Source organism: Puma concolor, chromosome A3 (genome assembly GCF_028749965.1).
Source record: "Puma concolor isolate L17-30 chromosome A3, mPumCon1.1.hap2, whole genome shotgun sequence".
NCBI classification, from domain to species: Eukaryota; Metazoa; Chordata; class Mammalia; order Carnivora; family Felidae; genus Puma; species Puma concolor.
Window position 1 is genome coordinate 19,846,560 of NC_141669.1, and position 112,058 is coordinate 19,958,617.

The 112,058-nt window shown below is 38.1% G+C and overlaps 1 protein-coding gene across 4 annotated transcripts; it reads left to right on the top strand.

Annotated features, from left to right (window-relative positions):
• The first annotated feature begins 1,893 nt into the window (after positions 1-1,893).
• NCOA1 (nuclear receptor coactivator 1) lies at positions 1,894-107,101 on the top strand. 4 transcript variants are annotated; one of them, XM_086700114.1, is made up of 21 exons: positions 1,894-2,038; positions 15,619-15,724; positions 22,971-23,137; positions 29,594-29,691; positions 38,014-38,191; positions 40,353-40,532; positions 41,826-41,921; positions 46,262-46,402; positions 54,343-54,490; positions 55,836-57,156; positions 60,674-60,854; positions 69,296-69,413; positions 71,125-71,293; positions 72,315-72,629; positions 81,092-81,193; positions 82,978-83,380; positions 90,889-91,063; positions 96,436-96,619; positions 100,471-100,560; positions 104,532-104,588; positions 104,674-104,856. In XM_086700114.1, exons 2-20 carry the CDS (start codon positions 15,636-15,638, stop codon positions 104,574-104,576), a joined length of 4,200 nt encoding a protein of 1,399 aa, XP_086556240.1. In that variant the 5' UTR covers positions 1,894-2,038; positions 15,619-15,635; the 3' UTR covers positions 104,577-104,588; positions 104,674-104,856. The 4 variants fall into 4 exon arrangements, with proteins under 4 accessions (XP_086556240.1, XP_086556241.1, XP_086556238.1 ...); XM_086700115.1 differs by having other exon boundaries at positions 104,677-104,856; XM_086700112.1 differs by lacking the exon at positions 104,532-104,588 and having other exon boundaries at positions 104,674-107,101.
• The last annotated feature ends 4,957 nt before the right edge of the window (positions 107,102-112,058 follow it).

The following is a 112,058-nucleotide window of genomic DNA, read 5'->3' on the forward strand; positions in this document are numbered from 1 at the left end:
AGGTTTGGTTTTTATACTTTGTCACACCAGATGTTATTTCAGTTTTGCCCTTAGCCTTAGGAGAATCCTTATTCCTGGAATATAGTCTTTACCCTGAGATGTGGCCCTTCTGTGGTTTCTGTGAGAAGTCAGTTGTGTTCACCAGGCCCTTTTAACTTGGCAGGATTCAAAATCCAAACTGTGTCTTTCCTGTGGTAGGAAGCCGAAATCTCTGTTCAGCTTTTTAGTCTTCCAGCTGTTGCCTTCTGTTGGGCTATTTGGAGTCTCCCAGTGCATGAGCAGTTCAGGGACCAGCCAAAGATTTGAGCATTTGTGGACAGATTTAAGCTCCCCCTGCCCTGTACTGTACTACCCTTCCTACCATGATTTTCCCCTCCTATTGTCTAGCTTTCTGTCAGCTCTTAGATGCCAATGAGACTGTGGTTTTCTTCTTTAGCCCTAGCCTCCCAGTACTTAAGGGGGATATACTGGGAAGAGTTTTCTTAAGGTAGAGTTGTACGAATACATCTCATCTCAGTATGGTTCCTTTCTTTTAATAATCAAATCCCCTACGTTTCTGCCGGCTGTTGGTCACTTTCAGTATCTTTAAACAGTTACTTTTAACTTTTTAAAAAAATTTTAAATGTTTATTTTTGAGAGCGAGAGACTGTGACTGGGGGAGGGGCAGAGACAGAGGGAGACACAATCTGAAGCAGACTCCAGGCTCTGAGCTGTCAGCACAGAGCCTGATTTGGGGGGGGGGGGGGGGGGGGGGGGGGCTCAAACTCATGAACCTTGAGATCGTGACCTGAGCTGCAGTCAGTGGCTTAACCAACTGAGTCACCCAGGAGCCCTTGAACAGTTATTTTAATATTTTGTCCAGAGTTAATAATTGTTATCTAAGGGCAAATTAGTCCAATATGAGATAGTCCATTATGACTGGAACCAAAGCTCAACGAATTTTATTTTTAAGTATTACGAATATAAAAAGTTTGTAAAGGGGCACCTGGGTGGCCCAGTTGGTTGATCATCTGATTCTGCTCAGGTCACGATCTCACGGTTCATGAATTTGAGCCCTGCGTTCGGTTCTGTGTTGACAGTGTGGAGCCTAGAGCCTGCTTGAGTTCTGTGTCTCCCTTGCTCTCTACCCATCCCCCACTCATGCTCTGTCTGGCTGGCTCTCTCTCTCTCTCTCTCTCTCTCTCTCTCTCAAAAAGTGAATGAACATTAATAAAAAAGTTTATAAAGTTTTTCAGTGAAAAATTTGAAAGTGGGATGCCTGGGTGGCTCAGTCGATTAAGCCTCCGCCTCTTGATTTCGGCTCCGGTCATGATCTTACAGTTTGTGGGTTCAAGTCCTGCATGGAGCTCTGTACTGACAGAGCCTGACTGGGATTCTCCTTTTCTCTCTGCTTCTCCCCTGCTCACTCTCTTTCTCTCAAAAGTAAATAAGTAAACATTTAAAAAAATTCAAAAGTAAAATATCATAGTAACTTTAATGCATAGTAAGAAGTATTACAAAAATCAAAGAAAGTATTCAATGAAAACTGAAAATATGAACAATCAGTATTTTAATTAAAAAGAAGAATAAACATGCAAATGCAGCCAGAAAAAAAATTTTTAAAGACATATAAATGACTTTCAGAAGATTAAGGGCAGAATGTAATTATGTATTACCTAAGCAGCAGCCTTAGATAGGAATACATATTTAATCACCAGAAAGGACTTCAGCTGTAAAATCAGATCTTCATCCATTGTCTTTTGGAAATATTTTTCCATTTGGCTTTAAAAGTTGTATTTTCTTTCTTTATGCAGCATTTCTGACCTTTGTCATTTCTTAGAGACTAAAACAACAAAAACAACAATCTAACCTCCCTTCTGCTTTTATTTTTTTCTTCTCCTTTTAGTTTGCATAATTGGCCTTAAATGAGGTGAGAGTGAAGAAACTAGAGCCATCTCTGGATACATCGCTACCCCACTTCCCTGTAAGCTACCCTCCGGAGTGCTAGATTTGACCATATCTGTTTTGAGGACTCATTATGAACAAAGAAGTCTCCCAGGTGGGAATTGTAACTCTGTTTTTAAAGAGCTTTGTTTATACAAAAGTATGAAGGGAAAATGATTACCGATGGAAATATGTTTTTGATTTAAAAGTTTCAAAGTTATTATAAAACATCTGCTGACATTCCTAAATGAAAATGTTCTAGATTACACTTTATGAACCACTTTAATGCACATTGAAATGAATATAGGGTTCATATGAATATTTTACAGTGAGAACCTCCTCATTGAATTAAAAATGGCAAGCAGAAAAACTATACTGAACCGTCCCTAGATTTGGTCTGTATATTTCTAACATGTGTGCAGTCATTCAGTCTATATTTGGTGCCCATTTTTTTACATTGGGGCATTTTTACATAGCCGATTTCGAAGAGTTTGTGAGCTCCCTGAGGGAATAGTTCTTGTGTGTCCACAAAGATGACAATGATCATAGAAGAGTGTATGTTAGAAAGATAAACATGCACTAAGCCAAGACAGTAGGTAAAAAGCTGAAGATTAATCAGAAAATGATAGATCAATAAGTGGACTTTTGGCAGGAGGCTTTTTAAAATTAATAGATTTTTTAATTGAATTATAGCACTATACAGATAAAAGTTACAGATTTTAAGTGTAGAACTCCTGAATTATCATGTGGCAAACATATTTGTTAAACAGGTTAAGAAGTAAAACAATATCAGCACCCCAGGAGCTTCCCTCATCCTTGTCCCAGCTGCACACCCACCTACTCACTTTTAAAGGAGAAGACGGTTGTCACCGTGGAGTGATAGCTGTCAGCTTGAAGAGTGGGCTTTAACCACCATAGATGTTAAAGGCAGTTAGATTTAGTTGGCTGACAAACAATACCTGTGTGCTTTAAAGCAGGGGCTGGAGGTGCAAAATAACCCTACTGCCTCTCTCTTTAAAGTCTCATTGGTAGGGGCACCTGGGTGGCACAGTTAAGCGTCCGACTTCGGCTCAGGTCATGATCTCGTGGTCCATGAGTTTGAGCCCCACGTCGGGCTTGTGCTGACAGCTTGGAGCCTGGAGCCTGTTTTAGATTCTGTGTCTCCCTCTCTCTGACCCTCCCCCGTTCATGCTCTGTCTCTCTCTGTCTCAAAAATGAATAAACGTTAAAAAAAAAGATATTAAAAAAAAAAAAAGATACCTTGCTCTCTGCCCCTCCCCAGCTAATGTTTGTCTTTTTCTCTCTCTCTCAGAATAATAAACTTTTTTTTTCATTTAACAAAAATAAATAAAGTCTCATTGGTTTCTAGAACACACTCCAGATTTCTGGCTTTCATTTAACTGGAGATACATTTATTAACTTGTATTTTCTATTATTTGAAATCAGACTATTGATTCCCAATGGAGAGAGAGAGAGAGAGAGTTTATATTTATGAAAGAGAAAGGGAGAGAAAACAGAATCATCTAGTGACTGAACTCTGGCTTAGGTGTGTTTTTCTTTAACTCCTTCTTCATTGAGTGACTCTAAGAAGTCTCTTTTCTTCATATCACGATGAAGATTTTTATCTTCTCTATTTCTCCTTAACATTTATCAAAATAATTTTAAACCTGCCACATAGTTGCAAGATTGGTAGGCCCTGTATATTGCCCATTGCCCACTTTCACCAGTTGGAAACATTTTGTTACGTTTGCTTTATCTCTCTGTATATTTGCTACTATTTCTGCTGCTGCTGCTGCTGAATCATCTGAGAGGAAGTTGTAGACATTTACGTTCTTCCACTCCTAAATATTCAGTGTGTTTCTCCTGCTTAACCACAACATAATAATGAAATTCAGGAAACAACATTTTTATTATTATTATTATTATTATTATTATTATTATTATTATTATCGCATTTAGAGTTCATATTAAATTTTTATCAGTCCTCTGATCCAGAATCATACATTGTGTAGTTGTTACATCTCTTTGGTTCCTTTAACCTGGAATCAGCTTTTCTTTGTCTTCCATAAAATGGACATTTTGGGAGAGTACAGGTCAGCTGTTCCGTATAGTAGCACTCATTTTGAACTTGATATCTGTTTCCATCTTTGTTCCTTTCTAAAGAGACTATGATATGGGACTTTGGAGATTCATGGATTTGTTAACTGAGAATCTTATATGGTAGAACAAAGCCTGTAAAGATTTTTTTCAGGGGAAAGTCTGTTGAAACATGGTGGGAGCCCAGAATTCCAGAAGGTAGATTCCTAAAGATGATTTGGATGTTATTGAAAAGAATTTTATATGTGTGTGGATGTATATATATGATCTTAGAATCTAAGATTTATAAATTTTTGGACAAAAATTAGGGTTTGTATGGCAAAACTTTTTGAAGGAATAACACGTTTATATTTTAAGGTAAATTACATTTATAAGAAATAATTGGTTTTATATTATAATGATGAGAGAAGTCAGGATTGGGTATCCAATCAATTTTATTTATTTCTGTGTGACGTTTGGATGAAGAATTGAGAAGGCTCTCTGTTCGTGTGTTTGAAACTCCCTGTAAATACCACCCAGGATTTCTACAGGTGGCACAATTTAATGTCAGCTTTTCTGAGAGAACTCCTATGAAGAAGCATTGTAATGTAGAAGCAAAAGCAAATATTGGGAATCTGTTGTTGGCTTTTTACTTCTCAGTTATGTGACTATAGATTAGTTATATGAGTTAAAGCATAGCCAGATTCTGGAGCCAAATTACTTAATGATTTTTACCTCTGCTACTTATGATGTTAAGCAGATCAAGTAATGTTTCTATGCCTCAGTTTCCTCATTTCTTACAATCTGTAAATAGGTTATAAAGTTACCTGTCTCATACTTTATGAGTGAATTGAATTAGTAAGGTTTATGAGTAAATAATGTAAATTCCAGGGGTGCCTGGGTGGCTCAGTCGGTTGAGCGTCCGACTTCAACTCAGGTCATGATCTTGCCATTTGTGAGTTCGAGCCCCGTGTCGGATTCTGTGCTGACAGCTCAGAGCCTGGAGCCTGCTTCGTATTCTGTGTCTCCTCCTCTCTCTGCCCCTCCCATGCTCATGCTCTGTCTCTGTCTTTCTCTCAATAATAAATAAGTGTTAAAAAATGTAAATTCGATGGTTAGAACAGTGATTGGCACATAGTAAATCCTGTGTAATTGTTGGTCATCATCATTGTTATCTTCATCATCATCATCATTGTCAGTAGTTTGTAAGATAAAATTGTTGAACTCAGTGATTCTGTAAGTAGAAATAATAATGCATACTTCATAGGGCAGTTGTGAAGAGTAAATGAGTTAATACATAATAAAATACTTAAACTGTACACACACACATACAATTCTTATTATTATATTGTCCTATCTTGTAATTAAATGCATGTTAATAGGCCTACTGTTTTGTGAACAATTTTTATTATTTTTTCTGCTCAAATTCTTTGTTACTGACTTGATACTGTGAAAATGGGAACAGGCAAGAGAGGCATTTTGTATATTCTTAAGTGGCCTATAGTCAAAAAGTTTGAGAAACAGTGTACTAGATGACAATTGCTGGGGTCCCTCTGATTCTGAAATTTTGAATCTGAGTCTCCAGTTTAAAATTTATAAGTCTTACTGGGGCGCCTAGTGGCTCAATTAGTTAAGTGTCCAACTTTGGCTCAGGACATGATCTCGCGGTCCATGGGTTTGAGCCCCATATCAGGCTCTGTGCTGACAGTTCAGAGCCTGGAGGTTGCTTCGGATTCTGTGTCTCCCTCTTTCTCTGACCCTTCCCAGCTCATGCTCTGTCTCTCTCTCTCTCTCAAAAATAAAAAAAAAATTAAAAAAATTAAAAAAAATTTATAAGTGTTACTCTCATAGGTGTTACTCTGTTGAGAACACTGGAAAGTGAAATTTGAGTTTCACTTGTTTCGAGTTGGCCATTTGTTGGGCATTGTACTGGAAGGGATATGACTAGAGCAATTAGTATGATCATTGAGGAAATATAAATGCTACTTAACTAGCTATTCACCTGAGATGCTTGGGGAATTTTTTTTTTGGTTTCCCAATGGGTATCAATAAGGTTTTTGCCAAATATAAATGAATCAAGTAGGATGACTTAAGTTTTAAGCTAGGCTTTAAAAAATGCATATTCTGCAAATTTGGGTAATGAGGATTGTATGTACATTTGTATGGTGACTTCGTTCAAGCCACTTCTGCTCCAGCTAGGGGGATGATCCCAAAATTAACTGGAGGCTTTACCTGACTTGATCATTTTCTAGTGCCCTCAAAATATAATTTCATTGTTTTGGCAAATTATTAACCCATGCAGCTTGGTACTTCTACTGCCTTATAATGTTAAGGATCAAATTTCAGTATGTTTATTTTTCTTTTACTGATTTATATATGTACATTTAACCATACTATATTCTGAAATGAGTTTCTGAAATATTTTGTGGGAAATTGAACAACTTCTGATCAGATATTGGAATAATTTCATGTAGTAAATGTGATTTTGGGTTTGGATAATCATCTGTAGATTATCTGTATCTAAAGCTGATCTTCATTCTCTTCTGGCCACTGATCTTCGTTCTCTTCTGCTCATTAGTTTCTGAATCTGTGAGGGAGAATGGAATTGACGGAAAAAGAGAGAGAGTGAAATTTTTATCACTTAGTTTTTACATCTATGACCACCATTTTCAAGGCTGTTACCTCTTTGCTAAACTATTACAAACTCTTCTCCCGTGCACATGCAAGTAAATATCAAACACTTATTTCATTGTTTACACAGTTAAAGAGAGCTGTGGCTAGGAAGACCGATTTTAATCTTTTTTTTTTTTTTTAAAGAAATACCAACATATCTTCCACAAGTTAGAATGATATAGTACCGATTTTTGGAAGTCATATACAGTATATCTATTAATTACCCAATGTAATTGTATGATAACTGGAATCATTTAATTTCATGGATTTGCAAGGAAATGTTGAGGGTGTTTCTGCCCAGTTGCTTTACTATATGATAGCTGCCACAAATATGTATTTCATATGCCACCTATTTTTCCTCAGGGACAAATTCATACAATAGGACTATTTTAGCAAGGTGAATGCGTTTATGTTTATTTTTTAACTTTAAAAAATTAAATTTTAAATAAGGTCAATGAGAGGGATTTAAAATACTGGGTTTTAAAACTGATTTTTCTCTTCTTCCTATATTTTTGTTAATAAAAAACAAAAAATAAACTTCTACAGTTTTTCCAAACTTATTCTTTCCGTTTAGAAAAAAAATAATGCAAAGAAAAAAAGCATTGTCTCTTAACCTAAACATAAATTTATTAAATGTATTACTTCACACATGACACACTTGTAGAATTTAACGTATTAAATCCTTGATAATTTCTTTATTATTAATATATAAAATATTTTGCACAAGATTTTCTTTTACTGTAAAAAAACCTTTTAAGAAAAATCAGATGTTTTAGAGAACCAATGAACTAAGAAAAAATGATGTCTTTATTTTTAAGAGTTCATTGCTTTGAATCCATTTCTTTGCCTTTGTTTTTTATTCCTGGGCATAAGAGTTCAGATCCTGGCAGGCCATTTGTGGCAGAGACTTATTGGGGTAGGGGTTCTTCTCTGGGCCAGGGAGAGCCACCATCTGAATTTTGGTCTCTGGCTTTGTGGATTCAGAGACTTTTTGTTTCCAGACCTTTAAGGAAATCTTTTTTAGGCATTAGCTTCAAAATATCTGGTTTTTAACAAGAAGTTAGGAGGCATTCAGAGAAATAAGAAAGTATGGTATATACCCAGGAAGAATAGCAATCCGTAGAAATTGTCTTTAAGGAAGTCCAGGCATTGCACTTACTAAACAAGAAAAAAATAGATAAATTGGATTTAATCAAAATTAAAAACTGGGGTGCCTGGGTGGCGCAGTCGGTTAAGCGTCCGACTTCAGCCAGGTCACGATCTCTCAGTCCGTGAGTTCGAGCCCCGCGTCAGGCTCTGGGCTGATGGCTCAGAGCCTGGAGCCTGTTTCTGATTCTGTGTCTCCCTCTCTCTCTGCCCCTCCCCCGTTCATGCTCTGTCTCTCTCTGTCCCAAAAATAAATAAACGTTGAAAAAAAAATTAAAAAAAAAAAAATTAAAAACTGTTCGTAAAGAAAATGTTTGCAAATAATATATCTGGCAGAGGTTTAGTACCCTAATATAAAGAACTTTCATGGATTAACAAAAAAAGACAAATAACCCAACTTAAAAACGGGCAAAGGACCTGAATAGACATTTCTCCAAAAAAAGATACACAATGGTCAATAAGCACCTGAAAAGGTGTTCAGTGTCATTACTGATTAGGGAAAATCAATGTAAATCAAAGCGGTAATGAGATACCATTTCACACCTCCTAAGACGACCAGAATTAAAATAAAATTACAAAACATAAAATAATTTTTGGTGAGAATGTGGAGAAATTGGAATGCTTGTACATTGCTGTAGCCACTGTAGAAGACAGTTTGGCAGTTTCTCAAAAAGCTAAAGAGAGTTACATTATTATGACTTAGTAGTTCCACTCTAAAATACCAAGGGAATTGAAGACATGTTCACATTTATGCATATAAATGATCATAGAATCATTCCTCATAAATAGCCCCCAAATGGAAAAACCTAATGGCCATCAACTGGCGGATAAACAAAATGTGATGTATACAAACAATGGAAAAGTATCCAACCATAAAAAAGGTGATGTAAATCCCAATACTTTATCACTTGAGAAAGATTTCAGTTGACATTGCAATGAAAAGACAAGAGAAATTGAAAACTTCTTTTAGAGAACCCTAAGTGTCTGAAGATGCCAGTCTGAGAAATACTTCTTTATGGCAGTTGCCCACTGCAGGAGCTCTTTGTTTATAATGATTTTCCTATGTGATTCTTTTCATACAGCTGTCAAGTTGGAGATGTTCGGCCCTCAGAATGTCCCTCTCATCATGTCTGTGCTGCTTTGTGCTAATTGCCTGCTAAGCATTTTAAAGTATATTTATTAGAGCTGTTTACTAACATATTGTTACTTATTTTTCAAATTATGCGGTTCTCAGCTAAATCTGGGAGATGAGTGACAAATTTCTTATGTTCTAGAAATTTATAGTTCAAGTGAAACATAAAACACTGACCTATTTCTTCAGCCTCACCTATTTGGTTTTGTCTGATCTATTTGAGATAGATGTGGTTTCTGATTCCCAAAACTGTTCTCTACAGATTGCATGAGGTTGAGTATAACTTAGCAACTCTTTTTAAATCAGCAGGGTACTTTGACTTAGAAACCTTACCTCTTTTTAAAAGGTAGTATGCAAATTGTTTCCTGAAACCAACATTCTTTTCTTAATGAACCTTATTTAAGTACCCTTACTGGCATATATAAAGCCACTCCACAAATAGAACAGCTGTAATAGTTTTCACTCATCAGGGGATTTGCATTCCACTATCTGTATATTGTGTTTTGTAAATAGAAAGCAGTTAATACCAGAATCATATCATCAGCAAATTGTTGGTGACCCTCTCATAGCTTCTTACTGTTGGCTCTTATTTTGGTAGGTCAGCCTGTCTGGCTGGTGTTGAGTTATTGTCTAATGTCTCCTCAGCCTCAGAATCTTGGATAAATTTAGAAGATGTCAATCTCTAGCCAGTAGTCTGAGAGGAGCACAGTTTGGGGGATCTTATTTTCAATCTAGGTTTATTTGTTGCTCAAAATGATCCAGTCTATGAAATTATATTATTTATGTTTACAGTTGTATCACTGTGACATGACTATGTTTTTATAGTACTATGAAATATTGTTTGAGGTTTTCCCTAAATAGTATATTTTTACCTTTTCAAAATTAGAAGAGATGTTCTCCAGTTTCTGGATCAAGAAGATAGGACTTGGGGTTTTTTCCCCCCATTGAAAATAGGGTAAAAAGGATTTTGGATAAGCTCATGGTCTCACTTATAGGAAAGAATGCCAAAGCTTTATGAATGATTCCAGAAAATATATTAACCATAAAATATCTGAAATATCCTTTAAACTTTTACATGTCATATTAGTTAAATAATCACTTCTAATGCATCACCTATCTTAGCTTCTGTATCTTTTAGGCATGATGTTAGATACTGGATATACAGTAAAAAGATCTAGTAATTGGCTTTGAGTTCATAATCTAGAATGGGAGACAAACAAGAGAATTATAATTTATAGCATAGTATACAGTATAGTATAGTACAGTATAGTATAGTATAATAAGCATAGTATATTGCCCTTTCTATTTTGAGAGTCAGTAGATTTCCAGATGGGTAAATTCTCAGATAGGTATAACCTAATGTCTTTGGAGGCAAAGAAGATAGGCAGATAAGGAAGTAAGAAGTGGCCCCTGAGCATGAGGTGGGAATTAGCTAATTTCTTTCTTTTGGTTTAGCGAACTCCAGAGTCTTATCTTTCATTATATTCCCCCCTTCATTTTCTGCTCTTTTATTTCTATTTCTGTTGAAAAGTTTAGAATTAATGTCCCATTATTATAAAGGTTATTGCACAATTTCATTATTTGTATTAATACATTTAAAAACATTACATTTGGGGCGCCTGGGTGGCGCATTCGGTTAAGCGTCCGACTTCAGCCAGGTCACGATCTCGCGGTCCGGGAGTTCAAGCCCCGCGTCGGGCTCTGGGCTGATGGCTCAGAGCCTGGAGCCTGTTTCCAATTCTGTGTCTCCCTCTCTCTCTGCCCCTCCCCCGTTCATGCTCTGTCTCTCTCTGTCCCAAAAATAAATAAACGTTGAAAAAAAAAAATTTAAAAACATTACATTTTATTTCTATGTGAATATAGAATGAGGTGACTTCTTCTGTGATATTTGGTTTTGTGATAACCTCATTTATGCTTCTGTGAGTTTCTTAGGAAAAGAAGGTAGCAGTTGTATTGGTTACAGTAATATATCACTTAGATGATTATTATTTTGTGTTTGGGTTTCAGAAGAGATACTAACAAACATGTCGGGTCTTTTGACATCTTTTTTATTGTGGTGATTGTTTTTACAAGTCTGGCCTGTTTGCCTTTGCATTGAGGTTGTCCACCTTGCAATTACTGTAATTATTTTTCTTATCATGGGTCCTTCCTCTCCCCCCACCACAAGAGATTTAACAAGTATTTTTTATGATGGCATTACTCCACAACGCAACTCGTCTCGTTTATTCATCATTAACAGAAGTCTGGAACGTAAGCATCCAGCATATTTTATACATATTGAGTTTGAGGAGACAGTGGGATATCCAAATGAAAAAGTCCATTTAGCAGTTGGAAACTTAAATACCAAATTACTGAAATGAGAAAGATTGTACTTACCCTTTATAGCAGAAGTCTTAGAATGAAAATCAGATCTTGTCATTCCTCTGTTCTTAACCCTCCACTGATTGCTTAATTCAGTCAGAGTCAAGCTAAAATCTTTAAAATGGTTTTTATGGCCTTACACGATGTAGCCTCATTGTGTAATCTTTCTGAGCTCATCTGCTCCCTCACTCCCTGGTTCTAACTACACTGATCTCTTTCATCTTTTGCAAAAAGCATAGCAGCCTTAAGGCCTTACAGCCCTTCCCTTTGCGCCTGCCAGGAGCACTCTTCCTCCAGATACCTTTCCCTTTCCTTCACATCCTTCAAGTCTTTGCTCTTATCTCACCTTCTCAATGAGGCCTTTTCTAACTATGCTACTTAAAACTGCTGTCCCTTCCCTTCTACACACTTACACCTCTGTTTTTGCCTGATTTTCCTCTATAACACATATCACCTTTTAATATACTCTATAATTTACTTTTTAATTTTATTTATTATCTCTCTGCCTTACAATAGAATGAACCTCTATGAGGACATGAGGACAGTGATTTTTGTAAATTTTATTCACGGTTGTATCCCCAGTACCTAGAACAGAGGCTGGCATATACTAGGAACTCAGTAAATATTTGTTGCTGGTGAAATTAGGGCTACCCACGTTGTGATCAATTTAAAGTTTTCTGACTAATGTTTTCCTTTTCTGGGAACGTGGAATATAACCAAGGATTTTATTTTTAAAGTCTTTCCTTAGTGTCGGAACTAAAATTAACATACGTAATCTACATGTGTGTGTCTCTGTCTGTTTCCTATGGATTATATATATGTGTGTCATATATAATATATAACATATATAATCTGTTAAGTACATGATCGAATAGACGTTTAGTCACTTACTCACCAAATTCTATAATTGATGCACAGTAGGTGAGAGCTGATGGAAACTTTGTATATTATGTCCAAGAGGTTGAATGTTGTTCTTTCAGCAGTGAGGATTTAGTGAAGGATTTTAAACAAGAGATAGAGATGATCAGACTTACATTTCTGATAGCCTGCTCTGGTGGCTCAGGGAGACCATCTGGAAGGCTATTTTATTGATTTATTTTTTTTTTTTAATTTTTTTTTTCAACGTTTATTTATTTTTGGGACAGAGAGAGACAGAGCATGAACGGGGGAGGGGCAGAGAGAGAGGGAGACACAGAATCGGAAACAGGCTGCAGGCTCTGAGCCATCAGCCCAGAGCCTGACGCGGGGCTCGAACTCCCGGACCGCGAGATCGTGACCTGGCTGAAGTCGGACGCTCAACTGACTGCGCCATCCAGGCGCCCCATGGAAGGCTATTTTAATAGTCCAGCAGGAGGGGTGCCTAGGTGGTTCAGTCGGTTAAGCGTCCAACTCTTGATTTCAGCTCAGGTCATGATCTCACAGTTCGTGGGATCGAGGCCTGTCTGGGATTCTCTCTTTCCTCTCTCTCTGTCCCTCCCCCTGTCATACTATCTCTCTTTCTCTCTCTCTTTCTCTAAATAAATAAACATTTGAAAAAAAGAAATGGTCCAGCAGGAGGTGATGAGAGGAGGCTATGAAGAAGGGATGGATTTGGGAGATATTTAGGAAATAAAAATTGACAAATCTTGGTGTCTGCTTGCATATGGTGTATGAGAGAAGAGGTTAGAAGGACTCCAGCATACCAACTAAAAGAAGAAATATATGAGGTGAGGTTTAGTTCAGTTTGGAAAGTTGAATTTGAAGTGCCTGGGTAACATCTGGATGGAGATAGCTGGTGAGGAATTGGATTATGGCTCTGAGACTTAGGAGGTCTGAGCTAGAGGTGGAGATTTGGGGATAATCAGTATAGAGATGTGTTTTGAAATCAGGCTGAGTGAGTAGTATCACCCGAGGATAATGTATGTAGTCTGAGGGAAAAAGAGGCCTTGGACATTAGGACCTTGAGGAATTCTGACCCCCAAGAATTGGGCAAAAAGTACTTAGAATGAGATCAGAAGAAAACCACACTGTTCTAGTCAGGTTTGATTTATGCATCACTTCTTTGGAGAGGGCCCCAATTAAAATTAGGTCTCCTCTATTGCTTCTCTCTATGAGAAACATTCTATTCTATTCTTTTCCTATTCTTTTCCTTTTCCTTTTGTATTCTTTTCCTTTGTAACTTTTATCACAGTTTAAAATTATATGTTACTTTTGTGTCTTATTTGCTTATGTCTCCCGCTCCCTGAGGGCAGGAACCTCTATTTTGCTGACCATTTATTTGCTCAGCTTTTAGCACAGTGTCTGATGCATGATAGATGCTTGATTTATTTGTTAAGTAAATGAAGGAAGTACGGGATCACAGAAGCCAATGGGTGACAGTGTTTCAGAAGGTTATTTCAAAAGCTGCTCCAAGTAGGCCAATAAAATAATAATAATAATAATAATAATAATAATAATAATAATAGCATATATTGAGCACTAACAAATGAAGGCATGAAAAGTGTCCATTGTATTTATTGATAAGAAGGTTTGGGATGAGTTATCCACAAGTGAACCCTAGGCCCTCATGGAGCTCTCTGTCTAAAGAGGAAATAACAAGTCAGCATTCTCCAGGAACTAGAGTATGCTCTTTACATGCACTGTTTCGTTCCGTCCTTACAACAGATCTGAAGGTGGGTGAAGGTAATTATTATCTGTATGTTATAGATGAGGAATTAGGTTTAAGGAGGTTATACACTTTGCCCAAGAATAAGTAGGTACTGGTTAAGCCAGGACTTCCAACTTAAGGCCTTTCTTACCCCACAGCCCGTGCTTTCAACCACCATGCTTCAGTAGGGGGACCCAGTTGATTCCTCATCAGGGAACTGATATCTTGGAAATGACATTTGAGCAGGAATGGTTTAGGTGCTGTTTATAGGACAGATTAGAAGTGAGAGTGACTGGAATTGAGAAACCAGATACATGGATCTTGCATTAATCCAGAATGAAGCATTGGGTTCCAACTAGAATCATAACTATATCTGAGAATAAAAAGGAAGGGACAATCTGAGATCTCTTATTAAGGAAGAATTGACAGGACATGGATACTGATTAGAAATGAGAAGTGAAGGAGAAAAGTAAAAAGCAATTACAAGACTGCAATCCTAGGGGTTGGAGGTTTTTATGAACTGCACTTCTCATGTGGGAGAAATTCAGAATGTGCCCCTTTTGTTGCATGAAATAATAAATTCATGATTAGAATTTTAGTTATTATTTGTACACAGAAAAGGGGGAACTGACAGTCTTTGGTATTGACAAAGGACAGGCTAGAGACAGTAAGTTTCAGGACTAGAGAAAAAGGATTTGCTCACATGTATTAATTAAAACCATGTGAGAGATTCTTATGGATCTCAGCATTCTTTATAACAAGCTTTATAAGCACAGTTGTCATTGCTGTGGAAAAGGAAAAGTTAAAGGTTTTTCCCATTTAGCAAGGATTTTCTCTCCTTTTTCAAGGGTAGATGGGGTGAAAACAAATGGGGGAGGTATGCTGTTTGGCACTAATAACATACAAAAGGTCGTGATGAATATAAGGCCAGGGATAGGATTCTGAGTTTCGTTAGGGATTCTACAGAGAATAGTGGTTGATAGGGACAAGTCAGAGTGGATCTGTAAGTGTAGTCACTACCTGGCACAACATGTGAGAGAGAGACCTGACTGGCGTGCTCAGGGAAATGACTTTGTGTTCTCTGGCATCTATACCAAGATCCTAACATAGACTAAACATTTGATCTTTGTCGCCTGACTACATAAACACAAGGTTAGGAGTATAGATTTCAGAGTTGGTAAGTACCAAATCTAATTCATTGCTTCAACTTTAATTGTAGATGTATTATTTATTTTCTTAGCAGTATAAAATCCCAAACCTTATGAGTAAAAGTTGTTTCAAGTTCTTTTCAAAGCATAATCTAAAATAAATACATATAAGAAATAATTTCTCTGACTCCCAGTTATACATTGTTCTTAGAAACATCTGAAAGTGATTTTTTTCTCTGAAAAAAAATTTCAGTGTCTATTTCATTATTCTAATAATACTTTCATCCTATTTGACCTTTGTGATTTCATAAGGGACTATTTATTTTGTTTTACAAATACAGAAAAGAAAGTGTAGAAACACTAAATAGGTGATGACTCTGTATAGATGGGGATACTTTTATGATGGCTGTAATTAGGTATTCACAGAGACCCTGTAGTGTTTAGATATCTTCTAACATAAGGGAGCTTCTTCCTCTCCTGTGGTTAGAAAGCTCACCAGAGTAGATTTCTCATTGTTGTCCTTCCTTTTTTAGGTGTGAAGTTTTTCAACATGAGTGGCCTCGGGGACAGTTCATCCGACCCTGCTAACCCAGACTCACATAAGAGGAAAGGATCGCCATGTGACACACTGGCATCAAGGTAGGAACACTGTTTTCTTAGTCTAGATCTAGGAGAGCTTCTTTATCATTTTCATTGCCACTTAAGAGTTCTTGCTAAATCTACTCCAAGTTTTCTGTTCTTCTTGGAGTCCCTTATACTCCCCATGTTTTCTTGTTTCCCCGGGACTTTTGCACATGCTGCTCCCACAGTCTAGCTTGCTCCCTCTAGATTTCTTGTAGTCAGTACCTATACATTCAACAGATACCAGCTTAGACATTACCACCTTAAAAGGAGCCTTCTCTTACTTCCATAACTATTATGTTAAGTCTCCCCCATCCTGTATCTGTCTCACATGTATGTTTATAGCTCTGATCCATAATTTCAGGTTTTTACTAGTTCATGTGATTATTTCGTGAATTTCTGGCTTCTCCACTACACGCTTAGGCTGCTATTTGGTAAGGACCTTGTCTGTTCTTACTAGTATATGCCTAGTTTGTAGCATAGTGTGTGGCTTATATATAGTAAGGACATAGTAAATATTTGTCACGTGAATAAATAAGTCCATTGTATATCTTTAACCTGCTATCTTAGAACGTTATGTTAGCAGAACTAAGAAATATCATTATTTTTATAATATTAATATTAGGATTTTAAAGAATGCCTATTTGTGAAATTAAATATTTGTGTATCATAAGGAATATGATCACCCTAAATAGGCTAAAAGAGAATTGTTGCTAAGGAGATTCTAACAAATGCCAGACAGAGAAAGAAACTCGCTCGCATCAAAAGAACAGCTTCCCGGGGCGCCTGGGTGGCGCAGTCGGTTAAGCGTCCGACTTCAGCCAGGTCACGATCTCGCGGTCCGTGAGTTCGAGCCCCGCGTCGGGCTCTGGGCTGATGGCTCGGAGCCTGGAGCCTGTTTCCGATTCTGTGTCTCCCTCTCTCTCTGCCCCTCCCCCGTTCATGCTCTGTCTCTCTCTGTCCCAAAAATAAATAAACGTTGGAAAAAAAAAAAAAAAAAAAAAAAAAAAAAGAACAGCTTCCCACCTGAGAGGAGAAGAGTGGGGATCTTATTCCATTCATCTTCTAGGATCTAGAGAAAGCTTTCTCAGCCTTCACACTATTGACATTGTCAGCCAGATAATTCTTTGTTGTGGGCAGCTCTCCTGTATGTTGTAGGATGCGTAGCAATATCCCTGGCTTTCACACACTGGACGCCAGTAGCATCTTTCCATCAGTTATGATAACCAAAGTGTCACATCAGTTGTGACTACCAAAAAATGTCTTCAGACAGTTGTCAAATGTTTGTCAGGAATGGGGAAAGCAATATGGCCCCCATTGATCATCACTGATCTAGAGAGTGAAGTGGCAGAAGATTCTTCTGTCCCTGGATTACATGCTTCTTTCTCATGGGGGATAAAGAAAGGATTTTAACAGGGGAGTAAGTGCCAGGGCTCCAGTCTGGAGAGAGAAAAGTTGATCAATTAAAAGAACTGTCACAGATCATAACTTAAGTATTCATAACCACAGGTAAGTGTCCAGATGCTCAGAGGAATGTTGATATTGAGATACAATCCAGATTTGTGTTGTCAAAGTTAATGTTCTTGTTTTATCTGTATGTAAAGTCAGTCCTTTTCAAAGGAAAATGTAAGAGTAAATAAATAGGGGTGTCTGGATGGCTCAGTCAGTTGGGCATCTGACTTTGGCTCAGCTCACAATCTCATAGTTTGTGAGCTCGAGCCCCACGTCGGGCTCCCTGCTGTCAGTGCAGAGTCTGTTTTGGGTCCTCTGTCCCCCTCTCTCTTTCTCTGCCCCTCCCATGCTTGTGCTTTCTCTCTCTCTCTCTCTCTCTCTCTCTCTCAAAAAATAAATAAATATTTAAAAAAAGAATAAATAAATAAAACTGTTGTTTTTTAGATTTAATTTTTTATTTGGGGAAATTTTTTAAATCTATGTTAAGAATAGACTCTAAGAAACTATATATATCCATTACATATAATTGTTCATATTTTGTGGTATTGTTAGTATTTTTTAATATTTTATCATATTTGTATAGTCTTATTTGAATAAGGTAGTAAAATGATTAATTATTACATTGATTTGTCTGCAATTAATTTCTCCATTTTTAATAATTATATATGAACTGGTAATACAGAATGTTTATAAGTATACATATGATACAATACTGTATACTGTATATATTTTTCTAGAGTATACTTTTTCCAGCATGCATCTTGAGATATAAATATATATAGATTCAGTTCTGTCACCTTTTGATTAAATGTTGTAAGACAGGAATGTATCCCATTTGAAAAATCCATTTCCCTATAAACAACCTTTCTGTTAGAAATTTTTGCTCTTACAACTAGCACTACAGCGAAGGAACATCCTCATATGCACCTCCCTACTTTATTTTTGTTTATTTTTAATTTAAATTCATGTTAGTTTACATACAGTGTAGTATCAGTTTCCACACCTCCTACTTGATATGTGAGAGTTTCTTTGGGATCTGTATTCATCTTTATGTTAACTAGGTCACCACCACATTGCTCTTCAAATAACAAGCATTGAGAGTTCTTTTTTTCTCACACCCTTACCCACACTGTCCTCTCCTCACTGTAAGTCTCCCAACTTGATGAGTGTGGGGTTACAGTTTGAAGTATATTTCACTGATAACCAGATAAATTGATTTTGATTTTTGTTTTCCTCTTCTGTGAATTTCCTGGGTGTATCTTTTGCCCATATTCCTGCTGGGTTGTTTTCCTTTTCCTTTTTATTTATAAGATTTTTTTAAAATTTTCTGTGTACTACTCTTTTTTGCTGATATTTGATGTAAATATCTTTCTTCTCCTGGTCTGTTTAACTGTTTTTGAAATCCGTTGACATACCTTGGAACCTTCAGTTTTCATGTGTCAAGCTCTTGGGGGTCTCGTGGAAGAATTTTTTTCCCTCTACTTCAAGGCCTTAAACATATTTTTACATATTTACATATTACATACATATGTGTATTTAGAGTTTTAATTAATGTAGAATTTGATTTGCATATGATATAATGTGGGGAACTAATTTTATTTTTTCCCATGTAGAACATAAGTGGTTATGGCCCTATCCTTTCTCTGCTTTTGTGCTGTTACCTTTATCATAGATCCAGTTCCTGTATAGATAGGGATCTGGTTCTGAACTTTCTTATGACAATCACCTTGATATCTGTTGAGGCAAGTCATTCTTTGTTATTTTTCAAAATCGTTTTCCCTATTCTTGTCCCTTCACCTGTCCATTCAGATTTTTAAATCAGGTTTTTAAGTTTCCCCTGAAGAAAAATACTCCTGGGATTTGGATTAGAATGTCATTTACTTTTATAGATTAAATTGGAAGAGAATTGACATTTTTATTTTCTAGACTCCAGATTCCCGAGTGTTCTTATTTGTGAATATAAAGGCTATTCACATATTCAGGTCTTCACTATTCTTTGGTAGTAGTTCATAATTTTCCCCTTTGAACAACTAGCCCATCTTTAGTTAGATATATTCCAGGGTCCCACAGAATTTTTATTGCTTTTGGAAATGGTATAATTTTGTCTATTGCATCTTCTGACAGCTTTTAATATATAGGATTTGGGATTATTGGTCTCCTATGCATCCATTGTTCTAAACTTTCTTATTTGTTTTATGGCTTATCTGTAGATCTTTGATTTTTTTATACATACATAATCATGTCATGACAAATATCAAAAAGTGAATATATTTTTTGTTCTTAGATGTTCTAAAGATAATAATCTTTGTGTGTCTGCTTTCAAAATATTTGAAAACATTACCTCCTTCAGGTTTGTAAGTATGGGCTTCAGTTTCAATTGGCATTTTTGATATGGTAAAGTAAAACTTCGTGATTTTGAAACTGATTGAGTTTGTGTATGAATACCACCTTGTAATGCTTCTTTTGGTTTTGTTATTATCTGCTGTCTCTTTGGACAGATTCTGAACTCATTAATCATAAAGAGAATATGTTAGACCTCAGGATATTGCCAGCCCTTTGTACAAGAGCCCTGATAGAGTTTCTTAGTAATTGATGCCTCATATCTCTTCCTATTACCTCTTCTCCATTCTTTAACTGTACTAGGAGAATGGGGATTAAAATGCCGGTCTCAAAATGCTGGGTAGCTATGCCTTGTGCTTGTTTAATATTTCTAATTCAGCTCAACAAGTGCTTTATTTAGTGCCCACTATTCAACCAGCATGGTGTGCATGACGTTATAAGGATATAAGCAAAGTGAGTCATGTTTTCTATCTTCAGGGAGCTTACAAATCTTGTCATGCCACTCATTCTTCTTCTTAAACCCTTCTGGGCTTCCCCTCGCCCTGAAAAAAATAATCATAACCAAAACAATGACAGTAGGTAACATTTACTGAACTAAAAGTATATGCCAGCAACTTTGCCAAACATTTTACATTTAGCATCTTTTTTAATCCTCACTAAATTCTAAGAGATAATTAATGTCATCACCCCTGTTTTGCAGATAAAGAAATTGAAGCTGAGAGAAGTTAAATTGCTGTTAAGCAACTTGTCCAGGGTTACATAGCTAATAAATGACTGAGGAAATTTGAACTTGTGCTTTTAAGCAATACATCATGCTCTTTATCATGGTGTATGGAAGAGCCCTCATGATGTGGCTTGGAACTCATCTCCTGCCCTTCTGTTTCTTATCTGTAGTTGAGCCATACTGAACTACTTATAGATCCTTTAACTTGACATTTTCATTCTCATATTACAACTTTGAAAAAGCTGGGTTTTGTTTGTCTGCCTCCCCTGCCCTGAAACCAATCCCTGTCTACCACTAGGTTGGGACATCTCATTGCCTCAGCGTAGGTGTGATCCGGATGAACTTCTATAGTATTAACAGTCTTGTCACATAGAGTTGTAATGACTCTTTTTCTTTATTCTCACACTAATTAGGGCTACACCTAATTTACCCCTGGGTCCCCAGGACATAGTGCGTGGCTGTCTGGCATGTACTAAGTTTAGGACCATTTGTTGAAAAAGCTAGTAAGTTGAAGGAAAAAGATACGTTAGTTAATTCATAGCATGATTAACTAGCATGTGTGCAATGTCCATGGAAGTCGAGTGGGCTGGTGAGAAGTGTAAGTGGCTAAAGTAATAAAGGAAGCCTTCTTTTCCATTAAGGTAGAATTTTTTGGTCATGTCCACCCCTCCTTCAGTTTTGACTTTGTTTAAATATATCTGCTCTCATTTTCTGTCCTTACTTATTAGTTACTTCATTTCGTGGTGATTTTCCTAGTCTCCTTCTTAAGTCATTTTATAGACAACTCAGCATTTCAGTATTTTTAGCTTCTTGCTTCCTCTGTCAACTCTCTGTCTATCCTGCCATTCTAGCACTTTCTTTTATTCTACAGTGGTGTCAGGCACTTCAGTTTTACGTAAAACTTAATGTCAGAAGCCGATTTTGGAGTTCCACTACGTGAATCCAGTTTACTCGTGTTAGAATCTAGACCCCTAGATTTAAACAGATCATACTTTAGACAGAATCTACAAAATAAGTCTAGTATGACTTAGTTTCTCTAAGGTAAAATCAGGTGTCCTCTAAAACACTATCAAGTTGCAGAGATGGAGTTCTCGGAAACCTTGACTATGTCATTTTCTTCATGCCTTGTTTTCAATCCCTTTGTGTGAAGTTTGTCAGAATATCTTGCTCCATGTACTTTCTGTGGAAATTGTAAGATAAAGTTTTACTAAATAAAGTGGGACTAATTCCTTAATAATGAAAGGCTTTACAGATAAAGATAAAGGATGATTGTTAAAGTTTCAAAATTTGGTTTTGTTCTGGGATGTGTACCATGTTGTAGTATTTTGTTTTTTGTGGTTAAATACATTTGATTGGCTGACTTGGTTCTTTTCAACTTACTATGTTGTTATGGAAATGCTATTGCTTTTATAGTTTTGTGTTACGAAAAGTAAGTGGTATTTTAATTGTTGCCAATTATGAGCTTTTTATTTTTCTTAATTTTTTTTAAAAAAATTTTCTTTAACATTTATTTATTTTTGAGACAGAGAGAGAGCATGAACAGGGGAGGGTCAGAGAAAGAGGGAGACACAGAATCTGAAACAGGCTCCAGGCTCTGAGCTGTCAGCACAGAGCCGGACGCGGGGCTCGAACCCATGGACCGCGAGATCATGACCTGAGTCGAAGTCGGACGCTCAACCGACTGAGCCACCCAGGCGCCCCAATTATGAGCTTTTTAAAAAGCAACTAATCTTGCCCTCTTTTCACCTCTTTTTTTTTTTTTTTACCACTTTTCTACCATCACACCAGATGATTTTGGTTGCTGCTTATAAAACAAAGAGTTATTTGTGACCAATCTTTCTTATTATGTTAATTTGATAATGGAAAAACTCATTTCAAAGTAATACTTCACTATCTTTGCATGTATTACATAAAATAAGTTGCCTAATGATCTGGCTAATTAAACCAGGGGTAAAGACTGGAAAACAAAACTGAACAGTATTCATTCAGTACCTTTGATTGAATGTAAAGTGCTAGCTGGTTGCACTGTTATCCTTTGTTCTCGTAATTTTGCTTCAAGAGAAATCAAAATTGATTTTATTTATCACATTTATGAGAACTTATAAATAGATGTCTTATTTTTTGTAGAATGAGGTTGTATTCAAAAGACATTGTTCTCTGTACCTTTGTCTCATAATTGATTATTATTCTTTTTCTTTTACTTTTTGGATGGATGCTCTTTTCTTTTTGATGAGGACCAACTAATGGTCTAGTTATGATAAGAATCAAGTGTTTATCAGATTTCTTTCAGTAACAAAAAAATTAAGAAAGTTTATCAGATTTCAGAGTATAACTTATTTGAACTCTAGTATAGTCTGCACTGCTTAATTTATAACAAAGTTATTTGAAAAATCAGATTTTCTAATTCAAGGAATTATTGTTTAGAATATAAAGTAAATTCCAAATGCAGTGAGTGTAAGTACTTTCTGCTTCCTTTTAATATCTAACATTTTGTTGGGAAATATTTGATGTATTTATATCATTGAGGAAATACATATATGATGGCAATCACTCTCTTTATGCATTTTTTGGCCAGAATTGTTTTCTGCACTTTGGTATTGTGAATTTAAGTTGTTTTTAAAATCGGACTTTATATTCTGGATAAAATTATGGATCTCTATAAATATGTAAATATTAAGTACTTGATCAAAGAGGGAAGTATCGTGGTAGAAATGTACACTAACTGGTTTTTCTTTGTGTAACAAACAGCACTGAAAAGAGGCGCAGGGAACAAGAAAATAAATATTTAGAAGAACTAGCTGAGTTACTGTCTGCCAACATCAGTGACATTGACAGTTTGAGTGTAAAGCCAGACAAATGCAAGATTTTGAAGAAGACAGTCGATCAGATACAGCTAATGAAGAGAATGGAACAAGGTAAAAAAAAAAAAAAAAAAGGCCAAAACCATGGTTGTGTGCTTTGTTATGAAGACCTTTATAATAGGTGATTTTATTATTTTTATTATTAAGAAATTGCATTGAATTTCATAATGTTATTAAAGAAACATTTTTGTATAGACGGTCTTTATTTTAGAAAGTGAATCTGAGAGGTTTCTTGTTACAAAAACATGGCTTATTAATTTAACTTGAACACTGGTTGCCTTGGTAGGTTATGAAGCCTGGTATCTAAGGGAATTGAGTCAAGAGATCTAAGTTGTGGGGTCAGACCTGAAGCTCTGGCATAGTGTTGAAAGACAGTGCCTCAGTGGTAGGATAATCCCTCCATCTGAATAGTAAGCTTGTCTCTGCCGGGGCTCTGGGCATGGGAAACAGTCTCTTCTGGGAAAACCCTGACTTTGTTTTACGACTTATATTTATACTGTCCATATTTACTGGGGACCTCATGCCAGAAAACCCCTAGCAAAGAATTAAAGCAGACACACAGGCAGAGCGCTTTGGAGGAAAACTCTCACACCTGATAATGGAAAAACTCATTTCAAAGTAATACTTCACTATGTTTGCATGTATTACATAAAACAAGTTGCCTGATGATCTGGCTAATTAAACCAGGGGTAAAGACTGGAAAACAAAACTGAACAGTATTCACTCCCATGGCATTTCCAAAGAAAAAGTGCTTATGAGGGTGATTTTATGCTAAGAAATTATGTAACATATGAGGAAACAATCTACAGTAAGTAGGAACACAAATAACAAACAGAACAAATAGACCAGAAGGAACTTCAGATGAATAACAGCAATGTGAAAAGATTATAAACAAATATATTTCTAATGATTAAAGTGGTAGGATGTTAAGATTTTATAAGCTGGAAAGTGAATAGTCTAGTGACAGCTGATGGAGCAGACAGTAGAAACTAGTATTTTAAGTCTCCGACGGGGAGAGCCAGCCAGAAGCTATATGTCACCTCGCTGCTTGCTGCCCAAGGGGGGAAGGATCCCTCTCGGGACACTGACCTGCCCAAAGGAAAAGACACACAGACACTGACAGTTGGGAATGATCCCCACATGACAAAAGCCTTTCCCTGTCTTGCCCCCTCTATTCACACAGCTGCCAGTCAGCCTTTTAGTACCTTACTCTTTAATCTGAATAAAAATCTGAATATTTGAGGAAAACCTGTAAAGTAGAAGAGAACAAATCAAGCAAACAGGAAAAAAGGGAACTCAGAGAAAGTAGAGACAGTGCAGGGAGCAGAATAAAACTTCAAACCATCAAACAGTCCCTCAGAGACAAAAAGGAAGGTAATTCAACTATGAAACGATAATAAGATGCTATAAAATAAAACATTCAAAACACCAAATAACTTTTGGAACTTAAAATCAGGATAACTGAAATAAACTTTGCCTCTTTACTTTGTTTTCTACTTTTTGCCTACTCTCTGCCTAACCATTCTAGGCACACTCTGCCTCAGGTCTTGGCACTTTCTTCTCCCTTTGTCTGGAATGTTCTTTCTCAGATGTACACAAGGCTCATTCCCTCACCTCTTTTGTGCCTTTGTTCAAATATTTCTTCACAATGAACTTGTCTGTAACTATCCTACCTAATACACTCTCTCTCTAATACACACACTCTCTACATCTTCCTTGATTTATTTTCCCCACAGTGTTTTTTACATCTAACATATTATATGTTTTATTTGTTTATTGTCGGCCTACTCCCACTAGAGCTCCATGAGGGTGAGGATTTTTGTTTGTTCCTCATTGTGCCCTCATACCTAAAACAGTTCCTGGTTACATAGTAGACTTTCAGGGAATATTTGTTGAATAAATATTTTAAGGGTTGAAAGATAATATGAAGAAATCTCTTAGAAAGTAAAAATAAAAAGACAAGTAGTGGAAGACAAGGGAAAGGTGGGAAGTGTATAGGAATAGTTCAGGAGGTGTAACATATTAATTTCAGAAAAAGAGAACAGACCAAATAAAGGGAGGAAATTATAAGAGTAATAATACAAAACCAAAACAAAACACTTCTCAGAATTAGAAAGATGTGGGTTTCCAGATTGAAAGCACTCATATAGTGCCCAGCGCAACGAATAAAAAGAAAGGGAGAAAAACCTCACACGAATGCACAATTTTCAGACACCAGAGAGAAAAAAAACAAGGGAAAGAAAAAATAGACACATACCAGATTCAGAGTGTATCCTAAATAACAATACTGAATGAGAATTCTTTTCTTAAGAAATGTTTATTTATCTATTTTGAGAAAGAGAGGGAGAGTGCACACAAGCAGGAGAGGGGCAGAAAGAGGGAGGGAGAGAGAGAGAGGGAGGGAGGGAGGGAGAGAGGGAGGGAGAGAGAGGGAGGGAGGGAGAGAGAGGGAGGGAGGGAGAATATGAATCTCAAGCAGGCCCCGTGCCACCAGCATAGAGCCTGCTGTGGAGATCAAACTCACAAACTGTGAGAGCATGACCAGAGCCAAAACCAAGAGTCAGACACTTAACCAACTGAGCCACCCAGGTGCCCTGAGAATTCTAAACCTGGAATTCTGTGTGAATCCAAATGAAGTGTAAGTGCAAAATAAAGACATTTTCAGACATTTAAAGCCTCAGTTCAAAAGTTATCTTCTGTGTACTTTTTCCAGAAATATCTATCAAAACCACCATAGCAAACCAAGAAAGAAAGGCATAGGATCTTAATCCAGGGAAACCATGGAATCTTAACAGAAGAAAGGTGTACCCTTGTGCATCAACCTAAAAACATAGCTAGTGGATAGAGGTCTCCAGGACGAATGTTTCCATGGGGAAAAAATGGAACAGAGAATCAGAGGACTGACTAATTAAGAGGAAAATTTCATTTCGGGGGGGGGGGGGGAAGTTTAGGGATGAGTTGAACTTAAAAAGACTAAAACGCAAAATAGAAATGTAAATGATAGCACACACCTTGTCTCGTTTGTGAACTTTATTTATGTGGCCACAGGAGCATAGATAATAAATACTGATTGCCCTAGAAATTGTAACTATATTGGGAGGATGAAAGGAGGGAGAAATGTGTGGGTAGAAGGTTGATGTAAGTTAAAGTCTTACTTTTCATGATAGCATGCCAATAAATTATGTCTATCATGGACATAATCAAGATCTAGCAAATAAACATGGGATTGAGAAATACAGAATGTATAGTGAGGATACAGGCTAGGCTACTGTAACAAGAGACCCAAAGTGCAGCAGCTTTAACAAGATAATCTAGGGATGTGTCAGAGGTTGTGATTGATTTCGTCTTTTTTTCTGTGCCATTCCTATTGCCATTTTCCACGTGGCTAAACATGGCTCACGGGTCCACATCCCAGCTGACAAAAAGGGGAAAGAAGAAAATGGGGAGGCATGCTTCTTTCCTTTTAAGGACAAGACCCAGAAATTGCACGTCGCTTCTTTTCACATTCCTTGAGCCAGAAACTAGGTCACATAGCCACTCCCGCCTTAGGTTTTGCCTGAAATTTTAGATGTTTTGCTTTTCACACATAGTTATTTAATTTACTTGGACTTGATGGTTGGTGTTCTTTGACAAACCTGTTTAAAAACCAAAAACCTGTCTTAATGTTATAAACACATGAATTGATGAAGGAAGTACATCTTAGAACTAAATGAGAAACTTCTGTACCATAATAATCAAAAGGTAAATAACCCAGTTAATAGATGGACAAAGGCTCTGACTGAATACCTCTCAAAGACATATAAATGACTAATAAGCACAGGAAAAATATGTGCATATCGTTGCCATCAGAGAAATGCAAATCAAAACCACAGTGAAGTACCAGGATGGCTGCACACAAAAAAGACAGATAAGTGTTGGTGATGATGGGAGAAATCGGAACCCCCATACACTGCTGGTAGGAAAGTAAAATAAAATTGTGCAGCCACTTTGGAAAACAGTCCAGTAGTTCCACAAAATGTTAAGCATTGAGGTACAGTATCACCCAGCAATTCCATTTGTAGGTATATACCCAAGACAAAGGAAAACCTAGGTCCACACAAAAACTTGCACACAAATGTTCGTAGCAGCATCATTCATAAATAGCCGAAAGGTGGAAACAACCCGTGTATCTATCGGCTGACCAATGGATAAGTTAAACAAGGTATATTTATATAATGGCATATTATCTGGCAGAAAAAAAAGGAATGAAGTACTGACAGTGCCTTGAAAGCACACGAAGCAAAAGAAGCCAGTCACAAGGGACCATGTGTTGTATGACTCCATTTATACTAAATGTCCAGAATAGGCAAATCCACAGAGACAGAAAGTAGATTGGTGGTTGCTTAGGGCTTGGGAGCATTGGGAAAATGGGGGGTGACTGCTCAAGGGTACAAAGTTTCTTTTTGGGTTGATGAATATGTTCTAAAATGTATTATAATGTTGGTTGCATAACCCTGTGAATGTACTAAAAACCATTGAATTGAATGCTTTATTTTTTTTAATGTTTATTTTTGAGAGACGGAGAGTGAGTGGGTAAGGGGCATAAAGAGAAGGGGACAGTGAGCTCTGTGCTGACAGCAGACAGTCCAGTGCAGGGGCTTGAACTCACAAACCGCCACATCATGACCTGTGCTGAAGGACGCTTAACCGACTGAGCCACCCAGGCACCCCTGAATTGTATGCCTTAAATGCATGAATAGCATGCTATGTGAATTGTGAATCAGTAAAGCTGTTGTTATAAACACTATATGAAATGACACTTTACACCCAGTAGATTCACACACACAAATTTTTTTTTAATGCTGATATCAGTTGTCAGTGAGGATGCATAAAAACAAAAACCCTTGAATGTTACGAGTGGTACATTCTCTTTAGAGAGCAATTTGTCAAACTTAGTAATGTCGAAAATACATAGACCCTATGAACCGGCAACTTCACTTTTAGTGTTTACCCTCAAGAAACTGTCACACATGTACAAAAGAGGAAGTACTGAAAATAGTTTATTACAGCACTGTGTGTGGTAGTCAAAGGTCTGTCAGTAGTGGCTTAGGAAATCTACTAACTGTGGGTTAGTCACATGATATATACCATCTCAAATGAATGAATCAGATCTACATCAGTGTGCTTAAATCTCAAACATAATATTGAGTGGAAACACTAAGTTGGAGAAGTCCATATATACTTATGTAAACTTTAAAACATAAAACAGTAGGGGTGCCTGAGTGGCTCAGTCAGTTGAGAGTCTGACTTCGGCTCAGGTCATGATCTCACAGTTCTTGCTGCTGTCAGCAGGAAACCTGCTTTGGATCCTCTGTCCCCCTCTCTCTCTGCCACTCCCCCCCTGGTGCTCTCTATCTCAAAAATAAACATTAAAAAAAAAAATAAAAGGTGATCTATTGTTCAAGAAATCATACATGTGTACTTAAGTAATAAAAAACAGGCCTAGAAATTATTATACTGACCTCAGAATACTAGTTATTTCTGAAAAGAGACAGAGAAGGAATGGTAGCAGAGTGTTCTATTTGCAGCATTTTATTTTTTAAAGAAGGAAGGACGTGGAGCAAACGTTAACATCCGTGAAAAATGAATGGTGGCTATGTGATGTATGCTATGTCATTTCCTGTATGTTTTGGAATATATGAAATATTTCATATTTAATTGTTTTAAGATTTTTTTTATTTGTAAGTAGTCCCTACACCCAACATGGGGCTCAAACTTACAACCCCTAGATCAAGAGTCACATGCTCCTGAGCCAGCCAGGCGCCCCTGAAATATGTTACACATTAAAGTAAAAAAATGAGCCTCTATTCAATGATACCAAATTTGGTTTTTGGCTAACTAACTCACTAGTTTGACAGATTGGAAACTTATTTAAGTATGGTGCTGTTTGAAGATGATGGATGGCTTTTCCAACATCACTGCACAAAAGAATTTCAGATCATTTAGTAGTTACACAGTTTTATCAATCAGATCATCATGACAGGAATGTGAAAGGTAAGCTAATTCATGCAGGCTCACAAAAGGAAAAAGCATTTCTTCACTCTCTTTTCAATGGCAGTTGATCAAATCAGAAGAGGAAAAAGAAAAATGGAGGAAATCATCATTCTTTTACAGTTTACTCATTTCTTAAAAACTTTTGGTGTAGACTTTTTCAAAAGGCTTTATATTTATACCATTTTCCCCGTTGTTGGAACATTGGACTTGATAGGTCAGAATTCAAATTATCTTGCTGCCACTTATTAGTTATATGATTTGTGACACATTACTTAACCTTTGTGAACCTCAATTTTGTCAATTGAATATACATATAAAGTGAATATCATTAAGATTAAATAACGTTGTCAATAAGTATCGCCTAGATAATAAGTAAATGTTATTTGAATCTTAAATTAGGTGAATCTGTGTCTTTGTAACTTGCCAATATGGAAATGAGCCCTTTTGGATGCATGACTTTTTGTTTCTTTATTATAGAGAAATCAACAACTGATGATGAAGTGCAGAAATCAGACATCTCATCGAGCAGTCAAGGAGTGATAGAAAAGGAATCCTTGGGACCTCTTCTGTTGGAGGTAGCTGTTCTCATTGATTTAGAAAGGGATCAAAATCTTTGTTCCAAGATAATTTGGTTTTTTCTCTTTTATACCTTACGTCAGATTAATAAATTATAAAACAAAGTAAGTTTTAAAGAACCTTTAATAATTATTTTGTAACGTATTTTGACAGTTGTTGCTGTTTCAGAATGAAATGTGAATAATGAATATGAGAAATTTTCATAAAGGCATTCTATATAGTCAGATGGAAAACCGAAGCCTACCGTATGGCTTTGCCACTCATTTCTGGGGTGGTTTGGACTAGTCGGGAGTATAAAACATTAGAATTATTTAGCTCACTAGTGCTATCTATATGTCTGTAGAATTTCACTTTTGAGTGAGGGGATGCGTCACTTTATTGCAGTAGGTGTTTTCCTGAAAAGTTTCCTGACTAAAATTTTCAAATGTTTACGTAAACACTGTATGAGAACTTACTATTTTAATGACCCTCTACCGAACTTTTTGAAGAACTTTTAAACTTGAATTGTTTTGTAATTACTGTGTAATTTTCACCTCAGCTTTTCCTATCTAACCTTCACTCCCTTTGTCTTCAGCGTAGATGTCTTGTTTCCAAGCAGGCCCATCACCTTCAGTGATCTCTCTCACACATGAATGTTTAAGAACACATGTGCGGACACACTCATTCCCCACAGAGTAAATAGAAACTGGGTAGAAACAACTACCATCTGAGCGTGTGCATACACGTATAACTGGGAGAGGGGAGGGTAACCACATGTGGTAGAGTCTGATGTTTTCTTTGTCCCCTCTTCACATCCTGTTACATTGACTGCATGACACATGACCATGTTTTGGAAACGGTACTGTAACAAGTATAGTGAAAATGTGATGGTGGAATCTGGTGGCGAACGTACAGATGTTAGCTACAGAATTCTTTCAACTTTGCTATAGTTTGAAATTTTAAAATATAAGCTATTAGAGGAAAAGACATTAAAGAAAGAAGAGCACTTTCAGCTCATTTCCAGCTTCCGCCCCGTCTCTTCCCCCTGCTTGGCACCTTTCACACCACTTGGTACACTTGGGCCCTTCCTGGAGCCCTGACCTGTCTTAGCATTTACTGCTCCTCTTCTCCACCCTGCAGGGGGTTGGTCTTTTCATAACTTGTAGCTTCTGTGTGTGGGTTCTGTCTGCCTTCTTAGTGCCCTAGCCTCAGGACTCCCTTCAATTCATTAAATATTTTATTAAATTTATTTTCTGCATATAATGTCTTCTGAGATACTGGTAAGTACAAGATATACAGATTCTTGAGATTCCTGGGGTTCCTGGAGGAAAATGGTGATCATTGAAATCCTAGCTTCACCTCACGTTCTTCAGAAACCTCAGAGATCAACAAGGAGAACAAGTGGATTGTTAACAAACTGAACATAGCACAGCTGGAGACAGAGAATATTACTACTGCTACTTTAATTTAGATAAACACTCACCATTGCCGTGTGAGAAAAGTCCACGATGCTTTAACATGAAGAGAAAATGACAGGAAAACATCCATTCGAAGCTAGTATAAAAAGAAAACAAAGTAGGAATATTTCTTTTAGCTGATGAAATTATTACCCTGAAAATCACTATGAATCAAAGGAAAACCGTACCATAGCATCACATGAATTAGATGTCATTAGGCAAACATTTTCAAATATGAAAAAGTGCATCAAGTTAGAAATTCTAAAACCTCAGAATAGAAATGTATTTAGGTTTTGACTTCAAGGAGCTAATAATATTTTTATTTATGGGCTATAGATAACATGAAACAGACTGCAAAATAGAATTGCTGACTTTCACAGACTTGAGGGTCACCTTTGTTGACAATCTTTTCTGGACCTTCTTTTGTATCCTCTGACCCCAGCCTCATCATCTCAAACTTTATAGAGTCTAATCCAGGGCAGCTAAAAGAAGTGGTGAAAAGTCACCATGAGACTGTCCATTGATTCATTCAGGCTGAGTCTGGAGCTGCACTATTCAGTAAGATAGCTGTTAGTCAGACATGGCTGTTCAAAGCTAAATAAAATTAAAAATTCAGTGCTTCAGGAGCACGTGGGTGCCTCAGTCTGTTGAGCGTCCAACTCTTGATTTTCGCTCAACTCATGATCTCAGGGTCATGGGATTGAGCCTTCTTTTGGGCTCCACGTCGAGCATGGAGCCTGCTTAAGATTCTCTCTCTCTTCCTCGTTCTCTTTCTCATTCTCTTTCTCTCTCTCTTCCTCTTTCTCCTACCCTCCCCCTCTCTCTCTCTCTCCCTCCCTTTGCCCCTCTTTCCTGCTCGCCTGCTTACCTATTCTCTCTGTCTCTAAAAAAAATAAATATATATATATGTATATATGCATGTATATATGTATTTTTTCCCCAATGCTTCAATCTCACCAGCCACATTTATTTTTTTTTATGTTTATTTATTTTTGAGAAAAACACAGAGTGCAAACGGGGGAGGGGCAGAGAGAGAGGGAGACACAGAATCCAAAGCAGGCTCCAGGCTCTGAGCTGTCAGCACAGAGCCCGACGTGGGGCTCAAACTCAAGAACTGCAAGATTATGACCTGAGCCCAAGTCAGACACTTAACCAGTTATCCCACCCAGGTGCCCCATCACCAGCCACATTTAAAGTGCTCAGTGCCCATATGTCGTCAGTGACAATTGTATTGGACACACAGATATAGAACTTACCTGTCATTACAGAAAGTTCTCTTTGGCAACATTGGTCTGGAGGGACTTGCTTAGAGGAAGGTGTGCAGATCTAAAAAGTAACCAAATGTCTACAATTCTATTAGGAACTCTCACCATACTGTTATTCCCTCCCCTCCCCCTTTCAAACATAAAGGAGCATGAGTTAAGAATGAAGATACTGGAGGTAATTTCTTCACATTTAAAGGGAGAGTGGTATTAGCCTTTTTTATTCAACAGATATTTATTGTTTGCCACACAGTAAGTACTCCTCCATTTTTTACTGTCCTCATTGTCCATTGCCCTTTGCTATCTAAGTTCCTCTGCCTCCTGTTCACAGCTCTGCATTATCTGACCGTAGCTTCTTATCTCCAGCTGCTTCCCAAGAAAAATTCAGTTTTAGTCATGGAGGTCTCCCTATACCTTACCCACACACTCAGGCCTCCTTTCCTCACTTTGTGCCATTCCCTCCATTGCTGTGTGCCTCCTGACACCGTTCACCACCCAGTGCCGTTTTCTTAAAACTCTTCCTGTTGCCTCGTTGCCAGAACTATCTCTGTTCTTCTCTGGCTACTCCTCAGCCTCTTCCTCAGATTTCTCTTTCGTAGCCTGACTCTTAAATGCTAGCATCCTTCAGCGTTCTGGCCTTGGCTCTTTTCCCTTTTTTTTTTTTTTTTTTATTCTGTGCACATTTCCAAGCAGTTTCATCTATGCCTATGTCCATGTGATGTATTCATGTATGTGTGCATACATGTAAGTATGTATAAATTATCAATTAGGATTCTCTGATTTCAAGCAATAGACCCCAATTCTGCCCAAATCAAGCAAATGTGAATTTATCAGAGTGCTATTTGGGTATCCCAGAACGATGCTTGGCAGTGAGATGAAACCAAGTCATCTTAAGGAGGCTAAAAATCAGATACTGTACGAATGGTCTCTTAGAAAGACCCATCTGGGCAGTACTTTGCTGGTACAAGTGAATGCATTCCAGCTATATTCAGTCTTTCTGTAATTCTCCTGGAGATTCCCATTTAGGTTGGAAGTCTCCCAGTGGTCTGATTAAGAATCTCACAAGACTTTGTTTAATTGGGAAGAAGTAACTCCCCAAAGGAAATCAGATATTCTGTGGAAGGGGAAGAGATGATTATAGTTAAGACAAAATAAACAAAAAGCCAGATGATACTGTATGTACCTGTAAATTGCTAATGTCTGCCTTAAGCTCAGATCTCTCTTCAGTTTCTCTTACATTCTATCTTGCTGCCTTTTGAACATCTCCATCTGAATGTTCCTTAGTCATTTCAAATATAACATTTCTGGGGCTGGCTCAGTCAGTTAAGCGTCTGACTCTTGATTTCAGCTCAGATCATGATCTCACAGTTTGTTGGATCGAGCCCTGTGTCAGGCTCTGTGCTGACAGCATGGAACCTGCTTGGGATTCTCTCTCTCTCCCTCTCTCCACCCCTCCCCAACTTGTGTGCATTCTCTCTCTCAAAATAAATAAACTTAAAAAAAAGAAAATATTTTTTTAAAGAAACAAATATAATATTTCTAAAACTAAATTTATGACTTGTCCCTTTATCTTCTGCCTAAAAATAAGGGGGGAAAAGTCAGTAATAAAGACTAGATTTCTTTACTCCTTGAGTCCACTTCCTCAGGGAAAGGCACCTATCTACCAGAACCCTTATTACATCATTAATGGAGAATCGCCCAAAATACTCATTCCCACAGCTGTTAGAGGTCTCCAAATGCTGTTTGTTTTGCCTGTGTCAAATTCTCTTCCTTCACTTCCACTGCCATTGCCTTAATTCAGGCTCGGGTTTGAACTGAAGTATCACAATAGCATTGCAACTGTTCTGGCTTCCAATCTGCATGCCACACCCACTTCCAGAAAGATCTTTGTAAAAGCAGACCACATCACTCGCATGCTTAAAACATTGCCTTCAAGAAAATGCCCATTGCCTTTAGAATAAATTCCTTTTTTTTTTTTTTTTTTTTTTTTTTGCTTTCCTTGAAGATTAAAAAAAAAAGTTTTGCTGTTGTACATAACACAAATATAACAAGTGCATACAGGGTGATTTTTTTTGTTTTTAACCTCTAAGCCGGTTCCTGTGTTTGTCCTTTCCACCTGAGTTACTACTGTGTGTCTTTCAAGACTTCGCTCAGGTGTAAGTGTGGCCTTCTCCCTGGAAACTTTACCAGTGACAGTCGTCCCTTTGCCCATTTTGGGTGCTTCAGTCTGTGCTTAACCTTTATGAATTCCTCTACTGCGCTATTCATAACTATGCGTACTTGTCTTTGTCCTTCAGAGACTGTATAATTGTTGAGAGTTGTGTGTTTTATTTCCAGAATTTTGTCAATTAACTGGCACTTAGGTGATAGTCAGTGAAGCTTGTGGAGTCATTTAAAGCCAAGGCCCTGTGAGAAGCCTTGGCCACTGTGGACCCTGCCATGAGACACAAGGTGGCCAAGAGAAAAAATCCTCAGATTGATGATGTTGTACTGAATGGACAGGCACTTCTTATCTCCTGTGTGCTGCTCAGTGGAAGACCAGCTGTCAGGACTTGGAAAAGCAGGAAGGTTCCTTTCCAGAAGGACACTTGGAAGTTAATTATATGCACAACATACGAGAAAAACTTGTAGAATAACTATTAGCAGATTATATTAGTGTGACAGACTTGAAGAAAATAGAGATGTTTGTGTATTCATAGGAATAGTCTCAGAATATTCCCTGAAACATTACCAGTCTCCTGGGGGTGAGATTTTGGCAGATCTTCTACTGTTTCATTTTCATACTTAAACAATTTTTATAAGTATATATATCGTAATTAAAAAAAAAAAAACAAAAAATAGGCATTTCCAACAAGAGACAGGCTATCTGTACCTCAGGAGTAGGGTCAGCAGGACGATTCTGTAAGCACGAGGGAGCCTTTGTAGACCTGTTTTCCAAGCCAGTCTTTTCTGGGGAAGCTCAAAAGAAATACGATGCCCCAGACTTCACAGAGGAAATGACGAGTCCATGTAACTGAGGCCAAGCAGGGACCTGGTGAAAGTTCTACACTCCCCAAAGGCTGATCAGCTGCATATTCCAGAGGCCAGTTACTAGAATAACTTCCCAGCCTGGCAGTGAAGTCAGGTACAGTCAGTGGGAGGAGAACTTGGAGAAGCCCCAGTAGGTCTGTGGAAAAGGATACCGCAGGGACTCCAGGCCTGCTACAATGAAGGAGAACTTTTAAGTCCTTTGGATTTTGCAAATACTTTAAAAATAATTGCACCAGATAGTCCAGGTGAATCCCTAAGCCTTACTGGTGCTGGATGCTGTGCCCATCATTGGCCAGTGTTCACACTGGACAGAGGTGATCCCGGGAGTGGGTCTTGGTCTCTCCCATTCCCTCTGCAGGTAACAGGCGACGTCCAGAGATATCCAGAGACAGACATGGAGAGTAAGAAAGCAAGGGAGAGAGTAGCTGTGGCTTTGAAGATAGAGAAGATAGACAGGGTTGTCAAGGAGGCAGAGAGGGAGGAGCCGTGAAGGATGCCCTGAAAACTAGGTGCAAAAAGGAGAAGGTCGTGCTGACGAAGCAGGGTACTAGGGCCCTTGGAATCGCCATGGAACAACCAGATTTTACTTGCCTGTCTTTTTCTTGCTCTAAATTATGACACTTAGTTATACCCAAACTGTTCTTGATTAAACTCTTTTGACAGATCAAAAATAAGATAAATGAAGTGAAATTGTATTTACACTGAATCAATTAATAGCTAAGAACATTTTAAGTAATTTTTACATCTACTTTTTAAAAAAATGATGTATCTGTATTTCTGTTGTTCCTATCGTCATATCACCTGCTATGAAATTCATAGCTAATGTCAAAAAAGGTTAGAAATGACAGTGCTTTCCTGTGCTCTTATAAACAGAAAATAGTTTAGCAAAGGGTTTATCTGGTGTTGAGGTGTTTAGATCATTAATCACATCCCAAGGTTTTTATTGACATTCTATCTTCCTTGACCTCAAACAGTAATCCTTCCAAAGTAATCAAAGGATATTGCATTATCACATTAAAAAAAAATGAGTTTAAAGCACACTGAAACTGGAAGATGTTTGAGCAGGTAAAAAGTTTGTAAATGTTTAAACTGAGAAGAGAAGTTTTACAAGTATGGAACCGGGGTCATTTTGACAACAAAGTCACAACTATGGTACATTTCAAAACATTTCAAAGCATTTTCATATGCTGGCTCTATAGCATAGGTGTCTTTTTGAAAGGCAGTTTACTTATTCATTGTTTAAATATCATCTTTACCCTGGAGGGACAAAATTAAGTGTGTTTATTATTTGGAAAACATCTGCTAGGTAACATATTATCATTACCACTTGTCATCCTAGAAAAGGTCAGCAAATTTGGGACACTTGCCTTTTTAAAAAAGAAAAATGAATAGCCCATAACATTGTTAGCTCTTTTCAGAATTTTGCCACAGAAAACTAGACACTTCTGGGTATAAAACAGATTTTCATTGTCATTTTACATCTTGTTACAACATCCTATAAATGTTCTCCTTTTTAAAGGTCTTGTTTTGACTGTTTGTATATATCCTATAGCAAGTAAACTGCAATATATTACAATAAATGGAAAGATTATAAATAAGTAAGGTGCCACCCTGCTCAGTCTCTTCATTCTGGATCTTCTCTCAGGCTTCCATGGTTTGTGATATGTGACTGTCTAGACTGAGTTGAGGTATCAGGGTTTTCAGTGTTTATTAAGCTGAATTTCTTCTTTATATCTTAGATTGCACTAGAAATAGAGGTTCTAACTTTTTTCCTGCACCTCTGTGGATGTGATGCTCCCCTTAGGGCATGCATATATATATATACACACACATATATATATCCCCTTTTGAAGACCCCTAGCTCTATCTCAGAGCATGGGAAGCCCTCTGTGATTTGGCTCCCGTCTACCTCTCCAGACTTATTTCCTGCCATGAGCCGGTCTTGTACCATGTACTCCCAACAACTCCAAACTGCTTTTTTGTTCCTTAATGTACCACACTGTCCCCTCTGCCTAGAATGTTCTTCCCACATTCCTCTTCCTCTCCTCCACTATGCCCTATGAAACTCAGCTAGGGGCGTCTAAATAGCCTTTCTGTGCCTCCTCCCACCCCACCCCAACCCCAAATTAGGTGTTTTTCCTTGTGCTCACAGAACACTCGGTGTGTCTCTGACACTGCATCACTGGTATTTTATTATGTTTGTGTCTCTCTCTCTACCACTGTCCTGCAAGTTCCTTGGGGGTAGAGACCTGTCGTACTTAACTTGTGGTTTAGAGATGTTTATGACTGAGTGAATATCGGTTACTTCCTTCACATCTGCTACTTTGAAGTTTCTCTCGCAGAAAGAGGGTTGATACATTCATTCATCCCTGCTGTACATTCCTTTACAGTCTGTTTCAAAATTCTGTCCCTTCCACAGAGAACATACAGTGTTAAACCTTCTGTTCAGTCTCCCCTTTTTTTTAACTTGACATATATTTCTGATCTCTTTTTCAGTAGAGAGATGTGTATGTTTATTTTTCTTTCATTTTTTAACCTCCCACCCTCTTAATCCTTTTTTTTTTTTTTTTTTTTTTCTTTTTTGGCTTTGCAGGCTTTGGATGGATTTTTCTTTGTTGTGAACTGTGAAGGGAGAATTGTATTTGTGTCGGAGAATGTGACCAGCTACTTGGGTTACAATCAGGAGGAATTAATGAATACCAGTGTCTACAGCATACTGCATGTAGGGGATCATGCAGAATTTGTGAAGAATCTGCTACCAAAATCACTAGGTACAAAGCAATGTGTTTTTCAAAAGAATATGAACTCTCTCTAGCTGTTTCTTACATTATATAATTGTTGTGTTTATATTACATAGTATCATTTTGAAATAAGTTCTAACACATTAAAAATATTTTTCAATTTAATTTCAGCCTGATGTGTACATACGAAGAGGGAGTATCATCAAATAGCTGGTAGAGAGCATTCCTTTTATCCTATTCCTCCAGCTTATGACCTAGCCATGTGACAGTGGTGAGAAGCAGAGTAGTCACTGCCTTGCCACTAGAAGCTTCTGCTTGAAACTGCCTTTGTTTTCGGCTTCGATTATGTCCAAGAAAGAGACACATGTATATCCTTCCCACCACCCTGCTCAAAAAGAAGAAAAAGGAGGAAGGGAGGGAGAAATATACTGTCATATTATGTATATATTAAAATGAATATTTTTGGATGTAAGTGGTTTCAAACTCAGATGTTCTAAGTATGGGTGCACAGGTTGTTTGCTGACAAAGGAGCCTAGCTGAGAGGACGGATGGGGTCTGATTTCCAGTCTCTGTTCCATTTGCTACACTGTGTGCCTATTCCGTAGCCTGTATGTACTCCCAAAGTAAGGGAGGCCTCGGCTAGAAATTCTGTGTAACTAATACACACATGCAAATTGAATGTTATCTGTAGCTCTTTATTTTCGACATTGTTCGCTCAATGGAAAGGAAGCCTCATTCTTTGAAAAGAGTAGTTAGTACACGTTTATAGTACGTACCTGGGGGCCTGAAATGATTATTTCTATTAAAATCACTAGTTAGATATTTGAATTATCAAAGGGTCTTATGTGCTTTGGTATAGCATTTTACAGTGTAAATGATTTTAGAGATGATACAGTGGATTCCTTTATTTTAAAGATGGTGCAGGGGCACCTGGGTGGCTCAGTCAGTTAAGCGTCTGACTCCTGGTTTGGGCTCAGGTCATGCTCTCACAGTTTGTGGGTTCAAGCCCTGTGTTGGGCTCTGCACTGATAATGTGGAACCTGCTTGAGATTCTCTCTTTCCCTGTTTCTCTGCCCCTTCTCCATGTGCTTGCATGTGCGCACACGTGCGTGCTCTCTCTCTCTCTCAAAATAAATAAATAAATAAATAATGATAAAGATGGTGCAGAGATAAAGTAATTAACCTCAACCTCACAGCTAGCTCATAGCAGAACCAAGACTCCTTCTTCCAGTACAGGTTTGTTTCCGTGATTTCCTCTAACACTCTAACAGTTACACGGTGATGAGATCGTAAAAAGGAGGAAGGGTCAGTGAAGAGAATAAAGTTAAAAGAAAAACAAAAAACTGTTGGGAATGGTGAGAGAAGAGCCTTAAAAACCTTCCAGCTGCCACCATGGTTTGAATAGAACATTGTAACTGGGAAATGGTGTCCCATCACACAGCGATTATCATTTGAAATGTATAGACCTGTTTTCTATAACTGAATTCGGTTTTTTATACCGAGTCAGGTAACATTTATGTTTAACAATCATTTTTATGTTATAACTTATTGATTACCCACTATATTTGAGGCATTGTTGCATATAAACTGTGCAAATAAAATAAGGTCTAAGAATGGTTATAAGAACCCAAGGTTGGTCTCTGTCTATTCTAAATATTTTTTTGAGTCACAGTCTCCTTTGAGAAACTGAATCCTGTCCCCAAAAAAGGTGCACATGTACACAAGCCCATCCTTAAGAATACACACCTGCCAGGTTAAAACTCCTGCTTAACAATGGATCTGTGGTTTCCAATCAGGTTTTCATTTCTAGGATGCAACTGGAAACAAATAGAAAAGTGCATTAATTAACTGCTTGTAAAAATCTGAGCAAAAGAGCTAGGAAGTTATTAATTTTTAATTTTGTCTTTAACTGTTTATACAGACTGTTAATGAATTAAGAATTTGTAAGGCCTTATTTTTGAGGGGGGATGTCCTATACAATCTGTTAGAATATTTTACAGTTTTCTGATTGGTAGACATTTAGATTTGCTAAGAAAGATAAGTATCCTATTGCCTCAGGATAATGTGAGACCTGAAGAGATCTGTCTTTTAATCTGAGTATCTGACGAAGCAGATGGCTATAGGTATGTCTTTTGTATCCTCCGAGTTTTTCACCTTATTCACAGACATATAATCAATTTTTCTTCCGCAGTAAATGGAGTTCCTTGGCCTCAAGAGGCAACACGACGAAATAGCCATACCTTTAACTGCAGGATGCTAATTCACCCTCCAGATGAGCCAGGCACCGAGAACCAAGAAGCTTGCCAGCGGTATGAAGTAATGCAGTGTTTTACTGTGTCACAGCCAAAATCAATTCAAGAGGATGGAGAAGGTAAAACAAAGGGTGATTTTAAGGTGTTTGATCACTTTTTCCATGACTTTAAAGACCAAGGAGGTAATTGATTATAAGTAGCCTTTTTCAGATAGTATTGGTCACTGTATTATGCATCATAGTGGCTATTCAGTTCACTACGTATTTCTTAATACTTAAGAAAAGAACTGCCAACATGTAGACTCACCCCTTTAAAAAGCCCCCAAACTCTCAGTTTTAAGCTGGCATTCCCACTAAAATGTCAAATTCAAACCAACTTGCTGCCTAGAAATAAGAGACGCAGCTAACTGCTGCCAGTTGGAAATGTACCAGATATAGCAGGCTGTTGAACAGCTCTGATTTTTAGAAAGTTTCAAGTTTAGAGTGTGGGGAACATTGGAGAATAGAGTTAGCATTTTTGAGGCCATACAAGGTAATTTATAAGGAGAAAGCTTATGAACAGATGAAAACACAGCTGAAGCTCTAATATGAACATGGTATCAACATGGCATTGATTAAAATCTGTGACAGTGGATGAATTTTCCATGTGAACTAGGCTGAGTTAAGAACACCACAAATTGGAAACTGGAGTAAGGACTAGGGAAGGTAGTAGATGAGGACTTAATCAGATGCAAAAAAAGGGCCACGCATGTAGCAGGCTTCACCCGTGAATGGGTGCCACAGTCAACTGAGGACTTTTTGTAAAATACACATGCCAGTGCCAGCCTGTCTTGTATGACTGAAGTTCATGTTTAGCTATGCGGTGTTGTGTGTAACACTCAAGAAAATTGGAAACGGAACTTCGAAAAAGTTATGGGTCCCAACAACATAAAGTCCTTTATCAGGGGCAAAATAATGTTTCTTCAGAAAGAGTTAAATGTTTTTGTCATATGGTAATTTTTATCTGCACAGTGGTTATAAGAATAATTTCTGTGGCCATTAAGTACTGATAAGTATAGGAAATTGACTAAGGACTCTATTTTTTAAAAAATCACTGTGCTGCTTAAATCTAGTGAAAACTACTTCTTCATGTTGTTATCATGCAAGTACATGAGATGCATCTGTCTCCTCTGGTTTTTGTCAGAACATTCAATGGGAAGGGATAATGTATGCTAACTGGATCTCTACCTGGAGCTGCCAGCTTTTGGTTACCAGCAATTTTATCACTAATACTATATTACTAGATCAGAGTGGCTCCGATATTGTGTCAGATCCCGCAACATGTTGTTTTTATAAAAACCATTAGTGGCAAATGATAGATGTGAACTGTTTTCTGCCCTCCTTTCTTCAACTTCCCCTTCTTGTTTTGGGCAGATTTCCAGTCATGTTTGATTTGTATTGCACGGCGATTACCTCGGCCTCCAGCTATTACCGGTGTAGAATCCTTTATGACCAAGCAAGATACTACAGGTACTAACTGCAAAGTTTAGAATTACATCCAAAATTTTGTGTTCGTCTGTTCTCTGCCATTCAGCTTCTGTTCACCAGTCTTATACAAAAAATACTTTAAATGATAGTCCTGATCTTGTGCATTTTATTTTAATTTTATTTTTTTATTTTTTTAAGATTTTACTTTTCAGCAAAGTCCATACCCAATGTGGAGCTCGAACTCATAACCTCAAGATCAAGAGTCCCATGCTGCATCGACCAAGTCAGTCAGATGCCCCATTGATCTTGTGCATTTTAGATGCTAAAATCATTGTCATGAGCAGGGTGCTGGGGGGAATATTATAACTATTAACATATTGTTTTGGTTATAAATTACTTTTCATAATCATGGAATAAAATTTTTAAAGAAACTTGGCAATGTAGATGTAAATATATTTATTTATAAATGGTGGCTTTAAAATTATGCTTAAATGTATATAGCTATTTCTTTTTCCCTTCTTCTTTTTCTTTAAATGTATTCAGCACATACTGATCGAGTGCCTAGAAGTGCCTGTCACTATGTGTGACTGCTCTGGTATACAAGGCTGAGCCAAAAATCAATAACGTAATTACAAATTGTGGTGCATTTTATGATGGAAAAGGTGTGAGATGGTAAAAGGGAAGCGAACAGGGAGAACCTGTTTTTAAATTAGCTGGTTAACCAGTGCCTGTCTGAGGAGCTGATACGGAGCCCTGAGCTCCAAAGGATGAGGTGGTGCAAACTCTGCACAGGGTGGAGGGGGTGGCGAGGAGGGGTCATGGTGCGGGGTGAGGACTCCTGATTGAGGGAGGAGAGCTGTGATGGCCCTCAGGAAACAGACAGGCGTGTCAGACGAGCTGAAAGAAGGGCAGCAGAGCCCAGAGTAAGTAATGGTAGGACTTCCAGAAAGTAAGGCCCTTTTTGAAAAGGCCTGCTTCAGATTTGATCTTTGGCAAAAACAATCTGTTGTTGTTCTTTACAATTTTACATAGAATTTTCCATATGTTATGTAATCTTCACTTTGAACACACCAAGTTTCATACTTTTACATCAGAGTTAGGTGTGTATCACTTGCCTCTCTCACTTTAAAATAGGGATATTTTAAAATAGGGATAAGATACTACAGATAGATTTTTTTTTTTTTTTAAGCAGGCCAAGGTTTAAACAGTCATTTCTACTGAATTTTATTCTTTGTGAAAATTTGGTTTTAATGTACTTTTTGACCTTTACCATTTTTATAAATTTATTAATATTTGTTACAATACTTATTAATGTTTTAGTCCCAGAAATCAAGTATTCCTGTTGTGGTGTCCTTATTCTTGTGTTTTTAAAGATAAGCTCCCAGCTGCTCTAACTAAAGAGTACATGGGGATAAATTAGCACAAATAATAGAATACAGTAAAGAGAATATCTAGGACTTGGAGATACAGAATTTGAGCGTAGTAATTATCACTTAACCGTAACTTTCTTCGTTCCCTTTTTGAGTCTGCCATCTACCTGTCCTTTTCCATTTTCTACCAATGAACAGCTCTGGAAAAATTTGATAACCTTTATTGAAAACTAAAACCACTAAGGCATGGAGGAAAAATAGGGTCCTCTGACAAATATAACTGGTCTTTTGTGTCAGTAAAACCAAGTAAGGGCTGGTGAGATAGCAGAATAAGAGCTTGCTGGAAAGGATGATGGTTAGGCTACAGGATAAATGTGGAAGATGAAGGATGCTTAAAAATTATGAGGATAATTTAGGAACAATATATTTCAGCTTTTCCTTATATTGAATTTCTACAAATTGAATCATTAATTGTTTTAAAAGAAGACTGTATTATCCCATAGGAACACTGTTGTGACTGGTAGTTTTGTTTCTGGCCAAGGACCCAGCATTACTATCTTAGATATACCTGATTTAAAAATAAATACATAAAAGTTTAAAAATTGAACTCCGAATCATAAAATAATTATAAACCTACAGGGAACCTCAGGGATCACAGACTTTAGCCTACCCATTTTACAAATGATGGAATGGTGCCTTTTCCAGAACCATACAGCTAATTGTTGAGAACAGATATCCTTAGGCCCTAATATAGGACCCTTCATTTCTGTTGCATTGCTTTCCACCAAAGCACTAGTAAAAGGACATTACTGTACTGTATGCACTTATTACATAAAAGATGCCAGAGGAAATGTAAATAGAAGGAAATAAAAAGGTACCAAAGAAATAAAGTGTTCTTAAAATGTAAAACTAACGTTTTATTATATGATCAAATTGATTTAGATTTAAAACAATAATAAACTAGCTATAATAAATATTAGATATTTAATTCCTTAAATTTTAGTAGTAGTTTTAACTCTCCATGGGGTGGTTCATGTCCCTTAAAAAAAGAAGTCTTCTACCAGGAAATGTTGAACAGGGGCTTACTGGTTTGTCTGATTGGTTGACTGGTTGGTTAAACTTTCCTCCAGCAAGCAGAGGTACTCTAAATCAACCTATTCATGATTCTCTTCTAAGATAGTCTCTGTATTACCTAATCATTTGTTACCATTGCTAATAATTGAATCACTTTCTCCCTTCCAGTCCTGCAGTTGTAGACTCTTGCTCTTTGTGGTTAGTACTGACATGAACGCGCACGCGCGCACACACACACACACACCTCTCCCTTAGTCATTGCCTGTTAGAAGCATTGTTGCTTGTGAAGATCACATAACAGTTGATTTTCTGCTACAACCAACTCTTGACCTCTGATGTAATAAGAGGCAAAAGATTAAATAATTACAATTCTTAAAAAATCCAGAATTGTCTATAGTTGCAATCAGGGGTTTATCAGGCTTTGCCCAAACTATTCTTAAATAACAAAATTTTCTTATTTAAGTTGAAATTTCTACCATTTACATTTATGCCAAGACTTGGGTGACAGCCTTATCAGACAGACTCAGATATATCAGATTCAAGACTCTCACTTAAAGAGGCTTAATACGTTTATTTCCAAACAAACCAAGTGAAATGTATATAGAAGGGATTAGTTAAAATGAGAACACACAAATAGTACAATAGATTTGAGTTGATTGTGAGAAGAGGAAAGATAAGGAAAAGACAAATCGGACATTCACAGAAGAGGAAACATGAAAAATACTCAACCTTATTCATTGGGAGGTACAAATTTAGAGCATAAACATTTTTCACCTACTAATTGTAAAAAATAAAGACTGACAGTACCCCAAGTGATGGAGAGGATGTTGGATTAACAGTAACTTCTATGTAAGTTCCTAGAAAACAATTTAATATTATGAAGTTGAACGTTCACATAACCTGTGACTCAACAGTTTTGTTCCTACGTATATACCCTAGAGAAACTCTCACACACATGCACCATGGAAAATGTAGATGATGTTCACAGAAGCACCGATTGTAAAAAAAAAAAAAAAGGGGGGGGGGTACAATTTAGATGTCCCTTGACAGGAGAATGTAAAAACAGGGTTGGGGCAAGTGAGGAGTACACACATGATGGGATCGTATAGCTGATGTTCAAGTTCTGAAGTTGGATGGTGGGTTTGCAGGTTTTTATGTTATTAATCTAATTGTGCATGTGTGTGTGTGTGTGTGTGTGTGTATAACCTGTATTATTTTGTGTTAATATCAGGTTGCATCAAGAAATAAAACAGATCTGAACAATCCCAAACTGAAACAATTGGTCCCTGGTTAACCAAGGAATAATTTACCTGAATTCTTCCACAGCCATCTAGGAAATTTGTTCAAATAGGATGACAATAGCAAATCACCACTACATTTTTATAAAGCATATGTTCTTTGTGCAGAATGTCTTACAAATCTTAGGTTCTGACATATCTTTTTCTGATGTAACTTTTATTGCCTTCAGTCTTTGTTTACTCTCAAATGCCCAAGACGAGGTAGAAAAGGAAGGTCTTGCCTACTTTCTCGTACTCTCTTCACTTAGTTAATGGAAATTAATTTAAACCAAAATAATATATTTCATCTCTGCCTCTCCTTCCCCAATAAGTGTTCCAGTTGTTAGGATATATTAGAGTAGGATCCAAAGAGCAAGTATGAGGAGTTGGACCTATATTAGCCTCTGCACCTTCAGGCCTTTGTAGTTTGACTTTAATGCTTGACTGGAATGGAATTTTAGAGGCCAAAACAATTTTTTATTGTCATGTAAGTGATATACTCCATTATCATATGTAACAAAAATCAATAGTTTATTAATGTTTTTGTCCATTAAACATTTAGGAGCGGCAGCACATTTCTTAGATGTAGTTGTTAATTTTGAAATATGGATGACTTATATCAAGAAGCTATCACAAGTGTAAACTTTGGTTCTTCATGTAGGCAAAATCATCTCTATTGATACCAGTTCCCTGAGAGCTGCTGGCAGAACTGGCTGGGAAGATTTAGTGAGGAAGTGCATTTATGCTTTTTTCCAACCTCAGGGCAGAGAACCATCTTATGCCAGACAACTGTTTCAAGAAGGTAAAGTTTTTTCTCTCTTAATTACTTTCATTAACCTTGCTTTTTATTCATGTCAAGTAATTTATGTAGAACTTATGGCTTGATAAGTATTTTCTCCAAATTACAGTTTTTGCAATAATCAGTTTTAGGAAAGGAAGAAATGGGTAAGCAAAGTAATTCATGAGTGGATCCTGAATTTGGGATGCACATTTTAAAGAAGAGGATATCATGTGGTGGTCACTCACTCATTCATTCATTCATTCATTCAGCAGACATGTATCAAGTTCTTCACATACATAGAACACTATTTCAGATGGCAGGGATACAGTGATGACGAATAAGCAGGGTTTTGCCCTCAAGGAGCTCAAAATATATTAGGACAACATATGACAACTTTAAAGATCAGTGTGACATGGCCTTATGTCTAGAGGTATAACCAAAGAAGAAAAAAATTAATTCTGACTTGGAGAATCAGGGATGGCTGCAGAGAGAAAGTGATCATTTCATCTGGCTTTTGAAGATCATTCCCAGCAGAAGAGACATGTGAAAGGGCTTCTAATTAATATAGAAATCCGAATTATACATGTTGACTTCGTTACTGTTATGGTTCCTGTATCACCTGACTCCTGTTGAAGTTTCAAGTTAAAATATGTCATATGAAATTAATAATTGTATAGATGCTGTGTCATAGTACTATGGGAGATAAAACAAGTATATTCCTTGCCCTTAAGGAACTTAACAGTATTACAGGAAACATAGGGAAAATTATTTGAGAAAGTTCATAGAATTTCAGAGGTGAGGGTTTTGATACACTTTTAAAATATCACAGAATTATGGTAGCCTAATACTGTGTTCCCAGTATAATTTATTCTCTATTCTCTAATAGTTTCTTTGCAAAGAGACTCTTCGTATGGCTCTTCCTAAACGGCAGTGTAAAAATATTTTCATTATTCTATCACCCTTCTTAATTTTAATATTTCCCCATAATAGGTTTCCTAACTTTATAGATGATTTGCCATTCATTACATTGTAGGTCAGCTGCTTCCAGATGATACATGGAGAGGAAGCAGCTTGTTTTTTTTTTGTTTTTTTCAGGAACCCATCTGTATGAATCTCACTAGTCTGGTTACTGTTGGGACAACTTCCTGGAGACTAATAGTTCTCCAGTGGGACTTTTACTAGACTGATACCTTCCCCAAAGATGGTATTTCAGTGGATAAAACCAAGAGTCTGTATTTTTTTTTAATGTTTTTAAGTTTATTTATTTATTTTTGAGAGAGAAACAGAGCAAGTGAGTGGGGGAGGGATAGAGAGAGCAGGAGAGAATCCCAAGCAGGCTCTGCACTGTCAGCATGGAGCCCGATATGGGGCTCGAACTCACAAACCATGAGACTGTGAGCTGAGCCGAACCAAGAGTCGGATGCTTAACCGACTGAGCCACCCAGGCGCCCCAAGAATCTATATTTTTTTTCAAGTCCCCAGGCAATTCTGAAGTGCAGTCAGGTTTGGAAACTATTGAAGTAAGCAACTATGATGCCATTTACTGGTTGCAAACTTTGTGACTCTCTCTACCAAGAATGGCACTTGAGTTTTGCATAAGTTTGAGTCTCAGAGCACTATCTCCATTCACTGCCTAAAATGCTGAAGTATATGATACTCTTAAGTTTTTGCCTTAACTTTTAAGTTGTGACTTCCAAGACTTTAACTGAAAGATTTAATTTTATTTGCCTATAATTTATATATATATATATATAATTTATATATAATTTATATATACTTCTGCAGGTCCAGATTATGATCTCATTGTCTAAATGACTAGGTTCCCTGTAGATGTAACTGAACCACAGTTTATGTGTTTCTAAACCATTAAGAATCCTCTATAAAGCAGATTGATTAAAGTGTAACAAGTAACTGTCATTCACATATGAAGTAAAACAATTTAGAGTAAAATGTAAAGAAATATAATTCAGCACCTTTTCCCCATTAGTCATTTCTTCATGTCCTTTTCTTCCACTTCTTTTGGGAAGAAAACATTCCTCAACAGAGATAACTTGTATTTTTCTCAGCACTGTTGTCCAGAGTTCACATGACTCTGATTATATAGTGTTTTGGAGATTCTGGACAATTTGCCAGTGTTCATGGACTGAACACATCTTCTTCTGATATTTCGTACTCAGATTATATAACCTGGTAAGAAAACGATCCGTGAAACCCTCACATGGGGATCATCTGTTAAAGATGTTGACCCGCTGAATGAAAATCTGTGAGGGCCCAGGTCTCTTAAACTCCCAAGGCCGTGCTTATTTAAGTACATCAAGTTTGAGGTCTGTCCAGAGTCAGAAGAGGTGTATATTTGCATTTGCTCCCTATTTACCTAAGGACAGTGTGAAAGAGTGAAATTATGCCACTGTGTGAAACTTGATTTTGTGTGACACTTTTAAAAAGTTAAAAGTTTATACAATTCCATAGTGATTGATATTTAGGCAAGAAAAATTTGCCTTCCATGTGTTTTTTTCTGCCCATTAACTTACTCTTTGAAGGTAGTGGCTGGTAGAAAATGATAATATGCATTAAACTTTAAATTAGTTCTTAGCGTAGTTTTTCAGCTGCTTTTGACAGAGATAGTGCATGGACTTTAAAAAAATTTTTTTTAACATTTATTCATTTTTGAGAGACAGAGCACAAACAGGGGAGAGGCAGACAGAGATGGAGACACAGAATCCAAAGCAGGCTCCGGGCTCCGAGCTGTCAACCCAGAGCCCAGTGCAGGGCTCGAACCCATGAACCATCAGATCATGACCTGAGCCAAAGTCAAACGCTCAACTGACTTGAGCCACCCAGGCACCCACCTGCTCATGGACTGTTTTTAAAGGGGGTTTACCATTTTATTTTCTAGAATCAAATTTGTAAACACACACACACATTTCAGTCAAAGAATATGTGGGAGCATTCAGCATGAACTAGATTACGCAGTGGTTCTCCACTTAGATTAGGGAGAAATGGGGATCACAATCACCTGAGGTACTTTTTAAACTAGGTCCTTGTAGGTGTTTATGGTTTGAAAAGGTTTTCCAGATTTGGTTCAATTGAGAACCATTCCTTTCAAGAAAGGTTTGGGTTAAATGCATCCCAGAGGTCCTTGATAAGATTCATTGAGGGAAGTTGTTAAACCAGATTTCTGGACTCCACCCACACTACTGAATCAGGGTGTATAGTCTAAGATGTTTTCTTACAGAGAAGTTTGGAAAACGTAAACCTACATTCCACAAGACATTAATAGCTATAACTGAGAAATTATGTTTCGTGCTGAATTCAGTTTGGGGAATGTTTCAGTCCCCCACTCTTGGGGATTCATAAGACATAATTAAGGTATTTAAGTTTCTGGGAGGTTCCACCTTAAAGGTACCTGTTTAATTTTGTTATCCAGACTTATTTTTCCTCAGAATACTTCTTCCTGTAGCACATCTATCAGCATTTAGGGAGAGTAGCATTCATGGGGAGTGTTGGTCTAGATAACCTAGGAAAGTTTTATTAAAGAACTGCTTATTTATTATCAGTGATGTAATGGATCATCATTTCTTGGCTTTGAAGATGTCCATGATATATTGTTATATTGAAAAGTAGGCTATGAAAGCACAGCATATATAGTAGGACTCACTTCTGTATGTTTGTTTATCCAATTCTAGAAGGCTTACAAAATGTGAACAGTGGTTATCTCTGAGTGATGGGATTACAAATGACTTTATCTTACTCTGCTCATTTCTCTATTAATGTTATAATCACAAAATAAAGTTATTTTAATTTAAAAAATCACGAGACAATTGGAAGGAGTTTATCGTATCAAGAAGTTTGGAAGCATTGCTGTAAAACATAAGCACCCATATGAATGATTAACCAGGATGTTCTCTGAGACTTGTGTAATGTGGTTAATTCCATGGTCCTTATCACAGAGTTAACTGAAAATCTTTTTTTGTTAGGCTTGTTGAAAGTATTTAAAATATGAATTTATTTTTCTTTTTTAGAAATTTTGATATACTGAATAGGGTTTGCTCATTGGTGATTGAATATCTTAGAGCATCGAGGGGTAATTTTTTTTCTTTACCTTAATAACAGTTTTTTAAATTGCATTCTTCCTGCACATATCTAGAGAAATACCAAAAGGAAAAAAATCTCTCCCAGCATTGACCTGTAGTGCTCTGCCACACATTTTATACCTACCCATACATGCTCCTTGAGGTGATCTCGGCACTAGATTGGTGGAGTCACAAACCCAAATAGCTCTAGTTTTACAGCTACTATGGCCAGAGGGAATGGTTTCCTTTGCTTCATAGCTCTGTTGAGGCCTATTCTGGAGGGGGGATGAAAACAGTTGTTATTTTAAAGGTTCCTAGAAGAATTTCGGGGGTGTCAATAATGCCACATCAATGGTATCCCTTCACACTAAGTGTTCTAAAAATTGTAGAAATGGACACAGTAGTCAGGAATTACAATAGTAGCTAGCTATATACCTGGCAGACCTAGACTGGAAAACAAGGCCAGGAGCTATGATCAAAATGACATTCCAAATAGTTTTGTCCAGTCGTAAACCTTGAAACCCATTTAAAGTGAAAATTTGGTGTGCAGAGCAAATGTTTATCCAGCCAGCTCTGTAAAGCTGTAAAATCATGTCTTAATTCAAAATATGAATGATCATTATATAGGATTGAAGCTATTGGTGTGAATGGTATCTAGGGATTGGTTGAATGTGTATGACTCAGGATGTATGTACTTTGTGTTTGTTTTTTCTTTGGTGTTTATTCAGGAAATATTCATTCAGTACCTGCTATGTACTAGGCTCCATATGAGATATTATCTCACAACATTACCGGCTCCGTTTTAGTGATAATGGGCGAAGGTTAATTTGCATTATGAAGTCCTAAACTTGTAAATGACAAAGTCAGAGTTCAAGTCTAAATCTGACTTCTAGGCTCTTATTCTTTTCATTGAACCATATTACTGTCCTGTTTACCTTTCTGTCTGAACAGTTGAGCACCAGAAGAATTTTAGTTAACTGGATAGTCTTAATTAAGTTCTAATAATTAAAGCTTTACTCTATTTAATATTACCTTTGTTTCTTTTCAAAGAGTGACTGTGTGAATTATGTGTGCTGTCTTTTTTCCACACACTACCATCCAAAATAAATAATCTAACTTGAAATTTTTAAGTGTAGTGATTTCCTTGAATGAAGTTAAGAAGGGTTCCCCAATTTTGGAATTTTTACTAGTTTAGATAGATATAATCCTACAAGTTAAGGCAGCCTAGTTACCAAAGGACCAATCATGTTTCTGTAATCCACATTAAAGATCTTAGTGTTCCCATGCTGGTCTGAGTTTCTAGTTCTTTCTCACTTTATACAGCTTACCAACAAATCAAGAAATTTCTCTCCATTAATTTTCATTATAAAAATTAAGTCCAGAGTCATGTAAGAGCAAGAACATAAACTGAGATATAAGCATTTATCTTATCAGCTAAGATTTAAAATCTATCCTTTAAAGAAAAGTTATAGTAGTTGATCACAAGTCATTATTAGTCTGTTTAGATGAGATTCAAGTTGAGGGTCAATCAGCAAGTACTTACTGGGTGATTTTATATGCAAAGCATTGTGCACAATTCAAGGAGAGTGGAAAACAAGAATGGGACACAGAACTAGCCCTTATGTTTATTTTAGCTGATGAAGAAAAATAAATGTCTGAAGTTATCTGCCTCTTATTTAAAGAGATACAAAAGTGACTTCACTCATATGGAATGTAAGGTAGAAAACAGATGAATATAAGGGAAGGGAAGCAAAAATAATATAAAAACCGGAAGGGGGACAAAACATAAGAGACTCTTAAATATAGAGAACAAACTGAGGGTTGCTGGAGGGGCTGTGGGTGGGGGGATGGGCTTAATGGGCAAGGGGCATTAAGGAGGACCCTTGCTGGGATGAGCACTGGGTGATATATGTAGGGGATGAGTCACTGGATTCTATTCCTGAAATTATTGTTGCACTATATGCTAACTAACTTGGATGTAAATTGAAAAATAAATAAATATATTAATAAAAAATAAAGAGATATAGAAGAAATGTTTAGGAAGCAATGAAAAATAAGATTGGAAATGTAAGTGGTAGTCAGATTGTACATAGCCGTATTGTCCAGTATGGGAGACACTAGCCCCATGTAGCTATTAAGTAGTTGAAATGTGGCTAGTGTGACTGAGGAGCTGAATTTAAAATTTTATTTAATTTTAAATTTAAATAGCCACATGTGGCTGGTGGATACCATATCGGACAGTTCAGCTCAATAGTGAAGAGCCAGTGTTTTCCAGCAGAATGGGGAGATCCTAAGGTCAATAAACAATGATGAAGAAATAGACCAAATGGCATAAGCAAAATAACATGAAATGTATCTTGCTTGGCCCTTTACATAGCTATAGCTTTATCATTATCCCAAGTTAATAATTTATTTTAAAATGCTACTTTTTGTTGTAGATATATTTTCCAAAACATATTGGTAAAGATTTAACAGTTTGGGATTTAGGTACACCAAACATTTATTTGTATCCTTATACAAAAATTACTCATTTCCTTTAAGACTGTCTTTCATTAGATGTTATTTCATTAAGTAGTAAATTTCTCTGAATGTTATATTTGGTAAATGTACCAGTGATTTGGCCGAAATTGCCAAATGGGTAAGGAATGTGGTTGGTTGGACATAAATCTTAATCCTTTCAATTAAGTTTATATCCTAATTTTGGTACTTAGTTTGATTTGTGTATGGTATAGATTTACAACAGATTATGCCCGCTTCAGTATGTAAAGTATACCCAAAGCAATAAAAGAGAGTATGTCTTCTCTTTACTTAAAGTAATATGTAGCTTCAAAAAATATTTAGTGATTGGTCATTTTAAGTCTTTTTAACATGTCTTTAAAATGTAATAGAAGGGCTTTCTGAAATGTCTTTGAAGAATAGGACTAACATTTATTGCAGGCTAAATTGTAATAGTCATTTGTGGTAGTAATTCTTGTTTTTCAGTGAATATGGTTTTTAACCTTGGTATAGCTGAATCTACCTACTAAATCTTTCTTAAAATAGAATTTTATTATATTGCTAAAATACCTATGACATTTTCTTACTTAGTAGTCTGATATAGCCTTTACATATTTAATAAACACTTACCAATATGGCTAGAATTTGTCTGCTATTAATAAAGCTTTAAGACAAAAGCAGATCATGTTGTTTATGTAGTAATTTGACTGCCTTAACCTAGTTTTTGTTTTTTATATTAGTAACCATTGGCTTTATCTTGATTTGCTTACTACACTAAATTCAAACATCAAAAACAATACATATATGTGAATACAGTAATTTGTCAGTGATTTACATTCCTGAGTGAAAAATTACATTTGAATTTCAGTTAAGTGACTCTGCATACTAATAAAAACAGAGAGAGGGTGAATTTCATGGTATATGAATTACATCTCAGTAAAGCTGTCATTAAATAATCAGCCAGCAAAGGGAAGGAAAAAAAGAAAAAAACTTGTTTGAGGTAATACTGAAAGGGAAAGGAGAGAAGGTTACTTCCTGGTGTTTTAATTACTTCCTGGTAATTTGAAGAGCTGTCCCATTATGGAGAAAAATTAAGGTTGACTTTTTTTGCCTGGTTTGAAGTTTCTTCATAATTTTAACTTCTGTGAAGAGGCACTCGTTCAAGTAGTACTAAATGAAAACTTGTCATTAAGTGGTCTATTTCAACCAGAATCTTTTTCCCCCCGCTCAGATCTCTGCTTTGTCTGAAGTATTCTTTATTTTGACTGAGCAGGCAGCGGTTGGGAGGGCATTTAAAATGAGGTTCGAGGTAGAAGGAAGGCATGGTAACTCTCCTCCACCCGAAGTGCAAGTGTCAGAATTTTAACTAGGTTTTTCTTTCGTTTGAAACAGTGATGACCCGTGGCACTGCGTCCAGCCCATCCTATAGATTCATATTGAATGATGGGACAATGCTTAGCGCCCACACCAAGTGTAAGCTTTGCTACCCTCAAAGTCCAGACATGCAACCTTTCATCATGGGAATTCATATCATCGACAGGTACTACTTATTTGGAGAGCTTCATATGATATAAGTCAGTTCACATATCTCAGAGAAGAAATTTTTTATACTCTTTAATGGCTAGAAAACAAAAATTCTAAATTAAAACTAGCGTGATGAGTATATAATCAGTATATCCATACTGGGTTTTATAGTTTTGTCGCGTAACAGTAGCCTTACTTTTTGTTGTTTTTGTTTTTGTTTTTTGTTTTGTTTTGTTTTGTTTAAAAAGGGACACAGGGAAGGTTAGGCTGAAAATATGTGTCTTGGGGGTAAAAACCAAAAAAGTGGCTAAAAATATCCAACATTCCACGTGTGAACTTTGGTCTTATAAAAGCTTTCAGAGTTTGTTACTATTGTTATTTTTATTTTTAAAAGTGTTATATTTTCGTTAGTGCAGACTCGATGGCTCCTGAGTTCAAGTTGACAGTTTCTGGAACTACAAGTCATTAAACTATCAACTTGAGATTTTCGAGTGTCATTGCCTCTAATTTGTTCCCCTCTCTAAATACATTTTACATTGGTATATATGGTAAATTCATGGAACCATTCTTTTATCCTATGAATTATTCAAAACCCTACATTTGTAACTATTTAAAATGTAGCATTAAACAAAAACAAAGACATTTCCCCTCACTTCATCTTTTCCTCATCTGATATATTTGCTTATTGGAACATGGTAATACCAGTCACAAATCTGTTGTCATAATTATGGATTTGAGTAAAGAGCTCGATGAAAATCTGAATTCAGTATTCTGTTTTTTTCTAATTTTAGTTTAATTTATTCTTGTGAGTGGAATTAGCACAGTTCTTTTTTTCATATTGTGATTTCTCTTTCAAAACGTCTGCTATGTCTGCATATCACCCTTTTTAATTTTTACATCAGTGACACAGTATTTTCCTTACCCAGTCTTCCTCTTTGGAGTTGAAATACTTAAAAGCTGTAACAAGGGAGTCATGAATAAAGACTTCATAAACAGAGGTGTGGGAAGTTTCTCAACCAAAAATATTATTGTAATGTTAAGTATTTATATTACATTTTGAAAAGTTTAAAAGTACCTATATTGGATTTTTTCCAAGGCTAAGAAAGATTTGTTTTTCCTATAACTGAAACCATTATCAAATTTATGGAACCTTGAGCACCATTTCCCATTAAGTGGTGCTAATATTTCACAATAGTACTAATAGTCCACTGTTTCTCTTTAGTTTAAGGTGATACAGAAGCTCTTTTCTTGATGGCTTGCAGTATTAATGAGGTTAATGGTCTTGGTTTATAATATGCATCATAAAAATATTTTAATGGAAACCAGTGGAGATGTTTGAATAATGTCTTTTCTCCTCCTAGGGAACACAGTGGTCTTTCTCCTCAAGATGACACTAATTCTGGAATGTCAATTTCCCGAGTAAACCCGTCCGTCAATTCTAGTATCTCTCCGGCTCATGGTGTGGCTCGTTCATCCACATTGCCACCATCCAGCAACAACATGGTATCCCCCAGAGTAAACCGCCAACAGAGCTCAGACCTCCATAGCAGCAGTCATAGTAACTCTAGCAACAGCCAAGGGAGTTTTGGATGCTCACCTGGAAATCAGATTGTAGCCAGTGTTGCCTTAAACCAGGGACAGGCCAGTTCCCAGAGCACTAACCCCTCCTTAAACCTCAATAATTCTCCTATGGAAGGTACAGGAATATCTCTCGCACAGTTCATGTCTCCAAGGAGACAAGTTAGTTCTGGATTGGCAACAAGGCCCAGGATGCCAAACAATTCATTTCCTCCTAATATTCCAACATTAAGCTCTCCCGTTGGCATGACAGGTAGTACCTGTAATAATAGTAACCGATCTTATTCAAACATCCCAGTAACATCTTTACAGAGTATGAATGAAGGACCCAATAACTCTGTTGGCTTCTCTGCCAGTTCTCCAGTCCTCAGGCAGATGAGCTCGCAGAATTCACCTAGCAGATTAAATATACAGCCCACAAAAGCCGAGTCCAAAGATAACAAAGAGATTGCATCCATTTTAAATGAAATGATTCAGTCCGACAACAGCTCTAGTGATGGCAAACCTCTGGATTCCGGGCTTCTGCATAACAATGACAGACTCTCAGATGGAGACAATAAATACTCCCAAACCAGTCACAAACTAGTGCAGCTTCTGACAACAACAGCAGAGCAGCAGTTACGGCATGCCGATATAGACACAAGTTGCAAAGAGGTACTGTCTTGCTCAGGCACTTCCGGCTCGGCCTCTGCTAACTCTTCGAGCGGCTCTTGCCCCTCCTCTCATAGCTCACTGACAGAGCGGCACAAGATTCTGCACAGGCTCTTACAGGAGGGCAGCCCCTCGGATATCACCACTTTATCTGTCGAACCTGATAAAAAGGACAGTGCGTCTACTTCTGTGTCAGTGACTGGACAGGTACAAGGGAACTCGAGCGTAAAACTAGAACTGGATGCTTCAAAGAAAAAAGAATCAAAAGACCATCAGCTCCTACGATATCTTTTAGATAAAGATGAGAAAGATATAAGATCAACTCCAAACCTGAGCCTGGATGATGTGAAGGTGAAAGTGGAAAAGAAAGAACAGATGGATCCTTGTAACACAAACCCAACCCCAATGACCAAACCTGCTCCTGAGGAAATTAAACTGGAGTCCCAGAGCCAGGTAGGTAATTCCTTGCTTTAGAGAATGAACGTGCATAGTTATTTTTCCCTTTTCATTTGTTTTCCTCCAGCCATAAACCAGATTTGGATTCAGGCTGTGTTTTGTCCTACCCACTGAGCATATATTAAAAGATTAGTATCGGGGCGCCTGGGTGGCGCAGTCGGTTAAGCGTCCGACTTCAGCCAGGTCACGATCTCGCGGTCCGTGAGTTCGAGCCCCGCGTCGGGCTCTGGGCTGATGGCTCAGAGCCTGGAGCCTGTTTCCGATTCTGTGTCTCCCTCTCTCTCTGCCCCTCCCCCGTTCATGCTCTGTCTCTCTCTGTCCCAAAAATAAATAAACGTTGAAAAAAAAATTAAAAAAAAAAAAAAAGATTAGTATCAATGGTTGAAAAAATCACAGGATGCCCTCAAAAGTTCTCGTTGGAACTTCGGAGGGCTACAGTTTTAATGTGGCGTTCTAAGCAAGTAGATGTTTTCTTCTTTCTATAAAATTAGTTCACAACTTTGGAGATTTTTGAGCATACCTTTCCTGCCCCCTCCTCCCAACCCGACCTGTTGAATCCAACTCTGAAAATAGAACCCAGAAGTCGGTATTTTAAAGGAGCTCACCAGGAACTCTGATGTATAGCTAAGTTTGGGAAGCTCCGAGGTAAGTGAAATGGGAGAGAAGTGTGAGGCGGTGGACAAGACTGTCTCGTCTGGCTTGCTTTGCTATTCAATTTCCTTTGAAGCGTTTTCTGAGGCTCTTTTTCTTCTCAGCCTTCAGCCCTTATCAGAAGAGGGACTTCGAGTATTCTGGGAAGTAGGGTACATAACAGGCCCTGACACAGAAGTGAACACAAATAAATCTTTGCATAAATTGTTATGAATTAGAAACCTCTATGTTTAGGCTGAAGTGGGGGTGGAGTGAAATTAACAGCCAGCTTCATTTATTGAATAGTTGCGTGGACTCGGGAGGAATTTAAGAAAAACTGAAAATATGGTCTCTTCGCCCTAGGAGCTAACAACTTATTTAGATGGAATATAGACAAGTATGAGATAGCTGGAAATACAGTTACAAAGCAGCTTATTAATGAGACTCTCCGTTGTGAAACAAGATTCACACTTAGTGTGCATAGGTCTTTCATTTCTTGAGCTGACTTTATATTCTACCTTTGTCTCACAGAGATCTCTCTCTTCCCTCAGACATACTGCATTCTAGGCACATGGAAGTCCTTGCCATTCCTGGGATAAGCCATGTCTCTTCTAAGCATCTTCTGCCTTGCTCTCCTTTCTATGTCTGCTGAACTTCTCCTCATCCTTCACAGACCAGTTCAGACATCATCTCTATAAAGCCTCCCCCTCTAGTTCTCGTTAGACATTTCTTTCCTCTGCATTCATAGTGCTCCGTCTTGTCTCTGTACCATTTGCAATAACACTATTGTGGTTAATTCTTCATTGTGCTCTTTGAGGATGAGGCTATCCTTCATGTTTCTTGGTACAAGTAAATTAATACTTTGTTTTTTAAGCTGAAAAACAGCTTTAAATAATAACTATATTAAAACTCTCACTCTGTAAAATTAACTGTACAATCCTGGTACATCTGTTTTAGTTTACATGTACGTGCATTTCTGCTGAGTTTATACTAAGAGTGGAATTGCAAGATTATAAGATACATGTATATTCATCTTTAGTAGATAGTGCCAGTTTTCCTAGTGTGTACAAAGAATTCCTTCTAGTTGTTCCATGTCCTTGCTGATAGTTGGTATTGTCAGTCTTTTAAATTTTAGACATTCTGGGGTCTGTGGTAGTGGTACTTCATAGTTTTAATTGGCATTTCCTTAATAAACGTTTATTGATCCTTTGGATATCTTCTTTTGTAAATTGCCTATTCAAGTGGCTTGCCCATTTTCCCAATATGTTGTCTTTTTCTAATTGACTTATAAGAGTTCTTTACATTTTTTTGGATGAGTCCTTTGTTGGTTATATATTTGCAAACTTCTCCATGCTTTGACTTGCCTTTTCTTTCTTTTAATGGTACTTTTGATGAATTGAAGTTCTTCATTTTAATGTAGTCCAATTTGCCAGTCTTTTCCTTTATAATTAGTACTTTTTGCACATGTGTAACAAAATACATGTGCAAAAATGTTCATAGTAGTTTTATTTGTATTAGCCCCAGACTGAAAATACCCATAAATCCATCAGAGTAAGATGGATATATAGTGTGGTATGTTCGTACAATGGGTTTGTTTTCAGCAGTGAAAACCAAATAACTGCTGCTACATGTGACAAGATCTCTGAATCAGAAATGTAATGTTAAGTGGAAGATGTCAGACATTTAAAAAAATGCATGTATATAATTCTATTTATGCAGTCTGAAAATATAAATTTTAGTTGTATTACATAGTGAAACCCTGTTTTATGTTGATGAATTATCTCAAAGTAATCCTAATAGAATAATACTGGGAAATAAAGGTCAGTTTCCTCCTATGTATAACCTCATACAGATGTAGGGATACCCTGTCTAGTCTAGAAGATATGTTTCTGGGGTTTTTTTTTAATTAATTTATTTTTTTAATGTTTGTTTATTTTTGAGAGAGAGACACACAGAGTGTGAGTGGGGGAGGGGCAGAGAGAGAGGGAGACAACAGAATCCGAAGCAGGCTCCAGGCTCTAAGCTGTCAGCACAGAGCCCATTGTAGGGCTCAAACTCAAGAACTGTGAGATCATGACCTGAGCCAAAGTCAGATGCTTAACTGACTGAGCTACCCAGGAGCTCCTAGAATATATGTTTCTTATTTTATTAAATCCTCAAGTGGAAGTGGCCTTCTTAGGATCTTTGAAGCTGATGTGCTATTTATTAAGATATTTCCCAAACTATTTCAAATTATAAAGTTACATCAGTGTGAATTTATTTTTCATTCCATCATATAGTAAGTCATTTTACAAGATTTAAAAAAAATATGACAGCAAAAATCATCCATGGTCAGCTAACACAGTACTTTTGATACTTCTTTGCAGTCCAATCTTTTTCCTGTGCGTAAATTTTGTACCCAAATATAGTAGACACATATTATGTGTATATTATCTTATATCTTACACTATATTAATATCATAAGCATCCACATTTTTTCTAGTAGCTCACATAATTTCAGTGAGGCCCCAATCTTCCTGATTATTTCTTCTTTCTTTCCCTCATAGTCACACTTAACTCACAGAGTATAAGGGAGCACCTTTTTTTCTTTTTTAAAAAAAAATTTTTTTTTAACGTTTATTTATTTTTGAGACAGAGAGAGTATGAACGGGGGAGGGTCAGAGAGAAAGGGAGACACAGAATCTGAAACAGGCTCCAGGCTCTGAGCTGTCAGCACAGAGCCCGACACGGGGCTCGAACTCACTGGCTGCGAGATCATGACCTGAGCCGAAGTCGGACACTCAACCAACTGAGCCACTCAGGCGCCCCAGGAGCACCTTTTTTTCTACATTGATTCAGGTAAAGTATAGGATATATTTTCTCTAACTTTGGTTTCCGTTCTTAGTTTACAGCTGACCTTGACCAGTTTGATCAGTTACTACCCACACTGGAGAAGGCAGCCCAGTTGCCAGGCCTGTGTGAGCCGGAGAGGATGGATGGTGCGGTCACCAATGTAACGATCAAATCAGAGACCCTGCCAGCTTCGCTTCAGTCCACCACTGCCAGACCCACTTCCAGGCTGAATAGTATGTGTCGAGGAGAAAACCTCATTTTAAATGTTTAATGATAATATGGGTTAGTGCTTTTGTCTCTCACCATTACCGCACAGACCATTTGTTTGTTGAGAGTAAACTGTCTTTTCTTTTCTTTTCTTTTTTTTTTTAAGTTTATTGATTTATTTTGAGAGAGAGAGTGCGTGTGTACGCAGAGGAGGAGCAGAAAGAGAGAGAGAGAGAGAGAGAGAGAGAGAGAGAAAGGGAGAGAGAGAGAATCCCAAGCAGGCTTCACGCTGTCGGTGTCGTCATGAGATCATGACTGACCTGAAATCCAGTGACATACACTTCACTGACTGAGCCACCAGGCCCCCAGAGAGTGAACTGTCTTCTTAGTAATGCCACTGTAAATGATAAACAGTTACTTTTAAACATATAAACTTGACTCATCATGTGTATTTTAAATTATGGGATAACTTCTATCCTTTTGTAATTAATGTTGAAGCAAATAATTTTGTGTTCTTACCCAAAATATTCCATAGCAGGACTTTCACAAATATAATATTGAGGTCAAATTGTATTTCCCAAAGTGTCTTCATTGAACACTAGTCCTAGGAGTTGGAAAAAAAAAGGGATTTTGTGCGAAAGTCCACTGGGCGGATGGTACATGGCATGGCACGTATGCCATTCCACAATGCATATTAAAGGTTTTAAAAAGTCCTGTGTTAAAGATACCAGTGTAGATTTCTGTAAAGCATTGACCATACTTTCTTAATTATGGAATTCCTTTTCTCAAGTAATGCATTTTTTCCCATGGAGCACCATTTAGGAGACAGCTGTGTTGAAATAGGTCACTTCTACTCCAGCCCAAGGAGACACTTTGATAGGATAATACTTCATGAAGATAGGGCTGTCAAGTTTTTTTCACCCATCAAATTTTGAAGTTTAACATAACAGTGGTGGTAATTCCATTGTGTCATCTGGAAACTAACCAGCTCACTTTCAAAATTTGCCTGTGTTCCTGACCAGTCTTATCATTCTTCTGATGGGATCAGGTGTGGGACTCATTTTATTTCAGTTCTACTGCAGCTTTTAGCTGTCATGACACACCTCCTAAAAGTCTGCCAGGATTTCCAGGAAGCTGGAAAGAAAAGTCTTGAGTCATTTCTGACATTTTTGGAAGCAGTTTTTCAGCTGACTAGAGCATTGGTTGTAAGCAGGAGCCCAGATTCAAGTCTCCCGTTCTCCATTTATTAACAGTTATTACTTTGGACAGATAAATTTTTTGAGCTTTATTCTCCTTATCTGTAAAAGGAGAATTAGAATTAGATGAAATGACTCCAAAAGCCTCTTCTAATTGGAACTGAGAGGCTCCAGACTCTGGGATGGCAGACACAGTTGGAGAAACAAGAAGGTGCAAGGCTAAAAGGCAATAAAATGAAAGTCTGCATACTGATTGGTTTGATCCTGGTCCCATTCTCCATCTAATATGGGAGACTGGAGGATTTATCTCAGGAGACACCGAATGACCAGAACAGAGATGACTGGCTATAGCTATGGAAGGAGAGCTCCCTAAAGTGCAAAGATCTTCCTGCCATCTAATATCCAACAGAAGGCTCCCAGGAGACAGGCCTCACGCTTAGCTCTCAAAGTCAGTGTTTTAGAACACTGAACAGACACAGCCAGACATCACCAGGATTTTGAGGGAAGTCTGCAACTTGAAAGAGAGTAAAAGAAACAAACAGAAAAAGAGTATGCGGTAGAGCTATACAATGAGTGCATGGACCAAAAAAAAAAAAAAATGCTGAAATTTTTGACAAGATAATTTATCCATAAATAATATGGGAAGAAAAAAGGGGGCAACGAACAAGAAAGAACCTTTGGAAATTAGATATCCAAAAATTTTAAATTTCAAGATAAACATTAGAAGACAAAGCTGAGAAAAACTTTAAGAAAGAAAAAAAAAAAAGACCAAAAGACAAATAGAAAATTTGGAAGAAAAAGTTAAGATCAACCTAGGAGGGCCAGTAATGGTAGATAAGAATTCCAGAAACAAACAAACAATGAAAGAGGGGGAAAACACGGAAAAGAAGATATTTTCAAACAAATGAACGAAAAATCATATGAAATGACTGTTAGGGAATTGGGGACAAAGGGGTAGTAGGAGAGGTAGATATGGGAGAATTAAGACTTCCTCTGCCATGATGGGAAGTTGGTAATCTGAAATTAAGATATCAAAGAATAGCAGCATACGCATATTTAGAAATAAATAGGTAAGTGCCAAAGAAAACACCTACACAAATCAAGAATGGTTGAGGGGTAAAGCTTAAAACTGCTTTTATTCATAATAGACCTTTTGGTTCTGACTTTAAAAATTATGTACCTGTATTAATTTGATAAAAATTAAAGATAATACAAATAGAAAGTGTTTTCCAGCTCTATAGGACTGTGAAAATGGAGTGTTTTTCCTTCATAGTCTGTCCTGAGGCAAATAGCTCTTTCTTCTCTCTTGTGATTTCCTCCCCTGAATATAGCTCCATATATAAAAGTATATAAATAGGCCAGAATCTGTTAAACCTTGTGCTATAGTGTTGGCAAAGGCCAAAAGCATAGAAGGGAAGATACTGAGGTAAACGAGGGCAAGGATGATAGATGCAGACAGCCAGTCTATATGGTTTCAATATAGACAAGAAGGAAAATAAGATTTTAGGAGGCATAAGGCTAAGGAAACAAGTTGGGCAGAATAAAGGATTGAAGAAGGAAAAAGAAGATGGGGAGTCCATCTTTTTATAGGAGCCCATTACTTTGTATGGATATGAAAAACTCTTTAGTCTGTGTCATGACACATCTATTATGCTTACTCTAGGACCCATCCATTTTCTGTAATTATCTTTGTTTTCTCCAAAGTTACTTTCTTTGTTAAATTTTCTATCTCTCTTTCCTGCCACTGACTTTTCTGGAATTTGAGATGTCCATCCATATACACTGACAAAGGCCTAGAATGAACAATCTTGGTAGCTAGAGTGTATCTTTAGCTAACGTGAGAAACCCTTTTGCTCTGGCAGTGAATGTAGGTTCTGATTATAGAAGCCCTATTTCTTTGTTGCTGTTGTGAGAGAGTGGGGCTTGGTGATGGGGAAATCCTCGTGGCAGCCCAGGCACCCACTCTGGGAGATTCCCTGGGCAGAACTCCCACCCTGAGTCATGCACTTACCTCTTTAATCCCAGGGGCAGATGCCAGAGTCCTCTGCACTTGGGGCAGGGCCTGCTGCAGCTGTTCAGTGGCCCAGTCGCCCCTGGCTTGTTCCTGTATTGACCACTGAGCTTGGGGGTGTTCTGGTCTTTTGGGAAAACTCCCCTTCTTGGAGAATCTTCTCTTTCTCCCACTGTAGATTTTTTTAGTTTTGTTAAGGTTTTACCATCAGTTTGTCCCCTCTGTTTTATCTTTCAGAAACTCTGTCGTTCAAGTCAGCTGCCATACTTCTTTTGCCTTTCCTTCAGCTGGAGATTTATTTTTTCTTTTTTATTTCTTTTGTTATTTCAGAGATAATTTTGGAGGGAAAATAAAATACAAGGATAAATCTGCCACACTGAACCAGAATATTGCCTTAGGTCTCTTTACATATGAGAAAATTAAGATCCAGAGAATGAAAAGAAAGAAAAAATACAGACAAAAACTTGCCTGAAGTTTTCCACTTAGTATATGCAGAATCAGGATTTAAATCTCAGTCTGCCTGGTTTCAAAATATCCTGTCGACATGCACACCACACACCCATGCAGTGTGACCAAGTGATTTAAATAATGTTGTTAGAAATGTACTATAAGAGCACAGCAAGAGACGGTGTAGGAGGGTATTATTGGTCAAAATATGTACAATATGACCTCTTCGGCAGCACCTTCAAAACCTCTGCTACGTCCTTTTGATTGTCTTCAGCTCCTTATCCTTTGAGGGTGGATTTAACTCCTGAAATTTTCTGGAGTTATTTGGAGCCAAATTTGTTGATCCAAAAAACAATAATACTTTGTTTTAACCAGAACCAAAATTAGACTAACTATAAGGAGATATATTTTTTTGAGGGACCTGTATACTGTTTTAGATCGATCTAGAATTCCAAAAATATTTGAACACTGACAACTTCATTGGAATAAGTGAATGATCTCGTGAAGTGGTTGATCTTATGTTTGATGGACATACACATTCTGAGATTATTATTTTTTAAAGATCATTAACTTGTAGCACGTTAAAATAATTATATAACTCAAAAAATAATGAGTTTTACATAAAGTACTTTTTCAGTAATTAAAAAAATCCATTTTAATTTCCTTTTTACAGAGTATTGTGCCTGTTGGTATCTTTTGCTATTTTATAAAGCTGTAATGTATAATCTTATGTAGAGATAATTTACTACATATGAGAGCGTAACTGAAATAGAAGTTCTAAATAGAATTGCTTGGTCAAAGGATAGATAGATTTTGCCAAATGGCCCTTCTCAGATATTACACCAGTTTACACTCTGAGAATGTTCTTCTTTCTACACATCCGAAGACATCGAGTTTACACACTTTCTCATCTTTGCCAATCTGATGGTTTGGTTTTTTAAAGTATCACAGTATAGCTTTAATCTGTATTGCTTTTTTTTTTGAATTAGGTTGATCATTTTTCAGTGATCTGTGATTCAGTGATTTTTCAGTCACGTGGATGTGACCTGTTCATATTCTCTCGCCATTTATCTATTGGATTTTTCCATTTTTATCTTATGATTTATAGGAGGGTTTTTTTTTAACATAAGTTAATCTGTTGTCTACATCACATTTAGCAAAATAAAACACTGCAACTGCTGTGCTTTATTTTTATTTAGAAAAATAAAACACTACAACCAAATGTAACACAAAACTGAGCCAGAAACCTCTTAACCAATGGCTGAGGCAAGTGGCTGACCGTCGGAATCACTAGATAGGGATGGTCTGTTAAAGGAGTAGAATGTGCAAAAGCTGCTGCCATGGTTAGACAATGGTTTCTACCTGTGTGCAGAAATTTTTATTTATTTATTATTTATTTTTTTTAACATTTTATTCATTTTTGAGAGACACAGTGTGAGTGGGGGAGAGGCAGAGAGAGAGGGAGACACAGAATAGAAGCAGGCTCCAGGCTCTGAGCTGTCAGCACGGAACCCAATGTGGAGCTCGAACTCACAGACTGCAAGATCATGACCTGAGCCGAAGTTGGACACTTAACTGACTGCGCCACCCAGGTGCCCCGAGAAATTTTTAAATTTTTTAGTAACATAACTTTTTTGTGGCTAATGGATATATAAAGCTTTCCTCTTAACCAGACTAGAAATGGAGAAAATATGATGTTGAGCCCTTTGCAAGGATGATAAGAAAGATTAATAGCTTGATCAAGGATGGGGCACTTGGGTGGCTCAGTAAGTTAAGCATCTGACTCTTGGTTTTGGCTCAGGTCATGATCTCATGATTTGTGAGATCGAGCCCCACATCAGGCTCTGCACTGACAGCATGGAGCCTGCTTGGGATTCCCTCTCTCTTCTCTCTGTGCCCCTCTCCCACTGACATGCACTCGCACTTACCCTCCTCTCTCTCTCTCTCTCTCTCTCTCTCAAAATAAACAAACATTAAAAAAAAAATAGCTTGATCAGGGATCCCTAAGAGCTTGTTTTCTACCCCCACTTCATCTGTCCCTCTCCAACACAGAGATGCATTGATACTTCCCTCTACAAATTACTTTGCCTGTCTTGTGTTACATATGTACATACTCGTGTTTGTGATAGGGACACAAATATGACCCAAAATAGTAGATTTATTCCCTGGACGAACAAAGATAACTTGTGTTTTTCTTTTTTTCTTTTTTTTAACGTTTGTTTATTTTTGAGAGAGCAAGTAGGGGAGGGGCAGAGAGTGGGGGGGATGGAGGCTTCAAAGCAGGTTCTGTGCTGACGGCAGTAAGACTGGTGCGGGGCGCAAACTCACGAACCATGAGATCATGAACTGAGCCGAAGTCGAATGCTCAACCTACTAAGCCACCCAAGGGCCCATATTTGTGTATTTTTTAAAACATTCCAGCAAATCCTCAAATTTTTTGTAAAAATAAATTTCTAAAGGAAATCTTAAAAGGTTGAGGTAACTTTTAGAATAAAAACCAACTTTTAAGCATAAAGCCTATGCAAACAGAACTTTTACTTGAATCAAAGTTGGATTTGTTCGGGTTTATCTTCCTAGTCATCAAACTTAGCACATGAATCTTAGTTCATTTTGAGAAATTTTATCTAGCTTATTGATATTTTCCTCACCAGGACACCAATGAGGTATTACTACTCATTACCTCATTACCAATGAGGTCCTATTACTGAGTCAAATAAACTATCTTATAATATTCAGTATTGATGGTAGATAGCCATATAAATTTTCTTTGACTCTTAAATATAATTAATTTTGTCTAGGTTAGATTTCTGAAATAGAATAGGACTGAGGAATTAATGTGTGGAATAGAGCAGTGGGACAGCTTTAGATAATCTTCTTTGACTAACTTCCTGATTTAAATAATGATAGGAAGTAAGTGATTCCTTTCCCATCATCATTTGTGGTTGGTGTTGTTTGGTGGTTTTTATTTGTTTTGTTTTTCGGAATCTACAGAATTTAATTTTTCTATCATTTGTCATGACAGACAAGACAAATTTAATTGAAAGCTATAATTATTTGTATTTAGAAGTGAATGTGTTTTGGGGCGCCTGGGTGGCTCAGTCAGATGAGTGTCTGACTTCGGCTTAGGTCATGATCTCATGGTTCCTGGGTTCAAGCCTCACATTGGGCTCTGTGCTGGCAGTGTGGAGCCTGCTTGGGATTCTTTCTCTCCCTCTCTCTCTCTCTCTGCCCCTCCCCGACTTGCACTCTTTCTCTAAATAAATAAATAACGCTTAAAAAAAAACAACCTCCAACGCATTTTTAGTTGGGTTTTTAAAAATTATACTAGTTTTCTCAGGCTGCTATAATAAAATACCACAGACCAGGTGGCTTAAACAACAGAATTTAATTTTCTTACAGATCTGGAGGCTAGAAGTCCAAGGTGAAGGGGGTTGGCAGGTTTGGTTTCTTCCGAGGCCTCTCCTGGGCTTGTGGATGGCTGCCTCCTTGCAGTGGCCTTGTGGTCATCCCTCTGTCTGTGTTTTGTCTGTGTCCTAATCTCCTCTTCTTATAAGAACACCAGTCATCTTGAATTAGAGCCCACCCTAACTTCCCTGCCCATCTCTGAAGACCCTGTCTCCACATACAGTCACATTCTGAGCTACTAGGAGTTAGACCTTCTCATATGAATTTTGGGGGAATACAGTTCAGCCCATAACAATGATTAATTAATATATGTCCATTTCAGAAATTACAAATAACCATTAGAAGCACTAAAAGAAAATAAAAGTCATCCTTAATCTCACAACCTAAAATCTACCAAAGATAAACTCCTTTCCAGAATTTTTTTCTACTCATATATACTAAATAATTTGTAAAACCAGAATCATTCTGCACATAATATCTTGGTTTATGGGGTCATTTTCTTTTTCATTTAGTTGGACACTGTAACTATCCAAACCAGGGTTCATTAAACATTCCCTGAGTTTCTGGAATTGAGGTTATTTACAATTTTTCATAGAATAAACAGTACAGAAATGATCAAGTTTTGAAAAGAAAATGCCTAACCAAAACTTTCTAAAATGCATATACTATTTTCTTCCATTACAAGATATAATTTGATGTCTTTTTTCATTTGTCATTGTTATAAGCATCAGTCGTTATACTGTTATACAGATGTATTCTTAGTTAACAGCTACAGAACTTTGCCCATTTTCTAAACAACCCCAGACTGCTGTGCCCTATAGTTTCTGTTACTGCCTTTTATAGAACATCTTTTGTTTGCCACTCTCATTTCATGATAACACTGTCCCTACCTATAGTGTATTATACTGCCCTGTAGATATTATACTGCCCTGTAGACTGAAAAAGCAGTTAACCAAAATTGTTATAATTATCTTTAAAGAAAATAATTTCTGGGGTGCCTGGCTGTCTCGGTCAGTGGAGCATGCAACTCTTGATCTCAGTCAGGGCTGTGAGTTCGAGCCCCATGTTGGGTGTAGCTATTACTTAAAAATTAAAGAAATAAAAAAGAAAACAGTTAAAAAGAAATAAAAGAGATAATTTTTGGCAAAATTCTTAGTGATTCTCCTATGATAACGTCAACTTACGTGCAGGCCTTTTTACATCAGATTGTCTTTGATTCAGAGACTTTTTCTTTCTCACTGGTTATTATGTGGCCACATTCTAGATAGTTTGTTTCTGAATAAGGGACCTTTGTATCATCGAAATAATATTTTATAGGGGAAATCTCATTCTATTACACAATATATTACTTCTGAAAAATACTGTCTTTTTATCTTCCACTGTGATCCTGACTTCTTGCTTTTTCCAGGATTACCGGAGCTGGAATTGGAAGCAATTGATAACCAGTTTGGACAGCCAGGAACAGGTGATCAGATTCCATGGGCAAATAATACAGTGACTACCGTAAATCAGAATAAACCAGAAGAGTGAGTAACACATTTCCTACTTTAAAAAACATCAGATGGGGCGCCTGGGTGGCGCAGTCGATTAAGCGTCCGACTTCAGCCAGGTCACGATCTCACAGTCCGTGAGTTCGAGCCCCGCGTCAGGCTCTGGGCTGATGGCTCGGAGCCTGGAGCCTGTTTCCGATTCTGTGTCTCCCTCTCTCTCTGCCCCTCCCCCGTTCATGCTCTGTCTCTCTCTGTCCCAAAAATAAATAAAAACGTTGAAAAAAAAAAAAAAACATCAGATACTTGGGGTGCCTGGGTGGCTCAGTCGGTTAAGTGTCCAACTTCGGCTCAGGTCACGATCTCGCGGTTTGTGAATTTGAGCCCTGTGTTGGGCTCTGGGCTGACAGCTCAGAGCCTGGAGCCTACTTTGGATTCCGTGTCTCCCTCTCTCTCTGCTCCTTCCCTGCTCGCTCGCTCTCTCTCAAAAATAAACAAACATAAAAAAATTTTAAAAATTAAAAAATTAAAATTATCAGATACCAATTTCAACAAAGGACTACTTTTCCCACACTGGATTCCAGCCTACATTGGTATTTTGTGAGCTAGTAGTAGAAGTGAATGTTTAATGAAAAAAAGGGGATGTAGGAAGACACCAAGTTAAACAGATTTACTTACTGTGTGACTGCAAGGCCGGTATGTATTGTAATTACCAAGCGATTGACATAGTATGCAGTGGTTGTTTTATTTTTCATCTCTTGCTTTGCTTTGATTGATTCTTATACAGTTTCTGAGACCTGTAGATGAAGTGAGCTCAGTATAACAATTATTCTGAAAGCTCTTGAGCTTTTAGTTGTATAATTATTTTGTCCAGAGTTTCTTTTTGGAGCAAGATGGTTAATAAGAGAAGGTACATTTTACATCTACTTAGTGTCCCATCTTGATTACAATTTAATTGCTTAATTGACATAAGTAGCTCTATTCCAAAACATTAGAGAAGAGTACATTTCATACATAGCAACCAAAGGATGACTAGACAGTATCGAGTGTAGCTTAGAGTTTTAACTATGAACTGCATTCCCACTTACCTTCCCCCAAAAAGAATCCTTAAAATTATGTCATTATATTTGTATTATTAATATTATTTTCTATATATTTCTAAATTTTATGCATCAATTGGCATCCTTTTGGATTAGACTATGTATTTCCTTCATGTAATCAACATTTTTTTGTTGTTGTTGCTTAACACTGAGCATGTTTCTTTTTTCTAGTTTGATTTCTTGGGTAAATGGTCATCATGTCATATTATCAATATGATTTGATCATCTTTGAGAGTTAAGTATAAATAGAATAAATCTTACCATAGGCTGGATGATTTTTTATGAGATTTTGATTGATTTTTATTTTTGATTTTCACCAAAAATTGTTTTTCCTTTCTTAACTATGTTTAGTTAATTTTTTAGGCTAATTCTATAAGCTAACAGGAAGAGTACGGAAGCAAAGTTCAGTGATTGACAAAATAGTGAAAATACATTCCGGCTACATATAGAACACTTACAAGTTTTTTCACATAAGTGTAGAACATTTCTTTGTGTAAGAATTGGTCGAAAAAGCATCTCAGCAAAGACCTTTCTAGAATAAGACTTGCATATGTGTTCGTATCATATATACATATATATATTTGCATTACTGAGATTGAATACTTATTTGCTGTATCAGTCTTAAACTTTTCTATCTTTTGATTCTATAGCCAGTGTATTAGTTCACAATTAGATGAGCTTCTCTGTCCACCAACAACAGTAGAAGGCAGAAATGATGAGAAGGCTCTTCTTGAACAGCTGGTGTCCTTCCTCAGCGGCAAAGATGAAACGGAGCTAGCTGAACTAGATAGAGCTCTGGGGATTGACAAACTTGTCCAGGTATTTATTAAGCTCGGCCTTATATAACTGATACAAATCCTGAGAAGCTAGAAAATTATTTTTAAGCAAGATTTTTCAATACTGTTCTCACTATGTTTTTTGTGGTTTTATAATTTATTCTTGTGAAAATTCTCAAAATATATAATAGCTAACTAATGAGTTTTTTAAACAAAAAATCATAATAATTACAAATAGTTAGAATTAGAAAGTCTTAGCGTTTCACTATGGAACAGAATCTTAGAAGCTCCCCCTAGAATAGAATCCAACATTATACCATTACTTCTTATTCTAGGACTTAATTTATCCTTCATTCGTGCTAGACCTCAACCTATATATTCCATGATGCTCCAACTTCCAGGCATTTTTCACACTGTGAGGTTAAAAAATCAACATTCTTTTAAGGAGTAGAATATAAGGTATCAGAATGCATAGCCCACAAAAAGGGGAAGTTATGTTTCATAAAGTTTTCCTTTCAGTTACATACACCGGGTCACAATTTAAATTAGATTTTTTACAGTGAATAATAGTATAGATTTTGAAAGCCATAGTTATGGCATTCTGTTAGGCCAGCTATGAATTTTTTTCAAATAAGAGAAAAGGATGAACTTTGTATTTGAGATAGAAAAATGCTTAATTAATCCCTCCTTTAGGAATCTAACTCCTCATGGTAAACTATTACAGGTAAAGTGTGTTCTCTCTTAGGCTTTGCAATGTGGTTCTTTTTAAACCTTTTAGCTTTATCTCACTGATTTTAGGGCCTTTTGTTTTAACCATGTTTTTATCTCTTTTCTGAGATTTTAAACATCTCAGTTCATCTGTTACTCCATTTCAAAAGTTAACTTTTCATAAGTGATTCCTTCAAGTAGCAAACTCCTACTAGAGAGCTTCATGACTTCAACATGAATATTTTATAATAAGACGTTCTAGAGGTAAATGTTCTCAGATCCAAGATTATATAGAGAAGCATGTCACGTATTGGCATTAACTTATTTGTCAAATGTTCTGGCTTGCTGTCCAACAGGGAGGTGGATTAGATGTGTTATCAGAGAGATTTCCACCACAACAAGCAACACCACCTTTGATGATGGACGAAAGACCCAACCTTTATTCCCAGCCTTATTCTTCTCCTTCACCTACTGCCAATCTCTCCAGCCCTTTCCAAGGCATGGTCAGGCAAAAACCTTCACTGGGGACTATGCCTGTTCAAGTAACACCTCCCCGAGGCGCTTTTTCACCCAGCATGGGCATGCAGCCCAGACAGACTCTGAACAGACCTCCCGCTGCCCCCAACCAGCTGCGGCTTCAGCTTCAGCAGCGCTTGCAGGGACAGCAGCAGGTGAGCACTCTTTTTTAGCAGGTGATACATTTAAAGGCATGTGCTGGCTCCCTCTCTGAAATAAGAGCAGCCTAATTGCTACAAGAAAGGTATTAAGTGGGAGTAGTCCCACAACCTTTATGAAAGACTCAAAAAACTGTCCTTGGTCTGCTAGGATAAAATAAAAAACACGTTCATTCAGCTAAAGGCAACTGGCTGATAACAGTACTGTGAGACTTAAAATTTTAAAGCAAGTGGATTTTGTTTTTTGAGACAAAATATTTAGGACGAACGTCATATCATTATTAAATTAATAAAGAGAAATATGTAGCTTAATTGATCAAGTAGAGCATCAAAAGGTACTGTTATGATTGATTGATGGAACAGAAAATGGAATCTTTGTTGTTTGAAGTTGGAGTGATTGAAGCTTAATGATGTTATTATATTAGGAGAGTAGAGTAGAGGAAAGGATAGTTTGGGGGTCTGGGGAGTTGTGGATGAGTTAAATCTTCTGTCTCATGACAGGTAATGGATGGGTGTAATGGCATAAATATTTAAGATTGAATGAGCAGCACATACAGAGATAAGCATCAAGACCAAAAAAGCAAATGGTTAAAAGTATCAGCTCTGGGAAGTGGGACCAGCACTATAGACTGTTACTTCTTCTTATTTATCTTTTTGTATTTTTTTAACCGTCTGTATGTATTACTTTGGATTTTCTGTAAAGTATTTAAAGCAATTTCCTAGAGTGTTAGAAATTCAGAAAGGAAGAGAAAGAAGGAACTAAATTATATTAGAAAGGCAATATTATATAATGTTATAGGAGCTCTAGATTCAAGTCCTACTTCTGACCTTACGTAGGTGGGCTGGCAATCGAATGATTTACCCTTTTAAAGCCTCTGATTTCTGATTATAGCCATAAAAGGAGACTAATAAATAACTCCTCTACCTCATTGGCAGTGTGTAGATTAGATGAGTTAGTACATGTAAAGATCTTAACATAGTGCCAGGCATGCAGTAACACTAAACACTAGCTCTTATTATCAAATTATATTCAGTAAATACAATAAGTAATATAAAATGAGTTTCCATTCCACTTAAAAAGAAGGTGATGAAAGGGACAAAGAGAAAGGGAGCTCCAGACGAGATAGGAAGAAATTATTAATGGTAGAATAACAAAAAAAAGGAATACTATTTAAAATTCTAGGGTGGAATAAAGAACTGAAAGAGGAATTAGGGGAAGAGAGGGAAGAAAAGAGAAATCTAGAAAGGAAATAGTAATGTGTTCTGAGTATTAGTTGAAGGTAAACTACCTCTTGCTATAACTTGTCATTATTCAGTAGAGAGCACAAGAATAAGAAATGCTTATTGGTTCACAAAACATGTCATTCGCAAAACATATTTAGGGAGACTACTAGGCACTATGAGGAATACAAAGAATTAAGGAGATACAGGCAACTTTTAGAACTTCCCATCAGCTTGGAGTATTCCAAACATACACAACTGGAAACTTACATAACAGTGCAAGTAGTGATTAAGGGTTAACCCAAAAAGTAGAGGAAAACGTAGGTGTGCTGATTTTCATTTTACAGGGTAGAGTCAGTAAATACTGTTTAAAGGCAAGGGTTCATTGAGCAAGGCCAGATCAACAGTCTAGGTTAGGTTTGTGAATGGATGAGATAATAATTCGCACGTAGTTTGGGAAAAAAATCACTTTTACTTTGATTTTTTCCTAAAACATCTGATTAGCAGAGGTAGCAATGCAGAGGGTACACATGAAATAAGGGTGCAAATAGACGAATGTGGCTCCTTGTTGCTTCCTTTAAATATCAGGGAGACATGTCCAAAGTTTGGTGGTCTTGGTAACCCAACAGAGTGAAGTATCCATCAAGTTAGAGAAAGTTTTGAGCCCTGAGATATGTCAGTACACAAAACAACCTATAATGCCGTGTAAGACAGTACTTTGCTACCAAATGAGCCTCATCATCCAGACCTACTTTCTGGTTTCTGGACCATAAGTTCTTCTGTATAACAGTGGGACATCCCAGTCCACAGTCTGTAAATGCTTGGAGTCTTCTGTGTGAGTTAAGGGCTCTCTGCGAGGTCTGGCCAAGGCTTATCTCAGTCATCGTTTCAGTTAAGATGCTTTCAGCAACATGGAAAGAAAAAACATCAATTCAAAGGAGTGAAACCATTTTTAAAAAGTATTTTGACTCAGATAATGAGATGATACAAAGTAGAGACAGGTTGAGGTGTGGTTACCTCACAGGCTCAAGAATGTTATCCAAGGACCTACGTTCTTTCTATCTTTTTACTCTCTAATCCCTGGCAACTAGAAAAATGGCTCTAGTGGTTACAAATATCACATGCACCTGTGCATCTTTTTCCATAAGCCAAGAAACTTTTTCCAGGTTCTTGCCCTTCTTTCCTCCCTCCCACTCCAAAAAAAGAAAACGGGGGGGAAATTGTTTTTTCACATGTCTGGCCAGCCAGAACTGAGTCACATGTACACCCTTAACCACCTGATGGCAAGGATTGGCTTAGAGCACACAGTTAACCCCTTGTGCATGATTTGGGATAGTCAGCTGAACAGACTCCTAGTTTGTCATTGAGGAGGAAGGGGAGGGTAAAGGGCTGTGAGTTGGCAATAACAATACCTGATAAAATCAAGAAATGGAGGTTTATTTAAAGTTGCACGTGTTGGGATCAAATTGGTGAACTGAGATGGAACACTTGCCCTTTCTCCTGCCTGAATTCCATTAGATGACAGGATGTATATTTTAAATGAATAAGTTCATATTAGTGCAGAGAAAAAGAAAAACACTAAAAATTGGCACACTATAAATTAAGTGATTTTGAAATAGAAAGCAAACATGAGAAAGAAACAAAATAATCATATATGAACACTACAACTGCTTATGTAGAAAATCCAAGAGAACCTACAGAGGACTTAGAATTAATTGAGAAGTTTCGCAGTGTTTCTAGGAAAAAAAAAAAACAAAAAACCCAAGACATAAAGATTAATAGCAATCCTTTTTACTATCAACAACCAATTAGGAAATATAATTTCAAAATATGTTCGCAATTTATAAAACTTAGAAAATTATTAATCGTAATTGCAAGTTAAAGATCCAAACGAAGACATTAGTGACTTGAAAGACTATCATAAAGATGGCAATTTTGGGGGGCGCCTCAGTGGCTCAGTCGGTTAAGTGTCTGACTTTGTCTCAGATCATGATCTTATGGTCCCTGGGTTCGGGCCCACACCAGGCTCTGTGCTGACAGCTCAGAGCCCGGAGCCTGCTTCAGATTCTGTGTCTCCCTCTCTCTCTCTGCCTGTCCCCTACTCGTACTCTGTCTCTCTGTCTCAGAAATGAATGTTAAATTTTTTTAAAGATGACAATTGTTCTGAAATTAATTAAATTCAGTAGAATTCCAGTCAGAATCTCAACATGAAACTTAACAAATAAATGCTAACTTTATTTTAGAAGCATGAGTACGAAATCTTAAAGAAGGAGGATGAACTTGCCTTACCAGATACCAAGATTTAAAACCAAGCTTTGGAACTTAAAACAATGTGGAACTGTCATAGGGATAGACAGTTCTTCCAAGTGGAACACAGTAGAGAACCCAGACATACACTCAGATGTATATAAAGATTTTATAAGGGACAGAAGTGGCAATCAGTGGAGAAAGGATGGCCTATAGAATAAATGCTAGTACGTTTGGCCGTCCATGAGGGGAAAAAATTCGGTTAGATTCATTATCTCATGCCATGCACAAAAATAAATTCTGGGGATTTTAATGACCTAAATGTGAATATGAGATTTCTATGGCCCTGAAAAAAATGACATAAAGGAAAAGGTTGATTTTTGCATTCCAAGTTTAAAACTTACAAAAGATAACAGGGCGCCTGGGTGGCTCAGTCGGTTAAGCCTCTGACTTCGGCTCAGGTCATGATCTCGTCGTTCGTGGGTTCGAGCCCTGCGTCAGTCTCTGTGTGGACAGCTCAGAGCCTAGAGGCTGCTTCGGAGTCTGTGTCTCTTCAGAGTCTGTGTCTCCCTCTCTCTCTGCCCCTCCCCCAGTCGTGCTCTGTCTCTCTCAGTCTCTCAAAAATAAATAAACATTAAAAAAAGATACCATAAACAAGGTTAAAAGACAAGCCATAGACTCAGGGAAGATATTTGCAACCCCATATAACTGACAAAGGATTAGTATCCAGAATATCTCAGATTCATAACATGGTGTTCATGATACACTTATCTCCATAGATTGAAATCATCTGTTTACTTGTTGGTCATATCCTCTCATGCCTTCTTCCCTCTTGCCAAACACAGGAGATGTAAAACATCTCATAGGCAGGAATTTAGGACAGTGCCTGATGGTTTGAAAAAAGAAAGGTACAAACTCAGATCTACATCACAGTTTATTTCTTTTTAATGGATTTTAAGAAGATCAGTTTAAAAACCTATTTCTTGACCTTAACTATATCTCATTGACTGGAATATGGTACACAAAGAGTAAAAAGATTCTAAGATTTTAAATTTTATTATACAGTTATGAATAATCCCTAGTTGGCGGTGGGGGGGGGGGGCAAGGGGAGGAAAAACACCCTAGGAAACTAGTAGAGATGCATTAGTTGATGGGGCGCCTGGGTGGCTCAGTTGGTTAAGCGTCCAACTTCAGCTCAGGTCATGATCTCACAGTCTGTGAGTTCGAGCCCCGTGTCAGGCTCTGGGCTGACAACTCGGAGCCTGGAGCCTGCTTCGGATTCTGTGCCTCCCTCTCTCTCTGCCCCTCCCCTGCTCATGCTCTGTCTCTCTCTGTCTCAAAAATAAATAAAAACATTAAAAAAAAAAAAAGAATTTCTAAAGTTCTATTTTCAGAAAAGGACAACAGCAAAAATGGGTAGACCTGTTGCTTGTAGAAAATGGTATAACATTAGCTGATAAGAGATGTAATTATTCTGTTCTAGTTTTGTTTTCTTCTTCTCCAGCAAGGGTCTTCATACTCCCAAGAAAAGGATAATATGAAAAGGGAGGGGTGCCTGGGTGGCTCAGTCGGTTGAGCATTCAACTTCAGCTCAGGTCATGATCTCACAACTCGTGAGTTCGAGCCCTGCGTTGGACTCTGCACTGACAGCTCAGAGCCAGAAGCCCACTTCGGATTCTGTGTCTTCCTCTCTCTACCCCTAACCCACTCGCATTCTGTCTCTGTCTCTCTAAAAATAAATATTACAAAAAATTTTTTGAAAAGGGAGTAACAGTTGAGACAGGTAAAGAAATGTGATTACTTAGCCATCTTAAAACAAGTCAAGTCCACTTGTGTTATGTGTTAGGGTACTGAAGAAGAGTATGGATCTGGTAGAAGAACCACTATTGATAATTTTTTATATTATATAGAAAATAGAAGTAACCAGAAAGTAGAACTAAGATCAAAGGGCAGAAAATACAGAGAGGCAAATTTCACCTCTAGAATTCTGACAATGAAAACTGCCTGATGTAAGAATGAGCTTCTTTAAAAGAACTCCTTGTCAAAAATGTACACAGTGGCTGAATCAGGGTTTTCAATCTTGGCACTCTTGAAAGTTTGGGATAGATAATTCTAGTTATAGGGCACTTTCCCATTCATTTAAGAACGTTTAGCAGCATCCCTGACCTCTACCCATTAGATGCCAGTAGCAGCCTTTCCCCAAGACAGCCAAAAATGTCTTCAGACATTGCTAAATGTCTCTTGTGGGGCAGAATCATCCCTGATTGGGAACCTCTAGCTAGGTAATCATCTTTTAGTTTTCCTATAGAAGGACTTCTTGGTAAGGCATTGGAAAAAAAAAACAAAACAAAACATTCAGACAGACAAAATGTCAGCTGGTCTGAACTCTGGGTGTGTGTGTGTGTGTGTGTGTGTGTGTGTGAGAGAGAGAGAGAGAGAGAGAGAGAGAGAGAGAAAGGGGGGGGGTGTTTTATACATGTGGGTTGAATTTGTACTGTTCCACTGGCCTCAAGCCCCACATTTCCTTTTATAATAGAAGTCTTTTGACCTGGCCTCTGTAGACTTTTGAATTTATGTCCCCAGCTGTAAAGACTACTGACCTCTCTCCACCCACCAACCAAAAGTCAAGATTTCCGAGGAGTTAAAGGATATGGTGATCATTTTGGGAAGACTTCCTTGGCAGAAATAGAGCTTGATCTGCTTGCTAGATAATGGGTAGCATTTTAGTAGGTCAGAGTGAGGCAGCTGTACACTGCATTAGTCAGGTTGTGCACAGAGATGGTCAAGGGGAGGATGGGGAAATGAATAAGAATTATTTCAAGGGCAGAAACAGATCAATTTTGCAGAAAGTGCTTGTAGATTGCAGTAATTTCTTCTACTTCCAAAAATAGCCTGTTTATTTTCCAAGGTAGTAATATATTTCCTAAGGTTATTTTCTCAATTTTACTACTTCTTAGGCATCTTTCCTCCATCCCCACCCATTGCATTCTCACACTGTCTCACAATTCCAAGAATATATAAAGCTGTGAGTTTGGAATCCCAACTCCCACTCCCCCAGCAACGTTACTTGTCTTCATCACTGCGTATTCGTGTATTTTCACCTGTCCTCATTGCTTTGTCTTCTGTTTTTGGACTCGCTGTACTTTCTGCCTCAGGTTAACTCTGCCATCCTCCTGCCAGCTGGCATTCTCATCTTTCAAGGTCCCATTGAGCTCACTCATGCCCTTGGTCCCTCCCTTCACGTCTTCAGCTGAGTTAGTTGTAGACATCCCTGTATACACACGTACAGCACTTGTGGGTGGCGCCATTCTGTATTGGCCTGTGCCACTCAACAGAGAATTCCTGGAGGAAAGAAATATGCTCACCTCGTTAGCCTTCAAACCTTATGTAGTATCTTGCGTACAGTTAGTTTTGTTTTGTTTTGTTTTTTTATAAATCTTCATAAAGTTCATGGTTTATTTAAACGTATGTCTGTGGTCTGTAGAATTTAACAAGTATATAGATTTTTGTACTTAAGAGTCCCTTTGACTTTTAAAACCATAATGTTCATAACTTTATTTTTTAAGCGATTCCAAATGTTTTATCATATTCCACAAATGCCTGAAAATTTTCATTTTAATCCTTATATTCTGTTGAGCTTTCCCCCCAAAAACAGTTTGTTTTCTGACCTAATGGGAGTCAGAAAATTAATGAAACCAGAATTAAGAATTGAGCTGTTTGGAAATGGGTGATTTCATCACTTTTTACAACAATATGGATTTTCTTACAAAACTTTCTTAGTCTTTCTAGTTTGCATTTAGTATATTGGAATATATTAAATGTATTAAAATGTAAACTATATTGACATGTTAATGTGTTTATTAGTAATTTTTGTTATAAAATGCCATATAAACACAAAATAGTATTGATATTGTTGCTGTTATCTCTCTGAACAGTTTATTCATATCAAATTATTGAGCAAGAAATTCTTTAAGCTATAGATTGTTTATCAGGAAATATCACTTCCAAGGATGCTTGTTTTGTTACCTGATAAAGTTAAGGAATGCCTATGACCTGGAACCCTAAGTCCAATACAGACAGCATCTTCCAAACTGGAGTTCCATACAAGATTGCTCTGTAGTCATGTTAATGGCTACGTGTCAGGAAAAAAGGTTTCTGAGAACAAGTTGCATAGTATAACGCCCTCTTGAAGATCCATAGCGTGCTTTGGTCAATTAAAGGCTCATAGAATTACTGCAGTAAAGAAATCTGTTTCACCTTGTGTAACCCATCATTTCCAATACTTAATACAGCACAGCATGCTATTTTCCTGGCACATCTATTAATATCCTGCAGAACAGTGTTCTTTAGAACACCAATTTGGGAAATGCTGGTCTAAAGTAATTACTTCTTCTAGTTAAATAAATAGTCTATTTTCTCAAACCATTTGTTTCTTACATAATTCTCTTCAGTGAATGAAATCATGTTGGATTTCCCCAAATATGTACCCATCTGACAGTCAGTCTTCAAATGAGAAGTGCCTCAACTTTTCCATTCGTCTTCCAAACTTTTATAGAATGTGCCCTATTATATACTTACTTTTATATTTACAAGTGTTTAAGACCAAGGGCTGATGTTTCTTTTCTCTCCATTATTGTACTTGACTGAAATAATTAAGTATTAGCGTGTTTTAAAAAGTACGCTGTATGTACGATATGTGTATATACCTATTTGCATATATATATGCATGTGTATATATATATATATATGTACATGAATATGGATTCTGCTTTTAAATGCTTTGTCATATTTGGTGTTCTGTAGACAAGAAGTATTTGATAAATGTTAGGAATTGCCAGCCTTTTGGCAAATAAACATGGGAAATAATCTTACTAAACCTGTAATACTAAAACTTGTTAGTAATCAATGAAAAGTTTGTGTCACTCTGTGAGGGCCAAAGTATATGTTTGCATATAGAAATATGATATCTCATTGTTTACATTTTTCTCTAGTTGATACACCAAAATCGGCAAGCTATCTTAAACCAGTTTGCAGCAAACACTCCCGTTGGCATCAATATGAGATCAGGCATGCAGCAGCAGATTACACCTCAGGTACTGTGAGAAAACCAGGCATTGTTAGTACTCCTCCAGCCCAAGCTGTGTTTCTCCAAGTGTTGACTGGAGTGTCTGAAATGGTCTGTGAATTGATCTTCTTATGTAGTAGTCCAGCTTTCTTCTAGAATGAATTTATAATCGACTTGTGATACCCCTTACTGATATTTGATCTGAAGCCAAGGGTTCCCTGTTTGGTTTTATTGGTATTGTTGTCACTGCTATTAGATACCCGATGAATAAGTAGAAAACTCTTACTGCTATCCCAAATAATACCAGTAATAAGAAGCCTAGATAAGAAGCTGTGTGAATGGTAGCTGAAACCTGATCAAAACTCAGTTACATTGCTGAGTTATCTTACCTACCTTGTGTTCTCTGCTCAGTCCGAGCATCAGCGTTTTCTATTTATTTTTCATTTGTTTTAACAATCCTTGGATATGAACCCCGAGCCACTGGAACTTTAAACATAAAAAGAGTTGGGTAGCCTTCTGAGTCTTGTCTAGTACTCACTCCCTGCTTAACTTCCACACATACTTTAATATTTTTGCTTCAACCACTTTTTTTATGTTTCCTTAACCAAGGTGACACACAAATTTGGGAGATGAGGAATTTTAGAGAGGATTCAAACAACTTTTCTTTTCTCCATGAAATGCACCTAGATGGATTTGGGCAAATACAGGAAGCTAACTGTTAACCAAAAGGATAAATATTGACAGAAACTACTGTTAAGCAGCAGACATTGGTGTCTTCATGGATCCATACTTGGGTTTCTCTCTTTTAAGAAACATCAGTGATTAGGTCATACGAGGTTAATTAGGTTATAAGGAAAGAAGACCCCACTTTTGGAATTCACATAAAGATGATTTGTGTCAGAAAGTCATATGTCACAGTTTCTTCTAGATTGGACTATATCTGGTTGGCAAGTTTAATTTTAAAGGAGCTATATGCTCTAACCTGATCCTCAGTCTGAATTGAAATTTTCTGAGGAAGGCTTTATTGACATGCCATATTTCTTTACGGGTTAGACCAAAAAGTGATTTTAGCCTATTTTTATTGCTTCTTTTATCATTCCTACTATTACAGCTATTAAAATATGTACTCCAATGCCTCGAGCAGTCTTTACTGCAACAATGATATAAAATAGCTGGTTCCATTTATTTCTGTTTATTATTTTATTTCTAATGAATTATTTTCTTTTTAAGTAACAATTTATTTGGCACTGGATCCTGGATTTCTGATTCTTCCTTTTTAAACAGTATTTGTAGGTTTTTCTAGTTGTAAAGGTAATGCATGTTCATTATAAATAATTTGGAAAATATAGGAAATATGAAGAAAATTAAAATCAACTATAATCACATTTTATTCATGAAAGTGGAATAACTGATCTTAGTGCAAAGAGGCAGGGGCACACCTGGGTGGCTCAATCAGTTGAGTGTTTTGACTCTTGATTTCAGCTCAGGTCATGATCGCGTGTGGTTCGTGGGATCGAGCCCCATGTCAGGCTCTGCCCTGGTGGCACGGGGCTTGCTTGGGATTTTTCTCTCTCTCCCTCAAAATAAATAAGTAAACATTAAAAAGGGAGGGGACTAAGAAACACAGTAAATTTGGGGGAAATGAAAAAGAAAAAAAGTCTCGTAACCTAAAGTCAGATAAGATCGAAGTCATAGTGATAATTGCTACATATTTTGTTGTCCCAAGCTACTAGGCTTTATCCTGTAAGCTTTCCAAAATAGGTGGCGACGATAACAATATTAATAAGTGAGGATTTGTTTTCTCCTTTGCAGCCACCCCTGAACGCCCAAATGTTGGCACAGCGCCAGCGGGAGTTGTACAGCCAACAGCACCGACAGAGGCAGCTAATACAGCAGCAAAGAGCCATGCTCATGAGGCAACAAAGCTTTGGGAACAACCTCCCTCCCTCATCTGGACTGCCAGTTCAAATGGGGAACCCCCGTCTTCCTCAGGGTGCTCCGCAGCAATTTCCCTACCCACCAAACTATGGTACAAATCCAGGAACCCCACCTGCTTCTACCAGCCCGTTTTCACAACTGGCAGCAAATCCCGAGTCAACCTTGGCCAACCGCAACAGCATGGTGAACAGAGGCATGACAGGAAACATGGGAGGACAGTTTGGCACTGGAATCAATCCTCAGATGCAGCAGAATGTCTTCCAGTATCCAGGATCAGGTATGAGGATTACACCTCTATGCTGCTTTATTACGTATACGTACAGGCTCACTGACGGTGAGGCAGTGAGCTGAAGAAGAAAGACGCTGACCTGGGAGTCAGGAGATCCAGGCTTCAGACTCCTCTCTTGCCACTAATGGCTCATTGAGGCTCGTTGAAAGCTAAGATGATTAATGACACGATCCAGAAGGACCTGTCTGATTTTAACATTTTTAACATTTTGTCTGCAAAGCATATTCTTTTATTTTCTTATTTTCTGTCACGGGTCCTTGTGAGAATCTCATGAGAGTCCACTTCAGACAATGAGTTGAAGTACGTTAACTCAAAATTTGCCTACAGTGTTTTCCTTATGTTGGAGATTTGGGTCTTTTGATAGTTTACATAGGGATAACACATCTTTACAAAGTGTCTCAGACTTCTCATTGGAGCACTCTTAGCTGTTTAAGTTACAAGCTATTCCTCTGGAATATCAGGAACTTTCTGGCTTTCAGAAGGTTTTTTCCTTGTTAAGCTTTTGTTTGCATTGTCTCCCTTCTATTCTCTTTGTCCTAGGGGATGATGTCCCTTTAAATTTTACTTCTGTCGCTTTCAGATTCTTTTTTTTTTTTTAATTTCTTTTTAATTGTTTTACATTTATTTATTTTTGAGAGACAGAGACAGAGCATGAGCAGGGGAGGGGCAGAGAGAGAGGGAGACACAGAATCGGAAGCAGGCTCCAGGCTCTGAGCTGTCAGCACAGAGCCCGACGCGGGGCTTGAACCCACGGACCGCGAGATCATGACCTGAGCTGAAGTCGGACGCTTAACCGACTGAGCCACCCAGGTGCCCCTGTCGCTTTCAGATTCTAATGGGTAGTGGCAATAAAACACATTTGTTTAATCCATGATATTTAATCAAACTTTGATGCAAATTTAATGGCAAATTCCTGGGGAAAAATTGAAACAAATCCCTTCATTTTATAAGTGAAAGAAAAAGTAAATTATAAGGCAGGCTAAAAATGAATTTCCATGAGAAGGCTGCTATTTGACTTGAATAAAATGTTGAGGTTCTATAGAGATTTCTTACATGGCAATATGCTTATCAACTTTGACAGCCAAATCAATGTAGACTTTCATTCTGGTGGCAACAAGTACTAAAATCCTGTGACTATCAAATTAAGTTATCTAGGGAGACTTGTGTCAGACAGCACCAGAATTCTCTAAAACCTTTTACTCAAAATTATGTCACATCAGTTCCTTTGTCCTCAGCACAATGAAGTCATCTTTGGCTGGCTTATATCACTGACAATATCTGTATGGGCAAGAAAAGGATTATAAATCCATATCCTAATTATAATATCGTCTGAACCTTTTGAAGGCCACTTTCATGTGTCTTACGATTTCTGCATGCAAAGAACTTGACAAGCCTTTTTCACTTTATTCTAGCCTGCTGAAGTACTTCCTCCAACGTTAGAAGACTCCATTAGATATCTCTTTCCCCACTGCTCTTCAAAAGGCAACTTAGCCCAGACAGCAAATAGAGTTGCATTCATAATATTGATTACAGAGCCTCAAATCAAAAGATTATCTCGTTCACTGGTGAAAAAAAAATAGCTGTGAGTAAGCCCAACATTAGTAAATTCCCCAAAGACTCTTTTCTCTTAAAAAAATAAAAATGAAAACAGTACTTCTATCTATTTTCAGTCATGCTCTTTAACACCTCTTCTCTGGAAAGCCAAGAAAGAACTTCCTATCCTGCTCTGGTTCCTCCACAAAGCCACCTGGAAAAGCAGGGCTTCAGAACCCCATTGCCAGTGAAATTGACAAGATTTCTTTCAGAGTTGTGGGCCTAGTCTGATCTGTTGTGGTACACAGTGATTGAGATAATGAGCTGGTGGAGTTTACTTCTCTAAGCCACACAGCTGGATGTGTTGCTACCCTTTATACGGCTCTATCTGGTACATGGATTTTTCTTCTAGTCCAAATTTTGATGGGCAGGAAAATGCTTTTCACAAAGTAAGAATTCATCTTTGGTAAAGTCAGCATTCATACTACAAACAAAACCCAGACGCTGGATGCACTCGGGAGAGTGGTTGTTTTCATCCAGGTGCAAATTGAAATGAATGACAGAGCTTTCAGTTCTTCCCTGAACTGCTTCAAAATAATAGGGTGGAATTGGCAGTTTTTCTGGAGAGCAAGAGAACATTTAAAGAGGCAATGTTTTTAGTTTTTCCACTGCTCTAAGTTACAAACTCATTCCAACATTATCAGCAATCTGGTAGAAATCTTCAAGACCCGGTTTTGTGGGAATACAAATTCAAGTTCTGGAAAAGTTTTCAGCCTTTTCAAATGAGGCCTTCTTTCAAAAAGTAAAACAAAATCAAGGCCACCACGTGTTTTTATAAATAAAGTTTGTAACATAAAGTTTGATTGTAACCATCCTCATTAATTTACATAGTGTCATCTGTGGTTGGCTTCATACAGAGTTGAGTAATTATACCAGAAACCTTGTAGCCTGCAAAACCAGAAATATTTCCCATCTGGCCCTTGGCAGAAAAAGTTTGTTGTGTTCATTGATGATAGTAAAACCAAAAGTTGAATTCATTAACTTTTGTCTTTTGCTTTGGCATCTTTTCAATATAGGCCCAAAGTAAATGAAGGAATGTGTGGGTAATATTAATGGCAGAGTATGCTTTCTTTTATTTCTGAAAGCCACAAACTTTTCTAGACTATCGTGCCTCAATGATGAGTGCACAAGAACAGAATTAGACATTTAAAATTTATTTGATTCTAAGGTGATATTTAAAGTAAATATGATGGAAATTTTTACAAAATTTTGTACCCACTTCATGAATTCCTTGAAGCCAGTCCACAGCTCCCTCGTCTGTGAACTACAGTAAACATGCTACTCCACCCATTCCTCCTAAGTGATCTCATCTACTCCTGTGGCTTCAGTGACCTCTTCATGCTAATGACTCTCTTCTGTATCCCTAACCAGATCTCTTGGCTCTTGTGCACAGCTGCCTGATGACAGACATACTTGAATTTTCTTTTGACCAGCACCCAAATTCCGCTTGTCCAAAGTTGGACTCATCAGTTCCTCTTCCCCTTGTCTCCATGTCTCAGTGTTCCAGTTGTAACAGACTTCTCAAGTTCCAAGGAAGCGTACATACCTCACTCTCTTTACTTACTAGGCCTTGTACATCCTGTATCCTCTGTCTCAAACCAATATCCTTCATTACCTGCCTCATTCCTGTTCCTCTCGTCTTCCAGAGATGCCTCCTCTGGGAAGCCTTCCCTGACTGCTCCCAATCATAAGCACCCATCACCCTGTCTTACAGCCACTTGTTCACCTACCTGCCTTACTTTTAAACAGCAAGGTCCTTGATTGAACAAAGCATTAACCCTTTTAGTTTCTTTGTTGCTTAGCACAGTGATCTGGTGGGGAGAGCAGCTGCTCAATGAATCTTTGAAGAAGTAAATGAATGGAAAGATGAATCCCCTTTCTAGTTGCTGCTGCCAAATGGCTGTGATACTGTTTATGGTCCAACAGGAATACTTAGCCTGGTCTAGGCAAAGACAGAACTATAGAAATTTTAAACTGGAAGGAACTAGATTGTCTAGTCCAAGGGATCCCAAGGTCCAATGTGATAGCAGGGCCAGAATCAGAATTCTGACTACCCCTCCAGTTATCATTCACAAGCTGGTTCTTCGGACTAAAATGAGGTCATCTGATAAGGAAAACAGAATGTGAGATGAGTCCAGAAAGAAATGTCAGAAACTATGCTGATATACTTGCAATCTCTTACATCTTGTTCAACTTTGATTCTATAGAATAATGTCCAGTGGGGCGCCTGGGTGGCGCAGTCGGTTAAGCGTCCGACTTCAGCCAGGTCACGATCTCGCGGTCCGTGAGTTCGAGCCCCGCGTCGGGCTCTGGGCTGATGGCTCAGAGCCTGGAGCCTGTTTCCGATTCTGTGTCTCCCTCTCTCTCTGCCCCTCCCCCGTTCATGCTCTGTCTCTCTCTGTTGCAAAAATAAATAAACGTTGGAAAAAAAAATTAAAAAAATAATAATAATAATGTCCAGAATACAATAAGTATCTTTTCCTCCCCCACATATATATTTTTCTGAAAAAAATTATTTCACCATTAGTGAGGTTAAGAATGCATTAGGAACCAAGAAGCATTTTTTCAAAGATCGCAACCAAAATGGTTAAAATTTAGAATGTGTGCAGATAGTCAACATATAAATGAAGATAAAGATGTTGGGGGGAAAAAACCACCTTCTAGAGTCATAGATGAAAACAATAATTTCTCCATATATTCTGACTCAAATTATTTATCAGAGATTAAATTACACATGGAGGAAGCAGCAGAGAGAAAATCTGTAGCTTTATTTATAAAATCTTTACCAAGAAAAAGTAAACATATAATGAAAGAAAAAACAATAGGAAGTCTACAGTTGGCTCAGCTTTCACAGAAAATTTTAAATATTTTTAAAATCGTAGCCTATTAAAAAAAACAAAATTGGATAAGTTAACTACATTTCTAGCCAGGTTAACCAAACAAAAAGAGAAAAATCATTACAACAATGGCAAAACACAGAATATGCAATTATATTTATAAAGAGACATTAAAAACACAGAAACATGCTTATGATATAATCATAAGGGAAAGAAGCAGGTCACAAAATTGTGCAACATTTTATAAAGGAAGATTTGAAGGAATTATACTAAATTATAGGTAATCAAATTATGACATTATTTTTTTTTCTGTACCTTTATAACTTTCAGTACCTCAAAAGTATTTAACTATAAAATGTATTTTGTCGGGAAAAAAATACAAAGTGCCAGCATAACAGAAATCCTAGAAAAGAAATCCATTTTTACTCTTTTAAACTATTATGGACTTACACTTTTGCCTAAGGTGGAATAACAGGAACCAGATTTATTCTCCCATCTGAAACAAACAAAAAATCAAAGTACATTAAACCATAGTTTTTGAAATTGTCCAGACCATGCTACATGGAGAGGGAATCCAACAGGAGCCAGTGGTTTCTCTGAGTCGAGCCCGTGGAACTGGGAGTCCAGGAAAGCCAGGCAACTAGAGGTCTCAGGAAAACTAGAGGTCTCATAGGACCAGGAAGGAGTCACACAGAGAGCCACAGAGATGTGCACAGGGTCCCACTCAGGGGTGTGTGTGTGTGTGTGTGTGTGTGTGTGTGTGTGTGTGTGTGTGTGTGTACAAACCAACGCTAGGGAAAAACACCTGGAAAGATTATAGAGAACAATCTACAAAGTTCGCACAGGGCCAGCTTCTCTTCCCACCAGCCAGAATTGAAAACCTCATAATTCGTGGGATGTCAAGTAGAATACTCAGAAGGGTTTTGCATCAGTAATAGGGCAAAATATGCCCTAAACTCTGCTCTTGTCCCTTAAGGCACAAGACCCAAAAGAATTAATCTGTCTCCATATAATCTAACTACAACCCAGACAAAGTTTGAAAATAGTTAAAGGACTTTTAAAAATCTAGCACCTAACAAGGTAAAATCCACAAGGTCTGGGATCTGAACTTTTTAATTACCAAGCACGCAAAGATTCCAGATAATAAAACCAATGATAAGGAGAAAAATCAGTCATCAAAACCAACTCAGAAATCACACAAATGATAGAATTAGTAGACAGGACATTGAGTCATACAATTGTCTCAATGTATAATTTATAATAATTATACATTCTATATGGTCAAGAAACTGGAGGAAAGCTTGAACATACTAAGTAAAGGTAAGGATGATATAACTAAAACCAAAATCAAACTTTTGGAGACAAGAAGGGCAATGTCTGAGATGAAAAGTATAGTAGATGGGATAAAAAGGAGATTAGGCATTACAAAAGAAAAGATTCATGAACTTGAAGATATAACAATGGAAACTGTATAAAATGAAATCGGAAAAAGACTGAAAAGATGCTAAATTCACTCCAAATTGATCTCATAATTCAATGCAGTCAAAATGTCAGCATGCTTTTTGAAGAAACTGACAAGCTTCTCCTAAAATTTATATGGGAATGTAAAGGACCCAGAGTAGCCAAGACAATTTTGTTTTTTGTTTTTTTTTTAAATTTTTTTTTTTTCAACGTTTATTTATTTTTGGGACAGAGAGAGACAGAGCATGAACGGGGGAGGGGCAGAGAGAGAGGGAGACACAGAATCGGAAACAGGCTCCAAGCTCTGAGCCATCAGCCCAGAGCCCAACGCGGGGCTCGAACTCACGGACCGCGAGATCGTGACCTGGCTGAAGTCGGACGCTTAACCGACTGCGCCACCCAGGCGCCCCTAGCCAAGACAATTTTGAAAAAGAAAAGCCAAGTTGGATGACTGTCAGTTTCAAAAATTACCATAGAGTTACATCAATGAGGGGACAATATAGTATTAGTACAAGTGTGGACACACAGATCACTGCAACAGAATAAAAATCCATAAATAAACTGTTAATGTTATGGCCAGCTGATTTTCAACACAATTATATCAATAGCTGCTAATAAGAATTACCCTGCATAGAGGGGTACCTTGGTGGCTCAGTTGGTCAAGCATCTGACTCTTGATTTTGGCTCAGGTTATGATCTCACAGCTCGGGAGTTCGATCCCCACGTCGGGCTTGTGCTGACATTGCAGAGCCTGCTTCGGATTCTGTCTCTCCCTCTCCCTCTCTCTCTCTCTCAAATAAATAAACTTAAAAAAAAAAAAAGAAGAATTACCCTGCATAGAAAGGAATGAACTACCAATAAATGCTACAGAATGGTCAACCTCAAAAACACTAAGAAGCCAGACACAAAAGACCTTATAGGATTACGTTTATGTGAGAATTCCCCAAAAGGCACATCTGTCAAGACAGAAAGCAGATCAGTGGTTGCCTGAGGCTGGAGATAGGAGAAAGGAATGACTGTAGACAGGCATCGGAGGCCTTCAGGGTGAGAGATGCATGGCTCCATACGGTTTACTAAAAATCATTGAGTTGTGCAGTTCGATGAGTGAATTTGAGGCTATGTAGATTATATCTCAATAAAGCTTAAAAGGAAAGGACAGGGAAGGGAAGAAGAGCCCACAAAGGTGACTGAGGCATGGACAGAAAAACTTTGTCATTTTTCATTTCACACATGCATTTGTCTTAACCTTTTTCCCTTTCTAACTTATTTTTATGACACAGGTAATCTGACATATATGTCTTTCACACTTAAAAATTGGTGTAAGCAAAGAACAGAAAAAAAAACATTATACATAATCTTGGTACCCAAATCAATATCTCAGTTAATAGAAAGCATTCTTCCAAACTTATTTTATGTTTACTTGTCTGTTTATACTGAAGTTTCCGGCCTTATTTTGAAGAAACTGAAATGTTTTCCCTACTCTGTTGAATAGGCTATTTTTAACTTCTAGTATGACAGATCCTTGGTGGGGGGGGGGGGGGGTTCTCTTTTATGGGATTAATAAATTTATAGTATTCACTTAAATTAATTTGTGTTAATTTGCAGGAATGGTTCCCCAAGGTGAGGCCAGCTTTGCTCCATCTCTAAGCCCTGGGAGCTCCATGGTGCCGATGCCAATCCCTCCTCCTCAGAGCTCTCTGCTCCAGCAGACTCCACCCACTTCTGGGTACCAGTCACCAGACATGAAGGCCTGGCAGCAAGGAGCAATGGGAAACAACAAGTAAGGGGCAGTTTTTATATATGAACATCCCTGATCCTCTGCAGCACAGAACGCTCCTGCCTTCACAATCCAAATAGATTATTGGCTACTGCCATTTGCAAGTTCATGGAACTGAATTTTGTGTTTTAGCAAAGAAAAATAATGACTTTTAAATCCTTTAAGTTTCAAGTCGTTTTTAATACAAATCTGTATGTTTACAGTATGGAAAAGTGACCTAATGGCCCCCAACCTTTCCATCCCACCCCCAGCACACCTGAAGAATGTGATCAACTCCCATGTGTAACAGAGCTTCCCTGGGACAGATATAGAAATGGATACTTTAAAAAAAAAAAAAAAAAAAAAAAGTCATTCTTTATAAAAACACTTAAAAATCCTAAAAGTCTTAGGGGTGCCTGGGTGGCTCAGTCGGTTAAACATCTGATTCTTGATCTCAGCTCAGGTCTTGATCTCAGGGTCGTGAGTTCAAGCCCTGCGCTGGGCTCCATGCTGGGCATGGAGCCTACTTTAGGAAATCCTGAAAATCTAAAGCAAGAATGGCAAAACATCAGAATTCACTAGAGCTGAATAGTGAGCATACAGGTTTCACCCTTCTCAGCACGTTTGAAAGATCTCATAGCAACAGCAAAGGTTTTGAGGCTTCTAAGGCCATTCTGCCTCATCCAGCTTTTTGAATCTCTAGATTTTCAGTGGCCTCACCTTGCCCATTCTGCTTAGAATTATCTCACGGATGTCATTTTCCCCCCAAATCCTGGCTGCTGAACTTTTCACACTTCACTTGAGTTTTATAAGGGTTTTAATTAGGTTGTGTCTTGGTTCTAATGACAGGGAAGCCGTTTGATCTGACAACATAATAAGTAAGGCAGTTAAAGTTGAAAACTTAAGACCATATTCTCCTAAAGTTCACTGAAAGGTGAGAGGAAATCTTCTCTTTTGAGAACTGCGTAGCTCTTAGTGAGGACTGTGTGTGAATTAGGTAGAAATGGAACCATCTATATAACCTGCAGGAAGAAGTTAGTCTCCTAATGTGTTCTAATCCCAGCTTCCTAAATTCACTTTAGAGTCCATGGTCCATGATTATAAACCCAACTAAACTCTTGCTCCATACCTACACCTAAGCACTTAAATGTGTCTTGGTAAAAACAAGGTCCGGCTGACAGGTCCACACCCTTTTACAGTTAAATTCCCTGAAAGACTGTACTCTAATACTACCTCTCCTTCCATTCCTTGTTGGCCAGTCAGGCTTTCATCCCTGCTGCTTTTCCAGAGTATTCTTGTCAAGGTCGGCAAGACCTCTACAATGCCAAATGCAGGGATCGTTGGTAGCATTTGATATAGTTGAGCATTTATTCTTTCTTGAAGCCCCTTCTTCATTTGGGTTCTGGAACAGCTTTCTCTCTTGAGAAAGGTGACTCTCATCCTATCTCTTGGTGTCCTCCACTGGATCTTCCTCATCTCCCTGACCTCCACTTGAAATCCTCAGAGCTCATTCTGTCTACTTGCTCCCTTGGTTATGCCATCCACTGTTAACGGCTATAAATGCCCATGTTGATGCTCCTGACTCCCCCCGCTTTAAATCTCCAGCCCCGACTTCTCCCCTGAACACCATGGTGTACATCCAGCTGCTCAGTCAACATCCCAGTCAGAAATCTGATAGGCATCTAAAACGTACCACGGTCTTCTTCCCCAAAGCTCCTCTCCTACCTTTCCCCATCTCCGTAAACTACAACCTCATTCTTCCAGTTATTCAGGAGAAACCCTCTTCTCTTTCCCTCACATCCCACATCAAACATCCCATCAGCAAATCACATCAGCTTCTTAGCAGCTCTCACTTCTTACCCGTCCCACTCTTTAGTGTGAGCCACCATCTTTTTCCGGGACCGTGCAGTAGCCTTCTGTCTCCTGCTTCCACCCTCACTCCCCTGCCGTGTAATCTCCGCATGGTAGCCAGAGTGATGCTTTCAGAACATGAGCAGTATGTCAGTCCATTACTCAGAACTCACCAACTTACTCCAAGTACAATATAGGGCCTGTGAAGCCCGCGTGATCTTGTTCCTGGGTACCTTCTGACCTCAGCTGCTATTGCCATCACTCAGTCTGCCACACTGGTGTCTGTGTATTCTTCTGGTGCTCACGTGTGCCAAGTACATTGCAAACTCAGGGCCTTTGCATTTTTAAGTCCCTCTGCTGGAATGTTCTTCTCACAGTAGCCACATGGTTTGCGCTGTCACACTTCAAGTCTCTCCTTAAATGTCACCTTATTAGACATAGATATTAAATGTCACCAGATGAAACTTCCCTGACCTTCATTTCCAAAACAACAGCATTTTCTACCCCCTGATCCCCTCCTTGCCTTCTGTATGTCTCTTCCTAGTACTTAACACCACACATATTGTGTGTTAGTCTGTCTGTTTATGGTCTGTCTCCTCCAACTAGAATATAACCATCCTAAAAGCCAGGACTCTGTTTTTGTTACTCGGGTATGTCCATCCTTTAGAACAGGTGAGCACTTAATGTACATCTGTTGAGTGAGTGGATACAGAGATTCCCTCCCCTGCCTCGGTCACTTCTTGAATTCAGATTCAAAGTGGACTTGAATTTTTCTTGTACTTTCACGGTTTTTGTGAACTTCGACTTTGCCAAATCACTTGAAGAAGAAAACAGATCAACTCTTCAAGCATTCGCACTTGCTTATTTGCTTCACGTGTGAAAGCGTATCAGTTGACACAGTCCGTGTGTATTTTGCGACCACTCCCTGTTTGTATTGCACAGTGCAAGACACCGCAAGGAGCAGGGGGGAGCTGCCCTTGCTGTCGAGTTACCGAGAGTCCACTTGGTGACAGGAGTGAGAGGAGTAAAACGTGAAAACAAAGACTCTTTTAGTAGAATGATGTAATAGGGTTCCGAGACAGTGTAATGTGATTCTTTTTCATTATCTCTCCGGTGGCAAGAAAAAGAAAGGGTTAAAGCAAGGCTCTTTGTCCTGGAACGGTGCAGGTTTCTGTGTAACACTAAGCGCTCTGAAGATTCCTAGCACTTATTAGCATTTTAAAGGCTAGGAAGGCCTGTTGTTTAACCCTTCCTTTTTAGACTTATTTGACCTGGAGCGCCTCCCTGCTTGTTAATACCTGTATCTATGGAAGCCACTTCAGGCCGGAAGTCTTCATCCTTACCTTCCCCCCTGCACCATGATTTAGGGGCTACCAAACACCTGGGGCTAGCCTAAGGAAACTGCAGTAATTGCCCCCAGGGTGGCCAGGAAAGCAGAGGGAGGGAGGCCTAAGGTGCCAGTGAAGCCTACGGTCCCTCTGAGGCCTAGAACAGGGAGTTATGCTGCAGAAGGGCGTGGGCTTCTTCTCATAATGGAAGAAACTGAAATGGAACTATTGGCAAGAGCAGTCTGAAAGAACTTAAGTGAATATAAGTCCCAAGTATAAAATGTGAAAAGAAATTAAATCCTAAACTTTTTTTCACTAAGAATGACATCATTGCAGCCCTTGAAGCTTCTGCAGGCATTAGCTTACATAGCCCTGAGCTTGAGCCTCCACAGTGGTGATTTATGTATCCGTTGACAAATGAGCGTTGTCTGCGGCAGAAATGTTCTCATTAGAAAATGGGCAGCAAGCTAATAGGTTTTTCCTCACCTTTAGTTGTGGGGACGCTGTACAAGCATACACACTGTACAGACATTAATGGCTCAAAGATGTATTATTGACCATTTCCTGGGCATGTAATTTTCTTTGAGCATTTGTGTTTTATAATTACTTGGGGAAAATCTGCTACTTTTCTTCAGACATGATGGATAGGCTGTTTCTTGGCCTGTTAATTTTAGTATGATTACCTTAATCTACCAGAAACTATAAATGTCAGTACATCCTGCTTACCTCGCAGGAGCTAGCAAGGAGTAGATAAGCAATTGATGGGGTAAATGATTTTTAGAAATCAAATTCTCCAGAATTAACATTAAAATAGGTGGAATTTTACCAGCAGCTTATTGTTTAACAATTGATGATAATCATCAAACATTTGATGTTTTGTAGAACTTACAAAAGACACAACTCACATTATTTTCCTTTAGATGTGTGTATCTGTATCATTTAGAATTTTGGGGTTCAAATATAAAGTTTCCAGATGTATTTACTTGGGAGTTTATTCCATACTATTCTACCAGCTAGGAGAAGAAGCTGGTTTAACATTTAAGATCTCTGGTGTAACAAAAGTCCAGAACGAGGCCATGAAGAAGCAAGTCCATAAAACAAGCCCTCTGAAAAACATAATTGCCTTTGCATTTTGCTTCTAGAAAAGACATAAAGCTGTCTTTAGGCCTGAGAAGACCTGTGAAGTCTTTAAACATTTACATTTGCCAAATAAATATATCTGGTTATATTCCTCTTAGTTTATAGCATATTGAAAGCAGCCAGAAGCTGAAACTTTGAGAAATGACGGCAAGCTATAGAACACTGAATAAAGTCCCTTGAGTCTTAATGTGCATAAATAGTTAGAAGTGCAACTTTCTGTATCCATCCTCAGAAACTGTGATTCACTAGGGCTGGAGTAAGGCCTGGGAGTCTCAATTTTTAATAAGTCCTGGCCTTGGTGCTATAGTGGTAAGCATAGCTGCCTCCCAGTTTTCAACAAGTCCCAGGGAATTCTCTTGCAGATGCTCTCTGGACTACAGTTAGAAAAACATTGGTGTAGATCCCAGAAAAATCCATAAATAAGAAGCAGTCTAAACCTCATCAGTTGACAACACCGAGTAATAACCTATGTCCATAAGTCACTTATTCATCAGATATTTACCGAGTGCTTGCCATGTGCCATGAACGAGCAGAGAGACAAGGAATAAGTGAAACAAAATGCTAAGTCTAAGAAAATATACAAGCAATGACAATACAAGAATGCCATCTTTGAATTTGTTAATTTTTTCAATGAGCATCTATTGAGGATTGATATATACCCCAGGCATTTTGCTTAAATAGAACATTCTCTATTTGGGAATATAAAATGGCGTAACAAATTTTAGAATGGTTTTGATGGTTAAATGAGTAAACTTCAGTTATCTTGAAGATTTACTTATGTTCACAACTTACTTTCTTATTCAGCTAATTGGAGCTTAACAACTCGGATACAAGGCCAGATAATTGTCACTTAAAATGAGCTTTATGTAGTTATTAAATCCTCTGTGCAGAGTTCAAAATTCATCCGAATTATACTCAGTCTTTATATATTGTAGTAAGATAAAGTCTTACACGTCATTTAAAAACGTATAATATTTTCTATCGCATTTTATCTAATAATTAAGAAACAGAGTCCAGTCACATCATCCCCACGTTCACAATCCGTGGATGTAACTGGGATTGTTTTTGAGTTAACAGCGTGTTCAGTCAAGCTGTCCAGAGCCAGCCCACGCCTGCGCAGCCCGGAGTGTACAACAATATGAGCATCACCGTGTCCATGGCAGGTGGAAACACAAATGTTCAGAGCATGAACCCGATGATGGGCCAGATGCAGATGAGCTCTTTGCAGATGCCAGGGATGAACACTGTGTGCCCTGAGCAGGTAAGTGGCACAGCTGGCATGCACACCACACACCACGAGTCGTTATTCCAGGGAAAATCAGGTATGTTCGCAGTTGCTTGTCAGAAATTACCACACCACGCAGTGATGTGTGTTAATTGTTTCTCAGTAACACTAGGGGGGAGAAGATGCACTTCTTTATTTTTTTCCCACTGTCTTTTGAGTTAGCCTCTCTTAAGATACACAGTGGAAATTTTGACAGACCTCCTAAGATTTTAGTCTCAAGAGATTTTAGTGTTTTAGATTTATTATAAAATGATACATATAATATATTGGCTCGGAGCATACCCCTTTATCTTCTGAACACATTTTCTTCATTTTTCCCTTTCAGTTCAACAAACATTTATTCACTACTTACTATATACAAAGGTAGTTCTGTGGGAGATAATACTGACAAGTTGGGGAGACACGACATTAACAAAGGAACAGTTGAATAATAGGACAAAACCTCTGTGTAAGAGATGGGCCTCCCTAGCGCCATACATATTTATGTCAGATTAGGAAGATGTACAATTAACTACTGAGAGTTTAAAAGAAAAACGCCTAATTAGGAAAGGCTTCTTGGAAGATTTGCCTAAAGAAAGAGAATAGAAAAGAATATTCAAGACCGGTTGCCACAGCATAATCTAGGCAGGAATAGAGGTTGAAAGTGTAATGAATGTTAAGGGGACATTTATATTATGTTTAAAGCAGAATTTATGTGGTAAGCTTTTTAGGGATCTCGCAAGCCATCTGAATGTTTTAGAGTTTATCCTGGAGCCTCCTGAAGATTTTTAAGGATAGAATGACTAAATTCAAAATGATGTTTAAGGTCATTGGGGTAACTGCCTATAGTTGCTATTCTCATTTTCAGCAACCACAAAGGAGACTGGTGACTAGACTGTGACCATGTAGCTATAATTTATAGCAAATCTTACAAACATGTGAACACTGATTACCTTTTCTATAGAATATTTTTTATTAAAAAATTTTTTTAACTTTCCATTCCTCATCCCCCCACTTTATATAATAAGTCCCTTAAGAGTTTAGCAGGGAAAAAAATCAATAACTTAGTGATTTATTTCCTATAGCAAAATAGAAGACCTAAATAGTGTTGTTTCTTGTTCTTGTCCTTATTATTCAGTTATTAGAATTTTTCACTATCTCCAGAAGATTAAAACAAAATAATGAAAAATATAATGAATTAGGTAAAAGAATATTACACTTAAAGCGTATTTCTTATATAGCTGGGTCTTGCTTTCCTATTCAGTTCGACAATCTGCACCTTTTAATTGGAGTGGTTAGCCCATTGACATTTAATGTGATTATTGGTATGGCTGAATTTAAATATCTCATCTTGTTTTCTCTTTGTTCCATCTCCTGCCTTTTGGGGGTTTAATTGAACACTTTAATTCAGTTTATCTCCTTTATTGGCTTATTAACTATATGTACCTCCATTTTGTTATTTTAGCAGTTGCTTCAGAGTTCAGAGCATACATCTTTAACTTATCGCCATGTACCTTCAAGCGCTATTATATGACCTCTTATATAAGAACCTCACAGCTGTTCCCATTTCTCCCTTCCTCTGCTGTTGTTATCGTACATATTGTGCCTACGTATGTCATATGCCCCACATGCTTTTACTTTAAACAACTAGATATATATTTTTAATTTAAATAAGGCTCCTGTATTTACCCATGTAGTCATTTCCAGTATTCTTCCTTCCTGTGTGTAGATCCAAATTTCCAGCTTGGTATCGTTTTCCTTCTGCCTGAAGGTCTTCATTTAACATTAACATCTTTTATAGTCTGCTGCTGATGAATTCCTTCAGCTCTTGTATGTCTGAGAAAGCTTTTGTTTCACCTTCATCTTTGAAAGTTTTCCCTGAATTCTAGGTTGGCTTTAGTTTTAGCTTTCAGTACTTTGGAGACGTTGCTTCACTGCAGTGTCTCTGATGAGGTATCTGCTGGCATTTTATCTTTGTTCCTCTGTACACGATTGATTTTTCCCTCTCTGGCTGCTTTTAAGATTATTCTGCTTGTCGCTGGTTTTAAGCAATTTGATTACCATATGCCTTAGTGATTGTGTTCATGGTTCTTGTGCTGGGACTTCAGTGAGCTTCCTGATTTATGGATGTATAATTTTCATCAAATTTGGAAAAACATTGGCCATTGTTTCTTCAAATATTTTTTCTGTCACCACCCACCCCCCTTTCCTTCAGAGACTCCCCCACACATGCACACCCCCCCCACACACACACATACAAAGTAGGCCACTTGAAGTTGTCCCCCAGATCACAGATTCCCTGGGTTTGCAGATTTGAGGGGGTGGGATGCAAGGTCAATTTTTTTTTTTTTTTCTCTGTGTGTTTGATTTGGGATAGTTTCTATTGCTGTAACTTTAAATTCACTAATCTTTTCTTTTGCAATGTCTGATCTGTTAGTTTTATTCAGTGTATTTTTCTTCTCAGGTTTTCTGTTTTCCATCTCCAGAAGTTCAGTTTGGACCTCTTTTATATCTTCCATACCTCTAACATGTTTAGTCTTTCCTCTTATCTTCTTGAACATATGAAATATGGTTATTATAATAACTGTCTTAATATTCTTGCCTGTCAGTTCTATCATCTGCATCATTTTGGGGTTGGTTTCAAATTGATTGACTTTTCTTTTCATCATGGATCATATTTTCCTGCTAATTTGCATGCCTGGTAAGTTTTTATTGGGTGCCACACATGTGAATTTTACCTCGTTGATACTCCTACATTCTTGAGCTTTGTTCTGGGACTGGTTAAGTTACTTGAAACAGTTTGGTCCTTTCAAGTCTTCCTTTTTTGTTTAATGGGACCAGAGCAGCATTTAGTATAGGGCTCATTTTCCTTTACTACTGAAGCAAAGCCTTTCTAGTACACTACCTGATACTATGTGAATTACATTTTCCACTCTGGCTGGTGAGGTCGGGACCTATTGCCAGCTCTGTGTGACCTTTGGGAATTATCCCATCAGCATCTTCACAGGTGACTCTTCCCTCTGCTTTGGGTAGTTCCCTAAAAGCCATTAACAGATCAGTACTAAGTTGCAGGCTCAAGGGGTCCCTCTGCAGATCTTCCGAGCTTCCTCTCTGTGTAGCTCCCACTCCTCTGATATTCTGACCTCTGAATTCCAGCTGCCTTGACCATCTCAGACTTCCAGCTGTGTCTTCTCCACTCACGGAGCCTGCCGGGTTCTGCCTGGGTTCCCTGTCCCCGTGCTGGCTGCAGCCTGGAAATTCTCTGTAGATGTAGGCTGGGGCAATCATAGGACTCATCTCCATTGTTTCCCAGCTCTTAGGAGTCACTCTCCTTCATTGGGTTTGTCCAGTGTCTTGAGTGCCTTCGTTTCATATATTTTATCCAGTTCTTTCGCTGATTCAGGCAGGGGATAAATCGGATTAATCTGATTTTCTCTTAATGACAAAAAGAAGTCGTTTGCTAATTAACTTGTGTGTGTGTGTGTGTGTGTGTGTGTGTGTGTGTGTGAATATAACTTTTATTGAAGTATTGTATAAATAGAATATACAGAAAAATATACAAGTCAGTGAATTTTCACAAACTGAACACTTCTTTAAAGCTACCATTCAGATCAAGAAACAAAACATTATCAGTAGCACCCAGAGGTTCTTCTCATGCTACTTTCATGTCACTCTTCACCCCTGCAAAGGGAACCACTGTCCTGACTTATAACAATATAGTAAATTGCTAAGCTCTTTATTCCTGCTGCACTCCTATTTTCTCTCAGTGAGATTATTTGTCATTGAAGAATTTGGTCTTCAACTTAAACAACTTGCTTGTAATTTGGTCTTGTACTTATCTTTAATAGATAAATGATCCAGCACTGAGACACACAGGCCTCTACTGCAACCAGCTCTCATCCACTGACCTTCTCAAAACAGAAACAGATGGAACCCAGGTCAGTAAGAAAATTCTAAACCCAGAGCTGCCAAGTGTACTCTAGATACACAGGAAACTTTGTTCAGCATCATGGTTAAGAGCCTGACCTTGGGAGTCAGACCTGGATGTGAGTCCTGGCTCTCCTCTTCTTAGCTATGTCCTCCTGGGCATGTTAGAGGACTTCCCTGGGCTGCTATCTAACCAACAGAACTAACAAGTTACCTGCTTAGAGAACTGTTGAAAGGGTTAAATGAGAGAAGCTTTCCAAAGGTTTAATCCGGTGGTTAAACAGGATAAAGGGATCACAAATGGTGGCCACTAATTGTTATTTTGTAAATAAACACCATTCTAAAACTCGTGTGTAATCCAAGTACCCCAAAAGATCTCAGTAAATTCAGAGAAAACAGAATGCCTGCTGTGTACTCTGCCTCCTTTTAGAAGTTCATTTCAAAACAATTCAAATAGCAAGGATGGCCACCTTCCTATATTAACATAAATTTAGAGATTGTGGGTGTTTTAGTTCACTTTAGTAACTTTGGTTTGGTCGTTAGTGTCTTACTAAATGTGTATTTTAAAAATATTGTACAGGCATTATGGTAAAGTGAAGATACAACGAAACATGAGACATGTTTGCCCTTTAGGTGAACTTTGGGGGAGAAATGAGGAAAGGAAGTTTCTTTTGTGAAACACTTACAATTTGCCCAGCACTGTGCTAAGCACTGTCTGCTTTATCTCATGTAAGCCTCCCTATGACCCTATGAAGGAAGTAGCATTCCAGTTTTTCACGGATGAAGAAACAGAACCTGAGGAGATTTAACCACGCACACAGTTCACAAAGCTAGAAAGGGGCAGAGCTGAGGTTCAAACCCACGTATTTCTAACAACCAAAGTTCATGCTCTTTCTGCCATATCACTTGAATGATAAAACATGTAGACATATGCACATAAATTGTCACATAACCAAAGAAGGCAAACTCAAATTTATATTACAAGTGACAGGAACCATTAGGTCTAAAAGAGAAAATGCTGTGAGGGTCAGAAGAGCATTTACACAGGAGCTGAACTGGGCCTTGAGGACAGTTAACAAGGCAAAATGAAGTAGAAAGTGTCAGAGGCTGAAGGAAGGCGTGAGCTGGGAAATCTAGGGCATTGGGAGTAGAGGGAGCCGAGACAGGGAAACGGTAATACCTTAGCACGGTCCTGGGAAGCCAAATCCACTGAAGGTAAAGGGTTTGTAATAAGATTTTATAGGAAATAAAATTGGTAAAAATAGATTGGGGCAAATTTCTGGAGGCCTTGAATGCTAAATTCAGGGGTTTGGACTGAGTCCTACAGATGAAGTGTCCCCTAGAGGGGGCACAGTGATATAAGCACTAGCTCAGGCTTCATCTTGAGGGACAGAAGGAGTACTGGACAGCCTCCCCAGGAAGAGAAAAACCAGTCAGGAGCCGTGTCCATAGACGGGGCATCAAGAAAGAGGATCTGAGGCCTATGAGAGTGAAGAGGGGATTCCGTGATGGGGGAAGTGAAGTCTTCATTCACTGGAAGGTATTCAAGGTCTCACACCTACAGAGACACATACTGGGCAGCTCGGCAGACTAGTGAAAACTAAACAACCAAGTTTAAAAGTTCTTGAGCCCTGAGACAGCAATTGCATTGATATAAAACTCTGCTGGAGAATCTTAAGAGGTTGGGACCCTGCTCTCATGCTGTTCCTCTCACCTGACAAATCGTAGGGCTTGCACGCGTCTTGCTCTGCCTGTCTGTGAAGGTGTGGCAGCATCTGAAGTCCTCAGAGGTCTGGGCTCAGGCACCTGTTTTTAAGTAGCAGTTCAAAATGGCTAAAGTTTGGTTTAATCTTTTTGATTTTTTTTTAATTTCAAAATAGACTATCTTTTTTTTTTTTTAGTTTTTTTTTTTTTTTTAATTAAAAATTTTTTTTTCAACGTTTATTTATTTTTGGGACAGAGAGAGACAGAGCATGAACGGGGGAGGGGCAGAGAGAGAGGGGGAGACACAGAATCTGAAACAGGCTCCAGGCTCTGAGCCATCAGCCCAGAGCCCGACGCGGGGCTCGAACTCACGGACCGCGAGATCGTGACCTGGCTGAAGTCGGACGCTTAACCGACTGCGCCACCCAGGCGCCCCCAAAATAGACTATCTTAAAAACATTTTTTTTAAAGAAGCAAAATATTCTCTCTAGTTCGTTTGATCATGCCTTCATTAAGAATGTTTTTAAGTGTTTGGGGACAGAAACACCTTGTACTATGGCCCAGTATTTTATATGTTGAAAGACATAAACGTGAAACTTTACATGCTGTTTTTTGGGTTTTTTAAATCAGTGCCTCCAAGCACTACAACTTGTGCTCATGCTAAGTTTCAGTGGCAGAATCTTCTTTTTCTTATAGCCCATCATGTGATCTCTATTTGCTCCAGTGCTTTTGTATTTGTCAAACAGAAGCTTGGGAGCAAGTTAAATAGAAATATAGAAACAGATATACAGAAAAGGAGAAGGAAGAGGACCAAGAGAGGAGGGCTCAGGGAGGATTGAGGACTACCTGTATTTGGAGAGTGGAGATGGGGAGGAGGCAAGACAGGAGAGAACCGGAAAAGAACAGACTATAGAGAAACAGGGGGGAGACTAGTAGGGGGATTGTTGACACGGAGAGAGAGGAAGCCAGGGGTGGAGCTGTAGGAAAGAGAAGTTTGAGAACAGAGGTGAGGAGAGGGCACAGAGAAAGCCAGAGAATTAGACTCAGACAGAGAGTTGGTGTATGTTAGATGCACAGAAAAGAACCCAAAAGAAGACAGATAGGAGCCTGTGGGGTCAAGAATCAAAACTTGAGAAAACAGGCAGAGAAGAGGATAAAGAGGAAAGGGATGCTAAACTAAATAAAAGTTTAGTCCAGCAGGTTGAGAAGATAGCTCAGGGCTGTCTGCCTTCTCTGAGGGAGAGCAGCGTGGAGGTATAGATGGGTCAAGAGGAGAAGACGTGGGAGCTGGACTGATAACACCAGTTGGGGGTCGGGACATTTGACATATGGCCAATAAAGGGTGATGAAAACAACTTTTATTCTATTAGGATAGAAAAGTTTTTCCAAAAAGCTGAGTGTAATTGACATAAATTAGTGATGAATGACTGAAAAATGCATCACTAATCTAAAATACTTCATGTACCTATTAAACCTGAAGCACAAGTTTGCCAAACGCTTGAGACACTATTAGATGTACTTGGATGCCTTAGAAGCATCTCCGTTCTTGATCTGGAACATTCGCAAGTGTGATACTGGCTTTAATCAGTTCCACAAATGACTTTTTAATAAGGATGGTTGTAAAAACTAACTTCTGGCTTTGTTTTCCCAATAGAAAATGCTAGAACTATGCAACTTTAAACATTTTTAAGGAATACATGTATTATTACTGAAAGTAGCTAAAGGGAAAATTCACACTGTTCTCAGCTAGTAATTTACTGTTATTTTTAGCTCATGTGTTTAAATGAATTGTCTATCAGGAAAAATAAGTTAAATATAAAATTGTTCTACTAATATTTTGCTGTAATTCTAAAGGCAACATGTAAAAGAGCTATGTAAGAGTATATTTAGATACTACACAAATCTTCTGGACATTCACTTCAGTAATGCTGATGTCCTGTTACTGAGTTGTGGTGGTTTTTATTTTGCTAATACTGGGTTAAAGCCCTTAATTTTCTAACATCATAAAGTTTGTTTTTTTTTTTTATCCCACTAAAGTCATCCATAGAATGCTTTTATAACCAGTTATATATACACATATATTTTTAAACCCACCACTGGACACCCAGACTCTGAAACTGGGCTTTTCCCAATCTTGGCAATATTAGCAATGATGCTCATTTTCATTATTGATGGCAACCCTGTAGGAGGCTTGACCATTCCAATTTTGATTTTATTTTTAAAGTGTGAACTTTCCAGAACCCTGAGCAAAATGAGTGCAGCGATTTTCTTTTTGTAGGACAAGAAGACAGAAGAGTTCTTCTCTGTGGTGACTACAGACTAGAGGAATGCTCTAGTGAGTTTCCACTTCAAGTAGTACCCACTCATAAGCCGGGGGGGCAGGCCCTTCTGTCTAAACACATCTTTTATTTGTGTTTCAGCAGGTGCAACAGGTTCAGGTGTTTGCTGACGTCCAATGTACAGTGAATCTGGTAGGCGGGGACCCTTACCTGAACCAGCCTGGTCCACTGGGAACTCAAAAACCCACGGCAGGACCACAGACCCCCCAGGCCCAGCAGAAGAGCCTCCTTCAGCAGCTACTGACTGAATAACCACTTTTAAAGGAATGTGAAATTTAAATAATAGACATACAGAGATATACAAATATATTATATATTTTTCTGAGATTTTTGATATCTCAATCTGCAGCCATTCTTCAGGTCGTAGCATTTGGAGCAAAAAAAACCCACAAAAAAACAAAAAAAAACAACAAAGGAATTCACTTTTGTTGGAAGATTGAGAGGTGTTTTTGTTTCTTTCTTTGTAAAGGCCTTGGATATTGAAAAAAAAATAACAAGGCAGAACAGTTGGACAATCTATTTCTTGAGCCAAATTTAATTATTCTTATTTTTGTAATCAGTCATTGGCTTCTTATCTGGATGAAGGCTTTTGGAGGAGAACCAAAACGACGAGTTCCAAGGGGAAGATGAAGCCCCGCCCCTGCTGGCTCAGTCCTGACCCTGACGAGGAAGAAGGGCCCAAGGGCCCGGTGGGGCTTTGCCTGTGCCCGTCCACCAAAGGCTGTCACGTGTGTCTGAATCAACAGCCCTCCCCTTCCCGACCCCAGGCAGCTTGTGTGTACAATCAGCTTCTTCTAGCAACTCTATATCTGTTGGCTTCAAGAGAATATTTTGCCTCCCATATGTACCCCTTCTCCTTTTTTTAAAGATGGATTTAAACCAAGATGCCTCCAGGAATGAGGACGAAATGAGTATATTCACAGAGGAATCCAAAAAATACAGTTTGGGGGAAAATGCAATAATTTTTGATGAGATGGGTGAAGGACAAGAAACAAGTTCTGTCAATTATTGTAGATAACAATTTTCTGATTAAATCTGGAAAAAAAAGGCAGCCTGTTCTTTCTGCTTTTATTGTATTAACAGCTAAGGTAGCTAAAGTTATTTAAAATAAAGTTAAATTTATGATCCAAGTAGCTTATTTTTCCCTTTAAATCTCACTGTAAATATACTTGATTTCTTGTAGAAATTGATTTCCTCCTGTTTAATTTTATGGTTTTATTATCATACTCTTGATTTTTCTAAATTTGTGTGTGAATATATCATTGATTGAATTGCAGTTACATTTGGCTAGTAAGATTTCATTATTTTAATAACTGTGATGCCATGTATGGATTTACTTTGAGGTTCAAATCAAAATGCCACTGCCAGAAAGAGCTGTTCCAGATGAGCTAGAGCCTACTGCCCTAGAGTGTCCCTGGGATCATCTAACTTGAGACAGTGCAAGGAATTAACACCAGAAGTGCACAGGCTACTTGTACAGAGAAAAATCAGTACTCAAAAAAATCTTCATTTGTTTTAGATTGACTTTGGGGATTTGAATTTTCATCAGCGCAAATACAAATTTCTCTATCCTACTCTGAGGCTAACTGGTACCGTATTTTCCCTTTGTGTCTTGTCACTCTGCCACGTCTTGTCTCATCCTGGCCTGTGAGTCAAGGACCCAGTGAACTGCCTCTAGTTCTAGAAGTTCCACTGCAAGGCCAGGAAAGCTTGAGAAAGGTATTGTGGAAGAAGCAAAGGTAGATCCCCCCATCACTCGCCTTTACCTGCACCCCGGGCCTGTGAATGATGACAGCATCTGACATCGTGCGCCAGCTACCTCTGCTTCCACAGCAGGGAAGAGACCATAGAACGAACAGCGGAAGAGGAGCATGGACTCAGACACCAAGGAAGAAGCCATTTTCCCAGGTCCTCCTTTCTGCATCTCACCACCCCTAGTTACAAATAACTCCATTGACAGCATCTACTCAGAAACTATATGGAATAAAAAGATTGCTGGAAGGGCTTACATGGGTAGCAACTATGAAACAGAAATAGGACACTCAGTTACAAACATTATCTCTTTTAGTTTTTCAGAAAATGCATCCCTGATTTCATTCATTCCCAGCTTGAACGCCCAGCCATATTACTCTAGTCCTTACCAAACTGCTCTAGGAGGTCATTTCTGTTTTGTTTGTGATATTTAGATGCGCAGACTTCAGGAAGTTCACCTTTAACTTCAGCATTCCAGATGAAGTTTCCTGCCTCAGTGCTTTTGCATAATGAACTAGTTTTTAAAAGCGGTAAGGAAAATTGGAGATGCTAATAACATCCTCCCATCCCAACTGCACCTGAAAGTATGCATGTCACCTTCAAGGTTTTATAATTGCACTGTTTGTTTTATGTATGTACAGATTAAAATTATTGCTACATTTGAGGAAAATAAAATTGCTTGCTTCTATGTAATTCCTGTCATTCCACAGGAAATTCACTTTTCCAGCTACTGAATAGAACTTGTTTAACAACCTCCTGGGTTGCCTCTTCATTTACAGGGAAGAAATGAAACCTACATCCTGCAGGAATTGCCAAAGCCCCAGTGACTAATGAGTAATTAAAGGATCATAAAAGAAGGGATCCCTGAAGCCAACTATCCTCGAAGTCACCCTGATATGAACCAGTTGAAAACTGAAAAGGTCAAAGTAAAGTCATGAGAGTGGGCCATAAGGAAATTTTAGCTCTGGCCATTTGATGATTAAACACACTGGCCCTGCTGTTTCTGGACCCAGGAGATCTAGTCGGGGCAGCCCCCCATAGCTACAAGACACCATCTCTCTCTCTCTCTCTCTCTCTCTCTCTCTCTCTCTGTCTCGCTCTCGCTCTCTCGGTCATTGTTTTTTATATACTGACATTTATGATTAGTATGCAGATTGCAGAGATGTTGACTCTTACTTAAGGAGGCTCTTCATTTTGTCTTTGCACTTTGTAAAAGGCAGCTCCTGTCTCTTGTTGATGTGTTTGTAAAGCACCAACGCTTGGTTTTAAACCCACCAATGCTTGGCTACGTAGGCCAGGGTAAGGAGGGTAAGCAAATGTGACTCTAGAAGGCATTCCACACACATTCCTATGTATAAATACACACGGATTTGGTGGCTGCTCTCTGCCGTTATGCTTCTGGGAGAAGAAAACCTTTCTTCTCGAAGTTGGGGTAAGGTAGAAATGATACATCTCTTAGATGAATCTGAACGTTGATTTAAATTTATGCTAATGTAGGGGTGGAAAGGCCATTAGAAAAACAAATAGGAACACTTGAGGGAAGAGTGAGGTTGATATAGAAGAACTTCATCTTCTTTATGGTTTGGCAAGATAGGTTTGTACCTCCAAATAGTCTCCTGGGCCCTGAAAATCAAAGCAAATAAAAGGACAGTTGCCTATTTACAAAAGAAACTGTGCTGATTTCCTCCTTGACATGAACTACTCTTCCCAGGAGAGCAGCTCCACTTGAAAAAAGTGAATAATTCGGAGCAAGCTTGATCCTTGGCCATTCCTGTACCTCTGAAAAAGATCTTGATGATGTAATTAAGCCCATAAATTCTTTTTATTGGAGAAAAACTGCCAAAGGAAGTATTCCTCTATCCAGAACCTTGCCTGCCAGCCCTAAATTAGTTTTCTTTATATATTTTATTTTCATTGCCACAAGAGCTCTTAGCAAGATTAAGGAAACCCAAAACTCTGGCCTCATTTAACATATTTTATTGTCTTTATCCAAGGTACTAAGATGTGGAAGAATCCAGACAGACATGAACCCTGCCTTCCCACAGCTTATATTCACATGGGAAAGGACTTCCATAGTAATAATCACAATGGACTAAGTGTAATGTACTAAGGAGAGTTAGAAGTTGCTTTGTGAACTTCTTGTCTGGAATGAAACCTTTTCTTTTCTGGAGGGTCAAGGAAGGTTTCCATACCAAAGAAGTGGCATTGAGGTGAGGTTTGTCGGATGAAGAGGTAGCTCAGAGAGGGGCAGGGTGAGAATTCTGACAAACAGGACATGTGGAAGGCCTGGAGGCAGGAAGGAGCCTCAGAGAGCTGGAGTTTTTTAATTGCTAGTCTGAGTTCTCCTAAACATGTTATTAGTATTACGTCTGCCGATGAACTGGAAAGTAATTGAAATCAGCCTTTGGCTCCAGGAGGAACGTGAACCAGGCTTCGGGACCCCCTCACCTGGAAATTGTGCCAGCTGGTAGCTAAGGTCTCTTCCCTAACTAGCCCTGTCCAGCCAGAAGTACAGGCTTTTATATCTTTTGTGCCAGATGGGCCACAGTAATCTGTTGTAGCAGGTGACCATATCAAGAACATTTAGGGAAAACACCTTTGTACTGTAACAATTCCTAAGGTGCTTTTAGTACATTGCCTCATTTAATCCCTGCAGTCCTTTGAGAGAGATATAAACAGAAAACAGACTGAAAGCTTATGACACAAGCACGGTTTATCAGGGTAACTAGAACTTGAAGCCAAGTCTTCTGATGCCAAGTTCTGGATTCCCTATCCTCAACTATATGATGTAGGACTGATTCAGAGTCTGCAGACGTTACTCTCACTGTGTAACCTTAGGCAGTGCATTCTTACATGAAACAACTTTTAAAAACAGGCCATGGAAAGCAGGGTGAGAAGTCAAGGACTGAGAAGAGAGGACCTGGCCCTTCTCTGGAGGCCGTCCAATCCTGCCCTTTGGAGGCTTCACTGGGGCCCAGCTTTGCTGTAAAGTCCGGAAGCTGTCCTGCCAGTTTGGGGAGAGGCACTCTATCATGCATATCTAAACAGGAGATGAAGAAGGGGCCCATGAAACTGCCATTCCCTTAGCTTGGGCCATTCCCTTAGCTTGAAAGAATATTGGGGGCATCTCTTGGTGGCTCAGTCCATTAAGTGCCCGACTTTGGCTCAGGTCATGATCTCACGGTTCATGAGTTCTAACCCCACATAGGACTCTGTGCTGACAGCTCGCAGCCTGGAGCTTGGGGCCTGCTTCAGATTCTGTGTCTCCCTCTCTCTCTCTGCCCCTCCCTGCTAGTGCGCGCTCTCTCTCTTGCTCTCTCTCTCTCTCTCAAAAATAAATAATAAAAACATTTAAAAAAAAAAGAATTTTGGAAAATGTGGGTTCCTTATGCAGTGGGTGTAAAACAAGTGACAGAGGATCACTTTTGTGAGGCAGAGCCCACAATTCCTCCTAGGAAATTTGGTTTCTTGGGTCAGATCATGAAAGCCAGCATTCACTTTTCACTGGCTCTGGAGCCTTCTTCAAACAAAGAATCTTTTTCCTCTGCTGGAGTTTGGCTCTGGTCTAATCATTTGTGCTTGTCTCAGAACTCTGGTAGTTTATGCAGCTGGCAGAACCAACCACTGCCCACAGGTATCCTGAGACATTGGCTTGAGAAAAGAACTAAAATGTATAAAGGAATATTTTTTTAAATAAAGTTAGCTTTTTTTTTTTTCATTTAAGTAATCTCTATGCCCAACAGGGGGCTTGAACTCACGACCCTGAGATCAAGAGTCACATGCTCTACGGACTGAGCCAGCAAGGCACTCCTTAAAGGAATAATTTCTGTTCTATCAGCTTTTCTTCCCGCTCTAATGCCCAGAGGCCCTACGGTGCAGAATAAAGCAAAACTTGACACCAAGGTTTATTTATTCCATTCTGATGAGCTGTTGAGTACAGACCTTGTGATAGGCAGTGTGGGAAGTACACAGATACTTTCCTGAAGATACTTCCTTCCTAATAACAGAAAGTCTGCATCTGTTAAATACTTTTCATTTCTACTCTGCTAGGCAATATGCGAGGCTAATACCCTTTGTGCTAATAATTTCTTTGTAGAGCAGTTTCACATAAAGGATGTCCTTTGATCTTCAAAATCCTCTGAAGCAATTACAGTAGGTCATAGCCCCATTTTACCGATGGTGAGACTGAAACTCAGATTTGTGGTCAGGTGGCTGAGAAGCTCTGGACACAAGAGCCAACAGTTGGGTTTTGTGATGAAATCTGCCAGTTTCCACTGCACAGCACACCCATCAGAGACAATAGCACCTTAGTGACACATAAAAACTGTGGGAATCCCAATGAGTTAACAGTTGTTCTTAGAAGCTTGTGAGGGTTTCCATTTTGAAAGTAAAACTGGGTACTAATTCTGAGTTTGCTAAAGTACTCTTTTTCTCATATTTGAAATTTGTGTGAGAATGATAGTTCTCAAACAAGTCCCTATCCTCTCCCTGAACAATTTTATCTTTTTCTTAAATCTCAATACCACTTATAATGATCTGCAATTTAAGTCCACTCTTCCAGCCAAGATCGCTCTCAAGATCCAGGCCTAAATTTCCAGCTGGTGAACATTACCACATGGGTGGATCCCACCACCACCCACCCCAACCCCTCAAACTCAAAGCCCCACACCAAATCACCCACTTGCCCACAAACATGTTCTTGTGTCCCTTATCTGGGTTAATTGCATCACCATCATGTCAGTGGTCGTTTTCGACAACTTCCTCCCACTCATGTCCCCAAATTGCCAACAGTTACCTCTGTAGTGCTAACTTAGAGCTACCTTCTCTTTTCTACCCCATTAATCACAAACTGGATTCAGGACTTAGTTTTCTTTCTTTGGAGGATTACAGTAACCACCCCCATGCCTTTTACCTTTATCTCTCACACAATCATCAGAGAAATCTTTCTGAACACAACCTTCAGATTCTTTTAGTGACAACTTGCCTGGAGTTGATTTGAAATCAACCTGCCTTTTAAGCTTTATTACCCTCTACATTCTCTGAACAAACAATCCTGCCACACTGAGCTGGTCTTTATCTTGACATTTACTGCCTTTGTCCTCACTTCCGTTGCCATACTCATTCCTTTTCCTCAGGCTTTAGTGCTCCTTCTTTCTCCTCCTTCCTTGTCCTTCAAAGCTTCGGTTTAGATGTTCTTTCCAAGAAGCCCTCCCTGGTCCTCACACTTAAATTAGCCCCCTCTTCTGTACCGTCTTGCTGCAGGGCCTTCATTGGCGCTTGGTTATATGTACGTCTGTTTCTCTCCTCCACCAAATTGTAAGCTTTTTAAAGGAGAGTTCCACATCTCTTATCTGCTAATTGAAGAAATAGATTCAGAAACAATGTTTTAAATAGGGGAAAGGCGCTCATGGACAGACCAGGCACGGAGTTGTCTTCCTAGAGTCTGGATTGTTGAGCTAATGAAAAGTTGCAAAGTGTCCAAGAGTTCAAAATAAGCTCCTAATTCTACCCTGATGATCATTCCCTTTTTTCATGAAACGGGAGCCCCCAAATTTGAAGACTATTAGCAGTTACCTTTAATAACTTCCACTTCTTAAGGATGGTGTTTTTAAAAAGTTAATGCACAGGGGCACCTGGGTAACTCAGCTGGTTAAGCATCCAAGTCTTGATTTCAGCTCAGGTCACGACCTCACGGTTTGTGAGATGGAGCAAGT

What these genes read in the sequence shown, in the direction of transcription:
- NCOA1 (XM_086700112.1), top strand. Translation starts at nt 15,636, where the DNA reads ATGAGTGGCCTCGGGGACAGTTCATCCGACCCTGCTAACCCAGACTCA. An exon ending in AATGAAGAGAATGGAACAAG is followed by an intron (nt 23,138 to 29,593) that starts GTAAAAAAAAAA and finishes TCTTTATTATAG; the next exon opens with AGAAATCAACAACTGATGAT. An exon ending in CAGACAACTGTTTCAAGAAG is followed by an intron (nt 46,403 to 54,342) that starts GTAAAGTTTTTT and finishes CGTTTGAAACAG; the next exon opens with TGATGACCCGTGGCACTGCG.